General features: G+C 41.7%; 1 protein-coding gene across 6 annotated transcripts; it reads right to left on the reverse strand.

The window, feature by feature from the left end:
- Positions 1-9,602: 9,602 nt before the first annotated feature.
- myom2a (myomesin 2a) lies at positions 9,603-83,299 on the reverse strand. 6 transcript variants are annotated; one of them, XM_034089061.2, is made up of 39 exons: positions 83,207-83,299; positions 79,524-79,666; positions 76,585-76,665; positions 67,138-67,276; positions 66,594-66,745; positions 64,812-64,904; positions 58,731-58,819; positions 58,611-58,649; positions 56,514-56,678; positions 55,440-55,601; positions 53,267-53,408; positions 51,633-51,832; positions 51,493-51,546; positions 48,725-48,852; positions 46,218-46,401; positions 44,511-44,528; positions 41,704-41,878; positions 39,275-39,396; positions 38,207-38,224; positions 36,528-36,715; positions 35,475-35,601; positions 34,573-34,751; positions 32,415-32,529; positions 30,814-30,973; positions 27,243-27,349; positions 27,112-27,156; positions 23,998-24,134; positions 23,587-23,731; positions 22,619-22,678; positions 21,313-21,380; positions 21,123-21,236; positions 17,603-17,690; positions 17,466-17,504; positions 16,285-16,390; positions 15,206-15,369; positions 14,521-14,557; positions 14,416-14,438; positions 12,307-12,362; positions 9,603-11,050 (listed from the first exon to the last, which is right to left on the reverse strand). In XM_034089061.2, the coding sequence occupies exons 2-39, from the start codon at positions 79,640-79,642 to the stop codon at positions 10,493-10,495; spliced, it is 4,596 nt and encodes a 1,531-aa protein (XP_033944952.1). In that variant the 5' UTR covers positions 79,643-79,666; positions 83,207-83,299; the 3' UTR covers positions 9,603-10,492. The 6 variants fall into 6 exon arrangements, with proteins under 6 accessions (XP_033944952.1, XP_033944946.1, XP_033944963.1 ...); XM_034089055.2 differs by lacking the exon at positions 83,207-83,299 and adding an exon at positions 82,723-83,129; XM_034089072.2 differs by lacking the exons at positions 79,524-79,666; positions 83,207-83,299 and adding an exon at positions 82,723-83,129.
- Positions 83,300-117,727: the final 34,428 nt, after the last annotated feature.

Below are 117,727 nucleotides of genomic sequence, written 5' to 3' on the forward strand. Positions count from 1 at the left end.
ATCAACCAACCCATCCATTCATTAATTCTTCATCCATCCATCCATCCAACCAAACAACCAACCAACCAATCAACCAACCAACCAACCAACCAATGAGGTAGCACCATAAATGTCACTTCTGTGGGGCAAACAAAGGTTCTATTTCGTCCCTACTGACCGCCAGAGGCGGTGCTTTAGCACTGGATATGTCCATCGCGCGCATGCGCAGCTCGAGTACCAATAACAACAAAGTCACCTGTGACCCACGTGACACCGGCTATATCAGCCGGTATTGTCAGAGGATCTGTTCCTTTTCATCTTCTCGCTGCGCGAGGGTACCGTGGCTACGTTTTCGTAGCCTACAGCGTTCAGGTTTGAGCGTTTGATCTGAGGGATTTCTCTGCAAACAGCTGGCCGCGTGAAGCTTCGCGACTGACAGTCGGAGCTACGGGTCGTTAGACGCGTCCTCCAGGAGCTGCGCCGGCTGTGCAGAGCCGCGACAGACAGGTTTGTGTCAGCTTGTTGCTGGTGATGGCTGTGTTTCCACACCCGCTCCCAGCCAAGTTGTCCTGATTACCGTCTTATTGTTTGTGGCTTAGACTTTCTGGTGACGACAGTGTTCCCGCTTCCTCTCCCATAAAGTTGCCCTTATGCTCTTTTGAAAGTTCTGCTTGTGGCGTTGTGCCCGAGCTATCATTAGCATTTGAGTCCCAGCTTTGGCTGCGTCCCTCATTCGATTTAGTATGGAAAGCCAAGAGTGTCATACTTTAAACCCGTTTTTCGTTTAGATGCAGAAAGTAAGGTAAGTACTTTCTATTTTCTAGAAGCTATTATCTGGTCTTAACATTTGTGTTCTGACTTGGTCGCTTGATTGTTAGCAGCAGCCGCTTGGCTAACACCTTGCTGTTGAGCTTAACTATTAACTCAGGGCAGTGCTCCCGCTCCCTGTAGCATAGGGTTTGATTGCAGTAGCGCTAGTTCGTTGTATTACTGCTCCTAGTACTAGACTCCTAGCACTAGGATGATATGCAGAGAACAATCTTCACTGTGTGTGCCGTGTGCTCTGCATGTATGGCCATTAAGGAGGATTTCATCCTCCCAATATTATATTGTCTAGTGGGCAGCCGTTGGCTGACACTTTTAGGCACCGGCCACAGTTACTATTGTAACTAAGGTTCTAAGCCGTAAGTACTGGCCATAATTACTACTGTAACTACGGTTCCAAGCTGTGTAAGTACTGGCCATAGTTAATACTGTAACTACGGGGTTAAGCCGTAAGTACTGGCCATAGTTACTACTGTAACTACGGTTCCAAGCTGTGTAAGTACTGGCCATAGTTAATACTGTAACTACGGGGTTAAGCCGTAAGTACTGGCCATAGTTACTACTGTAACTACGGTTCCAAGCCGTGCACGTACTGGCCATAGGCAATACCGTAACTACGGCTCTATGCCGTGTAATGGCCATAGTTACTACTGTAACTACGGTTCTAAACCATGTAAGTACTGGCCATAGTTACTACTGTAACTACGGTTCCAAGCCGTGCAAGTACTGGCCAGAGTTACTACTGTAACTACGGCTCTATGCTGTGTAAGTATCCAAGCCGTGCAAGTACTGGCCAGAGTTACGACTGTAACGACGGCTCTATGCTGTGTAAGTACTGGCCATAGTTACTACTGTAACTACGGTTAGATGCCGTGTGAGCCCTGGCCATGGTTACTGCTGTAACTACGGCTCTGTGCTATTCTATTCTTTAGAAGCTAGTTATCTGGTCTTAAACATGTGTGTTATTTGACTTGATCTCGCTTGATCGTTAGCAGCAGCCGCTCGGCTAACATCTTGCGTATACTGTTAGCTTCTTTATTTTACCCAGCTAGGTGAAGGCAGTGCTCTCGCTCCCGCTCCCTCTACCGGTAATGCGGATGTAGCTACATCCCTTTTTCTGTTCGGCGAGTAGTAGCACCGCTCTACTCTTCCCGTTCAGCAGGTAGCCGGTGAAGGCTGTGTTCCCGCTCCCGGTTACACTGCATCTGGCATTCGTCTCTAACTCAACCAGTGAAGGCAGTTCTCGCCCCCGCTCCTGGTAGACGCCAAACCGCCTTGTTTTTTCTGTTAAGCAGGTAGCTGGTGAAGGCTGTGTTCCCGCACCCGCTCCCGGTTACGCTGCATCTGGCATTCGTCTCTAACTCGACCAGTGAAGGCAGTGTTCTCGCCCCCGCTCCTGGTAGACGCGGAACTGCCTTGTTTCTCCGTTAAGCAGGTAGCCGGTGAAGGCTGTGTTCCCGCACCCGCTCCCGGTTACACTGCATCTGGCATTCGTCTCTAACTCAACCAGTGAAGGCAGTGTTCTCGCCCCCGCTCCTGGTAGACGCCAAACTGCCTTGTTTTTCTGTTAAGCAGGTAGCTGGTGAAGGCTGTGTTCCCGCACCCGCTCCCGGTTACACTGCATCTGGCATTCGTCTCTAACTCAACCAGTGAAGGCAGTTCTTGCCCCCGCTCCTGGTAGACGCCAAACTGCCTTGTTTTTCTGTTAAGCAGGTAGCTGGTGAAGGCTGTGTTCCCGCACCCGCTCCCGGTTACGCTGCATCTGGCATTCGTCTCTAACTCAACCAGTGAAGGCAGTGTTCTCGCCCCCGCTCCTGGTAGACGCTAAACTGCCTGGTTCCGTTAAGCAGGTAGCTGGTGAAGGCTGTGTTCCCGCACCCGCTCCCGGTTACGCTGCATCTGGCATTCGTCTCTAACTCAACCAGTGAAGGCAGTGTTCTCGCCCCCGCTCCTGGTAGACGCTAAACTGCCTGGTTCCGTTAAGCAGGTAGCTGGTGAAGGCTGTGTTCCCGCACCCGCTCCCGGTTACGCTGCATCTGGCACTCGCCTCTAGCTCAGCCAGTGAAGGCAGTGTTTTCGCCCCAGCTCTTGGTAAACTGCCTTATTTACTAATCCAGCTAGGTGAAGGCAGTGATCCCGCTCCCGCTCCCTCTGCCGTAACGTGGGTGTAATTACATCCCTCTTTCTGTTCGGCGAGTAGCAGCAACGCTCTACTCTTTCCATTAAGCAGGTAGCTGGTGAAGGCTGTGTTCCCGCACCCGCTCCCGGCTACGCTGCATCTGGCTACCTACAGAATGGTTCATTCATGTAGCGCCTGTAGGGTTTCTCTTGAGCCCGAGGACGGCCACGACCGCTGCCCCTCCTGCCTCGGCCGCTTCTGGCGGTCAGTGGGGGACGAAATTCGAGCATCTGAGGGAGGTTCTCACGGTAAACGCCTGCATGAGCTGTAGCTGCATGCCTCGGGTGCTCAGAGTGGCTCGAATCACTGAGGTGGAATGTCTGGCAGCAGCCAACAGACACCTCTCCTTGTCACGTACTCCTCCAGATCAATTCGGCCGTTCCCGGCGACTTGAGGGAGCGATGGCTTTGTGTGCTCCCCCCAATAGAAGGACTAGAAATAGGCTGTCCTCTAAAGTGGATCGGCTAGCTGCCGATAGGGGCATGATGAAGTCGCCTCTTGGCCCTTCAGCCTGGGCCCGGTGTAGGGGCTGCTAACCCCCCCCCCCCTCCTTCGGTGGGCGCCCCTCCTTCGGTTGGCGCCCCTCCTTCGGCTGACGCACCTCCTCCGGTTGACGGAGAGTCCTCCGTCGCGTACCAGTCGAGCCAGGGGAGCTGTTTAGATCAGCTGCCCTCGGAGGCACTGGAGTGTGCCGCCCAAGCTAGGCAGACCAGGCAGCTGCACTCGGGTCCTCGCAGACCTGTGCCCACTCCCAGCAGGCCCAGGGGCCGCTCTAGCAGCCGCACTCAGCCGCTGGATTACAGGGGTGGTCTGCAGAGGTCTTAGCGGCCCACTCAACCGCCTCCCAATGACTTTCGTGCCCCATGTCACCCGCCTTCCAGGCGGCCTCGTGCCCCAGAGCCTGACCGGAACCCCCCCAAGAGGCTCCAGGGTCCGGGGGGCTGGGCTCTGAAATCCCGGGGGTGGTCGGCGGCTGCTTTCCCAGCAGCAGCTCAGTTTCTGGGCAGTCTGTACTTCCGTCCCTTGGGTGGTTTTCACCTTAACCCAGGGGTACGGACCGCAGCTCCGGCCCCTAGCCTTCGGCTGGGTCTAATTGACAGTCGTCAGCGATCCGGCAGGGGCCCTACCTCTGGGCCAAGAGTTGTCCGTCCTTTTGTCCAAGGACGCAATCAACCCAGTAAGACCCTCTGCTTAGCCAGGGGGTTCTACTCGGCATACTTTCTCGTGAGCAAGAAAGTCGGCGGATTTCGCACGATCTTGGACCTCAGAGGAATCAACAGATTCCTGAAGGTGCTGCCATTCTATATGCTGACTACTGCATACGCACAGGTGGAGTGGTTCCCAACCGAGGGATGCCTACTTCCACGTGGGCCGGGCAAGAGGGTGCCTTATATTCAGTTCCTCCGGCCCTTGGGCAGACTGGCAGCTGCCTCGGCCGCTGGGCCCTTAGGCCCGCTGTCGTTGTGCCCCATGCAGATGTGGCTGAACAGCCTTCACTTGGACGCCAAGTGGCACAGGCACAGTGAAGTCAGGGTGTCGCAGCATTGCTCCACTCTCCGTCACGCTGGAGGGGCAGGGCCTATCTCTGGTAGGCGTGCCCATGGGCGCCATCCCATCCCGCCAGGAGACCATCACCATAGGTGCATGTCTCTCAGGGTGGGGTGCAGTGCGGCAGGGCAGGACCGTTCAGGGTCAGTGGTCTGCCCAGCAGAGTGCGCGCCGGGTCAACGTGCTAGAGCTTCGGGCCGTGCAGCTTGCACTCACGCACTTTCTACCCCAACTGGGGGGCAAGAATGTGCGTGTTCCTTGGGGACAGAATGTACATTGTTGCTTAGACAACAGTCCCTTCTAGATAGTGGACGTTCTCACTCCACTCTGAATTTAGGTGGCTGCGATTCTGCCCAACATGTTCGGGTCGACGGCGCCACGGCGGGGTGCCACAGGTCGGTGTCCCTCCTTATGAGAGGGGCTTTACGGCAGCGTCCCCCTTGCACCCCGAGGGCTCCGGCTTGGGACCTGCCCTTGCTGCCGGATGCCCTATCACCTCCTCCCTTCGAGCCCCTGGCCCAGGTGGGTGGGGCTTAGGTGGCTGCCCACAAAGGCAGCATTTCTGCTTGCCATAGCCTCAGGGAAGTGAGTCGGGGAGTTGCATGTCCTCTCCATAAACAATACATGCCCGAGGTGGGACTCTCATGCGTTGCCCTTTGGGCAAATGTGGCATTCCCGCCCGGGGTCCTTCCACAAACTCACTTCAATCAGCCTGCCCAGCTGGCACGCTTTGACATTCAGGAGTACGGCACATCGAAGTTGCTGTGCCCGGGGGGTGCCCAAAGGGCGTATATCAAGGCTACTGCCTGTATACGGCAGGAGGAGCAACTCTTGAGTTTGCCCTGGCGGCACTAAAGGAGGTTAGGCCCTCTAACCAGTGTCTTCCCCACTGGGTTGTCGATACCATCTCACAGGCTTACGGGGCCAGTGGCCACCCCCTGCCACCAGGCTGAGATGCCACTCTACAAGGAGCATCTCAACATATTGGGCTGCCCTGAAAGGGGTGCCCCTGGAGACCATCTGCGCCGCGGCGTCGTGGGCGTCTTCTGGCACATTCTCCAGTTGTCATCAGGTCAATGTCGCCACTCCCCATTCTTTGGGCGTGGTCCTTTTGCCGAGCTCCGCTGCTTCCAGTGGTGAGCAAGGGCTTGGAGTCTTCATGACATTGTTGGTATAACTCATCCAGTGCTAAAGCACCGCCTCTGGCGGTCAGTAGGGACGAAATAGAACGATAGTTACGGCTGTAACTACGGTTCTATGAGTCCCGGATGACCGCCAGAGTTCCCTGTCACTCAGAATTCTTGTGTGCTCGCGAGAAGATTCGGGGAACAGATCCTCTGACAATACCGGCTGATATAGCCGGTGTCACGTGGGTCACAGGTGACTTTGTTGTTATTGGTACTCGAGCTGCGCATGCGCGCGATGGACATATCCAGTGCTAAAGCACCGCCTCTGGCGGTCATCCGGGACTCATAGAACCGTAGTTACAGCCGTAACTATCGATTTCTGATATGTGACCCTTTTTATTCGGATACTACTCAACTATATCAATCGATAAAGACAGATGAAACCAATCAATTAAATAAAAAGGAAGGTTGCTGTTTCCATGCTGCCACACTACAAAATGTAAATGAAGCAACACTGGAGAGCTCAATGAGAGAGAGAATGTAAAAACCTGTCCAACAAGTGCGATTTACAACAGTTAGGTAAACAGTGACAGGCATGCAAGACAGTTGGATGACAGTTGAATAAAAAATGTACAGTATTTGCCACTGAAATGTAGTGGAGTAGAAGTAAAACGTAAAACAGAAATCATCATAAAGGTCTTAAATAAGAGGATTATTTTAGCAGGAATGGTTTGAGATGCTTTTGTTTTCTGGTTTTCACTCAAATGTACTGAAACTGACGACAACAAGCAGGCCATTTCTTTTAGCACCAACTTTCGAGCAACCGATTCCAGACATTTATATATGTGTTGTATAAATTGTTCCCTTGTGCATCAATAGAGTTTGGATTATTTGATTCTAGCATTAGATAACCGGATTATTTCTCTCAAAATGGATTTGATTTGATTTGTTAGGCACCCGAAAAGTGGATTTTTGTGCAGGAATGGTTTAAGATGTTACTGTTTTCTTGTGTTACAACATTTTCAATGCATGGCAACCGAGTTGTATACATTTTAAGCCAATAGGCGGTGACTTTTTGATTCTAAAAGGATAACATCTCTTTAAAAACCAATCTGAATAAATGACTTAGTAGTAGTGAGACTACATCATAAAACAGAATAACTTTTTAAAGCTTTGTCTCATAATGTAGAGTCAAGACCAGTGTTGAACGTAACGTTATGCGTCTTTAAACTTCACTCCACATGAACTCAGAGAACAATACAGTACTTTTGAGTCGTCTCCATTCATGTGACGCCTAAAGTCACAGGAACATTTTATAAAGAAGAACTCAATGAGTGGGAAAATGTGGAAACCTGTCCAACAAGTGCTATTTACCAGAAGCAAGTAAAGCAGTTCAAGACGTGCGGATATCCTTTAACTTTTTAACGAAAAAGATAAACAGACTTACTTCATGACTGGTCAAATAAATCCTGTGCTGAGTCCTCCAACAGCTTAGAAGGAACGAAGTGAAGTGTGTGTGTGTGTGTGTGTGTGTGTGTGTGTGTTCATGTGTGGGTGTGTGTGTGTGTTCATGTGTGGGTGTTCATGTGTGTGTGTGTGCATCAATCAGCAGCAGCAGTAAGGTGTGGATTTGAAGTGTCTATTCAGAGGAAGAGTACTCGTACCTACCCTGTTGGCTGCACTGACAGATCTCATTCTGAAACAAGCCCCGCCCCTCTCTGCTCACCTGAGAGTTCCAGGTGTGAGAGCAGGTTTGTTTACCCTTTGAGCATGCTTGTGTTTGTGTATTCAGTGCAGCTGAATGGATCATGGTACCTCCTGACAAACAGCGCTTTACCTTTCAAAATGATCCGGCTACAACAGATGGATTACGTGCAGTCAGACGTTTGAGAGGAAAACTTTGTATTTTTAAAGAGGCCCAATTAAGCTTTTTAGGGGTTTCTCTTCCCTGTAGTGTGTTATAGTTTGTGTGCATGTAAATGGTCTGCAAAGGCTACACTCCCTGTGTTCCCTTCAGAGGGAGTTTCTCTCCCACACACTCCCCCCCCCGCCTGAAACTCCTCCATTCGACTCCTTTGTTCACTTCCTGAACTAAGTGACATCACTGTACACTCACTCTTCTATTCACATCCAACACATTGTACGTGATAGGCTAAGGGGCGGGGCATCTCTAAGAGGTTGACCAATCACAACAGAGCCGGCCAGCTAACCAATCAGAGCAGACTGGGCTCTGGTTTCAGACAGAGGGTGAAAAGAGGTGCTGCAGCACAGGCAGTATGAGAAGAATAAAGAGCTTTTTGAACATTAAAACATGGAGACATGTAGAGTTTAGTATATTTTCTTTAAAAGTGTTTCTGTTAGATCTTTGTAATATGTCTTAGTAATATGTAAGCAAGTTCTTCATTCTGAACTCCAGTTTTAATTGTTGTGTTTTCATTTTGAACTCCAATAAAGGGTTTGTATTGGCAGCCATTACCAGTGTGCATCACCCACTCATCCTGCAAAGGACTCACTGGTTTCTGTTCAGAGCAGCTTGGGAGGAGACACCTTAATCTCCAAGAGGATTCAGACTTGACTGCAAATGATTTTTGAATACATTCTCTTAGGCACCTTTGAAATGTGATCAGGGAGTATCAGCTAAAGATAATGACTGGGATCAACTCAATCGTCATAATTCAATAATGATCGAAGGTCACTCACACTGTTCTGTACTTAAAAACAAACTCAAAGTCTCGCCATGGTTTCCCGTCATGCTACACAGTGGGGATATACACGCCATCTATCACTTCAAAACATACAGGAATTGGAGCCGTGGTGCATTCTGGGGCATGAAATATAAATGCCATTACAAAGAGAAAACTCTGGGCCGAAACAGAGAAGGTTAATTAAAGAAATTATTACTGAAATTAAAGGTGGGGCAGGTAAGTCTCGAGATACACTTTTTGTTATATTCCATGGAATGCTCTTAACGTCCCGATAGCAATGAATATCTGAAGTGCTTTGACTAAACATCTGTGGAAGCCGTGGCGCTGTAAAAAGCACGACCAATCATCTGAGCCGGCTAAAGTAACTGGACGGCCTACCTGCCTGTCAGCCTTCCATCTGGGCACAGACTTATCTCGTGCCCTCATTGGTCATGTGCGCGTTCGTGTGTGTTGGAGGAGGGGCTCTGTGAGGAAGTGGTAGATTGTTTCCGGTTGTGTATTTTCAAACTCTAGCGCACTCGAGCCGGTTTCTCCACAATTACCTACCCCAACTTTAACGTGTCAGTAATTTTAGAATATTTAATATTTAGAGATCCATGTAGGTTACAAACAGGCGGATATCTGAGCCTTAAAGGGGACCCATGCAAAATGCACTTTTGTACGTCTTTGATACATGAATATGTGTCCCCGGCGTTCCAGGGAACTCACCAAGTGTCAGAAAACACAACCCTCTCTATTTTCCTCCGTACCCAAATCTCTTAAAAAGGGGCTGCAACGGATCTGATCCAGACTGATCCAGATTTGAACACTTCTCTGACGTCAGAGAAGTGGCGCTACGGCTATTGGGCCAACTCCACCGATCAGGAGGAGACAGCCACGGACATTGCCGTTCGAAAGCGCTGGAGACGCTGTAGTACATATGCCAGGCCTGTAGGTGGTGCTGTTCTCACAGAATCAGCCCGTGAAAAGACAGTGTTACATGGAGCGAAATGAGGAATGGCTAAAAGGCATGATCGGTTTGGTATTTTGAAAAATAAAAAGTGTAAATATGCGTTATATAGGTATGATCCTACACTATATTATTCAAATATAGCATGATAGGTCCACTTTAAAATCTATAGGTTTAATGACAGAAATACAATCATCTGTTTAAACCAATACTCCCTTCTTCTTCTGGGGCAAAACTATCTCAAGCGTCACAAGTGAGACGATATTAATCACAGAGACACAGAGACGAGGTTGATAAGTAACGTTTATTGCTTTGGGCACACACAGGGCAGGAAGACGTGCATATTCACTCACAGGATCCTCGTCAGCTGGTGAAGCTACCTGGGATAAAGGAGGAACACTTGAAACACCCCAGAGAGAAAACAAAAAACGATCTGGAATCTGGCGTTCATTTCCAGCCCCGCTCGGTGCCTGAAGACTCCCGGGTTATTTCGTTTAAAGGTGATTTCGGTTTATAACAATTATGGTCTTATTTTGTTAGTTTTGGTCACCTTTTTGGTGGTTATGATACCTTTGTACTCACCAGGTAAACATCGCGAGAGACAAGGGAGGAAACGTGATAAAAAAAACCCTGTATTTGGAGCAAAGAGTCTTATTTTATCACACTTTGACTTTTATCCATCAAAGTGTGTGTACCCTGGATACTTGTGTCCAGCCTGTGTTTCCTGACCGCTTTAAAGTGACTTAATAATGACCAAAGTTGTAATAAACTGGAATTATCCTTTAACATCCATAACGTATAAAGGCGTTCCACTATCGTTGCATAGTGGAAGGTGCAGCTTTGAAATATCTACCGTGGTTTTACTTTTCTTTCTACGTTTTTTGCCTCTTTTATCAAAGCAGTTGAATGATATGAACATGAAAAGGGAATCTACTGTATGCTAGTAGCCACTGTTAAAGCCACGCTCTCTTGTTTTATTATATATATATATATATCGTGCTCTCCGAAATGATAGAGCACTTATAGAAACAAGACTGCTAGAAGCTCGTTTTTTGGAAGTGTTTATCCAGGCTTTCTACCAGCGACTACATCAACTTTAAAACCTCGTGGTTTCACACTCATGCTACGAATCCGCGATGCTAACAGCAATCATTTCCCCCGCAGACTTCCCCACTTCCCTTTACTTCCTGGGAGGGGTGGGAGACTTCATGGATCTGGGTGGAGTTGGAGACTTCACGCCGCGAGACGGAGTTGGAGATTTTGGGATGGGGGTAGAAGCGGGAGTGTTGGCCGGAGTCGGACTTTTCACGCCGCGAGACGGAGTCGGAGATTTAGGGACGGGAGTAGAAGCAGGAGTAGAGGCGGGAGTCGGGCTCTTCATGGAGACCGGGGTCTGGGATTTAGGGGTCGGCGTTGGGGTTTTGGAGGGAGCAGCGGGGGGAGGAGCGGGGGTAGCAGCGGTGGTTTTGGGTTGCCCCAGCTTGGGCTCGGGGATCTTCTCTCCCAGCCGGTACACGCTGACGGTGATCTCCACGAACTCCCCGCCGTACTTGTTCCTCACGTTGATGCTGTACTTGCCGGAGTCGTCGGGCGTCACCCTGTTGATGACCATGCTGGCGAACTTGCCGCCCTCGAAGGTGACCCTGGTGTGCTCGTTGGAGGCCACTTCCTGCTCGTTCTTGAACCAGGAGACCTCGGGGGCCGGCTCGCCCCACACGGTGCAGGTCAGGCTCAGAGACTGTGGAGAGGGGGGGGGGAGATCGGGTCAAAATGTACTAAGAATGTCTGTTTTTTTAACACCGCAAATTCATTACCCCTTAACCTGTCATTTGTAAACCCTATCGCAACAGCGTCAGCGCACCTAGAAATATAATTCATTCTGCTTTTAGGGGTTTTAAAATCCCTGTGTTTTGAGTTTTCCATGCCTCCATTGGACTCTTTGTTTACTTCCTGAACATAGTACCATTACTATGTAACACTCACGTTTCTATTGGCTCGCACTCCAACTCATTGCCTTTGATAGGCTAAGGGGGCGGGACATCTCTAAGCGGTTGACCAATCACAACATAACTTAAGAAGATTTTTTTTCTTTTCTCAGACTTTTAAAAACATCTTATAAAAGCTGTTTGATCTTTTACAAATGGAACTTATAATTGAAACTTGGTTGAGATTAGGGATGGGAATTTGAAAGCAAATGTATATTCGAATATTCGACCCCCCAAAAAATGTACATATCCTATAAAAAAAAAAAATTGGGTAAAAAATAAAATTCTAACATTTTTTTAATAACTTTTGGAAATAAATAAATACATGTTCAAATAATTGTAGAAACCAAGTCTAATTTGTCAAATGTATTGAACTGGTGATCGCAGTAGTTGACAGCTATAGGCCGACAGCTTTCATGTGCGGGATTCACAATCAGGCCAGCTGTAGAGAAGACCCTCTCAGCTGGAACGGAGGTTACGGGTATAGCATGTACATAAGTTGAATATTCGATTACTCGTTCCCATCCCTAGTTGAGATGTGTTATTCTACACCAACCCAGACAAGTAATCCTGAACATGATTATGCAATATAACGTCATAGAAGTTACAGAGCATGTCAGCAGATTATTCAAAGCTCAGCAATCTCCGTCTGTTGATGGAGTGAACATCTTTATATAAAACCACAACTGCTACTGAGCCTGCATCACTAACTCTGTGGATGAAGACTTTGTGATCTAAAGGTTAGTTAGTCGGTTAAGCTTGAGTTGGGATTTCTTTGTGAACCTATACGAATGTAAAGAGCCTTCATGTCTAGCCTCCAAACGAAACGTGACGGGTCATAAATCTTATTTGACATTTTGTTCCAACACCTGCTGCCTGTAGGAATGCTGACAGGGCAGTACAACTCCTCCCCCCCCCCCTCACTGATACTGGTGGCTAGTAATTATTTACACAACACCTCAATATATACTAATATCATCTTTAATATTATTAACATATGTTTCCTCACCTTCTCTTCCATAATGGTGACAACATCAGGCAGACCACCCACCACTCTGCCACGGTCTGAGGAGAGACAACGACATATATGTTACCTCCCAAAATAATACAGAACTCTTACCTTAAAGGTGGGGTAGGTCATTTTGGAGAAACCAGCTCCAGTGCGCTAGAATGTGAAAATACACAACCGGAGAAAATCTGCCCCTTCCTCACAGAGCCCCTCCTCCAACACACACGAACGCCACATGACCAACGAGGGCACGAGATAAGTTTGTGCAGGGATGGAAGGCTGACAGGCAGGTAGGCCATCCAGCTACTTTAGCCGGCTCAGATGATTGGTCGAGCTTTTTACAGCGCCACGGCTTCCACAGATGAAATATGTGTATGTATTTTTTGTCAAAGCACTTCAGATATTCATTGCTATCGGGATGTTAAGAGCATTCCATGGAATATAACAAAAACTTAGTTTAACTTAACTTAGCCGGTTTCTCAAACTTACCTACCCCAAAGGGTTTATTCGTCCTTATCAAAGGACCATGCATCAAACAAGAGGAGACGATATATGCCAGATTTAGCTTTAAATCCAGCTTGGAAAACAATTTACTTAAACGGGATTACGTTATTCGAATACAAATTAAAAGTATATTCAAACTGTATTTCATTAGTTACAGAAGCAATTATGTAATCCGATTACTGCTACATATAAAAAAAAAAATGGGGATTACTACGAGGTTACGATATATACTAAAATAAAAATAAAATCGATATAACGATGCACATGCGCACACATCCTATTTTTGCTTTGTAAACTTTACTTCATGTAAACTTTGCTTGTTGGCCGTATGATACAGCATGAATCTACTTAATGATACATTTCTTATATATCCTAATCCTTTCATTGAAGTAAACACTGAGCATAAAGCACATTTTTAATACTAGATACATGTATCTTGATTTAGTTTTTTCTAAGCTTACATAATACACTTAAAAACATTTTATTTATAGTTATTTTCTCTTTAATATTTGATACTTCTTAAGGTTTTTTAAAGGTACCCCTGCAAAGCCTGTTATTTACTAATTTCCATCTAGTCCCTGGGAGGGTAAAGCCATCTGCTACTGCCTGAATGTGTACTTCTGTCAATTGTAATCAATTTCTATTTGAAATATTATGTTTAATTTTTTCTACACTTTTGCTGTAACAACGTTCATTTCCCCTCTGTGGGACGAATAGAGGAATTCTGGTTCTGATAACAATCAACTTATAAGTACAATTATACAAAGAGTTTAAAGTACAGATCAACATAAATAAGCACATTTATCGGTACACCTATAAAAACTAAATGTATTTTAATAAAAAATCTCATTTCATTCATATTAGAGCAGGGGTGTCAAACTCAAGGCCCGGGGGCCAAATCCGGCCTATGACTTCATTTCATGCGGCCCCACAAGAGCTTGGAAAGAATATAATATGTTTATTATATGGTTAAATGCCGCTTTACAGAAGCACGATGCCCATAAACTACATGTCCCACAATGCATCTCAAATTAGACTTTTTCTCGGAATTTGACTTTTTTTCTTCAAAATTTGGCTTTTTTTTCAGAATTTCACTTGTTTTTTTTGTTTTTCCAGAATTTGGCTTTTCTTTTTAAATAATTTTGTGACATGCACACTGAAGAGACTTGCACTTGTTTACCCTAGACTTCTGCTTTCAGACGTAGTTAATTATTAAGTTATTCCCCTATCCGATATTAATCCAATGCAGAGGCAATAATGTTATATATGAAATATTTATATATTTATTCTTATATAGTCTTATTTATAAAACTGTCCCGAGTTGAAATTGAGAAATTGAGTCGAGATGTAAAGACATGCTTCTCAGTATCCATTATCGCCCTGTTTGCATTGTGAGGCGATGTTTGTGTAACAAGGAGGGGATGTGTGCAAGGAAAGGAGGGGGAAGTTCAAACTCGTTAAACTCTTCAGAATGTCACTCGAGGTGTCTTTAAAACCTCATGACTTTAACCAAAACATCTCAAATATGTCCCCTGACGATCAGTCGTGAGTCTCCAGGAGGACATCGTCTCTCAGGGTCAGGAGGATAAGTAGCGATATACTCACTCTTCTCAGCAAATGCGGCGGACCTAAAAGATAAAAGAATACGGCGTGGTTAGGATTGAAATCAAAAATACATGAAAATAGATTCTGTGCTGGTCAATAACTCACTTGAGTCTCAGGTACTCCTCATAGGCATCGGTGTATGCTGCCGACAGAAACATTAGATCGTGATTTCACAAAGCCAAGGAAGGAACAATTACTCAGAAAACCAAATGTACAGAACAGGCTCAACATGTACGGATACAAAATCAACAATGCATTGAAATTAACATTAAAATACTTTTCAGACTAAAGTGTGAATTCAGTGTAACAGAAGAGATGTTTTTAAGCTAATGAGATATGATTTTAATGTCATTATATAAATGATATATACATTATATATCAATTATTTTATTTATTTTATTTTATTTATTTTATTCATTTATCTATTTTATTCATTTATTTAATTTAATATTTAATATTTAATATTTAATTTATTTAATTTAATATTTATTTAATTTAATATTTATTTTATTTAATATTTAATTTAATATTTAATTTAATTTATTTAATTTAATTTATTTAATTTAATATTTTAGTTAATATAATATTTATTTTATTTAATATAATATTTAATATAATATTTAATTTAATTTATTTAATTTAAAGCATGTTTCTCTGTCTTGTCTTATTTATTATTTTAACAAAGTACAAGTACACAAAAAATAACTAAATATATAAAAACTAAAACATAAAACAAAATAAGTCCATAACTAATAAGTATTACAAATCAAAACAGATGGGATCTCCTCACCCTGTCCGGAGAGGTCGAAGGTCCTGGAGTGGGTCTGCACGCCGTCGGAGATCTCGATGGAGTATTTCCCCTTCTCCTTATCGGACGGATCATAGATCTGCATCCACGCCATCTCCGCTGTTCCTCCGATCCTCATCTTCTCAGAGGAGGCGATCTTACTCTCCCTGCATCCGTTATACGTTACAGAAAGAAATCAGAGGGGGGACGTCTCAAAACAGAAACGTTTAAGACGCATGAGAGACAGCTGGAAACACACTTCTTCAACCTCGATTTAAATTGGCAATATCCCTGTCTGTTGGTTTTTCTTTATTACTTGTTTTTCCTGTTTATTCACCTTCTTGTATTCTATGAAATCATGTACGCTAATATCAGCATTTTCTGTATACGTGCTTTCATTATAATAAAACACAACAGCTCCATCTACCTTGTTGAACGTGTGTAGAGGAATATCATCGTATATTTTTTCCTCACAGTTTTTACCGCAGCTTAATTAGTGAGCGAGGCATTTTCTGACTGACATCGTCTGAGGTATTTCTCTCTGACAGCTGACGGCTCTGGATGTGAGTTACTGGAGTGAAACCAGAACGACGACATGCATTTAACGCTTTAGTTTGAAGCTACAGTCGGTAAAAACAACCAATCAGAGTCAATTAGTCTGTAATGCAGAGCCAATCATAACACATCTCACTCTACGGCCAAACAGGACACTTCAATGAAATCCTTTCAGGGGAGAAACAGGCCATGCATTTACTGAATCCGGGATGGTTTGATACTTGATGTCTTTTTTAGATGTCCACTTTAATATGATATACAACAGAGAAAAGCAGGACATCTCCATAATTCGCCGGTTTAACATGAAATAAACGATTATTCTAATATCAGATAGTTCCTGTTTATTTTCATGTCGGTCAACGTATTCATTATTTGGCTACTTGTTGGAGCTCTACTTCACGAACGAACCACTTTTGGGTTACAAGCTGTTAACACTAATACAAGCTTTGTAGTAATGTAATATTTGAATCCTGTACACACGTTAAGTTCTAGGTGGAGGAGAGTAAAGTATTTTAATTGAACTGTACTTGTGTTTCCAGGAGGTCTTCATCTCCTCTGTGTAGTAGTTCATGTAGCACTGCAGCCTGATGCCCTCTGGTGTGCACTGAAGCACCAGCTCAGAGGCAGAGGCACCTGAACGCAACACACACACACACACACACACACACACACACACACACACACACACACACACACACACACACACACACACACACACACACACACACACACACACACACACACACACACACACACACACACACACACACACACACACACACACACACAAGTCATGATTACACTATTTAATTCCACTTAACATGTTTTACTCAAAATACAAACGCTAGAAAAAAATCTTAGAATAAAATAGGAAACGAAGAAACAATTATATATAAAATACTCTTTAGAATATGGTTTGTATTACAAGCACTTCTACCACCAAAACATATACTTTAAAAAAACAAAAGTAAACAAATATATAAATAACAAATTTAAAAAACCTCATTAAAAAAAGTGTAAATTCTAAATGTCATCTATCCTGGGAGGAGCCATGTGCTAGCCATTAAACACACTTAAACACCTACAAATAGCCTTTCAAGCAGTAATCATAAAGTTCCTCGGGCCCCTCTCACCGTTTAAAGCAGGGGTGTCAAACTCAATTTCATCGCGGGCCACATTCGCATAAAGGTTGCACTCAAAGGGCCGGTTGTAACTATATAAATATATAATATATATAAAATAATGTATTATATTACATTATTGCCTCTGAATTGGATTATTATCGGATAGGATAATAACTTAGTAATTAACTACGTCTGAAAGCAGAAGTCCAGGGCAAATAATTGCAAGTCAGTGGACATGTCACAAAACAAGATGCATTGTGGGACATGTAGTTTATGGGCAACCTGCTTCTGTAAAGTGGCATGTAACCTATAATAAACGTATTATATTCTTTGCAAGCTCTTGCGGGGCCACATCAAATGAAGCCGCGGCCCGGATTTGGCCCCTGGGCCTTGAGTTTGACACCCCTGGTTTAAAGGTTTAGTACTTTGAGGTCAGACCTTCAGGCTGAATGAACGAACAGGAATTAAAGGTATTTACTGAAAACCCTGAGGCCATAAGAGCCCTTTACGGTGCATGTCTGGAATCATATTGGCATGGTACGGAGAAACACACTCCCGTTTGTGAATCAGCTGATCAGACTCACCTGCATTCTGGGCGAGGGCGTTGATGATGTCGTCAAACACTGTAGACGAAAGAAGGACGAAACAAATGATGCTATACGTGTATATTTATAATAACCAACACTCAAGTAAGTGACTGAGTTTGAACACTGAGACATACCTTGCCCTGAGATGTCGAAGGAGGATGAATCCTTTCCTCTGTCGTCACCGAGCACCGCCTTGTACACGCCCTGATCCTTCCTGGAGAACTGAAGATGACACAAAGCAGAAGAATATTAAAAACATGTTCACATTTAAGAACAAAACGCACAATTACTGCGAATCGTAAGATAAATAACACCTTGATCAATTGTCTTAAACGCTTACGAAGACATTTTATCATGCATTCCCCATTCAGTGATTTAATACCCGGATAAAGTAAGTATCTATCTATTGACCAGAGAGATGGATAAAGGAAGTATCTATCTATTGACCAGAGGGATGGATAAAGTAAGTATCTATTGACCAGAGGGACGGATAAAGTAAGTATCTATTGACCAGAGGGATGGATAAAGGAAGTATCTATTGACCAGAGGGACGGATAAAGGAAGTATCTATTGACCAGAGGGACGGATAAAGTAAGTATCTATTGACCAGAGAGATGGATAAAGTAAGTATCTATCTATTGACCAGAGGGATGGATAAAGTAAGTATCTATCTATTGACCTGAGAGATGGATAAAGTAAGTATCTATTGACCAGAGGGATGGATAAAGGAAGTATCTATCTATTGACCAGAGGGATGGATAAAGGAAGTATCTATTGACCAGAGGGATGGATAAAGTAAGTATCTATCTATTGACCAGAGGGATGGATAAAGTAAGTATCTATCTATTGACCTGAGAGATGGATAAAGTAAGTATCTATTGACCAGAGGGATGGATAAAGGAAGTATCTATCTATTGACCTGAGAGATGGATAAAGGAAGTATCTATTGACCAGAGGGATGGATAAAGTAAGTATCTATTGACCAGAGAGATGGATAAAGTAAGTATCTATTGACCAGAGAGATGGATAAAGTAAGTATCTATCTATTGACCAGAGGGATGGATAAAGTAAGTATCTATCTATTGACCTGAGAGATGGATAAAGTAAGTATCTATTGACCAGAGGGATGGATAAAGGAAGTATCTATCTATTGACCTGAGAGATGGATAAAGGAAGTATCTATTGACCAGAGGGATGGATAAAGTAAGTATCTATTGACCAGAGAGATGGATAAAGGAAGTATCTATTGACCTGAGAGATGGATAAAGTAAGTATCTATCTATTGACCTGAGAGATGGATAAAGGAAGTATCTATTGACCAGAGGGATGGATAAAGTAAGTATCTACTGACCAGAGGGATGGATAAAGGAAGTATCTATTGACCAAAGGGATGGATAAAGGAAGTATCTATCTATTGACCAGAGGGATGGATAAAGTAAGTATCTATTGACCAGAGGGATGGATAAAGGAAGTATCTATTGACCAGAGGGATGGATAAAGTAAGTATCTATCTATTGACCAGAGAGATGGATAAAGTAAGTATCTATTGACCAGAGGGATGGATAAAGTAAGTATCTATTGACCAGAGAGATGGATAAAGTAAGTATCTATTGACCAGAGGGATGGATAAAGTAAGTATCTATTGACCAGAGGGATGGATAAAGGAAGTATCTATCTATTGACCTGAGAGATGGATAAAGGAAGTATCTATTGACCAGAGGGATGGATAAAGAAAGTATCTATTGACCAAAGGGATGGATAAAGTAAGTATCTATCTATTGACCTGAGAGATGGATAAAGGAAGTATCTATCTACTGACCAGAGGGATGGATAAAGGAAGTATCTATTGACCAGAGGGATGGATAAAGGAAGTATCTATCTATTGACCTGAGAGATGGATAAAGGAAGTATCTATCTATTGACCTGAGGGATGGATAAAGTAAGTATCTATTGACCAGAGGGATGGATAAAGGAAGTATCTATCTATTGACCTGAGAGATGGATAAAGGAAGTAGCTATCTATTGACCTGAGAGATGGATAAAGGAAGTATCTATCTATTGACCTGAGGGATGGATAAAGGAAGTATCTATTGACCAAAGGGATGGATAAAGGAAGTATCTATTGACCAAAGGGATGGATAAAGGAAGTATCTATCTATTGACCAGAGGGATGGATAAAGGAAGTATCTATCTATTGACCTGAGGGATGGATAAAGTAAGTATCTATTGACCAGAGGGATGGATAAAGGAAGTATCTATTGACCAGAGGGATGGATAAAGGAAGTATCTATCTATTGACCAGAGGGATGGATAAAGGAAGTATCTATCTATTGACCAGAGGGATGGATAAAGTAAGTATCTATTGACCAGAGGGATGGATAAAGTAAGTATCTATTGACCAGAGGGATGGATAAAGGAAGTATCTATCTATTGACCAGAGGGATGGATAAAGTAAGTATATATTGACCAGAGGGATGGATAAAGGAAGTATCTATCTATTGACCAGAGGGATGGATAAAGGAAGTATCTATCTATTGACCAGAGGGATGGATAAAGGAAGTATATATTGACCAGAGGGATGGATAAAGGAAGTATCTATCTATTGACCAGAGGGATGGATAAAGGAAGTATCTATTGACCAGAGGGATGGATAAAGGAAGTATCTATCTATTGACCAGAGAGATGGATAAAGTAAGTATCTATCTATTGACCTGAGGGATGGATAAAGTAAGTATCTATTGACCAGAGGGATGGATAAAGGAAGTATCTATTGACCAGAGGGATGGATAAAGTAAGTATCTATCTATTGACCAGAGAGATGGATAAAGGAAGTATCTATTGACCAGAGGGATGGATAAAGGAAGTATCTATTGACCAGAGGGATGGATAAAGGAAGTATCTATTGACCAGAGGGATGGATAAAGGAAGTATCTATTGACCAGAGGGATGGATAAAGTAAGTATCTATTGACCAGAGGGATGGATAAAGGAAGTATCTATTGACCAGAGGGATGGATAAGGAAGTATCTATTGACCAGAGGGATGGATAAAGGAAGTATCTATTGACCAGAGGGATGGATAAAGGAAGTATCTATTGACCAGAGGGATGGATAAAGTAAGTATCTATTGACCAGAGGGATGGATAAAGTAAGTATCTATTGACCAGAGAGATGGATAAAGTAAGTATCTATTGACCAGAGGGATGGATAAAGTAAGTATCTATTGACCAGAGGGATGGATAAAGTAAGTATCTATCTATTGACCAGAGGGATGGATAAAGGAAGTATCTATTGACCAGAGGGATGGATAAAGTAAGTATCTATTGACCAGAGGGATGGATAAAGTAAGTATCTATTGACCAGAGGGATGGATAAAGGAAGTATCTATTGACCAGAGGGATGGATAAAGGAAGTATCTATTGACCAGAGGGATGGATAAAGGAAGTATCTATTGACCAGAGGGATGGATAAAGGAAGTATCTATTGACCAGAGGGATGGATAAAGGAAGTATCTATTGACCAGAGGGATGGATAAAGGAAGTATCTATTGACCAGAGGGATGGATAAAGGAAGTATCTATTGACCAGAGAGATGGATAAAGTAAGTATCTATTGACCAGAGGGATGGATAAAGTAAACATCTATCTATCTATTTACCAGAGGGATGGCGATAGCGCAGGCTCCAGACAGGACATTGGGAGGAGTTTCTGGAACAATCTCATCGTCCTCTTTGTACCAGTGGAAAGTCGTCTCCTTCTTCACATTAGCCACCTGACAGGAAACACCAGCATTAGTTCCATAGAGAGAGAGGCGTGATGGGAAAGGTCAAAGGGAGTTGAAGTGTTACCTTGCAGGCGAGCAGAACAGTGCAGTCCTCAGTGACGCTGAAGGACAGATACTCAGAGAAGTGAGGACCTGAAAGGAGGAAGAGGAGTCGGGTACATTTGAGTCTCATCAGGAAAAGGACACCACATCTTTAAAGGCAATAAAAGACTGTTCAAAGGAAATACATATCAGAACAGATCAATAAAGGCTCTCTGATAAAAGTATCATTGAAGAGACTTAATGACTCTATCGACCTGATTATGCATCTGAGTCTGAACTGAAATTCACAGCGATGAGACCAGACTTAAGTTGCATACTCAATTGGAAAACAGTAACTTGCCCTCTTGCCTGTGGCTTAATTTAACAGTTTGTTTAGCCCTCCTGTCCAGGAACAAACAATTGAGATTGAAAAACACTCTCCAGTCTTTCGAGGACACAACACCTTTGGATACGCAATAAACTCTGATTAGGAGTGAGTTAAAGCCCCGGCCACACAAGGACGATAACGAACCGCCATCGTTATCAAAAAGGTCTTCCGTCCTCACGCAACAGGCACCAGAAACGTGTCCGCTCACACGAGACCGCTCGAAAGCGCTGAAGACGCTGTAGTACATATGCCAGGCCTGTAAGTGGCGCTGTAGTACGCCACAAAAGCAGCGAAGAAGACTTCCCTTGCATGGTTGCCATGGTTGCCATTTTGTTTATTCTCCGCTCTGGCTCTTTTTCTCCCTCCCCGAGGCAAGCGTAAGCTCCCGCTGTAAATCTCTCCGGTAGTCCACCAGCAGATGAAAAACACCCACCTCTCCGCCTCTTCCACGGGACGAGGGAACCGTGCAGCAGAGTGTCAGTTAGATTTTTTTTCGCCGGTCAACATGTCCGTTAAAGTTTAAATCTGCCGGACAAAATTAGAACGGTGCCGGTCAAAGGTCTTCTTTGTTATTTATTAAGCTTTAAAACAAATGAATAACGACTCCATATAAGAATAAAACACGGAGGCTCTCTTTTCCTCCCCCTCTTCTGAGAGCCCAGCAGCTGATCTCTGAGCAGGAGACGTGGGAGAGGCGGGGCTATTGCTTCAACGTTATCAGGAAATGATCGTATAGGCGTAAACACGGAGCCGTTTGCCCACCCAGAGCGCTTCGTTTGCAGATCTACCCACCTTGGGACCCGTTATCGTTATCTGCGTTTCCGCGTCGGCCTCGTGTGGCCGAACCGTCTATCTGATAGTGAACTGCAGCAGATACGACCGTTGTCGTCCTCGTGGGGCTTAAGAAAATAGCTTTTGTTTGTGTAAGTGTGAAGTGCTTCCAGGTCTGCATGTGTGTTACCTTGCTTCCTGATGTGCTCCTTCCTCTGAAACTCGGCCTCCTTCAGAGCAGCTTTGAACACTGAAACACGAAAACATTCAAACATCATTAAACACGATAAGTGATTGAATACGTAACAGACACTCAGGGTAAAATCGTACCTAACTTGTACTGAAGCAGGAAGTACTCATAAGACAACAGTATCCTGTTATTCTAAAATGATATTATTTGATTATTCTTACATATGCAAGACTGTGTGAGCAGCATTTTCATGTTTTGCTGCAAACATTAATGTATATTTGAATATTATTATCCTTTGTTGTTAGTGCTAGTACCGTACTTTTCGGACTATAAGCCGCGACTTTTCCCCCCATTTTGTGTGTACAGCTAACGGCCACTAGGGAACCTCCTAGATCTATGGATTTCACAGGTAAAATTAACCACCTTAACTCTACGGGCTCTAGGACCGGTCCGCGCCCGCCACCTCTAAGCGGCTCCAGCAGGAAAAGCTGGAGGCCGGAAAAGAGTGAGACAGGTAGCGCGCCAAAGTAAAAGTGGAACCGAGAGACAGAACGAGAGCAAGACAGACGGACAGTTTAGCTGCTGCGGCTCATATGCAGGTGCGCTGTATAGTCCGAAAAGTACGGTATATCATGTATTGGAACCAGCCGTGTGAAATTAACGGCATAGACGACCGCAGCTGCTGGTGATTGGTGTGTGTGAGAAGGAGAAAGAAGCACCGAGCAACATCGTTTTTTGACCTGAGAGAATATGTGTATGTATTTTGTCCGAGTCGAGCTTATTTGCTGTCCGTGAGCCATCATCATTTTTGTTTTACATTTGCTCCAAAAAAGTCAATAATTCCACGTAAATCATAAAGAAATTCCTCTCCGATATTGTCATGTACTAAACCAATATCTGAAACATTACTTTGTACGCGAGTACTTCAGCTAATACTCCTCAGCAGCGTGAGGGCAGAGGATGCTCACCGTCTCCCACCAGCACCAGGGAGCTCTGGTTCTTGGCCTTTCCGTCGTGGATCTGAACGACGTACGTTCCCTCGCTGGCTCGAGTGAAATGATCCACCGTCATCTGGATCATCCCCGTGGCGACGTCGTGACTGATCTTAATTCCCTGAGAGGTTCAACAAAGAAAATATATTACAATACCCAAAGAAGGATGCTCAACTGAACGTATTCATCAATGATATGTTGGTGTTGACACTTTAACACGAGCGTTCTTGCACTGATGTACATTCCCGAAGATATGGAAGTGACTGTTTTGTATTTATTGATTGTTGTGTTTTGATCTTAACGTGTGCATATGTATACATGTGTCTGTTGATTGTGTACATATAGGATATACATATTATTATTATTGTTGTTGACGAAGTGCTTCACCTCTCCAGATGTGACCTCCTTGTCGTTAACGATGACTCTGTAGGACACGGAGGGCGACAGTTTGACGGCCTGCAGCGAGAAACGCACTTGACCCTTCTCCAAGATCTCGTAATCCAGACCGTGTTTCAGAGGAACGACTACACACGCACGCACGCGCGCGCACACACACACACACACACACACACACACACACACACACACACACACACACACACACACACACACACACACACACACACACACACACACACACACACACACACACACACACACACACACACACACACACACACACACACACACACACACACACACACACTTAGTGAATACTGCTCAATTAAAGGTCCCTATCATCCTGTGTTTCATCCATACATCACAGGTCTCAGATATACACAGAGCCTGTCTCTGATTGGCTGAAACACCAAACAGATCATTGCAGCATTACCCATAATCCCCTCTGTTTCAGCCCTGTTTCCAAAGTGCTGATTCTCTGTCTGTTACTTTAGATGAAAGTAAGGAGCCCCTCCCCACGCCCCTCTGAGAGACATTTGGTTACAAAGAACTCAATGGAGCTCTAGAGGAGATTCAGGTGATAAGGGGGGGGGGGGGTTACCTTGTTGCTGATTGGCTAATGGTTACTCAAGACAACACATCGTTATGACATCATAAAGTGGCCAAAATCTGATCAGCTCATTTTCAGACAGGTTTTTATAGAAATGGATCAAAAAGAGAGAGAATCTCTTTTCAGAGTCTCTTTCCACAGAGGGGACACATGGTGATGTAGAAGAGACATGAAGAAGAGGGGACATATGTTGATGTAGAAGAGACATGGAGAAGAGGGGACACATGTTGATGTAGAAGAGACATGGAGAAGAGGGGACACATGTTGATGTAGAAGAGACATGAAGAAGAGGGGACACATGTTGATGTAGAAGAGACATGAAGAAGAGGGGACACGTGTTGATGTAGAAGAGACATGAAGAAGAGGGGACACGTGTTGATGTAGAAGAGACATGAAGAAGAGGGGACACGTGTTGATGTAGAAGAGACATGAAGAAGAGGGGACACATGTTGATGTAGAAGAGACATGAAGAAGAGGGGACACGTGTTGATGTAGAAGAGACATGAAGAAGAGGGGACACGTGTTGATGTAGAAGAGACATGAAGAAGAGGGGACACGTGTTGATGTAGAAGAGACATGAAGAAGAGGGGACACGTGTTGATGTAGAAGAGACATGAAGAAGAGGGGACACGTGTTGATGTAGAAGAGACATGAAGAAGAGGGGACACATGTTGATGTAGAAGAGACATGAAGAAGAGGGGACACATGTTGATGTAGAAGAGACATGAAGAAAAGGGGACACGTGTTGATGTAGAAGAGACATGAAGAAGAGGGGACACGTGTTGATGTAGAAGAGACATGAAGAAGAGGGGACACGTGTTGATGTAGAAGAGACATGAAGAAGAGGGGACACGTGTTGATGTAGAAGAGACATGAAGAAGAGGGGACACGTGTTGATGTAGAAGAGACATGAAGAAGAGGGGACACGTGTTGATGTAGAAGAGACATGAAGAAGAGGGGACACGTGTTGATGTAGAAGAGACATGGAGAAGAGGGGACACATGTTGATGTAGAAGAGACATGAAGAAGAGGGGACACATGTTGATGTAGAAGAGACATGAAGAAGAGGGGACACATGTTGATGTAGAAGAGACATGAAGAAGAGGGGACACATGTTGATGTAGAAGAGACATGAAGAAGAGGGGACACATGTTGATGTAGAAGAGACATGGAGAAGAGGGGACACATGTTGATGTAGAAGAGACATGGAGAAGAGGGGACACATGTTGATGTAGAAGAGACATGGAGAAGAGGGGACACATGTTGATGTAGAAGAGACATGGAGAAGAGGGGACACATGTTGATGTAGAAGAGACATGGAGAAGAGGGGACACATGTTGATGTAGAAGAGACATGGAGAAGAGGGGACACATGTTGATGTGGAAGAGACATGAAGAAGAGGGGACACATGTTGATGTAGAAGAGACATGAAGAAGAGGGGACACATGTTGATGTAGAAGAGACATGAAGAAGAGGGGACACATGTTGATGTAGAAGAGACATGGAGAAGAGGGGACACATGTTGATGTAGAAGAGACATTAAGAAGAGGGGACACATGTTGATGTAGAAGAGACATGAAGAAGAGGGGACACATGTTGATGTAGAAGAGACATGAAGAAGAGGGGACACATGTTGATGTAGAAGAGACATGAAGAAGAGGGGACACATGTTGATGTAGAAGAGACATGGAGAAGAGGGGACACATGTTGATGTAGAAGAGACATGAAGAAGAGGGGACACATGTTGATGTAGAAGAGACATGAAGAAGAGGGGACACATGTTGATGTAGAAGAGACATGGAGAAGAGGGGACACATGTTGATGTAGAAGAGACATGAAGAAGAGGGGACACATGTTGATGTGGAAGAGACATGAAGAAGAGGGGACACATGTTGATGTAGAAGAGACATGAAGAAGAGGGGACACGTGTTGATGTAGAAGAGACATGAAGAAGAGGGGACACATGTTGATGTAGAAGAGACATGGAGAAGAGGGGACACATGTTGATGTAGAAGAGACATGGAGAAGAGGGGACACATGTTGATGTAGAAGAGACATGGAGAAGAGGGGACACATGTTGATGTGGAAGAGACATGAAGAAGAGGGGACACATGTTGATGTAGAAGAGACATGAAGAAGAGGGGACACATGTTGATGTAGAAGAGACATGAAGAAGAGGGGACACATGTTGATGTAGAAGAGACATGGAGAAGAGGGGACACATGTTGATGTAGAAGAGACATGAAGAAGAGGGGACACATGTTGATGTAGAAGAGACATGAAGAAGAGGGGACACATGTTGATGTAGAAGAGACATGGAGAAGAGGGGACACATGTTGATGTGGAAGAGACATGAAGAAGAGGGGACACATGTTGATGTAGAAGAGACATGAAGAAGAGGGGACACATGTTGATGTGGAAGAGACATGAAGAAGAGGATTTTGCACAGTAGGTGAGCTTTAAGTTGAAACATGTAAACAGTCAGAACTCACTTGGATGTCTGATGGCGCAGCTGAGCTCCAGCATGGTGTTCAGAGCTGTGGCACGGAGAGAGGACAACACATATTAGTTCAAAACAACAAAACAATAATACATCAGAAGGGAAAGTGCACACAAGACCCACCGTCCTCAGTCAGGGTGTGGCTGGAGGACACTCCGTCTGTGTCGGTGACGACCGCAGAGTATCTGCCCAGATCGTCTTTGTCCGGGTTGGAGAAGGTCAGTCTGGAGCTGAGCAGAAAACAAGCCTCTATCAAACATCCAGTCAACACAGGTATTAGCTTCGACTGTGCAGCAGCACGGGAGAGGAAATGGTGTCTCCTCTCTCCTCTCTCCTATTCCCTTCTTCACTGAGACCAGAGACACACACTTCTTGCACTATATGTACTTTATTAGTTTACTTACACATCTCAAAACATTCTCTTGCACTATTTGATCAGTGTTACTGTTCTATGTCCTATACAGAGGTGGGAAGTAGTGGAGTACAAATACTTTGTTACTGTACTTACTGTAAGTACATTTGTCTGGTATCAGTACTTTACTCCACTACTTATTTTTCTGATGACTTTTTACTTTGACTTCTCACATGTTGAACTCAAATACCTGTACTTTCTACTTCTTACACTTTGAACACAAATACCTGTACTTTCTACTTCTCACATGTTTAACTCAAATACCTGTACTTTCTACTTCTTACATGTTGAACTCAAATACCTGTACATTTCTACTTCTTACACTGTTGAACTCAAATACCTGTACTTTCTACTTCTTACACTGTTGAACTCAAATACCTGTACTTTCTACTTCTTACATGTTGAACATCAAATACCTGTACTTTCTACTTCTTACATGTTGAACTCAAATACCTGTACTTTCTACTTCTTACATGTTGAACACAAATACCTGTACTTTCTACTTCTCACATGTTGAACTCAAATACCTGTACTTTCTACTTCTTACATGTTGAACTCAAATACCTGTACTTTCTACTTCTCACATGTTGAACCCAAATACCTGTACTTTCTACTTCTCACATGTTGAACCCAAATACCTGTACTTTCTACTTCTCACATGTTGAACCCAAATACCTGTACTTTCTACTTCTCACATGTTGAACACAAATACCTGTACTTTCTACTTCTCACATGTTGAACCCAAATACCTGTACTTTCTACTTCTCACATGTTGAACTCAAATACCTGTACTTTCTACTTCTTACATGTTGAACCCAAATACCTGTACTTTCTACTTCTCACATGTTGAACTCAAATACCTGTACTTTCTACTTCTCACATGTTGAACTCAAATACCTGTACTTTCTACTTCTTACATGTTGAACCCAAATACCTGTACTTTCTACTTCTTACATGTTGAACACAAATACCTGTACTTTCTACTTCTCACATGTTGAACTCAAATACCTGTACTTTCTACTTCTTACATGTTGAACACAAATACCTGTACTTTCTACTTCTCACATGTTGAACTCAAATACCTGTACTTTCTACTTCTTACATGTTGAACCCAAATACCTGTACTTTCTACTTCTTACATGTTGAACACAAATACCTGTACTTTCTACTTCTCACATGTTGAACTCAAATACCTGTACTTTCTACTTCTTACATGTTGAACCCAAATACCTGTACTTTCTACTTCTCACATGTTGAACACAAATACCTGTACTTTCTACTTCTCACATGTTGAACTCAAATACCTGTACTTTCTACTTCTTACATGTTGAACTCAAATACCTGTACTTTCTACTTCTTACATGTTGAACCCAAATACCTGTACTTTCTACTTCTTACATGTTGAACTCAAATACCTGTACTTTCTACTTCTCAAATGTTGAACTCAAATACCTGTACTTTCTACTTCTTACATGCTGAACTCAAATACCTGTACTTTCTACTTCTCATATGTTGAACTCAAATACCTGTACTTTCTACTTCTTACATGCTTGAACTCAAATACCTGTACTTTCTACTTCTTACATGTTGAACACAAATACCTGTACTTTCTACTTCTCACATGTTGAACCCAAATACCTGTACTTTCTACTTCTTACATGTTGAACACAAATACCTGTACTTTCTACTTCTTACATGTTGAACCCAAATACCTGTACTTTCTACTTCTCACATGTTGAACCCAAATACCTGTACTTTCTACTTCTCACATGTTGAACCCAAATACCTGTACTTTCTACTTCTTACATGTTGAACACCAAATACCTGTACTTTCTACTTCTCACATGTTGAACCCAAATACCTGTACTTTCTACTTCTTACATGTTGAACCCAAATACCTGTACTTTCTACTTCTCACATGTTGAACCCAAATACCTGTACTTTCTACTCTTACATGTTGAACTCAAATACCTGTACTTTCTACTTCTTACATGTTGAACACAAATACCTGTACTTTCTACTTCTTACATGTTGAACACAAATACCTGTACTTTCTACTTCTTACATGTTGAACACAAATACCTGTACTTTCTACTTCTTACATGTTGAACTCAAATACCTGTACTTTCTACTTCTTACATGTTGAACCCAAATACCTGTACTTTCTACTTCTTACATGTTGAACTCAAATACCTGTACTTTCTACTTCTTACATGTTGAACACAAATACCTGTACTTTCTACTTCTTACATGTTGAACTCAAATACCTGTACTTTCTACTTCTCTACATGTTGAACACAAATACCTGTACTTTCTACTTCTCTCATGTTGAACACAAATACCTGTACTTTCTACTTCTTACATGTTGAACACAAATACCTGTACTTTCTACTTCTCACATGTTGAACCCAAATACCTGTACTTTCTACTTCTTACATGTTGAACTCAAATACCTGTACTTTCTACTTCTCACATGTTGAACCCAAATACCTGTACTTTCTACTTCTTACATGTTGAACTCAAATACCTGTACTTTCTACTTCTCTACATGTTGAACACAAATACCTGTACTTTCTACTTCTTACATGTTGAACCCAAATACCTGTACTTTCTACTTCTTACATGTTGAACCCAAATACCTGTACTTTCTACTTCTCACATGTAGAACTCAAATACCTGTACTTTCTACTTCTCACATGTTGAACACAAATACCTGTACTTTCTACTTCTTACATGTTGAACCCAAATACCTGTACTTTCTACTTCTCACATGTTGAACTCAAATACCTGTACTTTCTACTTCTCTCATTTTCCAAACAGCTGGTTCCTTTAGTCTGAATGTGTGTTGGTGCGTGATCATTATTCTTCAGAGTCACTGCGTGCCTATTGGTTGGAACACGATCCGTGTATCCATCACTTCCTGGTCTTCTCTAAAGAAGAGGGACCAATGGAAACGTTGTCATGTTGCCGTTGGTCGGCATGGAAACATTCATTAGCTAACAATGACATTATTGTTCTATTGATATAAAGGGAGGTCAGGTACTCTTTAAAACAGCTGCTAGCTATGGGTACTTTTTACTGAAGGACACTTCAAAGCCTCTTTACTTTGACTTGAGTAAAGAAGTTTAGTCAGTACTTTTACCAGAGTATTTTTAAACACGAGTATCTGTACTTCTACTTGAGTAAAGGACGTGTGTGCTTTTGTCATCTCTGGTCCTATATATATATATATTCATGTTGCGTTGCAGGAGAAGCCTCTGTTGGAGATCGCAGCTAACTCACGTTCTGCCCTTGTTGGAGATGGCGACTCTGGGACAGTCTCCGATGGCTTTGTAGTTCTTGGACCAGACGAACTTGGAGGTCTCTGAGATCTCGCAGGCCTCCAGAGACAGGAACACGTCTCCGGTCTCCTCGTCCACGCTGGCCACGATCTCCTGAGTGCCTGTCAACACACATCACGTCTTAAAAACTACCTAAATATAACACTCAGGGCCACATTCAGCAAACACGTATTGTGAGGTCAGTTGGGTATTTCTTTGCACCTCGACTAGTTGAGCCAAGCTAAGCTGTTTCAAACTGTTCTACTTAGAAATTCAATATATGGAAATTAAGTAAACAAGACGACCAATTCATCAACAAGTTCTATCAAAGTTAGACGGCCATAAATAGAAAATAGAAAGAAATAGGCAGTGATTTCAAATCCAAAGTCTTTTCACTTTATTCCTAGGACATATTTAAATTGCTCGCTTAAAGGTAGGGTAGGTAAGAATGGAGAAACCAGCTCGAGTGCGCTAGAATTTGAAAGTACGCAGCCGAAAAAAATCTGCCCCTTCCTTCAGACTTCCTCACAGAGCCCCTCCCCCAACACACACGAACGCGCACATGACCAATGAGGGCACAGGTACGTTTGTGCCCCGATGGAAGGCTGACAGGCAGGTAGGCCATCCAGTTACTTTAGCCGGCTCAGATGATTGGTCGTGCTTTTTACAGCGCCACGGCTTCCACAGATGACTTTTTTTTATGTATTTATTGTCAAAGCATTTAATGTATTCATTGCTATCGGGAGGTTAAGAGCATTCCATGGAATATAATATATAGTGTTTCTGAAGTTAATTACCTACCCCACCTTTAAGCTATGACGTTTGATTCAGTAAATTAGCTTTAACTTGAAGTCCAATTATTTATTTTTTCAACATAATCAATTAAATTGACTTGAGTGTGCAATTCATTCTAATTAACAGCATGTATTCATTTAATGTACATGTATATGGGCATGTAGTGACCACTCATTAATACACTGGGGTTCATAATCCACACATGAAACACATTCCACACGGACATGTTAGGTGTTGTGATATATGTCGTGTGCCCTCCTGGCTTCTCTCTCTTCTTCCGGACTGCAACCGGACAACATGACCTTAGCTGCTCTCTAATAAAGTACCGTTTTGCACCTTCCTTGCCTCTGACTCCCTGTCTCTCGGCACTACAGGCATTCATTTGGAGGGATGTCAGTGCAAAACGGCTGTTTCTGAATATTTTGATACATTTCTCTCCAATATTTGAAACGTGTTTGCTTCAAAATGAATAATTTCTGTATTTGAAGTTTCTATTAAAACATTTTTAATTCTACTATTTCACATTTAGTACAGACAATTTATTTATCCGACAAACAAACACAATTAGTAGAAGCGGGAGGGCAGAAAGCATAGAAATAGCCCTCCATATGTAAGACATTTAACATCATTGCTATATCATCAATATCAATCAGCAGCTACATTCATATCTGATATAACCTCATGCATCGGAGCTGGAATAATGAAGACATCAGAGACCTACTCCCCTCCCATGTCAGCAGGCAGTGAGTGTTGTTTGGTATCGTTTACCTGGCAGAGCTTTGGCACAGATGGGCTCAGAAAGCTGGGAAGGTTTTCCGACTCCGTTAGCGTTCACCGAGCGAACTCTGAACACGTAGGTTTCTCCTTCCTGCAGACCGCTCACCTGCCGGGCCAGAGAGAGGAGATGCAAAGGGTTTAATGTCATATGCACATAAGACATTATGAAACATGAAGATGATGGCTGCCGTGTCTTTTGCTCCTCTCCGACTCTGCCTTTTTTCAGCTTTATTTCAGTGTTTGTTTACTTCTGTGTGCTTTTAACTTTGTCCGCAACATGAGCACTACTTTTTATGTTTGTATGTTATTCTATATATCCTGTTAAGCCCGAGAGACCTCGGTACCGGGGCACTCCCGCAACATCTTGCAGGAAACAGTGTCTGAGGGAATGTTCATTTAATAAACTATGAATGTTTTATATCCATGTAACGGGAAGAAACTCTTCTAACTGATCATTTCAATTTTATTTATTTTTAAAACCCCACAATGCTAACGCTGAGCCTCTGAATTAGCAACGAGCGAAACATGCTAACAGATTACTGCACCGAAATTCACTCACAAAACCTTATTATTTATCTTTTCTGCACATCCAACACATAATTTCACATCGTGAGGGGACACAGAATCGATGGGTACCCTCATTATCTCTCAATTATACAAACTCGCGACTTTATAAACAAAAACAGACATCAAAACATGTGGCGCTAGGTAGCTAAAAACGCTAACATGGTTTACCTGTGTCTGGTCAAAAGTGGTCTTCAATGGCATTAAAACGATAAAAACGCTGCTGAAGTTAATCCATCGGTTAATCCAATGTGTTTGTGTCACTTTGAAATGATTTCTGATAATCCATAAGCAATAAACCTGCTTTTCCGTTTCCAGATGTCAGAGCTAGAGTATAGGTTCGCTTTGATGCAAAACTGCGAAGCACCCACCTTTTTTTTGTACCATGTGTGTGTGTGGGGAAATTCCCCTTCGATTCTATTGGCTCTAACGGTCAGAAAGATGTCAATCACCAATATCGACCAATGGGTTCCAGAGAAACGGTAAAAACGCCCATTTCCAACCAAATCACCTCGGAGGTGGAGTTTTTTTTTGCTAAATCTCTCTAAAAAGGTCAAATGTCACTTGTTTTGCATCAATCTTGATACAGGGTACTTATTATATGTTGTACTTTGGATTCCTAAAGCTTGTAGTCTACTAACCCATCATCCAAGGGTAGTTTTCACTATAAGTAAAAAAGAATTTTTGGACGGACACTATAATTTACAGTTTTTTACCATGTTCAATCTGAATTTTCTTTAAAATAAAAAACATCTATATTGATTCTGACTTTTCTACATCCAACTCACAGGTTTATCATTACTTTGAGAGAAAAGATTATTAATTTAACCCTTTTAGAAGGGAAGATATGGTCCTTTGTTCTGTGAATGTCATTTTCGAGCCCGAGACCTGAAAAACAGGCTATGTTGCATTGTTGGAGGAGCTCAGGTCATAACATTTCTACACTCTAGCTTATGTGCATACAATGAAACCTTTGAATCTCGAATCATGAAGCTACAGTGTATACATGGCAATGACATTATTCTGTCCCGAGCTCCTCCAAGGATGCAACATAGTTATATAATAAAGCAGGACATTTTTTTTATTGTGCAAAAAGTCTCACGTAAATAGAATATAAACACCAAAACTTCAACTGAAATACTCTGTATGGTTAACTATATGTTTATACTATTTTGTATTCAATTTTTTCATTGTATTTTATGGTACCTTTTTCTTAAAATTATTATTACATTTTAATTGTATTTATTTATTATCATTTAATTTGAGTTTTTTTGTATTATTGCTTTTTTTTAATAACTAGATTTTTTTGTTCTTTTTCTTTTAAATAGAGATATTTCCTGCACATTATAGAACCCAAATCCCCCGGATAAAAACTAGTATTCAGATTATGACAACACTAATGTATTAATTCAGGGTTTCCATTAACTGCAAACTGTTAGAGCCTTTGATTCAACTTGTGTTTCTTTTTCCTATTACGCCTCTTGCAGCACTTTGGGATGACTTTTAGCAATGAAAGGTGCTTTACAAATATTATTATTATTATTTATTATTAATAAGGGTCCGCATGACCTCAGGTGTTTCCTACCTGCAGGTACCGGTGGCACACAGCTTCCTCGTTCAGAGTCACAAACTCTGAGGATCCCTTCTTGGCCATCTCCACCAGATACCCAGACACAGCGCTGGCCCCGATGTACACCGGAGCTTTCCACAGGACGACCAGGGACTGACCTCTGACCTCACTGAAGCTCATGTCGTACGCCGGGCCTGGAGGGCAAGTACACATGATGAAAACAATGTCATTCAACACTATGAGAATTAGAAATAAAGTTCATATGATATATAGCCTTCTGAAGGTAAATTATAAATAATTATAACAAAGTAATTAAACTCCAAATGGAAGGAATATGGAATGCAAGAAATAAAGTTAATATCTTTGTCAACAGATGGGGAAAAATATGTTGGGTATGAAGCTCAATCTAGTTCTACCTACAGTATATAGCAGATTTAACTGTACTTCACATACTCATCTGCAGTACTGCAATACTACCTGGTACAAGTGTTTGTCAACTGCTTTAAAATCAAAACGGCTCCACCTGTTAAACATCTGCTCAAAGGTTGTTGGTCGCCCTGTCCGAGACGTTCTGACTCAGCAGACCATGATAACCTGAGAGGCCGTCCAACAGCATCGCCTGGGACCCAGAGCAGAGAATATGAACTGCTGCCCTCTAATGGAGATCACTAACGTCAGCCTGAAGCGTCCTCTCAGTCCTCTCAGTGAACACAGAGCTGATCCCAGATCAGATGCACGCTGCAGGCTCTCCGAGCAGCTTTTCTCTCACTGATCCTGCTGTTATGTTCAATGGTTGTTCTTGTTGTGATATGTGTTGATGTTACACATGGAGCTGAAGTGTTATCGCGTCGGATCATCTTTAAATGAGTAAGGAGCGGTCAGTATTATTCACTTTGAGTATGTTGATGGTCTCCTACCTGGCTGCTCCATGGTCCAGGCTTCACACTTCATGGGGCTGCTGGGAGCCGACGGCACCCCGACGCCCGCCATGTTGCCAGCCTGAACCTTAAACTCGTAGAAGACTCCTTCAGTCAGACCGTCCACCTGGAGACACAGACAGAGAGGTTAGTACACCGACTTCTTATCCACCCCAAACACATTATGCATTACATGAATGCATGTGAACAACATCTTGTTCTGTTTTGTCTTTCTTAATACTGTGAGCCGTCCACTTTAAAACATAATACACTGTAGTTTGCCATATACTCATTGTCCTAAGTGTTTTAGTTTAGTTTTTTAGCTTTTAAGGTTCTTTGTATAGTTACATTTAAATCTGGTGTAAATACTTATCCATACGTATCCTTTGTTAATGCTTAATTTTTTTTGCAACCTGGATTGGATTGGATTGGATATACTTTATTAATCCCCGTGGGGAAATAGTTTCTCTGCATTTGACCCATCCTAGTGTTAGGAGCAGTGTGCTGCCATTTTGAACAGCGCCCGGGGAGCAGTGTGGGGAACGGTGCCTTGCTCAGGGACACCTCGGTAGCACTTGGTCTTGCCGGGACTTGAACTGGTGACCTTCCAGTTGCCAAGCCAAGTCCCTATCGACTTCGCCACCACCTATTTCCTTAGATAGGTCATGTTCGCACCAGCAGATACCAAAGCAAATTCCTTGTATGTGTAAATGTACCTGGGAATAAACTTGATTCTGATTCTTCCTTCTTCTAGATTCAATGAATGTGTGTGTGTGTGTGTGTGTGTGTGTGTGTGTGTGTGTGTGTGTGTGTGTGTGTGTGTGTGTGTGTGTGTGTGTGTGTGTGTGTTCACCCTTTGCTGAGAAGTTGTGTGCTGCTTGAGAGCAGAGTCTTCTATAGTTTTCATTCCCTACACTATATATGTTCTACCTTTTAATGCTGTTTTAATTCTGTTTTGAGATGATTAAAGTTGAGTATTGTTCTCCTGTTAAAGTGTCTGAAACGTCCTTCCATCGCTACGTGTAATTGTGTCGTAGTGGTATCGTGACTCACGGTGCAGATCCTCTCCTTCACAGCCGCCACGTTGACCTCCTTCCACACCAGCGTGTCAGCGTTCCTCTTGTCGATGTAGTAGGCGTTGACCTTGGAGCCTCCGCAGTGTTTGGGGCTCTTCCAGACCAAAGTCATGGAGGAGCCGTCGCAGCTCAGCATGCTGATGCCAGAGGCGGAGCTGGGGGTCGCTGGAGCGCAGAGGACATCGTGTTCAATGAGAGAGCGTTCATTAGACACATCTCATCACATGAGAAAATACACCTGTGGTCAGTCAGCGCTGCGCCATGTGGACGCACCCAGGAGAGGAAGAAAGACTCAGATCCTTTTCTAAATAAATGCACAAGTACTAGGGTCTTAAAATACTATCTAAATATGTGTGTGGGTGTAAAGGCGTGTATGTTGACTAAAAGTACTGAGTATTCAGACGTCATTTTTCTGTTTTATCCTTAGCGGTTACATTTAAGAGCATTGGATGCTACTCCATCGGAAGCTGTTGGTACCGGCGCATGTGGATAGTTATTGTAAATTGTAATCCCTGTAATGATGCTGTGAGATGTCCTTTTTGTTGTTCTGTTTATGTTTTTATGTTTCATGTGGAACCCAGTGGCGAACCGTCAGTGTTACGTTGATTTGTTTGTCCTTCTCGGACCATGCGCTACGCATTTCAGTGGTTTTGTGTTAGAAAAGAAAGCAACCAATCAGATCTCGTTCTGGGTCTCTGGGTAGAATATCCTTCACCAAGGTATTCTACATCCTTGATCGAATGCCCTGGCCGTTGCCCTGAATGAGAGCGTCCGTTTGGACTGACAGTTTGATCAACCAATCAGATATTGACTTGTAGCCAATGGGCGTGTTCTTTCAGAGTTCCCCTCGGTTCCAGGGTGTTCTAGAAGGCCCGCTAGTTAACCGGCTCGAGACAGAAGATCTAGAATACGACGAAGCAATTCATGCCGTTGTATTGTTTTTAACGTTGAAATGACAACAGGTGGAGATGAAGTTGTTGCGGAATTGTCGTGAGTACCCTTTAAGACAACGATTCAGTGAAAAGACGGACATTATAATGCCGCGGGGGGGGGGGGGGCGGCGGGGCGGGGGGGGGGGGGGGGTGTACAGAAGGTCCAGTTGTGATAGACACGGTTCGCCACTGGTGGAACCTACTTGAGCAGGTCTTGATCAATGATCTCAATGGGATACACCTGGGTGAATAAAGGTTTGAAATGAAATGGAAAATGTAAAGTTTGTAGTTTGTCAAAGTTGAGCCGAGAGTGTTTTAAAATACTGCTTAGATGAATACAGTACTGCATCATAATATTGAAGCATATGATTGTATGTTGCATGTTGTATTTGTTAGCTATGAGCATTGAATACATGAGTAAAGAAGGTTCCTAAAAAATGAAGTGGAGTAGAAGTACATGCTGGATCAAATGTGAAAAGGAAAGTACGTCAACACAGTACAATAGCTGAGTAAATGTACTGTAACATGGGGGGGGGGGGGGGGACCCATGTAGAAGACGTTTATTAGCACCTAAATAAGCGTTTCTTTTATGTGGTTCTTTCTTCTGGCACCAAGCAGTGGATTTAGTGATGAATAGTTGTGCAGTTCTGTGATTGAAGCACATGATGCAAAGTGGCAGCAGTGGGTGAGTCAGGTGGGAGAAAATCATCTATTTCATACATACCATAATCCACGCCTTTGCCTGCACAGAACGACGAAATACACTTTAAACACGTCTGCTTCGGACACTTTGGTGAACCTCACGTACATTACCGTACATTCGGCTGATGCTCGGACCAATCATCAACAATGATCAGCTTTGTTCACGTTTTAAATTACTTTTCAGAGATGGCAAAACAGATACTCGTGTTTAAAAATACTCTGGTGAAAGTAGAAGTACTGACTAAACTTCTTTACTCAAGTCAAAGTAAAGAGGCTTTGAAATGTACTTCAGTAAAAAGTACCCATAACTAGCAGCTGTTTTAAAGAGTACTTCAACATGTGAGAAGTAGAAAGTACAGGTATTTGAGTTCAACATGTGAGAAGTAGAAAGTACAGGTATTTGTGTTCAACATGTAAGAAGTAGAAAGTACAGGTATTTGAGTTCAAAGTGTAAGAAGTAGAAAGTACAGGTATTTGAGTTCAACATGTAAGAAGTAGAAAGTACAGGTATTTGTGTTCAACATGTAAGAAGTAGAAAGTACAGGTATTTGTGTTCAACATGTAAGAAGTAGAAAGTACAGGTATTTGTGTTCTACATGTGAGAAGTAGAAAGTACAGGTATTTGTGTTCAAAGTGTAAGAAGTAGAAAGTACAGGTATTTGTGTTCTACATGAGAGAAGTAGAAAGTTCAGGTATTTGAGTTCAACATGTAACTAAGAAGTAGAAAGTACAGGTATTTGAGTTCAACATGTAAGAAGTAGAAAGTACAGGTATTTGTGTTCAACATGTAAGAAGTAGAAAGTACAGGTATTTGTGTTCTACATGTAAGAAGTAGAAAGTACAGGTATTTGAGTTCAACATGTAAGAAGTAGAAAGTACAGGTATTTGAGTTCAACATGTAAGAAGTAGAAAGTACAGGTATTTGAGTTCAACATGTAAGAAGTAAAAGTAAAAAGTAATCAGAAAAATAAGTATTGGAGTAAAGTACTGATACCAGAACAATGTACTTAAGTACAGTAACAAAGTATTTGTACTCCACTACTTCCCACCTCTGCAGATTTTATTATCGATAAATGATAAATGTATTTACCGAGTGCCGGCTCCACAGCGATGACCGTGGACTCCTGGGATTCTTCACTGAGGCCGAACACGTTCACCGCCTGGACTCTGAAGGTGTAGCTCTCACCAGGGATCAGGGCGTGGACCACAAACCTGACACACACACACACACACACACACACACACACACAATTGAAACTGTTGCTCTGATGATGTCTGGTGCATAAAGGCGCTGAAACGGTACTCTTGTGTCAGCGTGGGATATCTCTTAATGTAGATATTTTAATTTATAGCTTTAAGACTTAAAATAAATGGCATAACTTTACGGAGAGACAGAGCGGCAGCCAAGATGCGTGATTTTAGAGATATGATAGGCCACTTATGTCACAGTCTGCTCCCTCACTCACCTATTTTCTGCATTAGTATTTCGCACAAATAATAATAAATTGTTTTTTTATAGCGCTTTTCTCGAACCCAAAGACGTAAGTCACCTGGTAGTGACACCCTGTTTCTATCTCATACTCTGTTACACCCATTAGCTCCACTAGTATGCTCCCTTCACTCTCACCTCAAAGAACAGAAAAGCCCTTAAACTAGATTTAATTAACAATACATCCCTGAAGTACAGATTAAAGCAGGGCTATTAATCCCTTGCTTCAGAGTCAGCGTACCCATGTGAGATGAACATGGACTTGTAGGAATTTATTTGTTTACTTTATTATTTTCTTTTCGTATATGTGAACATATGTATATATATCATTTAGTTTATCTGTGCGCGTATTGAATTACTGATTTATCTTTTTTTCTTTATCCTGCAACTGGATGACTAAGTAATAAATATGAAGGAAATCGTTATGATAGAAACATAGTGGTTCAAAACTCCTGACTTAGTTTCCTGTTAGACGTCCAAAGATCTCCTAAATCCTCCCTGACTTCTTCAAGTTTCAAGATTCAAGGCTTTGTCGTCAACATTAGCTGCAATGGATATGGCAATGAAAAACTGAAGTCAGAGGCTCCTCAAAGCGAGCAACATGAATATATATAGGACATAGAACAAATACAAAAGTGCAATAGAATGTTTTGAGGTGTCCAATTAAATACAAATAAAATAGAAATAGTGCAAGAATAGTCTATAAGTAAACTGAAAGATATATTTATGTCTTAATGTGTGCATATGTATAAATGTTGATTGTGTTCATATAGGTATATACATATTTGGGACAGTACCACTTTACAATAAGACTACCCTTCATTCAGGGTTCATAAAGGGTTGATAATTAGGTTGTAAACACTTTATTAATCATTAAGAAACATTTATAAACCAGTGCTAACAGTTTTCATTTATCAACACAGGCTCACTATTTGGCAAGACGACTAAGCCTCATATTGGCTACTTAGCGAGAATCAACCCAGCGAGCAACAGATACCAAGGATGCTGGCTGATGAAGGAGACGAAGTAAGCTAGGTAGCCAATATAACGGTACGTCCACACAGCAGCTTTTCAAAAATCTTGGAGCTGGGCGTGTCTGACAGCTTGGGGATTTTTTGCGAGCAACACGACCAACAACCAATCAGATGAATCTCCCGCCCCCGACATACAAAGAAAAAAAACCCGGGGATTTTATGCGAGCTATATATATATATATATATAAAATCCCCAAACAGGAAACCTACCAGTTTCCCCCACTGCCTCTGCCACCTCCCTCCATGCCTGGTTCCTCCGGTTTGTATCCGTTAATAGTTCTGGTCGTAAAGAACCGGGTGATTTGCTACCGTAACTTCTCGTTTGGAATATGAGGAAATGAACTGCGGTCTGGTTCTCCCTGCTTACACGCGGTTTGATTGGCTAGCGCTTCTACTGTCAGATTTGCATAAACGTGTTTGATTGGCTGGCGCTTCCAGCTCAGCTTCAAAAGTTGAACATTGCTCAACTTTTGAATCCTGGAAATCCTGGAGATCCTGGAAATCTTCGCTTCGCTCCCCCACAATGCAGTTCGGCAAAAAGCGAGGCAAAGTGACGTCATCCCCATTCAAAGTCAACGGGCAGAGAAGCGTTGGAAGCGGTGGAAGTTTCTTCTGAAGCTGCTGTGTGGACGTACTGTAAGGCTTAGCAGTACAGATAAATGTGGGCTCACTATTTGGCAAGCAACCGGTCACAGTTGCCCTGTTCATCTCATGTCTTATAAAAGCTTATTAATGATTTATAAAGTGTTCACAACCTAATTAATAAATGAATTACAAACAATTAGTAAACCCTTTATAATGGTAGTCTTATTGTAAAGTGGTACCCATATGTGTATACATATTTGTATATATATTTGTGTTTTTGTATTCAGGATTGTGGGAAACGGTATTCCGATCTCTCCGTCTGTGCACAAACTGAAAGATTGACGATAAAGTTGACTTTGTTTGTGGATGTTCTTTAAAATGTTCAGGTGTTCAATATGCTTATGGCCTGACCTGCAGTGTTTGAAGGGCTTGTGGTTGCAGGGGAACCACTCCTTGGATCCCACGATGCGTCCGTCGATGTAGTATCCCACCAGGTTCTTCAGGTGCTTGGGAGACTCCCACTGAACGAACACGGAGGACTTGGAGTTCCTGGTGGCCACGACCTGACCGGGGGCCGAGGGCACGCCTGCACCGGGAGAGAAGAAGTTAGTATTGACATCGAGTATTTGAATTAGCTGAGGGAGAAACAGCCCAAGAAGATACAAATAGTTTGATGGAGTGCTGCAATATGCATTTATATTGGCTCAACATGTACAATTCTCTAATACGTATTAAAACATTTAATTACATTACACTGTTACTTAGACGCTTTTACCCAAAGTGACTTTCATACAAAGAGTCTAATTTCAACATTCAAACATAAGATAAGATAAGATGTACTTTATGAATCACAATTTGGGAATGTTGTTGTTGCCGCAGCATAAAACAAAACAAGGCATTGCACTAACACATTAAAAGAGTAGAAACAAACAATTCTAAAAAAGAAACATCTCAAAATAGAAATAAACCAGCATTAGAGAGTAAGACAAATATACAGATGGCCGTGAAGTTAACACATCTATTAACAGTCGGACAAATAAAAACACTATTGAAGGGAAGAAAACCCCCACCATTGAATGTAACATCTAAGTCAGGGGTCTGCAACCCGCGGCCCTCTGCTCTGGCTCCCGTGAGCTTAGAAACATATTTGTAGGACTATTTATATTTTGTTTCACGGTTGAACATGTTTAATATCTTGTATTTTGAGGTGATACTCTGACACGTAAAAAAAACCGTTTTAATTAGGTCGACTAAAATATGCGTCACATCCTGCTGCGGTCCCGCGCGAGCGCCTTTTCCTGCACGCGGATAACCTGACCCCGGCTCGATGAGATATGGATACATCAAAAAAAAAAAGTACCGGAGGGTTTAATTCTGCGTGGTTAGAGTTATCTGCTTTCACAGCAAACGATGCTGGCTTACCGGGATGTTTGATATGTGGAGAGAAGTTGTCAAAGGTGCTGCAGCCTTTACGTATCGAGGAGAAACACGGGAGAGGAAGACAGCTGACGATCTGCAGTCATAATTCAATCAGTAAACTCTTAGGGTTTTATTTATTTCAAAGTGGGCCCATTTTAATTATATATTCATTTTCTTCAAATGTGCAGAAGACTCCCCAAGTGCTGTGTTTGATTATTTTAAAGCAGGTCTGTGTATTTTTTTTTTATTCTCCTTATAAGAGTTCTTTGTTTATTATTAGAGGTAACAGTTTACTATAATGTAATAAATAATAAATGCAAAAAAATATGTGTTGCGGCTCCAGACAAAGAACATTGGTGGAAAAGGAGGCAAAATGTCTCTTTTGGTCAAAGGTTGCAGACCCCTGTCTAAGCGATTACAATCCAGGAACCTCGATATGCAGCGATGTATCCATAACATAAGGACGCTTGATTTACCACATCGTGTTGAAAGCTCAGCGTTCATCCACAGGAATGTATTACCTGACTTTGTCCAAACACTTCTCCATTCTGGATGAAACAGCTTTATCCATGTGGCTTTTCACAAAACAGAAATACTTATCCATTGGCCATCAAGCTCTACATCTCCTCCCCCTTCAGTAGAGAGAACTATACTTATATATAAATACCATTACCATCATTACTAAAACACTCTGCTTAGAACCATACTTGCCAACCTTGAGAACTGGGGGGGGGGGGGGGGGGGGGGGGGGGTAGTGGATCGCCGGAGCTGTATTAGATTAACATTAACATGCTTATTGTAGTGGTAAGTGCAGTTTTCCGTGACTATCTGCCTCACCCTCTCAGACTTTCCGTTGCGCGCGCTGCTAAAGAGACGCGCTACCATGGAAACCAAACAATGGTGTAGCTGTATTAAAGTCCGAGTGGGAACAGTCCTGAGTAAATCTCATTTTGTCAGAAATGCGGGAGAAATATGCCCCCGGAGGAAACCGGGAGAGGGCTATGAAATCGGGAGTCTCCCGCGAAAATCGGGAGGGTTGGCAAGTATGTATATAACATGTGCAATATTAATAATAATGTTCAATAATAACGCGCAATTATGTATCTGACAGTACGTTTTTTTGCACTATTCAATACTGCTTGTCACTGTACAGTTTTTTATATAAATTATTTGAGCGTCTTTGTTTCTTATAGTTGTTTCATTATCTCTTTTTACTGCACTGTTAGTGTGCAGTTCGTACCTGCTGTGTTTATTGTATCTTTGTAACTCTGGCACAACAATTTCCTTCGGGATAAAAACAGTCCTATCTTATCGGTACTGTATTCATATCTAAATACCAATTACTCTGGGTCTGATCCAAACATACCTCAGGTTACAACATGACTGCCACTTGTTAAACATGCAATACGCTGGAAGTAAACGCTCGTGATGTGAGCATGCACTGTCCCTGTGGATTCTGTGGATCAACAGAGTGAGGTTTAGTCGGTGAAGCTCAGTTTAACTCAGGAATGGAAAGAAAACATCGATGTGAATATAAGGAGATTTTCATTTTGCCACTGTGAGGTTTAGCTAACAATGTGTGCAGGGATACTAGCTGACCTTAACTACACAACATGGTCTGGATCCAACAGAGAAATACACTGTTAGTTTAAATATGCCACATTACACATAACTGTACACACACATTATATCTGCCTCTAACGGAGGGTGAGACATCACACACACGGTGAAGAGGGAACTACTTTGTGAAGTGACGGCAGCATCAAGCAGTGAAGGTGCTCTCATTGAACTGTACGTACCAACCCGCACCTCAACACCTGGAACAAGAAATCACTTTCAACACGAAATCAATCTGAAGATTTCATTCTTTCCTGTTTGCAGATACTCGCATCATATTTACATTTAATATGTTTGCACAAATGCTAAAAACACTTCAGGAAGCATTCACACCTGGGAGAGTGCGAGTGCAAATGATCGCTGAGACAGGAAGCACTATTATACAAGTAGGGAGTGTACCGTTCATTCTGTTGACCGTTGGACTAAATCAATAATAATGTAGAAGCTAAAACACGTGAACCGTAATCAATAGTTTTTACAACTCTTTTCATAAAAGTTATATATTTGCTCCACATCTGTATTCCTCTTCCTGTGTTTATGTATGCACCATTATACACATGTTTTGAGTGTTTTCTTTTAGTGTATTGCATATATATATATATATATATATATGCAGGAACTCATACATATTATATATGTAATATATATATATTACATTACTTTAGACGCTTTTATCCAAAGCGACTCACATACTCAACACTGAGGGCAATCCCCACAGGAGCACTTTGGGGTGAAGTGTCTCAGGGACACAACGACATGCTGACTGCAGTGGGGTTTGAACTGTTGAACCCCTGATGCGAACACCAACACACAACCCACTGCGCCACACGCCTCCTAAATGTATATATAACAGTCTGAATGTATTTGTGTTGCTCCCAGCCCTTAACATCCTGCATTAAAGCCAAACCTTGTATTTTAATTCTGATTCTGATGATATGTCTTTGTATTGTACTGCATATATATATATATATATATATATATATATATATATGACAGTGTGTCTGGATGTGGTTGCATTTTTATTATATTTCATTTATTCTAAACTGTTCTTCAACTCTTTTAATAAAAGTGATATCTTTGCTCCTAACACTAGGACGGGTCAAATGCAGAGAACCCATTGTGTTACAAAGTACCTGTAGTACTGTGCAATGACAATACAAGTGATACAACAAATACATCTGTGTTCCTCGTACTGTGTGTATGTATGCACCATTAGGCATTAAAGCCAATCCTTGTATGTCTTTTCAGTATATATATATTATATATATATATATATATATATGAAAGTGTGTCTGGATGTCATGGCGTTGCTCCGAGCCGTCCTGCTTTAAAGCCAGTCCTCGTCTTGTGATTCTGATTCTGAGGATACACGAGTGTATTGCACTTTGCATGTATGACAGTGTGTCTGGATGTAGTTGCGTTGCTCCGGCCCTTATACTGTCCTGCATTAAAGTTGGATATTTATTTGTATTGTACTTGGCAGTATATATATATATATTATATATATAACGTTATAGCGTTGATGTTTAAAGCGCCAACAGACTGGAATACTTGACCTGCTACTATTAGATCCCCTGCATCATCGGGTTGTTCAAGCATCTCACGTTCAGCTGCTCTTGATATTGATGAAACTGATCCGTCAGTAACGACTGGCTATCAAATTGTATTGAGTGTCTGTTTGACTTGGTGAACTTTACTTCACAGACTGCACGTGGTTTGTCCTCGTTTGTCATGCTTTGCTTTCTGTTACTTTGTTCATGTCTGTCAGACGCTTGCTTCTGTCGGGACCCCCTTGAAAGCGAGACGGTGCATCTCAAGGGGTGTATCCTAATAAACACGTTTCTATATGTAACAGTATGTGATGTATTTGCGTTGCTCCGGCTCCTTACCGTCCTCGTCCTGCCTCTGGACGGGCTCGGAGGAAAACGACGGCTCGCTGCAGCCGTACAGGTTCACCGAAAACACTCTGAACTGGTACTTTTGTCCGTCTTGCAAATCAAAAACCGGGTAACGTGGAGAGTGCAGTTTGACCGCCGTGTTGATCCGCTGCCATGCTCCAGTGCCCGCTATGCACTGAGGAAGAGGATGATGAAGAGGATGATGATGATGAGGGGGGGTTTATGAGTAAGAACAGCCATCTGCGACAAACCTCATCAATGTAACACAGACACAGAGGAGCTTCAGGGGTCGTTGCAAAGTTTGGGGCTCAGTTTAGTTTTTATTTAGAAACATTTTTAGCATTTATATGAAAATCTGAAATATGGATTGGTGTCTGATCGCTGTTAGGAAACAAGAATCAGCTATCTTTGGGCAAATGTCGAAAAGAAATCGGATAAATTGTTGTTGTCAGGGGTCGTCGCAAAGTTGGGACAAAAAGACTCCCTATGTCTGACTGCAGCATCTGATTTAGATGTGTGCTCAACAAGTCTTGAAATCGTTTTTCTGGTCTTTCTACAAAAAGCGGAATATGTTGTACTTTATATTAATATTAACCCATTAGGGCCCACCGGGACCCAGGAGTCACAGGAACTTTAAGTGTCCTGGAAAGTTCCTTAAACAGCTTTAGCCTTTCATGAAGTCCCTAAGTGACACACACTGAACAGTCTGGGGGGTCCGGGTCCAGGTCATGTGACTTTGTGTTGCCATAACAACATGTCCAAGATGTCCATGTGCCACGCTAACACATGTGACATAACGAGCTACATTTAAAAAAGCTTATATATATATACTGCCAACATATATGTGACATGTCAGATATTTGACACTAGGGGGGGGTTACTTGTCAGAAATGTGTTCTCGGTGGTCTATTTAGTCTAAATGATGTTCCCCTTAATTTCCCCAAAAGTAGAAATGGGTCCGGGTTCTTATGGGTTCTTAAACTGGCTATCGGATCATTTGCACATTGTGTTAGCATTAAATGACGTTAACAACATATCCGTTGTGTTTTTTTTAAACATTGTTTTTCTCATAAAAGTTACAAAAGTATTTATGTAGATATATTTATATATATATACATTTCTGTGTGATTGCACCAATATTAATCCTGTCTCTGTATAACGTGAGAAAGCCCCAACAATGCAAGCGACCCACGTTCAGCTCTCAGTGCTCATGTGCTTAGAATATAACATATATGATAAAAGAACACACATGTGACCTCTTAAACTCTAGGGAACTCATAGCTCTTAAAATAATATTTAAACCTACAGAATACTTTTCAAATGAAGTTTAATTTAAAAGGACGAATTATGGGGAACATGATGCATAAAACATCTTTAATATCGCTAAGCTTAACACAAACAGTAAGGACGTTTGTGTTTGTTGGATTATTTCTTTGTTGTAAAAATGCTTCTTGGCAAAACATCTTATCCCGTTGGAAAGCCTGTTTTCTTACCTTTCCAATGCGGCCACATCTATGAGGAACAAGCATTTGTGGGAGGAGCAGCAGAGCTGAGTATGAGGGTTGTGCCCATGAAAGATTTGACAAATCTCTATAACAAAGAAATAATCTACCAAACACAGATATCCTTAATTTGTTTATATAGTTTTCAGCTCAAATGATAATTGTATAGTGCTAGGATGAAAGGAAGTGCATGTGATGCTGTCATGCAGGTAAGATACTTTTAAATAAACTAAATGTAATTTAAATACACCATTGAACAAAATGTTTTAAATGTTATTTACAGAAATTGAAATGTAGATATCAGGGTTTGGGACAGATACGTCCAAATAGAAAGTACCTATAAATGATGTTTTAGTATATATTAAGTGTATCACTATCTCATTGAATGCCTTGTGTTTAAATAGACCATAACATATTCTTAGTAAATATATATGTCTGAACCAGGGGCGGTTCTAGGGGGGGGGGGGGGGGGGGGGGGGCAGTGCCCCCCTAACACTGAACATTTTTTTTTTTTTAAATGTATATTTTCTGGTACTCGGTTTGCCAAAAACCGCAGGATTTTGTTGCTGTAATGTGAGAGTGTGCAGACACTGGTCTATGGTGTGAGTGCAAAACATTGCACTATAACTTAAGCTGAAGCTAACAGTAATAACTATAAGATCTATCTCAAATAAATAAGTGTACTGACAAATACCAATAACTGGATTGCATTGTTTTCTTATGCGCAATTACTTCATACTGTCTAGTTCTCTTTTTCGTCCTGCATCTATTGTGCCCCCCTCAGAAAATACCTGGCCCCCCCAGTGGCCCCCCCAGTCAAATTGGTCTAGAACCACCACTGGTCTGAACACTTAATTGTTTTGTTAAATAGTTGTTCTTGTGGGGACACTGACTAAGAGTTGAAGAGGTCCATGTCTCTTTATCTCTCCTCTACGGTACAGATATGCCAGTGGGCTACATCGATGGAACCTGATGGCTGAAGGTATCGACACACACCTTTTCGATGACGTAGCTCAGCGGCACTCGTCCGCGGGGGCGAGGCGGCGTCCAGCTCAGCACGATGTACGATTTGAAAACCTCGGACGCGTGGACTTCGGTAGGCTGACCTGGGATCGTTACGTAGCCTAAAGGTCGGGAGTGAACGGGTTGAGCCCGAAATACAAACAGCGGCGGCGGAGGCAGAAATCCCACATTGGTTTTGATGTTGTACCTGAACAACGTGTTTTTATAATGGTTCTGTCATTTTAAATGAATTTAGAATTTACGCCCAGACTTATTGTTATTGTCATCCAATAACGTCATCAACAAATCCATTGCCAATTGCCAATCATTTAATATTCAAAGTATTCATTAAATATCTTGTTTTTGATCACCGGACGTCATTCTTTTCAATCAGCCTCTCAAAATGTAGGAACTAAAACAGTTGTTGTATTAATACGTCAGGTTTGCATTCATGGGTCAACAATGATGTTGGGTCGTGATACAAAAATTATTTTCATTCAAAAAGTAAGAAAGGAAAAATGAAAGTAAGAATCTGTGATGATCAAAAACAAGTTCATCGAGGAATAACTGGAATTCTGAATTATTAAAGTAATTTGTTGCAAAGATATTTACAATTGAACCTCACTCGGGTCACTTTTGACCCATGTTGAGTATCAAAGGGTTAAATATATCCCAGCCAACGCACTCAGCTAGTCTCAGCCAGAAGTCATATTCCTCTGGTCTTTCTAAAAAGCTGAATATTTTGTCTAAGCTAATATTGTACTGGCTGGGATCATTTCAACAAACATAACATCCTTATTTTTGTTATCATTAAATAACTACCTTGCCACAGGAGAGCTCTTGATCTTTTAGGGAACAAAATCCTATTTTTTTTTATATTTGACTAATAATAAGAAAGTGTCCAAATCCTACATGTTGTGTTTTTTTAACAATGTTTTTCAAAAATAGGTTTTGTTTAAAAAAACGACATCAATGGTTGCAGTATTTTTTAAACTGATATTCTAGTCTGTAGTTCAGAGTGGTGCAGGTTGAGCAACACATACCGTACTTTTCGGACTATAAGCCGCGACTTTTCCCCCATTTTTTGTGTACCGCTAACGGCCACTAGGGAACCTCCTAAATCTATGGATTTTACAGGTAAAATTAACCACCTTTAACTCTACGGGCTCTAGGACCGGTCCGCGCCCGCCACCTTTAAGCGGCGGGCTCCAGCAGGAAAAGCTGGAGGCCGGAAAAGAGTGAGACAGGTCGCGCGCCAAAGTAAAAGTGGAACCGAGAGACGGAACGAGAGCGAGACAGACGGACAGTTTAGCTGCTGCGGCTTATAAGCAGGTGCGCTTTATAGTCCGAAAAGTACGGTATGTATTTATTTATATATATTGTATATATTTTAATGCACTTTATATACTATTTTTATATCAATATTTTAACTATTTATTCCCCCGTATAGATTGTATGTTCTCCGTCCTATTGCCGTGTTTTTTAGTGTTATGTATTTTTTTGTATTTTTTGTATTATTTGAATCTCGTTATAGTCTGTGTATAATGACAATAAAAGGCTTTAACTTAACTGTAACTGCTTTGAGCATTAGGAAAAGCGCTATACAAATCCTATGTATTATTAAAATGATTTAGCTCAGGATTTGGATCATATTTCAGATTTCAAAAGCAATTTGAAAACTGACATTAAGCTTTTGGGGAAAAGTGGGCACAGAGAGAGTTTTGGATCTCCCTTTATTCTCTAAACGACGAACTTGATAGTTGAATTAAAATGTGGGACTTCTGCAACAGCCTCGTTTAAAATCACATCAACACAAAGGTTTTTAGTTTGCGTGTTAAAGGTTTGTTTTAAAGAGGAGAGACTCGGCACACTTCAAGTGGTTTAATTGATAAAAAACACTAAAACCACTTCAGTCGATTATTGTATTAAAGAAAGAGACGGGAGTTAAATGAAGACGGCACCGGAACAGTTAGGAAGGGTGATAGTTTGTGTCGGGAAAATATCCACAAGTAGAAAGGAAGAAAAATTAGTTTTGAAGTGACAGCGGGAAAAAAGAGATCAGTGTTTGTGTGAATTTCTGTTTTGTAATCGACTCGTGTTTAGATGTTACCCTGAGAGAGAAGAGGTGCTATCACTGACATCCATTAGTTTGACCTTATATTAAACCTGTATGGAAAGATGTGATGCTTATATACTTCCTTCCTGAAGACATATATGTCATTTCAAAGTGTTGATGTGGATTCTGGCTTGGTGAGAATGTTTTAAATAATGCCATGTTTCTTCTGACAAAGCGCACCCTGAGACTCAAGCTGGACAATTACAATCTCAAATCCTGACGTAATATTTAAAAAACAACTTTAAGAAGAAACTGTGAGAAAATAAATCCAACTTTGTCCTCAAAATGTGGACTTTCCTCTGGAGACGGTCTTTCTTTGTTACATTTGGAAAAATCACATCAAAAAAATTGAAAAACCACCTAAAAATATATCAGAACCCTTTTCTTTGTATGTATTGTAGTCATATATACAGAGAGGACATACCTCCATTGAGCAGAAGAAGGGGATTGGTCTTTATAAGATATAATAAAACAACCCCTCGTGATGCGCTGTGAAGATGTCGGTGGATAAGAGTGAGGAATCCACAACTGCACTTTTTAAATGTTGAATGTAAAGTTATTATGTTGTTGAAGAGGTTTGGAAAGAGGGACACACATTAGTATTTCTTTCAGAATCTAAGAAGTAATAAATATCTTCACGCTGTACCTTCCAGATCATCGTCATGGATCAGAATGTCGTATCTCCCTTCGATTTTAATCACTGTTTCAGGAAAGGACAACAGCACATCTGTTAGAAGACACCGCTTCCTCTCTGCATCTGGATGTTTTATTTACCTTCATCGGTACCTTGCAGCCTCTCGCTCTCGGCGGCATCGAGGGCGGTCACTTTGTCCGACTTTCTGGACGGCCTGCTGACCCCAGAGCTGTTCACGGCTCGGACCCTGAAGTGGTACGAGTTCCCCACCTTCAGGCCGTGGACCGGGTATTTACAGATCTTCACCGGGGCGTCGTTGCACTGGACCCAGGCGTCGCTGCCAGACTCACGCCTGAACACAGAGGAGATCATTTAATGATAACTGGACTACGAAAAGTATTCAATCGAGTATCAGTATTTAGTGTCAGGGTATGGTGAAGCTGTAAGATGAACGAGGGTACAAGGATGTGTCGACTGGCCGAGTTGTTGATAAAACCTCACTTTAAGTAAACCATTTCACATTACACTGATTCCTTTGATCGATGCAGCTTTATATAAAGAGACTTTTAATAATATAAAGTGCAGAGTAATTTGATTTTATAATGCGTTTTATAAAAAAAAAGCCTTCAGACGGACCTGTCCACGCATTTCCTAAATTGGGATCAATAAAGTATCGATCTATCATTCAGTCAAATTGATTTAAAAAAGGATTAAATGGTCCTTAGAGGTCCCGTGTCACGGCCATTTCCACTGATCATAGTTCCACAGTTGAGGTCTACCAGAATATATTCACATTGTTCAATGTTCCAAACTCACATTGGTTTCTCACAGCATCTCTGTATAGCATGTGTATTCACTCTCTGTCCTACACGGCTTGTTGGAGCTCCTCCCCCCCCTCCCTGTGAGCCCACTGTGCTCTGATTGGTCCACCACCGTTACAGCGGAACATCAGTGATTATGTGTTACCATGGCGTTTGTTAGCAACCAGGAAATGACAGCAGTAAGGACAAACAGATGAGAATGCTGCGTGGGGTCTGGGGGCCGTGTTGGCGGGACGCTGCGGGGCTCGCTGCTCCGCCCTTTGAGGCTCGAGGAGCGGACAGTGAGAGCTGGCTTACTGGTGTCATTTCCTGGTTGCTGCGTGGGGTCTGCGAGACACCGAGGAACTCAGCCTGAGCGCACACACACACACACACACACACACACACACACACACACACACACACACACACACACACACACACACACACACACACACACACACACACACACACACACACACACACACACACACACACACACACACACACACACACACACACACACACACACACACAGGCTGTTTGCCACACAGTTTGCCACACACTCAGCCTGAGAAAACATAAGGCTGTGTGTGTGTGTGTGTGTGTGTGTGTGTGTGTGTGTGTGTGTGTGTGTGTGTGTGTGTGTGTGTGTGTGTGTGTGTGTGGTGTGTGTGTGTGTGTGTGTGTGTGTGTGTGTGTGTGTGAGGAGTTCCACGGATTGGTCCTTTTGACTCTGCAGACCGTTCACATGCAGAAAAAGCTACATAACACAAGGGGACGGTAACAACCGGAAAAGCACGACATGGGCCCTTTAAATCAGCAGATCGGTGATAATCCTTCAAATGATATCGAGTCATTTGGTCTAAAAAAATGAATGAGTTCAGCTCTAAATAAATACGGTGACTTCATACTTTTAATAATTTAAAATGCAGCGTAATCTGACTGTACTCGTGTGCATTAGCTTAGAGTTTTCAGGGACGCACCTGTCCACGAAGTATCCGCTGATGGCCGCCTCGTTGACGGTGTTCGGGGCTTTCCAGGCCACCAGCACGTAGTCAGAGTTGATGTCGTACGCCTTCACACTCATCGGGGCACCAGGGGCGCCAGAGACAGGGGCCGCCGCATCTGGGGAGCAAGGAGGTAAGGAGATAAGGTGGATATAATGGTGCTTATAATGGAGTGATACTAATACCTCTCGAATCTGTGGAATCTCAGCTTGCTAGCTGATATCTTGTTCGTGCAGATCCAATAAGTAATAAAGTATTTATACCTAGAGTTCTGTGCTTTTCGCTCAGGGCTAATTTACTTCTTGTGAGACTTGTGTTTTGTTTCGGTAAACATGGTTCGTATCGTCGGTTAGCTGGGTTTCTTCCCGTTAAGTGATCAAGGAAGCAGATATTGTTCTAAACTGTATTAAAGTAAACATGTATTATTTTAAACTGTATTAAAGTAAACATGTATTATTTTAAACTGTATTGAAGTGAACATGTATTATTTGGGACTGTTTTCAAGTAATCCTATATAACCTTCTCTCTTATTCGGCGTTTCCACTGCAGCGGGTAGCTCGCTTTAAGCGTGCCGAGCCGTGCGGGCCCGTTTTTGGTTGCGTTTCCACTTGGCCTAGTTTTGGCCCGGGGCTACTTTTTCACCTTTTTTCTGGCCCGACTAAATCGTGGTTCTAGGGCCAGGAACAACCAGGCTGAGTCGGGCTGAGTATGCTAAACTAGAGAGAGAATCGCTGGCAAGGGGGCTACAACTACAACAAGATGAACATATTTGACCGTGATTTAATTGTAATACACGTTTCAAAATGATGCCGAAGTAACAACACACTGATACCGGTTAGTAAAAACCATGAATTAACGCTTTGACAAGTCTGCAGACAGACGGCAGAGAAAAACCTTTTTAAAATGCGTGTTTTCTGAATGGAGATCGGCTAAGCTAACGTTATATATGCTCCGACCGTCCACACTCACAACAACGGCCTACAGACATAAATAACCCAGCGACTGTATTCTCCATGACACAGACAGTCTGTGGTTTGTACTTGTTTAACTGCTGTCTAGTTTCTGAACAGATATGAGGAGCTGTGAGCTCTGAGTGCTAAGAGCTAACGGCTGTGTTGTTTTCTGGGGCTCTCATTGAAGATGAAGTCACGGCTCCGCCTACACTGCGTTACTATAGTAACTACCCCAGTTCCTAAACTGGAAGCGCAGCATTACACTCACTGACCCAGATACCAGCACACACACATATTCTTTTCAAGGTTCCTTCCGGGGCCAATATAATCTCAGGCACCAATATCTCTGTGTACAATGTTTGATTGTCTGGGAAAGAATAGTTTGCGTGAAATCTTCCTTGGGAAAGTAAAGGAGTGAACTCAGGTGCAAGATAAAGATTGACTCTGTCCTCGTTTACTTCCGAGGCTCTCACGCTCTGTTCAGAAGTAAAATACTTTTCCCCAGAACTCTGATTCGCTGCATTGGGCCCGACCCGAAGTGAATCCAACCAGTAAGAACACCTAGGAGTGAGCAACCTCCCCACGGACTCTCTGATTCGCTTAGGAGTGAAATCGACCAATTAGAGATTCGGGGGGGCGGAGCAACCAACACAACTCCTCCCCACGGACTCTCTGATTCGCTTCGGAGTGACATCGACCAATTAGAGATTCGGGGAGGCGGAGCAACCGACACAACTCCGCCCCCAAATATGTCTATGTATACTGATGTTTATTCATGCACCCTGTTTCTGGCTGGTCCCGATATCTGTATCGCACGGCAGTAGAACTGGGAGTCCAGAGTACTCTGTAACTCGTATTGGTGTTTCTTACCATTAAAATCAGATTATTGTTCTAACTTTTATTCCGGTGTTTTGAACTCCTTCTCTTATTGATCTGACCGGGCTCATCTACCGGACGGCGCGGAGCGGAGGTGGGCTTTAAGGTTAAAAGAAAATACCTTAAAAGACTTTATATCGATAGTGTTTCTTTGCATGTTTGCCTAACTCATCATTTTCTCTAGACAGCAGCTGATTTTAAGTTGCTTTAAATATCAATGTTTGCAATAAAGCAATGAAGCTAATGTCCCAGAAGATGCGACCCAACGGGGTTTAGATTTATAGATATGAAAAGCTCCACGAAGCAGAGATGCTTCCCACCTGAGACGAACAGGTAGGCGCTGTGCTCCGCCGTGCCGTCCTTGGTGAAGATGCGCAGCGTGTAGAGACCCTCGTCGTCTTTGGCCAGCTGAGGCAGCGTCAGGCGGGCGGATCCCCCCCCCACAGACATCTCCGCCAGAGCGCTGGGCTTCAGAAGCTTATCTGTAGAGACACAGAAGAACATGATAAGATAAGATAACAAGTACTTTATTGATCCAATTTGGGACATTGTTGCATTGCAGCAGCGTAAAAAGACATTGTACAAACGATGGGAACATTTACAGCACTCTGACATTAAGAAAAAGAGGCCAACACACACACATACAATACAATTAAATAAGTAACCACATTGTACTAATGCCAAGGTAAAGGTGATTTGAGATATGTTCTTAAAAGAAGGTCCATCCTCCCAAATTGGGACCGATAAAGCACTTCTTATCTTGTCGTATTCAAAATGCACGACCACACTGGGAAAGGTGGATAAACTGTGGAATTAACAATAAATGTCAACTTAAAGACACAATATTTTTAAGTATTTGCACTCAAAAAATATGGTTTCTAAAAAGGATGATGTGTTGCACGTGATGGAGCCTCCCACATCTACTTCCTTAAAGGCAACAGGAGAACAGCTGCATGCAAGCAAGGAGTTTGGATGATAAGGGAGGACTTGGCCAAATACTGCTTAACTTAATGAATGAATTAAGGATGGACAGAAACACGTTTATGGAAAAATATGAGGATGAAGAAAGGTGATTGAAGATGAGAAATGATTGTATATGTTTGTATAAATGTAAATGTATGTAGGAATAACTTGCATAATGATTTAAAGGACAATCATTGATCAAGTAAGGGGTGGGAGTTAATAAGCATGCTTCCTCCTGCTCCCTTTCGGACACATGATTTATTAGTATTATTAATATGAAGACTTTTTTTTTTTTAAATATACAAATATTACCATGAATGTGGATAAATACTTTATTATAACAATACGGTATTCTGTTTTTCACATTTGTTATTTTTTAATCTGTTCGAAATAAAGACTGAAAGAAAGAAAGAAAGAAAGGGCTGTCTTACCGTCTCGGTACCACTGGACAAGGGGGGGCACGTTGGGCAGGTCTGGGACCACCACCATGGAGCAGACCAGGCTGATGCAGCTGCCCTCCGTCCCAAAGCTGACGGAGAAACGGTCCAAAAGACTGACCTCCAGCTTGCTGGCATGGATCTCAGTCAGGTGGGGCACTGAGCGGGGAACACGGAGTTCATCCTTTTAACACATATTCACTGAAACAGAGTCTATTAGATAAATATTAACCATTTGTTTATTGCGCTATTTTATGCCTCTTTCTTGTATGAAGTATATTGTATTTACATTTGAGAGAACCTATTTTAAAGGTGGATATAATGTAAGATATGTAGGATTGACATTGATATTGCAGTGTAAAATATGGGCGTATACATCGTTGTTCTGATCTGATGTGAACATTCTTAAAGCCAGAAAGGCAGAGATCCCGTAATCAGTGGATTTAAAGATATCCTAATTATACAAAGAAATGTAAAATAAGGATTGAACCTGATCCGAACCTGGGGGGACAGAGCCTTCTCCTTCGCTGCCCCCCCCCTCTGAACTCCCTGCCACAACACATCAGAGACTGCACCCCCCCCCCCCCCCCCCACTGACCAAAACACACCTCTTCAGACTGGCTTGTAATTTGTGGATTAACTGTGTTGCTGTTTTAATATTTATTTATCTTTTATTTCTATTCTTTATTCTATTTTATCATGTTTTATCAAACCACTGTAAAGCGTCTTTGAGCACCTGGAAAAGCGCTTTGAAATAAAATGTATTATTATTCATATTTAATATTTTTAGATGAGAAAAAAACACCACTTAATGTCAGTTTAGGGATAATTTGCCCTTTCGACGATGGATGTATATTTATATTCTTTCGGTTTAGGAACCACTTTCTTAACTTACCTCCAACATTGTTTTAATGTTAGTGTAATTAAATCACTGATTTGTGAAAAGTGTCAAAGCTAGGATTACACTTTTTCTTTCTTTCACTGATTGGCTAAAGGAGAGCAGAATAATACTGCTCTTCCAATTTTGACAAAATCTGAGTCAATAATGAATCTGATTGAAGCGTCTCAACATTTTAAAATCATTAACCTGACCACAGGGCAGCAGAGATGTTCATTTAGCTGACGCTTTTATCCAAAGCGACTTACAATGACCGATTACAGGGACTGAGGGCCTTACTCAAGCGCACACTGGTGGTGGTGTTCCAGACGGGATTTGAACTCACAACTAGGGGTGGGCGATATGACGATATATATCGTTGTGACGATATTAGGTCTCCACGATATGCTTTTTCAGAGATATCGTATCTATCGTGATAAAAAATTATTTTTTTGAAACTATAAAAAAAATAAACTTTTCCCTTCAGTTATGCTAAAGTCTTTTATTGCACTTCAAGTCTAAAGTTTACATTTTAATTGTTTGGTACTGACTTTTCCTCATTGATGTTTTATGTTTTACCCTCCTTTTCATGTGTATTGATGTTCCCTGCTCGTGCTACCTCAGAAAGTTCATGTTTATACTGAGAGCCTTGAAGCCATATCAAAATGTTGAATTGTTCATTCAGGGATTCATTTCAGAAATAAAACCAGCTTGAAATGCTATGGTCTGTTGCTCCTTTTAGTTTTAGTTTCTGTTACTTGTAGGTGCTTGTGCTGTTAAGTAACTTGAAAAATAACCATAATAACCGACATGAAAACATATCGTGATATATATCGTCTATCGTGATACTGCTTGAAAAATATCGTGATAATATATTTTTCAATATCGCCCACCCCTACTCACAACCCTCCGATCTTCAGCCCACCTCACTACCCATTAGACCACCACTACCCAGATACTTGTGATACATTTGGTCAACTGGAAGAAAGGATTTTCTCAATCTGAAAATGGTTCATTTCCTTAATCCTTGAGGTCCTTGTGTGTCTGTGTCTGGACGAGGACAAAAGCTTCTCCTCTTCATCCCCCTCTTCATCACATGCTCTGCTCACGTTGATCCCATGCGTTTGAACTGATGGTGTCTGAGTCCAATAAAACATTTTAAAAAGACCCTCCTTCAGCTTATCTTTCAGCCGCTTCCCGTTCTCTCCTCTCACCCAAATTGAGCTGGCAGGACTCCCCGGTCCCGGCTGCTCCTGTGGAGACAACACAATGATGATGACAGAGAGAATATTATAATATCCGAGTGATACCGATCAACCGGTTTCAGGTCTTACTCTTCACGGTGACGGAAGCCTTGCTGGTGGCGGTGCCGTGAGGGTTTGATGCCACCGCGCTGTACTCAGCCGTATCGCTCACTGCACACCTGCGGGGGCAAGGAGCGTGGGGAAATGACCTTACACCGCAACATCGTGAAGTCTTGCCAAGTATACGTGTCTAATATCAGAATACGTCTGTCTCTACACCTGCTATAAGACGTGATGACTTCTTATTTTGAGTCGTATCTCGGATGAAACACATATTTTTAATATTTATTAGAAAATCACCAACTGACATCAGAACACAGAAACACTTTGAGCATGTGCTGCTTATATTACGCAACATCTCCTGATTCTGGTCAAATATAGTTCAACGTGAGTTCTGATTGGTCTAAATATCCCGTCTCATTTCAAGAACTCTTACCAAGCAAACGTTCCCTTGGAAGATTGTTGAACTTATTTCAAGTGAAAACGGGTTGTTTTCATTATTGCTTAACTTGTTTTTGGAGCAGCAATTTGTCCAGTGTATGGACGTAAAACAAATATATAAATGTATGTAACAATGTACATCCATAACTTTCCGTTTTTTGTCAAATATATTGGCTTTATCATTTAGGAATGATGCTTCCTTCAAATAAAGGCCGCCTTGGTTAATTTAATATAAACACTAAAGAGTTGGATCGAGCCAATACAGAACATGTGACACGGATAGATAAACACGACTGAAGGGGAAACAGGGTGTCAGGGTTTGAGTTTTGGGTTTATTTTGCTGTTCTGTTCTCCCTGTCATGTTCTCCTCCTTGTTTCTGGTCTGGTCCTTCTCCGTAGCCTCATCAATACCCCTCCTCGACTCCTCCTTTCTCTCACTCGCGTCCCTTCCTTGCATCTTAGCTCCGCCTCCGTAAGATGCGAGCGAGGGACACGAGGAGGTGACGCGAGGACAGAGGAGTCCTCAGGTATTAATTGGGATGCCCTCGTTCACTCAAACGTCACTCTTAAACGACGTCTGTTAATGATGACATGTGCACAGCTGTATCCCCTCTCATCGGGCTGAACTGAAGAACCTTTAGATCCGGCCCATTTCCGGTTAAATACTTATTTAAATGAATGAATCTTTCTCTTGTTAGTCAAGGAATTCAATGTGTGATGGTTGGTCCTGCTTTTGTGTTCCGTTTTGGTGTAAAATGTAGCCTACATTTAAATACATATATAATTATAGTAATGTGAAGCCTTTTAAAAATGAATTGCACATAATAATTCCCACGGAGCTGTGAGCATTATACATTTATGTGACGCTTTTCCACTCATCTTCCAGTTGTCGGTTTTCCTCTGTTGAAATGGACCAGCTGTGAAGGTGGGGGCGGGGCTTTTATACGAGCAGTGAAAACACTTCTGTATGGAAAGCCTAAAGTGCCACTATTCGCCCGTTTAAAACGCACGTTTTTCGCGCATTCTTGACGGGTAAAAACCGCGCGTTTTAAACGGGCGAATAGTGGCACTTTAGGCTTTCCATACTTCCGCATAGTCTGCTTGCGTGTATCCTCCCTTTCGTCTCCTCCCTTTCGTCTCCTCCCTCACCCCTCCTCGACTCCTCCGTGTGCATTTCAGCTATTGGGACGTCCTTCAAAATGGCGTGTCTTGATTGATTTCCGGGTCCCGGAGGAGGGGAAGCGAGGAGTCGAGGAGGGGTATTGGGATGAGGCTTCCTGTCGTTAGTTTCCCTGGTGTGTCTGATTGTGTTCACCTGTTGCCCTTGTGTTTCTCCTCCCCTGCCCGGCTGTTTCTTGTCCCGTGATTACCCCTCTCTGTATTTAGTCTCTTCCTGTGTTCCCCTGTCGGTTCATTGTTTGTTTGTCTTCATGTCACGCTTCATGTTTGTTTCTCCGGTCTTCCTCCATGTTTTGTTTATCAGCTTTTAAATAAAGCTCGCTTTTTGTTTCAAGACCTTTTTCCGTTGTTGTAGTCTGCATGTGGGTCCTACCTTTCCCGAATCGTAAAGATTGAAGTGCAGATTTTCTGATCATTTCACAATATTCCAAAAAGTGTTAAAAAAACATTTGACTGTTGAAAATAGATGTCGGTTGTGTTAATAGTGGGGAAAACACAATATAATTAATTAATTCTTTGAATAAAAAATGTAATCAGGCGAATACTTAACATTTGTTGTTGTTAATAATTGTTAGTAAACTTAAATACTTAGACTTGTAATGTTCGCTCTTTACTGAACTGCACTGTCTTTAACTGTATTGTTTTTGATTGATGTTAATTGTAGTTTCTACCATTGTCTTTATGTCTCCATGATAATGATTGAATGAAATCAAAGAGTACATATGTACCCAAAAAACAACCCAACGCATCGACGAGGTGAACCGAAGGAGGAGAAAGCTGTATTCGAATATTGGAGGTTGGAGTTTTTAAAGTAGAAATATTCCTTTCTATCCTCAATGGACATTTTGAACTAACAGTCGGTGGCATACCCATATGTATCTTAATAAGACGAGATGGATTTGAGTAATAGACGGAACAAGGAGCTGATCAATTAGCCCACTTTTGAGTCTGGGCACCATGAGAGTCAAACGTAAGTACTGCTGGAGCTATACATCTCTTTATATTATTTAATAGTTTAACATTTATTTTCTTTCTGTTTTATAGTGTTTATTGTAAATGTATTCTTAGTTAGCGTCATAAGTTAAAGTAGTTTCTATGCTTTTATTTTGAAGGCATGTTTGGGCACTGGGTGATTAGAGCACCTGGTGTAATTGTATATATTGGAGACAGGTGGTGGTGGGAGCAGAGCACGAGTAGGCAAACGGTGTTTTACCAGGGTGTTTCAAGCCACACAAAGGAAAGGCTTAAGGAACGAGATGTAGGAAACCTGTTCATTGTATTTTGTTATAGGAATAAACTGCACAACGGAGAATCTTGTCTGGACCTGGATCATTGTCCTGCGTAAGATCCGCTAGCTAGTGCCTCAGCGGCTGTTAAGTTATCTGTTTTAGTTCTATTTGATTTTGGCCGCTACAAGTACACGAGCTCTGTCTTTCTTCTGCCACACCACAGCGGCTCTTTAAAGGCAGCTGTAAACTCCTTGAGTCACTGTTTGATTACGGCATCAGACATCATGCTCTGCCTCTTTAGAAAATGATCTCACATGTCGGGAGCGTTCAAGGGAGGTGTTCTGAGGCAGGAGGGTGAGAATAGAAGGAAGACATGTGACCTTCAGCCTGGACTGAACTATTTTAAAAGACGATCCATTCGACCAGCTGTGGGGGAAATACACTCAGTCTGGTCTTCTTCTCATAGAGGTATTTCAATGGGAAATTTAATGAGAATTAATATACTTTTTCTACAAAGTCAGGCACCTAGTTGGCCGTCTCCTTGGTGACCCTGTAATGCAACGACGGAGGAGGAGCGGAGATATTCAATGCCACAGCTATAGAGGGAGAGGGAGGAATTCATGGCTCAAATAACGCAAATGTCAGCACTTCCCCGCGAACAGCTGAGGAGTCTTGAAGATGACGACAGGCAACAGGCCGGTCGTTCCTCTTCAGTTCAACAGATCGTTCTATATCTCTCTCTAACTTTTGACCCCTAAAGTGTAGAAAGAACTTAAATACTAAACATTAAGAGTCATAGATGATTTGGCTTGGCATGAGTTGTCTTGCCGCCCCGCCTGCTCCTTTTATTTTCCTCTTGTTCCAAGTTTTTCATAATTTACAAACTTTAATTTCATGAATACATCGATGCACTTGTGTCTCCAAATGGCATTACAGGTACAAGCAGTTTATATTGAAATGTACAATGGTTTCTTCCTTTGTGTTGTTATGACTATAAGACACCATCTAGTTTCTTGCAGCTTGGGAGCTGTGAAGATTTGAATAATGTTTTTTCAAAGTAAAACCGGCAAAAGTGCAGCTTGACTTTTTATTGAAATTGCACTTATTGGTAGATTTGCACTCTGCTCCATTCCCCAAATCTTCTTACATACTCTATATAATAATAATAATAATAATGATGCATTACTTTCGTATTAGTGCTTTACAATTACACATGACACATATTAGACATGTAACAGTTATTGCTGTGGACCAGGGGTGCCCAATACGTGGATCGCAAAGGTCGTGTGGATAGATCACCCATTAGCTGCAGTCAGATCCCGCATCACAGCGCGCTGAGATGTGTCACTAACTGTAAAGCGCTTACTCATCACTGTGCCCTGTATGCCAGGGCAGGTCTGCCTTCCCTAACTGTACGGAGGCTCAGTCATTGGTACATGTTCATCTACAAAGCCATGTTGGGTAAACTACCACCTTATATCTGCTCTCTGATCTCAGAGAGTGGCAAGTAGCTATTGCCTGAGATCCCAGGATGTGTTTTTATTGCCCTCGCTTGGAACACTATGACATATTTTTTTAAACTGAGCATTTTGGTTCCCCGGCATCATTTTAAAGCTCAGATGAAATGTTATTCGATACCTGTCATTGTCAATAGGTTGTAATTTGTACCGCTGTAATTATGTTGTATGACGTCCTTTTTGTTTACTGTTTTTATGTGTAACCGATGTGCGGCAGGTCTGCCTGAAAAAGATATCGTTGATCTCAATGGGATTTTACCTGGTTAAATAAAGGCTACAAACAAACAAGATCGCATGGCCTTGAAAGAAAAAAATAAGTGTTTTAAATACATTTAAAAAAGTTAGCCTGAGCCATCCTTACTATGGCCTTTGCCACTTGATCGACGTACAGGTGTCGAGTAAACCTGCTGCAGAGCCACTATTTCAAGTATCCTACGTCATCGAGTGGCGCCGAAGAACTGTTTAAATGCCCAGCATTCATCTGATGAATCGTTGGAACGTTTATTTTTCTCATGCCCTTTTTCTAAATTGTTTTGGTCGAATGTGAGAGATTGGTTGTTACTTAAATTAACAAACATTCCGGCCTTCAAAATATATCACATTTTATATTATATTGATCATTTGGATTCTCCCATATCTGACTTGGTAAACATAATTATTATCTTGGGTAAATCCATTTACATTGTTTCATAAATGAGTTCAAGTCCTTTTTTCTGTCCCTTAGGAAAATACAATCTTGTAACATGTCTATAAAGATTTGCAATGACATTTCCAAATGGTTATTATTTTAAGTAGCTTGATGCCTCTCAAATGTTTTTGTGCCTTTATGCTTTTTCTCTCCCCCTGGCTCTTATTGGATGTATTATTTTTGTCTTATTGTGAATGAATGTCTTGCACTTATGTTGATGATATCCTCACCGAGCTTTTGTATGTTTTAAAAAATGTTCAATAAAACATTTATACAAAAAAAAAAAAATGCCCAGCATTCGGCGCCACTCGATGACGTAGGATACTTGAAATAGTGGCTCTGCAGCAGGTGTACTCGACATTGAGAAACGGCCCTCATCTATTCTAACACGCAGTTCACCACGCATGCGCCGTCAACCGCAAATCACCGGTGAGTTGATTAGTTGGCCTTCCAATTTATACAATTCTACTAAAGAAAGGGTATAAACTTGACGTAATGACCAACAAGAGTTGTATTGTGCCATACGGGTTCATGCCGTTATGCCAGGCACACCAACATAAGGTATACTCAGTAGCCTATATATATATATATAATAAATATGTTTAGCATTTTTAATGTAGGTAGATCATTTTGACTTGGTCATTTTAAAAGTAGCTCCCAAGCTGAAAAGGTGTGGGCACCCCTGCTGAGGACAATACCCACATGTCTTGTTAACGTTTTGCATTTTATTTAACACTCTTTAATTCTTCTTCCCTGTGGCTTTTAAAAATAATGTCATTATGTAAAGCAACTTGAAAAGCCTCAGCATTGAATTTTAAATAATAAATTCAATGCAGAAATAATTCTTAACATATTGTTTGGGGAAGGAAACCAAATCATCATATGTTATTAATAGTTATACAACATCGCTTTGAAAGACTGGTTACTACACAGACCCTCTAATTTGGAGAATGTTGACATTATCATCAGTACTATTATGTTCTTGGAAACTCTTTAAATAAAAAAAACTGCTGTGTGTTCAGAACATTCAGTTTGTTTCTGAAGAGTTGCTCCTTACCTGCTGATGATCAAACTGTGGACTCCATACTTGTTTTCAATCTTGTACTTTCCTGGGGCGCTCAGCGGGTCGACGGGCGCTCCTCCTTTATACCTGCAAACAGAAAGTGTTTTTACATCCACACACTGTCACGGGAAACTGGGAGAATCAGTCTGGGAGAGAAATAACTTCACGGTGGTCCACCTCACAATAAAGAGAGATATGTTGTGTTTTTAAATAGCAGCAGGAATTTACAACGTGATGACAACTGGGAAGGTATGCTGCACATTGTTGGTTGGTATAAAAAGGATTCAAGGAATGCTAACAATGCTAACAAACGCTAACAATGCTAACACACCTTTTTTGGGGGAGGATAAACGCATTAATACCGTATGTCATCCGAGCCTCATATAAAACATCTTAACTAGAGCCTACATATTAAGATATACACGTATACAACAACGTGGCATAGATTTAAGATGGCACCAAAACCATCACGAGTAAAACATATGCTAATTCTGTTAGCTTAAGTAGCTTGGTTTGTATGTGTAAATTGGTCTTTGGTAGTAACATTTTAAAGAAATGTCATGAACTAAAGTTACCTTACTGATTACACTTGGATGTTCTAAGTTAATAGTTGTTGGGGAAATGATAGCTATGTGATTAACATGATGATTCAGCCTCTATGGAGATAGACATGACAAGCATGCTCATTTCTGACGTGGAGCTAATCTGAAGTAAACATTGAATACTGCTTTCTATTCCTCCATCTTGTGACTGTGTGACTCCCTCTCTTGGATATCAGCATGTGAAGGACACTGCTCAGGAACTAGTTGATGTGTGTGTGTGTGTGTGTGTGTGTGTGTGTGTGTGTGTGTGTGTGTGTGTGTGTGTGAGGATCAGAAATACATGGATCCTGAGATTGAAGCTCAAGCCGGTGACCAGTGATATGTTTCTAACACTAGTACATGCAACCCAGTCTCACGGCATTTCATGTTATAGTCACGAAATTAATTTAAACTATTGATTCATGTTCACCAACACGATTTTCGCATTTTTTTCGTGTCACACAGAACGATTTTAAAAGCAATGTATTTCTATTGGTAGTGTGTTTCGTGCCTGCCCTGCTCCACGTCTTTTTGTCCGGTCGGGTCGTGGAAGACCGGAAGCTGTGTCATTCATAAAAACATTGTCTTACTCAATATCTTACCCTAAGCGTAACCCTTTTATTTTAAATAGTGTTTTTTTGCAGTCTGCGGGGAAAGAAATGGCTCAGAGCCTCAGAATACTGAAATCTGTATTTTTTCCTTCTAATTTGTTATTATTTGGTGCAGGCACGAAACATACTACCAATAGAAATACATTGCTTCTAAAATCGTTCTGTGTCAGAAAACTGAAATCTGTATTGTTTGTATCTGTTTTTCTTTCTAATTTGTTATTATTTACATTGCTTTTAAAATCGTTCTGTGTGACACGAAAAAAAGTGCGAAATCGTGTTGGTGAACACGAATAAATAGATTAATTTCGTGACTATAACACGAAATGGGAGGCGTGTGGCGCAGTGGAAAGAGCCTTGGTGTTGGTGTCAGGGGGCCACAGGTTCAAACCCCACTGCAGTCAGCATGTCGTTGTGTCCCTGAGACACTTGGAGATTGCCCACAGTGTTGAGTATGTAAGTCGCTTTGGATAAAAGCGTCTAACAAGTATCATGTAATGAAATGCCGTGAGATGTTGGTACATGCTTTAAATGCGTCGTCTCTGAACTGAGTTGAACGCGCTCCAGCGAAATGTGATTTTTCTGACCATTTGACGACGGGCCTGGGGTTTCCCTCCACGGTACAGAACAGTTTGACGGGGGTCTTCTCCCACACGGTGTGAGGTCGAAGAGCCACCAGGAAGTCCGGCATCTTCTGGGTTTCTGACGTAATCACCTTCTTGTACATCATTTCCTTAACCTGGAGAGAGAGTGAAGCGGGTCAATGGACCGTCTGGAGCACAGAGAAACAAATACTTAAAGCTCTTATTTGCCAACATCAAAATGTACCAGATGACATATCAACAAATCTAACACAATCAAAATAGTTCTTCCATCACAGCAGCTCAATTTGCAACTTCATAAAAGACCTATATTTAAGGCAAGACACAGGAAAACACACATTGGACCTCCCATTATAATTGCATAAGACCTGATTTAACTATTTTCTGTCAAACTAAATTGAATTGTGGGACCCTGTATCTCTGATTTAATGATGAAACATGTATATTTTCATTTCAGGACACGACTGGGCTCAGAGATGATGTCGTTGGCCAGCCTCATCGGTTCCATAGCACTGATCAGACGCCTCACCTCTCTCTGCAGGTTCAGACTCTCCACCTGGGCCTTGGTGGCCATCCTCATCCTGTGGAGCTCCTCCTGGATCACCGTCAGTCCTTTCTCAACATTCGTGCTCACTCTCTGGTACTCCTCCGTTCCATCTTCTGCACTCCTGCACACACAACTCCCATCAATACAGTTGTACACAGGAAACCAACTCCAAATATATCATTACACAGAGTGATATGTGGGGTGTAATCGAAGAGAAGCAGATATTCAGAAGGCAATTGAAGTTTTAAAATGATAAAATTAATGTTTAAAATAGTTCAAGGGGGAAAAACAAAGATGTACTATAACAGGGGTTCCCAAACGTTGCCATGCCATGGACCCCATATAGCATTAACCTCTGGCAGGACCCCCTGTTGCAAGTACATTATGATGGAAAATATGACATCATACAGCTCAATACATTTTCTTAATATATATTTGTGTTAATAATTAATAATCAGTTATTCTTCTAAAAAAAACGTGTATTTATCTTTTGTTTATCATTCATTGTGTCTTTTGTTATAAACATTCTTAACACAATATTAAACAGTAAACATATTTTTAAAGCATTTTTAAAGTGATTTCTGTTTTTATAATATTATATAATTTTGAACAGTAATATGAACAATTAACATATATTTTTAGCATTTTTTAAAGCTATTTATGCCTTAATAATATTATATATAATATTCAACAGTAATATTAACAATACACATATTTATATTCATATATATATAAACATCAATATTTGCTACATCCGGGCTCTCATCCAGCTGCAGAGCGAAATATCCACTCGCTCTCACTTGCTCCAAAAGCTGAGCAGATACTCAGTTACACTCTCAGTAGCGGCAGCTCGATTCTGATTGGCTTGACGGGCGGTCGTGAGATTTAAAAACAATAAAATAAAATATTAATAAATAAAAAATATTAAGAATACATAGATTGATAGATATGCAGTTATTAATAACATCTAAAAAAGAAATAAAAATGTAACTTTAAAAAAAAGAAAAAAATTCCCCTTTCCCTCAAACTTTGCGTGACCCCCCTGGCGGCCCCCCGGGGGGTCGGGCCCCCACTTTGAAAACCACTGTACTATAAAACATGTGGTGATTGTATGTCATACGCTATATGTTCGATTGCACTTGTTGTAGTTAAATCAACCATTGCATGTGTTGTGTTCTCATTGAAACTCTGAACAGAGGTTTTTTTTATACACTATTAATCTGCGAACCAACTCCTAACACATTTTGTATCTTTTATATTTAAACACGAATCATTTCAGTGACACTTGGTGTCAAACACCAGTACATTTAGACGTTTGTTTCTTCCTGTACCATAAGTTCTGGAATATTTAACATTTGCATTTTATTAGACATATTTTACCCTAGATGAGGATGTTCCATTAGCCCAGCCGAGTTATTTTAACACATGTTATAGACTAACAAGCTCTGCCACCCCATAATCACCTCAGACACAGGAGCAACACTGTCTGCAGTAAAGTGCCGTCCTGACTCGGTGCCGCTAGAAGAGGCTTCAGTATTACCTTACACCTCAAATAGCCTGACATTCAGAGGTGGGAAGTAGTGGAGTACAAATACTTCGTTACTGTACTTAAGTGCATTTTTCTGTTATCAGTACTTTACTCCACTACTTATTTTTCTGACGACTTTTTACTTTGATTTCTTACATTTTCAACACAAATACCTGTACTTTCTACTTCTTACATGTTGAACTCAAATACCTGTACTTTCTACTTCTTACATGTTGAACTCAAATACCTGTACTTTCTACTTCTCACATGTTGAACACAAATACCTGTACTTTCTACTTCTTACATGTTGAACTCAAATACCTGTACTTTCTACTTCTTACATGTTGAACTCAAATACCTGTACTTTCTACTTCTCACATGTTGAACTCAAATACCTGTACTTTCTACTTCTTACATGTTGAACTCAAATACCTGTACTTTCTACTTCTTACATGTTGAACCCAAATACCTGTACTTTCCTACTTCTCACATGTTGAACTCAAATACCTGTACTTTCTACTTCTTACATGTTGAACACAAATACCTGTACTTTCTACTTCTCTCATGTTGAACTCAAATACCTGTACTTTCTACTTCCTACATGTTGAACACAAATACCTGTACTTTCTACTTCTTACATGTTGAACTCAAATACCTGTACTTTCTACTTCTTACATGTTGAACCCAAATACCTGTACTTTCTACTTCTTACATGTTGAACACAAATACCTGTACTTTCTACTTCTTACATGTTGAACACAAATACCTGTACTTTCTACTTCTTACATGTTGAACTCAAATACCTGTACTTTCTACTTCTTACATGTTGAACTCAAATACCTGTACTTTCTACTTCTTACATGTTGAACCCAAATACCTGTACTTTCTACTTCTTACATGTTGAACTCAAATACCTGTACTTTCTACTTCTCTACATGTTGAACCCAAATACCTGTACTTTCTACTTCTTACATGTTGAACTCAAATACCTGTACTTTCTACTTCTTACATGTTGAACTCAAATACCTGTACTTTCTACTTCTTACATGTTGAACCCAAATACCTGTACTTTCTACTTCTTACATGTTGAACTCAAATACCTGTACTTTCTACTTCTTACATGTTGAACCCAAATACCTGTACTTTCTACTTCTCTACATGTTGAACTCAAATACCTGTACTTTCTACTTCTTACATGTTGAACTCAAATACCTGTACTTTCTACTTCTTACATGTTGAACTCAAATACCTGTACTTTCTACTTCTTACATGTTGAACCCAAATACCTGTACTTTCTACTTCTTACATGTTGAACTCAAATACCTGTACTTTCTACTTCTTACATGTTGAACTCAAATACCTGTACTTTCTACTTCTTACATGTTGAACTCAAATACCTGTACTTTCTACTTCTTACATGTTGAACCCAAATACCTGTACTTTCTACTTCTTACATGTTGAACTCAAATACCTGTACTTTCTACTTCTTCACATGTTGAACTCAAATACCTGTACTTTCTACTTCTTACATGTTGAACTCAAATACCTGTACTTTCTACTTCTTACATGTTGAACACAAATACCTGTACTTTCTACTTCTTACATGTTGAACTCAAATACCTGTACTTTCTACTTCTTACATGTTGAACTCAAATACCTGTACTTTCTACTTCTTACATGTTGAACACAAATACCTGTACTTTCTACTTCTTACATGTTGAACACAAATACCTGTACTTTCTACTTCTTACATGTTGAACTCAAATACCTGTACTTTCTACTTCTTACATGTTGAACTCAAATACCTGTACTTTCTACTTCTTACATGTTGAACCCAAATACCTGTACTTTCTACTTCTCACATGTTGAACTCAAATACCTGTACTTTCTACTTCTCTACATGTTGAACTCAAATACCTGTACTTTCTACTTCTTACATGTTGAACTCAAATACCTGTACTTTCTACTTCTTACATGTTGAACTCAAATACCTGTACTTTCTACTTCTCTACATGTTGAACACAAATACCTGTACTTTCTACTTCTTACATGTTGAACTCAAATACCTGTACTTTCTACTTCTTACATGTTGAACTCAAATACCTGTACTTTCTACTTCTTACATGTTGAACTCAAATACCTGTACTTTCTACTTCTTACATGTTGAACCCAAATACCTGTACTTTCTACTTCTCACATGTTGAACTCAAATACCTGTACTTTCTACTTCTCTACATGTTGAACTCAAATACCTGTACTTTCTACTTCTTACATGTTGAACTCAAATACCTGTACTTTCTACTTCTTACATGTTGAACTCAAATACCTGTACTTTCTACTTCTTACATGTTGAACTCAAATACCTGTACTTTCTACTTCTTACATGTTGAACCCAAATACCTGTACTTTCTACTTCTTACATGTTGAACTCAAATACCTGTACTTTCTACTTCTTACATGTTGAACTCAAATACCTGTACTTTCTACTTCTTACATGTTGAACTCAAATACCTGTACTTTCTACTTCTTACATGTTGAACACAAATACCTGTACTTTCTACTTCTTACATGTTGAACTCAAATACCTGTACTTTCTACTTCTTACATGTTGAACCCAAATACCTGTACTTTCTACTTCTTACATGTTGAACCCAAATACCTGTACTTTCTACTTCTTACATGTTGAACTCAAATACCTGTACTTTCTACTTCTTACATGTTGAACACAAATACCTGTACTTTCTACTTCTTACATGTTGAACTCAAATACCTGTACTTTCTACTTCTTACATGTTGAACTCAAATACCTGTACTTTCTACTTCTTACATGTTGAACACAAATACCTGTACTTTCTACTTCTTACATGTTGAACCCAAATACCTGTACTTTCTACTTCTTACATGTTGAACTCAAATACCTGTACTTTCTACTTCTTACATGTTGAACTCAAATACCTGTACTTTCTACTTCTTACATGTTGAACTCAAATACCTGTACTTTCTACTTCTTACATGTTGAACTCAAATACCTGTACTTTCTACTTCTTACATGTTGAACTCAAATACCTGTACTTTCTACTTCTTACATGTTGAACTCAAATACCTGTACTTTCTACTTCTTACATGTTGAACTCAAATACCTGTACTTTCTACTTCTTACATGTTGAACCCAAATACCTGTACTTTCTACTTCTTACATGTTGAACCCAAATACCTGTACTTTCTACTTCTACATGTTGAACACAAATACCTGTACTTTCTACTTCTTACATGTTGAACTCAAATACCTGTACTTTCTACTTCTTACATGTTGAACTCAAATACCTGTACTTTCTACTTCTACATGTTGAACACAAATACCTGTACTTTCTACTTCTTACATGTTGAACCCAAATACCTGTACTTTCTACTTCTTACATGTTGAACTCAAATACCTGTACTTTCTACTTCTTACATGTTGAACTCAAATACCTGTACTTTCTACTTCTACATGTTGAACCCAAATACCTGTACTTTCTACTTCTTACATGTTGAACACAAATACCTGTACTTTCTACTTCTTACATGTTGAACTCAAATACCTGTACTTTCTACTTCTTACATGTTGAACCCAAATACCTGTACTTTCTACTTCTTACATGTTGAACTCAAATACCTGTACTTTCTACTTCTTACATGTTGAACCCAAATACCTGTACTTTCTACTTCTTACATGTTGAACTCAAATACCTGTACTTTCTACTTCTTACATGTTGAACTCAAATACCTGTACTTTCTACTTCTTACATGTTGAACTCAAATACCTGTACTTTCTACTTCTTACATGTTGAACCCAAATACCTGTACTTTCTACTTCTACATGTTGAACTCAAATACCTGTACTTTCTACTTCTTACATGTTGAACTCAAATACCTGTACTTTCTACTTCTTACATGTTGAACTCAAATACCTGTACTTTCTACTTCTTACATGTTGAACTCAAATACCTGTACTTTCTACTTCTTACATGTTGAACTCAAATACCTGTACTTTCTACTTCTTACATGTTGAACTCCAAATACCTGTACTTTCTACTTCTTACATGTTGAACTCAAATACCTGTACTTTCTACTTCTTACATGTTGAACTCAAATACCTGTACTTTCTACTTCTTACATGTTGAACTCAAATACCTGTACTTTCTACTTCTCAACATGTTGAACTCAAATACCTGTACTTTCTACTTCTTACATGTTGAACTCAAATACCTGTACTTTCTACTTCTTACATGTTGAACTCAAATACCTGTACTTTCTACTTCTTACATGTTGAACTCAAATACCTGTACTTTCTACTTCTACATGTTGAACTCAAATACCTGTACTTTCTACTTCTTACATGTTGAACACAAATACCTGTACTTTCTACTTCTTACATGTTGAACTCAAATACCTGTACTTTCTACTTCTTACATGTTGAACTCAAATACCTGTACTTTCTACTTCTTCACATGTTGAACTCAAATACCTGTACTTTCTACTTCTTACATGTTGAACTCAAATACCTGTACTTTCTACTTCTTACATGTTGAACTCAAATACCTGTACTTTCTACTTCTTACATGTTGAACTCAAATACCTGTACTTTCTACTTCTTACATGTTGAACCCAAATACCTGTACTTTCTACTTCTTACATGTTGAACTCAAATACCTGTACTTTCTACTTCTTACATGTTGAACCCAAATACCTGTACTTTCTACTTCTTACATGTTGAACCCAAATACCTGTACTTTCTACTTCTACATGTTGAACACAAATACCTGTACTTTCTACTTCTTACATGTTGAACTCAAATACCTGTACTTTCTACTTCTCTACATGTTGAACTCAAATACCTGTACTTTCTACTTCTCACATGTTGAACTCAAATACCTGTACTTTCTACTTCTACATGTTGAACACAAATACCTGTACTTTCTACTTCTTACATGTTGAACTCAAATACCTGTACTTTCTACTTCTTACATGTTGAACACAAATACCTGTACTTTCTACTTCTTACATGTTGAACTCAAATACCTGTACTTTCTACTTCTCTACATGTTGAACACAAATACCTGTACTTTCTACTTCTTACATGTTGAACTCAAATACCTGTACTTTCTACTTCTTACATGTTGAACTCAAATACCTGTACTTTCTACTTCTCACATGTTGAACCCAAATACCTGTACTTTCTACTTCTCTACATGTTGAACTCAAATACCTGTACTTTCTACTTCTCTACATGTTGAACTCAAATACCTGTACTTTCTACTTCTTACATGTTGAACTCAAATACCTGTACTTTCTACTTCTTACATGTTGAACTCAAATACCTGTACTTTCTACTTCTTACATGTTGAACCCAAATACCTGTACTTTCTACTTCTTACATGTTGAACTCAAATACCTGTACTTTCTACTTCTTACATGTTGAACTCAAATACCTGTACTTTCTACTTCTTACATGTTGAACTCCAAATACCTGTACTTTCTACTTCTTACATGTTGAACACAAATACCTGTACTTTCTACTTCTTACATGTTGAACTCAAATACCTGTACTTTCTACTTCTTACATGTTGAACCCAAATACCTGTACTTTCTACTTCTTACATGTTGAACCCAAATACCTGTACTTTCTACTTCTTACATGTTGAACTCAAATACCTGTACTTTCTACTTCTTACATGTTGAACCCAAATACCTGTACTTTCTACTTCTACATGTTGAACACAAATACCTGTACTTTCTACTTCTTACATGTTGAACTCAAATACCTGTACTTTCTACTTCTTACATGTTGAACCCAAATACCTGTACTTTCTACTTCTTACATGTTGAACTCAAATACCTGTACTTTCTACTTCTTACATGTTGAACCCAAATACCTGTACTTTCTACTTCTTACATGTTGAACCAAATACCTGTACTTTCTACTTCTCTACATGTTGAACTCAAATACCTGTACTTTCTACTTCTTACATGTTGAACTCAAATACCTGTACTTTCTACTTCTTACATGTTGAACTCAAATACCTGTACTTTCTACTTCTTACATGTTGAACTCAAATACCTGTACTTTCTACTTCTTACATGTTGAACACAAATACCTGTACTTTCTACTTCTTACATGTTGAACTCAAATACCTGTACTTTCTACTTCTTACATGTTGAACTCAAATACCTGTACTTTCTACTTCTTACATGTTGAACTCAAATACCTGTACTTTCTACTTCTTACATGTTGAACTCAAATACCTGTACTTTCTACTTCTTACATGTTGAACGCAAATACCTGTACTTTCTACTTCTTACATGTTGAACTCAAATACCTGTACTTTCTACTTCTTACATGTTGAACTCAAATACCTGTACTTTCTACTTCTTACATGTTGAACTCAAATACCTGTACTTTCTACTTCTTACATGTTGAACTCAAATACCTGTACTTTCTACTTCTTACATGTTGAACTCAAATACCTGTACTTTCTACTTCTTACATGTTGAACACAAATACCTGTACTTTCTACTTCTTACATGTTGAACTCAAATACCTGTACTTTCTACTTCTTACATGTTGAACTCAAATACCTGTACTTTCTACTTCTCACATGTTGAACTCAAATACCTGTACTTTCTACTTCTTACATGTTGAACTCAAATACCTGTACTTTCTACTTCTTACATGTTGAACTCAAATACCTGTACTTTCTACTTCTTACATGTTGAACTCAAATACCTGTACTTTCTACTTCTTACATGTTGAACTCAAATACCTGTACTTTCTACTTCTACATGTTGAACTCAAATACCTGTACTTTCTACTTCTTACATGTTGAACACAAATACCTGTACTTTCTACTTCTTACATGTTGAACTCAAATACCTGTACTTTCTACTTCTTACATGTTGAACTCAAATACCTGTACTTTCTACTTCTTACATGTTGAACTCAAATACCTGTACTTTCTACTTCTTACATGTTGAACTCAAATACCTGTACTTTCTACTTCTTACATGTTGAACCCAAATACCTGTACTTTCTACTTCTTACATGTTGAACTCAAATACCTGTACTTTCTACTTCTTACATGTTGAACCCAAATACCTGTACTTTCTACTTCTTACATGTTGAACACAAATACCTGTACTTTCTACTTCTTACATGTTGAACTCAAATACCTGTACTTTCTACTTCTTACATGTTGAACTCAAATACCTGTACTTTCTACTTCTTACATGTTGAACACAAATACCTGTACTTTCTACTTCTTACATGTTGAACTCAAATACCTGTACTTTCTACTTCTACATGTTGAACACAAATACCTGTACTTTCTACTTCTTACATGTTGAACTCAAATACCTGTACTTTCTACTTCTTACATGTTGAACTCAAATACCTGTACTTTCTACTTCTTACATGTTGAACTCAAATACCTGTACTTTCTACTTTTCTCTCATTTCCCAAACAGCTGGTTCCTTTAGTCTGAATGTGTGTTGGTGCGTGGTCATTATTCTTTAGAGTCACTGCGTGCCTATTGGTTGGAACACGATCCGTGTATCCATCACTTCCTGGTCTTCTCTAAAGAAGAGGGACCAATGGAAACGTTGTCATGTTGCCGTTGGTCGGCATGGAAACATTCATTAGCTAACAATGACATTATTGTTCTATTAATATAAAGGGAGGTCAGGTACTCTTTAAAGCAGCTGCTAGTTATGGGTACTTTTTACTGAAGTACACTTCAAAGCCTCTTTACTTTTACTTGAGTAAAGAAGTTTAGTCAGTACTTTTACTATAAACTTCTACTTGAGTGAAGGATGTAATACTCTTGCCGTCTCTGCTGACATCATGACGGCCAATAGGAACTCACCTCTGCCTAAACGCAGGGATGGTGTAGCCTTGTTCTGCCATAGCCGCGGTGGCCTGGCTCTCCGAGATACAGCTGGATTGCCTGTTGGGAGGAAATACACGGTTATATATATCAGCCATTTAACAAACATTCACCCGTAATTATGATCAAACACGTTCAGGTTTTAGTTTAGCAGAAGCGGGTTAAGATCGACCCGAGGTGCTCTTGAGTTCTAGGGAGTTGTTCAGTCGCACCATTTGAGCACACGAGGGCCTCCGTGTCTGTTATTTATGATCGAATTGTCTTTTGTAAAGATAGACAGATATGCACACGGTTATATATCAGCCGTTTATGATACAAAACTTTAATGTTTTAGTTTTGCAGAAGCAGGTTACTGCGCTAAAATCTTTGAAGACCGACCTGAGGTGTTCTTGTATTTTTTAGGGAATGTGAAGTAGTACAATGTTAGCACATGAGGGCCTCCGTGTCTGTTATATACTATTGAAATGTTGTCATAAAAAGGTAGACGGAATATGCTGCCAATCCATTTTAATTTCTACACCTAGCTTGTGATTCTCCGCCTCTTGAACCCATTAGGAGATCATGGTCTCTCCGTTACCTTGTCAAATATCTGTTTGACCTAGTAGCCTGTAAGAGCCATTATTATACGTCTGTTATCTTTAGAAAGTGCAAAGACTTAAAGGAAAGGCAAACTCAAACAAAACCTCAACATCGGCTCAGGATAGCAACCTGAAAGTTGTGCATATCTTAATGAATTCCCCGTTAACACAGCGGATACACTGATATACTGTACGCTGCCATTTAAAAGGAGCACAGCTCAATCTGTTGAGATAAGATTGATAGTGGCGACGGTCTGGGAGAGAAACGGAGTGATAACCAGGGACAAAGACCTCATCTTAAGTCGATCAAGTTGACATTGTGTGTAAAGTGAACCGTTGACACTCGTTTTCTTAATGAACAAGTGCAAAAGAAACTTGGTCCACAGCATCTAGAGATCTGACCGCTGGCATCAGATGGAGGGCAGGTTATTGGGAGCGGGGTGCAGACAGAAGAAAGGGGAGAACGTTGTACTGAAACGTCTGATGAACTACGCTTGAGGTGCAGATGAAGCCAAGTGACAAAACAAGCGGCCTTCGAGCATCAGCGTGTGACATGTGGAAAAGCAGAGCTGGATGAAAAGCCATGAAGCAGGAAGCGTTTCAAACAGCAAGTAGAATAAACCGTCCATTATGAGTAACGACACCAGACGGTAGAAAGTCTCGCTTCAAACATGGACCGGGAATGCCAACACACAGCGAACGTTATTGTCTTCTAGCGTTTTCACGTTGAGTTTTGGACGCAGCGCTTGTTCTGGAAGCTGTGCGTCGAGTACATTGAACTCACTCTCAGTTAGCTTTCTGGTTTCCTCCTAATCAACGTTACATGGTTATGGATGCACGTGTTCCAACTGAACACCACACAAGGAAGTACCGTACTTTTCGGACTATAAAGCGCACCTGCATATGAGCCGCAGCAGCTAAATTGTCCGTCTGTCTTGCTCTCGTTCCGTCTCTCGGTTCCACTTTTACTTTGGCGCGCTACCTGTCTCACTCTTTTCCGGCCTCCAGCTTTTCCTGCTGGAGCCGCCGCTTAGAGGTGGCGGGCGCGGACCGGTCCTAGAGCCCGTAGAGTTAAAGGTGGTTAATTTTACCTGTCCATAGATTTAGGAGGTTCCCTAGTGGCCGTTAGCTGTACAAGAAAAATGGGGAAAAAAGTCGCGGATTATAGTCCGAAAAGTACGGTATTAACGTTGATGAAAAGCGGATTTTTCGTGCAGGAATTGGCTAACCCTAAATCCTAGGCGAGATGTTCCGTATATCAGGCAATGGTCTCAGCGCAGAACGTGTTGCAGGACTTTGAGTCTGTAAAAACCAAATATCTCATTTGGGATATTGGGTCAATCGATCCCAACAATCCACGTTCAGCACACCATGCAGTCTCTCTCTGAACTATTGACACTATGTCTTGAGTTTGAGTCATACGATGTGTGTGGTCTCTCATCTTGCCCGACTCAACACACCGATGACTCAGCTGGCAGTGGGAGGTGATGGTAACGGCTTGTCTCTCATTATACGTAGTACCACAAAGTCTGTTTTAAATGTGTTTAAGATTTGCATCGAATTAAAGCTTCCATCTTGGCAGCTAATGGCACGTCACCACGAAGTAGCTGCTTTGGTTTCCAGCCGGGTAGCTATGTCTGCTTTTCAAACCAAAACCCAATTAAGCCATCCAATTAGAAAGAAAACGAATTAAAAAAGCACCTTATTGCTTTAGTGCCTACGAATAGGAAGTGTGCAAACAAGTCTCTGGTGATATAAACTCACCAAAAGATAAAGTCTAAAGATGAGTCCAAATAGTTTTGATGTTGGCTTTGCTCGCTGATATTTAGGAGTACGTTTGAACGATTTTTACAAGGAAATACCTTGATCTCAATATAGTGCCGTTGTGATAGGGTTCCCCGTTGATGCTTTTACACGATGAGAATTTTCTAACCATCATGAGTAATGTGTACTTAATGAAAACGCGGGAAAAGACGGATAATAGGACTGCCGGAGAGTCTGGTAACTCGGAAAGTACCTGCAATGCAACCAGGAAAAGACAACCCCACGAAATCCAAATCTAGTCTCATATCACGGTGTCAATATAATATCCATAATCTGCAGCTCTAGTCCCAATACTTTTTTTTGCACTGTTGCAGTCATCATTTCTCGTCCCCACGTTGTGAGGAACAGCTTTAAACGTGTCTGAAGCCAAATGGAAAGCCAAGCTGTGAAGCGGACACATGGACAGCATGAATATGAAGAGCAGCTGTCAGCAGCGGCTCCATTATATCTGTGCCTCGAAGCAGCGAAGCAGCGTGAGCGCGTGGTGCGCGGACGCAGCAGGGGAGCGCTCCGTACCTCACTGCTGTCTGCTGCTTGGCGCACACACACGAGGAGTGGTGATACGCATAGTCAGTGTTCACTTGGCTCACAGCCTTCCCCTTCTTCTTAAACCAAGACGTGACTTTGGAGGCCATGACGGGAACACACTTCAACGAGATCTGGACATGAGCACCAGATGTTAGCCATGACAGTAACAAGTATATTTAACATTATTCAAACTGCAGCCCTTTAAGAAGTCTCTGTGAATCACATTGTTACAAGTACATGAGCAGATATTACAGAAACTGAAAGCACTTTGATAATCACAGAGTGTTGCTTCTCGTGGCATAAGATAAGATAAGATACGATAAGTTAAGATAAGTTAAGATAAGTTAAGATACGATAAGTTAAGATAAGATAAGATAAGATAAGTTAAGTTAAGATAAGTTAAGATAAGATAAGTTAAGATAAGTTAAGATACGATAAGATAAGTTAAGATAAGATAAGTTAAGATAAGTTAAGTTAAGATAAGTTAAGATAAGATAAGTTAAGATAAGATAAGATAAGTTAAGATACGATAAGATAAGTTAAGATAAGTTAAGATAAGTTAAGATACGATAAGATACGATAAGATAAGTTAAGATAAGATAAGTTAAGATAAGATAAGTTAAGATACGATACGATAAATTAAGATAAGATAAGTTAAGATAAGTTAAGATACGATACGATAAATTAAGATAAGATAAGTTAAGATAAGATAAGATAAGTTAAGATAAGATACGATAAGTTAAGATAAGTTAAGATAAGATACGATAAGATAAGTTAAGATACGATAAGATACGATAAGTTAAGATAAGATACGATAAGATACGATAAGTTAAGATACGATACGATAAGTTAAGATAAGATAAGTTAAGATAAGTTAAGATAAGATAAGATACGATAAGTTAAGATACGATAAGATACGATAAGATAAGTTAAGATAAGATACGATAAGATAAGATACGATAAGTTAAGATAAGATAAGTTAAGATAAGTTAAGATAAGTTAAGATACGATAAGATACGATAAGATAAGTTAAGATAAGATACGATAAGTTAAGATACGATAAGTTAAGATACGATAAGTTAAGATAAGATAAGTTAAGATAAGTTAAGATAAGTTAAGATAAGATAAGTTAAGATAAGATAAGATAAGTTAAGATAAGATAAGATAAGTTAAGATAAGATACGATAAGATAAGTTAAGATACGATAAGATAAGATAAGTTAAGATAAGATAAGATACGATAAGTTAAGATAAGTTAAGATACGATAAGATAAGTTAAGATAAGATACGATAAGATAAGTTAAGATACGATAAGATAAGATAAGTTAAGATAAGTTAAGATAAGATAAGTTAAGATAAGTTAAGATACGATAAGATAAGATAAGTTAAGATAAGTTAAGATACGATAAGATAAGATACGATAAGATAAGATAAGATACGATAAGTTAAGATACGATAAGATAAGTTAAGATAAGATAAGTTAAGATACGATAAGATACGATAAGTTAAGATACGATAAGATACGATAAGATAAGTTAAGATAAGATACGATAAGATAAGATACGATAAGTTAAGATAAGATAAGTTAAGATAAGTTAAGATAAGTTAAGATACGATAAGATACGATAAGATAAGTTAAGATAAGATACGATAAGTTAAGATACGATAAGTTAAGATACGATAAGTTAAGATAAGATAAGTTAAGATAAGTTAAGATAAGTTAAGATAAGATAAGTTAAGATAAGATAAGATAAGTTAAGATAAGATAAGATAAGTTAAGATAAGATACGATAAGATAAGTTAAGATACGATAAGATAAGATAAGTTAAGATAAGATAAGATACGATAAGTTAAGATAAGTTAAGATACGATAAGATAAGTTAAGATAAGATACGATAAGATAAGTTAAGATACGATAAGATAAGATAAGTTAAGATAAGTTAAGATAAGATAAGTTAAGATAAGTTAAGATACGATAAGATAAGATAAGTTAAGATAAGTTAAGATACGATAAGATAAGATACGATAAGATAAGATAAGATACGATAAGTTAAGATACGATAAGATAAGTTAAGATAAGATAAGTTAAGATACGATAAGATAAGTTAAGATAAGATAAGTTAAGATAAGTTAAGATAAGATAAGTTAAGATAAGTTAAGATACGATAAGATAAGTTAAGATAAGTTAAGATAAGATACGATAAGTTAAGATACGATACGATAAGTTAAGATAAGATAGGTTAAGATAAGATAAGATAAGTTAAGATACGATAAGATAAGATACGATAAGTTAAGATAAGATACGATAAGATAAGTTAAGATAAGATAAGTTAAGATAAGTTAAGATACGATAAGATAAGTTAAGATAAGTTAAGATAAGATACGATAAGTTAAGATAAGATACGATAAGATAAGTTAAGATAAGATAAAATAAATTAAGATAAGATACGATAAGATAAGTTAAGATGTACCTTTATTAATCAGTAGTTTAACAGCAACAGGGTGAGATTGAAGGACAGCACAGATTAATCAAAGATACAATTAAATACAGTTAAGTAACTTTAAAATAAGAAAGGAATTACATGACCATACCTATTTGGGTCATATACACATATTATTTATTATCAGAAGTCATAAGTAACCATTGTTTAAACACTGGTCTTTAAAGAATACATTGATATTGCATGAATGTATCGCAGAAGAAGACCGGCATCAGGACGCCATGAACCAAAGCTCAGCACTTCACATGTTTCCCTCACGGCCGCACGCAGCTAGGAGTAGCTTGGAGCAGCCTGCGATCCCGCGATTAGAGAAATACAGTAAAAGATAAAGTAACTGCCAGCCGCGCACAGACCTAATCCTGTCTTTGATAACCAGGACATGGATGTGAACCTGATGAGAGAACAAGCTGTCGGATCCAAAGTACAGAGGGATAATGTTTCCCGTGGGAATAATCATATATTTCAACAGGAGAGCATTTCCACAAGTGTTTATCGAAGCAGATGCGTTCAGGGAACAGAGGCTCAGCCACCTCCTAATGCCCTGGCATGTTAGGAAGTACTGCTCTGGGAGGCTATAGCACATTGTTTCTCACACAGGAGACAGATTATCTATGACGGCACTTCTCCGGCTACTCTTTGCACATTTCTCCGATAAAATCAGCCAGCAAATATGAAGAAAAGACTTACCCCAAGAGATTAAAAGAGCGCAAAGCGGAGGTAGACCAGCCTGATGCCGCTTGGGAAGCACTTGCTGATGGCAACACAAATATTACCCTCTCACTGGAAGAATGCCGTTCCCCTTCCACCCCATGTATGGACGCACTTAAGACTATATATAGCAATTACCCCAAATGTTCTTCTCATTCTGCACTTCGGAGACGAAGAGTGTGCATCCGTGACCTGCACTTATGTTTCATTATGTTATCGGTGTGATCGGTACGCTGCCATTATCACAGTCAAGGACTCATTGGTGACTTTCTAAATGAAAGGTCACGAGAGAATAAAAGGTAAAATGGCTGGATTCTGAAAAATGAAATGCTGCTTCCTCACGACAATAACTCGTTTTGGTGAAGTCCTTAAATCAATTTAAAAATAGCACATAGCCAAGGTTCCTATGGTCGGCACGAGGATTGATTTCCTTTGCTAACGAGATTAATAAAACGCACTTCACCTTCAGATTTTACACAACATATTCATTCAGCAACAAGCGAGACGTTTCGATGTCATTTCGTTCCCGAAGCGGAAAGCCTTGCGAGGCCTTTTTAGGTTTCTGGAGACAGCCGGCCTCCTTGGCTCGACACCTGTGGGCAGCAGTCGGGCTATTTTTACCAGCCAGTCGTCCTACGCTGACACCCCCAAGTCTTCCTGTACAGGAGCCATGCAGCTATTTCCATTCAGACTAGTCTATTTAAGAAGTGGCTGAAGACACACGGAGGAATTTATGAAGCGGAGTGGGTCAGACGATTCAAGTGGGTTTAAAAGAGAGGAAACGGGCGTTGGGGTTATGGCCCTGTCGTCGGTGTGGCTTCCCTGAAAGGTCACCTCTGTCTAAAGGACAACTCTCCATGCTAACGTGCAGCATTTTCATTCATAATAATCTATAATAATCTAATTGAGCTTTTGATTTGATAAATGTTACATCTTCACATTTTGACGACTCCTAGTGGTGGAATCGAGAAAGACACTGGTGCACCCCAATGTACTGATAGGTGGCGAAAGAACACACAGGAAGTTACATTTAAAACTGTGTAAATATGTATTTTACTTATAATATTTACCGCGTTAGAGAAGAGAGGGTTTAGGAGGAGTTGTGAGAAGTTAAATAACAGTTGAAACAAGTCCAAAAACGCTCCAAAATGCACCTGGATAAGAATAGTTGACTTTCATTTCATTTATTCTTTTCAACTGACGATAGGTTAGTTGAAAGCAATAACATTAAGTTGATATAAAAACATTTTACATTGCTTTCAACTCACCTGATAAAATAACCTGGAAACTGGTGACCAAATAAATGAAAGTCAGAGCTTCATTTTTTGAGTGATATTCAAAATATGCAAATATGGGAAAGAAAGACATTGTGGTGCACACGGCACTGACACCATGCGTACAGTGAGCACGGGTATACGAAGACACAGGAAGTTACATTCAAACCACACATTCGACTTCCCATATTCACTCGTTCAGAGAAGAGAGGGTTGGAGATACTGTATGTGGAAACATCTAGAAGTGTGAAACAAGAAACTGTTCAGAATCAATTAGCTAATGAGTGCAAACATGAGGAAGAGACACAAGCTACGAGGTCATGTATGACTTATTGAAAGTGTCCTGATGAGCCGACTCCAGAGGATCCTCCACCTTTAAAACCAGAGGCCTCTCCGACAGAGAAACAACATGGTCATTTCATCTCAACATGCAATAAACAACAACAACAACAACAACAACTGTGTGTGTTAATACGATCTCCTTACATCACTTGTTAGACGCTTTTATCCAAAGGGACTGTCTTCAGGGAAACAACGACATGCTGACTGCAGTGGGGTTTGAACCTGATCCCAACACACAACCCACTGCGCCACACACCTCACTACTTCTTACTCTACTTTAACAGGACACCATGGGTTACTAACTAGCACTAACTACGACCAGGTGTAAAGTCAGTGGAGTGAAGCTTTACATCCACTTTAGAGTCATTCTCTGTTAAACAGCGCCACCTGGTGTTGGTGTGGAAAATCAGCTGATGTGGAAACATCTCTTTTGCTTTGACATTGTTTTGGTTCCTCCCTCTTACTCATAAAGATAATAGGAAACAGGGACGAGCGTTAGACCACAATTATTATTTGGAAATGTGTGATTATAATAATAAGGAGAAAATGTCCTTCCACTGTTTCCCTTAAGCAATGCTCAAATGTTATTTACATCAGCACAATTACAAAAACTACAACAACACAAATAAAAAACGCCAACAAGACATTAAAAATGATAAAAAGTTACACATTCAAGCTTCCCCCAATGCATTGATTGAAAGGGAAATGAACACGTCAAATATGCATGAAAATAATAAAAGTACTGTCGTGTTTTCAATATTTTGACTTTTCTAAATGTGTATTTTCAAAGCTTTGAGCGCCACAAAGTATGTTCTCATACTGGGAGGAATATAGCAGTGTGTTTCTGTGTCCTTTGACCCAGGACATGGTGACTTCAATCTGAATGAAATGGCTTTAAAGGGTTCTTCAGCACCGTGACCTTCAACAAGTCCTAATAAAGTAGAAAATGACCTCTAAAAACGAAACATTAGCTTCAACACATTGCGATGTTGTTGCAGCGCTGCTGGTTTGTTGGATAAACAGCTCTCTCAACTTTACCCAACCCGTGTGTGTGTGTGTGTGTGTGTGTGTGTGTGTGTGTGTGTGTGTGTGTGTGTGTGTGTGTGTGTGTGTGTGTGTGTGTGTGTGTGTGTGTGTGTGTGTGTGTGTGTGTGTGTGTTGAATTCCTCTCTCTGGCCCCTGCACACAGCGTGTTTTCAGTGACAAATAATCAAATAAAGGCAGACAACAGATAAAAGGTCGTATTCTCACGTCCACACGCTTATTCAAATCTCCATACCTGCCTTTAAACACATATGTGTTTTCATCCCATCAGACTTTAACAATAATAACAACTTAAATAAATACAATAATGATAATAGTAATACTTATTTATATTAAAAATAGCTTAATTAAATAGATCCATTTACACACACTTACACTCTTGTACACCAAAACATCCACATATGTCCAACATCCCATCAGACTTATAATTGTTCAATAGATAATAGTTAGAAAATAATTAGAAATGATATATTTTATTTTATAAATTAAATAATATTTAAAAAAATGTAAACACAAGTTGTTTAGGATAATAATAATAATGCAACTTACCCCTTCCAGGAAGGTGTGTGTGTGTGTGTGTGTGTGTGTGTGTGTGTGTGTGTGTGTGTGTGTGTGTGTGTGTGTGTGTGTGTGTGTGTGTGTGTTGAATTCCTCTCCGGCCCCTGCACGCAGCATGTTTGCAGTGACAATAAAGGAGATTATTGGAGCATGAAAACCTGATGAACAGGAAGTGCCCGATTCTGAGGGGCCTCGTCTGAGCAGAGCCACATTCTGCGGACTGTTCGATCATATGAACAGCTGCATCTGATCACATGCACCATGTCTGTATATTTACTTATGTATTTCTTTATCTGGCCGGGACATTGCACATTAATGAACACTTAAAACATGAAATGTGCCACGTGTAAATATGCCGGATTAGCTTTGAGCTACTTTCCATCCGCAGTCCCTCACATTTAACATTACAAACATAGCAGTACAAATACATAACATGCAAGAAAGGTGTGAGAGTAAGAGTAGAAGTGTTTAGGACAGGGTACATTAAAGCAGCATCGATACAGTGCAAGAGAAGACACCCCTGTTCAGCTTCTGACTCGATTAATGAAGTGAAATCCCAGTATATTGTTTTGATATTCATGGGCGAGTAAAAGTAGGGTGGTTGGAAATAACTTGGTGACACTTCGACCTTTTCTTTGAAACACTGTCAAGCCAAAAAGTCCCTTCAGCTCGGACACAGCATCCCAACGACGATTGGCCTGATTTCCACGAATGAACGATTCCTTATGATTAGATACATCAATTCATTTTACCACAAAAATATAAAAAAAATGTCAAATGTACTGAAACAACTGAACAAATTAATGTTTCAGAGGATAAACCTTTATTATTTGAGTGATTTGACTGTTTTTCTTGAGGTTACTTTCTATATGTTCTTTACGATTATAACTTCACTGAAATCTCTTGTTAAAGGCGGGGTAGGTAAGTTTGAGAAACCGGCTCGAAATACACTTGTTGTTATATTCTATGGAGTGCTCTTAACATCCCGATAGCAATGAATATCTGAAGTGCTTTGACAACAAATCCATAAAAGAAAGTCCTCTGTGGAAGCCGTGGCGCTGTAAAAAGCACGACCAATCATCTGAGCCGGCTAAAGTAACTGGATGGCCGACCTGCCTGTCAGCCTTCCATCGGGGCACACACTTATCTTAAAGTTTGTGTCCTACAGTGATGATACTTATAACCAAATAATCTGTGGAGTATCAGCTTTCAGATGATATGTAGTTTGTGCAGAAAATATTAAGTTTTAAAGATCGTTTTTTGTTAGTTAGCACCGGAAGTAGCATCTGCCCGTTTTAGCTAAGGGCTAATGCTAACGCTTCTTGTGAGACTTGTGTTTTGTTTCTGTAAAAATGGTTCGTATCGTCAGTTAGCTGAGATTCTTCTCGTTAATCTGGTATAACACATTAATAGTTTTTAAATATTAAGATGCCCTGAGACACAGGGTCCCCGCCGGCTTAACAGGTTAATAAATAATAATACAAAAAAACAAAGCTACCAAAAAGACTTAAATACTGTTAATCTTTATCACAAGGTAACGGTTTAAAGACAATTACCAAACATTTGCATTTTTGGAGAAGAATCATAAGTGATGGAGCTACTCTGAATAATCTTCCCAGTTGGTTACTGATTAGAAAACGCAAACTATATGAAGGTTAAAACATTTATTATTAGATTAATTATTATTAGATCTGGCCCGCCGGTATATTGCTCTCACACCTTCACTCCATCCTGAGGGTCTCCTCCGCTCAGAGCCCAAACATTGATGATCTTGCACCCTGATGAGATGCCAAGTATCTGAACTAGCATCACAGAGCAGCACACTGAGTTCAATGGATGCTTCCTTCTGCACTTTCTCTCACGACAACAGGGCATGTTTGGTTTTCTCTTTGAGGGGAATAGTTTTTTGAAGCTGCTGTTGGCCTGTGGAGAAATGTACTCATAAGAAAAAGCTGCAGATAGAGCCATGAGAAATGAATGCAACTTATTATGTAATGTTGTTTTTATAGGCAATAATTTAAGCTTTGTTAGTTCCAGGTTTAATATGTGCAATAAGTTCATTTCAATATGTTTTGCAATAAACATTGAACCAGTCCGGCCCTCTACCCATTTTTTTATTTTGACCCACTGTGTATTTGAGTTTGGCACCCCTGGGTTAAATTATTTCGAGTTTTCTACTATGACTGATTAATTGTGTTTCCTAATAATTTATAACACATGTTCTGTCATTTTCTATACAGGTGTCAGCTGGGATGTTTCAAAAATCTAATTTGGTCAGATTTGAAAAATGTTCACGTGGCCATGATCAGCTTCTGTAAAAAGATCTTGTTCGTGCAATACACATTATTCTATCAACTGGTTGCTACTAAACTACTTTAATTTGTCCACTAACTTGAATAATACTATTATCTGTTACCTTGGATGTGCACTTGTTTGATTTCTATTTCATGAATGTGTTTCTTCTCTTTTATTTTGCCTTTTTATTTATGTACTGTCCCTTTACCAATGTTCATTTCGACGACCTTAAAATGGCACCTGTTTTGCCTTTAGCATCAGTTAATGACTCAGATAGCAGAGGGGGGGTTGTATTGTGTTTGGTCAGCAGACTGCCATTGGTGACGCTGATTGGACCACACAAACAAAGGTCAGTGGAGAAGGTCACCCTGAAGCAGCCATGACACCAGACAGTGCGTTCTGCTCAGAGGGAATGTGAATGAAGGCTAGGGTTACAAAGGGGCGGAACATTTCCGGTACATTTCCGGAAAGTTTCCATGGGAAGTCAAGCTGGGGAAGTTTGGAAATATTTGATGCAAAATTAAACAAAAAACATTTCAACATTTTTCTTTTGTTTTCATTGAAAAACGAAAACAGGAATGTTGAGTTAAATGTTACTCACCCCCCCCCCCCAACCCCATTCATTAAAAAATGAACAAAAATGCACCCCCCATCCAAAAATCCCCACAAAGTGCCATTAAACATGCAAATCTTCCTTCAAGCGATCCTCTGCATTGTTGCTAAAGCCTTTCAGTCAACGGGCTCTCCCTGGGCCTCATCAACATCACTCTGAGTCTTCCTCTGCAGTGGCACTGTCCAGCCTGTTGAGGATGGCTCTGTGTCCGGCTCAGAGAGTCTTAGGTTTCACATTTGTGAGCCTGTTGCGAACCTTTGTGTGGTCTCAATAGCCATGCAGTAAGCAGTGTGGTATGGCATGGGTATTCAAGTGTACTTGAATGGCCTCTGTTTGTTTCAGTCAAGATTATGCTAAAATATACTTCCCCCAACTAAATTGAAGTTCCCTACGAAGAGCCAACCTTCAATTTAGAAAATTCCCAGTTAATTCCCATGGAAAGTTTCCATCTTTGAACATTCCCGGTATTTTGAAACCCTAATGAAGGCTGAACCCTCCCACCTCTCAAGGATTCAAGGCTTTTATTGTCATGTGTGCATAGCTACAGTGTAGTTATGATACTACAATAATAATACAATACTAAACCCAAATTAAATTATACCTCCTTTGAAAGCCTCGTTTTTAGTTTTACGCATCCGACCTGGAAAACTTTGCAGCCAATCTTATTTGTTACAGTGTATCGTGCACCAGGTCCTTATTCAGAATTCTTATCAGAATTCTCTGAGTTTTTATCAACTTTGGTTCTTAAAACAGACAAAGTAATTATCGTAGGTGACTTTAATATTCATGTTGACGATGATAAAAATAGCCTTACTGTTGCATTTAACTCTATATTAGATTCTGTTGGTTTCTGTCAGAGTGTAAATAAACCAACCCACTGCTATAATCACACTCTCGACCTTGTTCTGACTTATGGTATTGAAATTGAGCAACTATTAGTCGAACCGCATAATCCTGCTTTATCCGACCATTTCTTAGTAACTTTTGAAGTACTGTTACTAGACTACAAAGCATTAGTCAAAAGCTCTTGCAGCAGAAACCTATCTGTTAGTGCTATAGCCACATTTAAGGAAGAGATTCCACCAATACTTAACTCGATAGCATGTCTGCATGTAGGGGAGGAAACTTATACAAAATGTACACCACCCCAATTGATCATGTTGTTGATAGTGCTACAGATGCGCTGCGAATAAAATTAGACTCTGTTGCTCCTTTGAAAAAGAAGAAAATAAAACAACATAGATTAGCTCCATGGCATAATGCCGAAACCCGCAAAATAAAGCAAAAGTCGAGACAACTTGAAAGGATATGGCGTTCCACTAAACTTGAAGAATCTCGTTTAATTTGGCATATTACTCTCAATGAATATAAGAAAGCACTGCGTAAAGCGAGAGCAGCCTACTACTCTTCATTAATAGATGAGAATAAGAATAATGCAAGATTTCTCTTCAGCACTGTAGCCAGGCTGACAGAGAGCCACAGCTCGATTGAGCCTTCTATTCCCATAGGACTCAGTAGAAATGATTTTATGTGCTTTTTTAACCATAACATTTTTACTCTTAGAAACAAAATTAATGACCTCTTGCCTTCGACCAGTATAGTGTTATTAACAGCTCCCGGAAACGTAAGTTCTAATATTACACTAGATAGTAAACTAGAATGCTTTTCAGCCATTAACCTTGAACAATTACATTCAATGATTCTCTCTTCTAAACCATCAACGTGTATGTCAACTGTTGAAGGAAGTTTTTCCATTAATTAGCACTTCTTTATTAAATATTATGAATATGTCTTTATTATCAGGCTATGTTCCACAATCATTCAAAGTAGCAGTGATAAAACTGCTTCTTAAAAAGCACAACCTCGATCCAGAGATTTTAGCCAACTATAGACCTATTTCTAATCTTCCGTTCCTCTCAAAAATTCTTGAGAAAGCGGTCGCAAAACAGTTGTGTGATTACTTAAAAAACAATGATTTATTTGAAGATTTTCAGTCTGGCTTTAGAACACATCATAGCACAGAGACAGCTCTGGTTAAAGTCACAAATGACATTCTAATAGCCTCAGACAAGGGACTTGTCTCTATTCTTGTTTTGCTCGATCTCAGTGCTGCATTTGATACTATCGACCATGATATCCTATTGCAGAGACTAGAGCACTTAGTTGGCATACAGGGAACTGCTTTAGGCTGGTTTAGGTCCTACCTATCTGAACGCTCTCAGTTTGTACGTGTTAACGATGAATCTTCCACGCAAAGCAAAGTTAGCCATGGAGTGCCACAGGGCTCAGTGCTCGGACCTATTTTGTTCACATTATATATGCTTCAGTTAGTCAATATTATAAGGAATCATTCTGTAAACTTTCATTGTTATGCGGATGATACTCAACTATATTTATCAATCAAGCCTGATGAAATTAATCATCTAAATAAAATGCAAGACTGCCTCAAGGACTTAAAAACGTGGATGACCTTAAACTTTTTGATGTTAAACACGACCAAAACTGAAGTTATTGTACTTGGCCCGAAGAATCTACGAAACAAATTATGTAAAGTTATACTAACTATGGATGGCATTAATGTGGCCTCCAGTGAGACTGTAAGGAATCTTGGTGTTATATTTGATCAGGATTTATCCTTTAACGCCCACATAAAATCAATTTCAAGGACCGCCTACTTCCATCTACGTAACATTGCAAAAATCAGGCATATCTTGCCTCAAAGCGATGCAGAGAAACTAGTCCATGCATTTGTTACTTCAAGGCTGGATTATTGTAACTCTTTATTATCAGGGAGTACCAAGAAGTCAGTCAAGTCGCTTCAGCTGATTCAAAATGCTTCAGCTCGTGTACTAACCAGAGTTAGGAAAAGGGACCACATGACTCCTGTTCTGGCTGCCTTACACTGGCTCCCTATAGAACACAGGATAGAATTTAAAATTCTTCTTCTCGCCCACAAAGCCCTGAATGGGCAGGTGCCATCTTTCCTTAAAGAACTCATTATACCCTACTGCCCTACTAGGGCATTGCGTTCCAAGAATGCAGGGTTGTTGGTTGTTCCTAGAGTCTCTAAAAGTACAATGGGAGCCAGAGCCTTTTCTTATCAAGCTCCACATTTGTGGAATCAGCTTCCAGTTTGTGTTCGGGCGGCAGACACCCTATCCGTTTTTAAGAGTGCACTTAAGACCTTCCTTTTTGATAAAGCTTATAGTTAGGGCTGATTAGATTCAGCCCCTAGTTTTTCTGATATAGGCTTAGTTTGTCGGGGGACATCTTACTTCCTCCCTCTCTCTGTCTATACCTGTGTACTCTCATGTTCCCATTAACCCATTCTTTTTGGTGTCTATATACGCCGGGATCCGGAGTCATGGATGATCCTGCGGTCCTGTGTCCTGGATCGCGAGCCCTGGATCGCGAGTCGTGGCTGTGGTCCTGGATCATCGGTCCTGGATGGATATCCTCGTGGATTCATCTTCCTATTATACACACATGCATTTCCAAACATCTGGACTACCTATGTTGCAAATGTATTATCTTTTCAATTTACACACGGCATCTATTGCACGTCTGTCCGTCCTGGGAGAGGGATCCCTCCTCTGCTGCTCTCCCTGAGGTTTCTCCCATGTTCCCTTTAAACTGTGGAGTTTCTCCTGAAGTGTTTCCTTGTACGATGTGAGGGTCTAAGGACAGAGGGTCTAAGGACAGAGGGTCTAAGGACAGAGGGTCTAAGGACAGAGGGTGTCGTATTGTCATACTGATATTCTGTACACACTGTGAAGACCACTGAGACAAATGTAACATTTGTGATATTGGGCTATATAAATAAACATTGATTGATTGATTATGACAATGCACATCTGAGGTCACAGGCTCCTCCTACAGCGCAACATAATACAACAGATAACATAGTGCAAGTATCTCTGATGCTGACTGGGAGCACAGAGGAGAGAGGGGAAAGATGGTCCAGGGAATCCATTTCTGTCCGTCATGCACTCATTGACCCGTGGTTTCAGACAGCAGTCGATGGGACAGAGGAGGAGGAGGAGGAGGAGGAGGAGGAGGAGGAGGAGGAGGAGGAGGATTTGTGGGCATGATATAGCAGAATCCAGATGGGAAGTCCTAAATCACGGCGATTAGCGGCGGAAAAAAAGAGGCACGTCAGAGGCTTTGCACGTCATTGAGTCAGCAGCGAGGGTCATTTTGAGGAGAGCGTGGTGACGAGCTGCAGGGGGGGGTAGAGGAGGGGGTTTCTGACTATGTATAGCAATGCTGGGATTTGTTGCATCAGGCATTATCAGCGAATCAAAAGTCGGACTTCAAACCATGTGTTCATTAGAAGGGGAAATGAGTTTTAAGTGTGTCACAGTTATTAAAAACAGATATTTTCAGAGATGAAATAATTTATTTCTAGCTATTATTACATGCAGTCTAACAGTGATGCATAATATAATCCGTTGACCCCAACATCGGTTCCAATAACGCAGATTAAAGGATTAGGGTTTTAACCTCCTCTTCAGTTACGTGATGCACGAAAAGGAAACACAAATACAACTCAATGTAAAAATGTTGGTTTCATAAAAACCTCCACGTAATTCCGGGCTGATTGAAGTATGTTCACATTCAGGAAGTCCACTGATACAAGGTGCAATTGTTTGGAGGTAAAGTGAAAAATGAAAGCGTGAAATACAGTCTGTCAACAGGTACATTTCAATCGGTCACTGATTCACACCTGGAGCTGCAACTGAATGTAGACACATGGAGTAGTCCGTGCATACAAACAATTAAATGAGTACACTTTAGAAAGCTTCTTAATTTAACTGAACATTAAGAATCTTTTCAGGATCCAGACGTGATGCCAAATCATCTTCTGTACATTAAAGGGTTTGGATATTGAAGTATCGAGCAAAGTTTTAAGCATTACATGGAGCGTGAAAGTTGTCCAGCGCGACCTTTGGGGCCTCGTCAGATTAGAAGTTCATTTTTATTACTGTGACAACGAAATGGGAGCGAGTTAGTTCGGGCAGTCAACTCGAGCACTTGTGCTGCATTCACACATAACGCCCCTTGCCACTCTGCAACCAACCAGTCAGAGTCTCCCAATATGCCGCTCTATTGCCAGATCTCAGACCTCTCTCCATGCATTGCAGCTGCAGCTACTTCCACGTCGCTGCTGCTCGCTGCCCCACCACCCAGCTTCCACCTGCAAGGCAAGGCAAGTTTATCTATATAGCACTTTTCAACACAAGGCAATTCAAAGTGCTTTACAAAAAATGAAAGACATTAAGAAAATGGCATTTAAAATCAGTCATTAAAAATAAAATATAATAAAATAAACATTAAAATAAAAAATACATGGATAAAAGTTACAGTGCAGTCTAAGATATAAATAGTTCAATTAAACATTACAATAAAAAATACATGGATAAAAGTTACAGTGCAGTCTAAGATGTGAATAGTTCAATTAAACATTAAAATAAAAAGTACATGGATAAAAGTTACAGTGCAGTTTAAGATATGAATAGTTCAATTAAAAGCAGCGACAAAAAGAAAAGTCTTCAGCCTGGATTTAAAAGTAGTCAGAGTTGCAGCGGACCTGCAGGTTTCTGGGAGTTTGTTCCAGATATTTGGAGCATAACAACTGAATGCTGCTTCTCCATGTTTAGTTCTGACTCTGGGAACAGGAAGCTGACCAGTCCCTGAAGACCTGAGAGATCTGGATCATAATTTAGCAGGAGGTCAGAAATGTATTTTGGGCCTAAACCATTCAGTGCTTTATAAACCAGCAGCAGTATTTTGAAATCTATTCTTTGACACACAGGAAGCCAGTGTAAAGACTTCAGAACAGGAGTGATGTGATCCACTTTCTTAGTGTTAGTGAGGACTCGAGCAGCGGCGTTCTGAATCAGCTGCAGCTTTCTAATAGATGTTTTAGTGAGACCTGTGAAGACACCATTGCAGTAGTCCAGTCTACTGAAGATAAAGGCATGGACAAGTTTTTCCAAATCCTGCTGGAGGCTCGGGGGTTAGTTATTTAATCATCACTCATCGTGCTATGTATATCTGTGGAGTGAGGATGCCAAACTCAACTACATGCTGCTTCTAATAAACATGTTAAAGAAACACGTGAGTTGTCTGACCGAAATGCAGTTAGCATCTGACCGACATGCAGTTAGCATCTGACCGACATGCAGTTAGCATCTGACCGACATGCAGTTAGCATCTGACCGACATGCTAAGAGAAGCAAGAGAATGTTTAGGTGTAATATAAGTAAGATAGGAAAAGTCAAAGTGTAGCATGAACAGTTTTAATAGGAATACAAACTATAAAGTAGTTTATTTAGATTTTCTGAATACAGTGGTTGTAGAGGTAAAGACAGTTTAATACACTTCGAAACCAAAGACATTTAAATATAATAAAAGTGTGTTAAAGGTGGGGTAGGTAAGTTTGAGAAACCGGCTCGAGATCGCTAGAATTTGAAAATACACAACCGGAGACAATCTGCCACTTCCTCTCAGAGCCCCTCCCCCAACACACACGAACGCGCACATGACCAATCAGGGCACGAGATAAGTTTGTGCCCCGATGTAAGGCTGACAGGCAGGTAGGGCATCCAATCCGATTGGTTGTACTTTTTACAGTATTACGGCTTCGACAGATGACATTTTTTTAATGGATTTTTTGTCAAAGCACTTCAGATATTCATTGCTATCGGGATGTTAAGAGCATTCCATGGAATATAACAACAAGTGTATCTCGAGCCGGTTTCTGAAACGTACCTACCCCGCCTTTAATCAATATCTTCAGTTACAGTCTATGGTTTCAACCGAACTTTGGCCACAAATACAACAACAACCCCCTCTGTTCTGTGTGTAGCACTGACTGTAGCTTAGCTCATGGAGAGCAGATGCACCTGCAGGATTCTCACTTTCTGATATATTCTCTTCATGGTTTAAAAACTTTATTGTAAGTTGCTTTGGACCAAAGCATCAGATGCATGTCAGTAATCGTTGAGGGCAACATGTTGTCGGCTGCAGAGGGAGAGCAGAGTGTCGCAGCAGATAACACACGGCCATGCTGAGAGAGGTGTGGAGCTGGTGAGAGATGCTGCTCTATCTGGTGCCCTTCATCTGATGCAAGGAGCGGGATGATGACATCACCGTGTGATCGCCTCGCTCGTCTGCACGTACACCTCTGGGTGCCGTGGCAACGCGCACGACGAACAAACCGACTGTGAGCAGAAGGGAGGAGGAGAGAGAGAGAATCATGCAGCTTTCTGCGCACTCCCCTCCTCTCTTTCCCACATTGCTGAGCAGGAGAAGCCCCCTCCTCTCTCGCTCACCCACCCACCCCCCCCTCTTTCCTCTCCCTCAGCTCGGCCAATCAGGCGTGTCGGTGGGGGCAGGGCAAAGCAAAAGCACCATTCCTGTGTTTCTGCTGCATCTCCCCAGAGCTAACAGGGAGCTAGCAGAGCAGAGGGAGGAGACACGCTCAGACCAGCCTCTGTGTGTGTTCGTGGGGTTTTATGTGTGTTTGTGTGTGAGTGTCCTTCGCAGACTAGCAGGCACGACCACAGTGCTGCACTCCTTTTTCACCAGGCTTCTTCTCGTGAACCTTGCCTAGCTCAACTTCAGGCCTGCTTCTTCTTCCTCTGTCCAGGACACAGAGGGGTCAGCGAGGGGAGACAGAAACCCGTGTACTCTGAAAACCTCTCGTAGTGTGTGTGACAGCTCCAGGCAGGATGATAGCCGCTCAGCTTCTGGCCTACTACTTCACCGAGTTGAAGGATGATCAACTCAAAAAGGTGTGTAAACTGTGTGCATGGCTTCTGTTGTGTGTGCGTGTTGGACTGCAGAGCTGTTATCCTATTTTATTTGTATTTACTTGCATTATTTTAACTATTCTATCTGTTTTATCCTGTTGGAGGAGCCTGTGAGCTAAGATTGTGAGGAAGTGTAATTTGGATTTGCTCTAGAGTGTTTGACATGAATGTCCTTGAGAGAAGGGCAGTAGTGAGTGTCCGTATTGATGAGGCTGCTCACAGACCCTCGTGAGGGTAATTGTTTCCGGAGCGTCAGTTGCTGGGGGAAGCAGACAGGTGTCTTTGAGGAAGAAAAAAAGGCGTGAGCGCTAAGATCTCCTCCTCCCTTTTTGGCTCCTGGGTCGTCTCGTGCCCCTTTCACACCAACGCAGTTCCCTATCTAGCTCCGTGCGTGCGCTCTTCTGGTTCAGAACCGGTTTTTATTTTCAGCCCCCGGTGTTCACGTCGCCCCGCTGCGTCATGACGTCACCGTTTACGTCGCTGATTTTCTCCCCAACGGCGCCCACAACAACAACAATGGGGGACTGCGTCGGGTCGATGATCGTGTTACTTTCAATCATACGAAGCCAGACTTAATTAAATAACTACTTCTCCAACCTTGTACTTTTCTCCAGAGTGCCGTGGTTAATTGTTTATTAATGTGTATTAGCGGCATTTACCGACCGCTGTAAAGTCTTCCCTGTTTGACTGTCACACAAGCAGCTGATACATACCCCCCCCTTGATGTTAGCATAGCAACCGAAGCTAAACTGACTATCTTCACTACTTCTTGCTATCCTATTGTGGCATTTATAAGCCGTTTTCTACAAGCTAATTTTACCGGCGTATTTTTCATTATGATTCTACTTGTGAGAGTCGGACATGACAACCTGTGCAGCCCATGTATTGATTCCATCCATAGCTGCTATAATACAAAACAAAACGTCTGCCTGCTCTCCACAATGATCGATAACAGCGAACGGATGGTCAAAGTAAGGTACAAATAAACAGAATCACACTAAGCCTGGTTAGTGTTGCCTAACTTTATAAAGTGTGTTTTTTCTGTAAGTGTGTGGTTGCGTTCTCGTCACTTTGCTCAGCGCTACTGCTTGTTACAATGTGTATTTTCCGTAGGCCTACTCGCCATAAACTGTTAGCTCAGGTTAATCTCGCCCCCTCCGACGTAAGCGTGACGTATGCGGTTCTTGCTTCTAGACCACCGACAATTTGTTCGAGCTCGGTAAGAACCGTTTTTCGGGGAAAAGAGCCGGCGGCGGTATGAACAGGAAAAACCGGAATAACGCCTCATTGACCTTCAATGTAGGAGATATTAGCCAGTGTGTTGGATGACAGACGGGTGACATGTTCTCAGGGAGTGGGGGATGGTGGGGGAGTGAGATGAAAAGGAGGCTGGGTGGCTGAGTGGGAGATCAATAATGCAGTAGACGCACTAGCCTCTGCAGAAGTAGGTTAGTGGAGTTAAAACATAGTCTCCAGTGGGGTGACTCAGGACACTTCAAAGGATAAACTAATGAATATGTGGTCTGCTGCATATAAAGACATGTATGTTAGCAGAAGCTTGATTGGCTTTCTGTCTTTCTGAATAACTGCCTCTCAGTTTTGGGCCGCTGCTAACCAATAACGTCACAATTTACAACCGTGCCGTAACAAAACGTCATCGCCTTTGAAACACTGACACTGTCATCGTTTATTGAACTACTTCTTGATCGAGAACATTTTTCACGAGTGACCGGGTCACAGTGACCTTGACCATGTACACCAGATCCTTATCAGGTCATGTCGAGATACATCGGATGTTTTTAAACCAAATATGAAGAAATTCCCTTCATTTGTTCCCGACATTTCACTTCCACCACAAAGGAGCCTTTCTGAGGTCACGGTGATCTTTGACCCCCCCCCCCCACAATATCTAATCAGTTTATCCTTAAAGGGGCCCTCTTATGTATGTGTTATCTTATGTGTAGTTTTCTCTTTCCTGTAGTGTGTTGTATCGGTTTGTGTGCATGTAAATGGTCTCCAGAGGGGGTTTCTCTCCTACAGGGGGTTTCCCCCCCCCCCTGCCTGAAACGACTCCTTTGTTTAATTCATGAACAAAGTGACATCACTAAGTAATACTCAAGCTTCTATCGGCTAGAGCAGTGCTTCTCAAAGTGTGGTCCGCGGACCACTGGTGGTCCGTGAGCGCCCCCTAGTGGTATGGTATACTCCTAGTGGTGGAGTATATTGGTAACATTTCTCATTTGAAATAAATACATTTAAGTTTTCCGCACTCTCGCGGGAATATCTCCGCAATGGAGCGAGCTTAAGTTTCACTTTGTATTGCATGATAAAGCTCAGGGAAACACCTTCGTCACACATGTTGCCACTTGTTTGTACCATTTTCAGGCGATTTATAATCTGTTCTAGAAAAACGATGTGTTTTGGGATATTTGTGGAGTTAGGTGGTCCGCGAGTGTTTTTTTATTGGTTAAGTGGTCCTTGGTATGAACAAGTTTGAGAAACACTGGGCTAGAGCTCCACCAACACTTTGTTCTTGAAAAGCTAAGGGGCGGGACATCTCTAAGTGGTTGACCAATCACAACAGAGCCAGCCAGCTAACCAATCAGAGCAGACTGGGCTCTGGTTTCAGACAGAGGGTGAAAAGAGGTCGTTATGAGATATTGTGAATTCAGAATCGAACAGACGACCATAAAACATGACGGCTTTGGCCTCGTCTGCGCAGACATTATGAGACGGTGGAAAGGGAACATATTATTTGGATTTGTTTCAAAATCCGTTCATCCCTGGCCTTTCCTTAATGCTTCTGGGCCAGAGAAAGAAACTGAGCCAAACATAACCTCCCTGTCTGAGGTAATGGCCATCTTATTTAAATATACTTATATTTCAACCCATGCTACTCTTCTTTAAAGCCACGCTGAGCAGCCAAGCACTGTTCCAACGTATCACGAGGACATACACACCCCAGGCTAAATACAGGGTGCAATGAAACAATTACCCTTGATGTAATACTGCTGCTTTAATAACACGGCCCTCACGCTATGGGCGTCTGCAGCTCTGATTACATGTTGGAAGAAGCGGGGTCGATGTGATGCTGTCTTTCCAACCAAAGGAAACGAGGAGTCGAAGAAGGGAAAACAGGAAAGGAGAGGAGTGAGCAGAGGGTCGAGTTGTCCATTCTTCTGTTTTGTGACTATCTTCCTCACCCTCTCAGACTTTCAGTTGCGTGCTACTAAAGAGACGCGCTACCATGGAAACCAAACAATGGTGTAGCTGTATTAAAGTCCGAGTGGAAACAGTCGTGAGTAAATCTCATTTTGTCAGACATCGGGAGAAATATGACTCCGGGAGGAAACCGGGAGAGGGCAGGAGGGTTGGCAAGTATGCTTGGGACCTTTGTCAAACCCCCACATCCTCCTCTTTCTCCCATGTCCACACACTCCTCTATCACACGATGGCATCGGTCTCGAGATGCAGCCTCACAAGCTTCACAGCGACAGGATTTGTCTCCCACATGTCTTCACACGTCACATCGCGTTGGTTGTGTTCAGAGACATGACGCTGACGACTGAGCGGCCCAGACCCAGCAGGGAGGCAGAGGCCGCCGTCCCAAAGATAACCGTGTGGGCATTTATTGCAGCGTGAACACAATACACACCGCCTCGATGCTGCTGCTGCTGCTGCTGCTGCTCACGTGGGCACAGCCTGCAGCCACCAGGATCACAGGGCACCAGGTGAGGGGGGGGGAGACCACAGGGCACCAGGTGAGGGGGGGGAGACCACAGGGCACCAGGTGAGGGGGGGGAGACCACAGGCACCAGGTGTGGGGGGGAGACCACACAGGGCACCAGGTGAGGGGGGGGACACGATCACCGACAGACATGGGGGAGGGGAACACTCGTACTCAACGACCCGTAGCGGAGGCCGAGGTCTACGAGCCCAGAGACCACCTCCGTGACCAGAGGCTCAATGAAAGCCATGCCGCCGTGAGGAGCCTGATGAGAAGAGAACGTGTGGAGCGGGGTTTTGGCACGGAGCGGATCTCTGCCTGGTGGCATGCGGTGTGTGGTTATGCAACAACAACAGTGGTTGTGCAGGGCAACCCCCCCCCCCCCCCCCTAAGAGACCTTTCAGATGCTTACGGTACACTGCAATCTAACCACAGGCCATGCTGCTGAAGTCTGTGTCCAACATCTGGTGTTTTATTTAATTTAGCCTCGTCTCATGTTAACATGTTTCCATCAGTGTCTCATCGTGATGTAACGCACAGCGAGGTGACCTGACGGAGAGAACGGTGGACCGATATGTTCAGTTTTTCTCTCATCAGCTACTGGCTGCTTTTAATGGACCTATTCACATCTTAAACTGCACTGTAACTTTTATCCATGTATTTTTTCTTTTAATGTTTATTTTATTAGCTTTTCTTTTTAATGACTGATTTTAAATTCCATTTTCTGAATGTCTTTCATTTTTTCTAAAGCACTTTGAATTGCCTTGTGTTGAAAAGTGCTATATAAATAAACTTAACTTAACTTAACTTGCCTTGCCTTGCCTCGCCACGCCTTGCCGCGCCTTGCCTCGCCGCGCCTTGCCACGCCACGCCTCGCCACGCCTTGTCTCGCCACGCCTCGCCACGCCTTGCCACGCCTCGCCACGCCTCGCCACGCCACGCCTTGCCTCGCCACGCCTTGCCTCGCCGCGCCATGCCTCGCCACGCCTTGTCACGCCTTGTCTCGCCACGCCTTGCCTCGCCACGCCTTGCCTCGCCACGCCTTGCCTCGCCGCGCCATGCCTCGCCACGCCTTGTCACGCCTTGTCTCGCCACGCCTTGCCTCGCCACGCCTTGCCTCGCCACGCCTTGCCTCGCCACGCCTTGCCACGCCTCGCCACGCCTTGCCTCGTCACGCCATGCCTCGTCACGCCTCGCCACGCCACGCCTTGCCTCGCCACGCCTTGCCTCGCCACGCCTTGCCTCGCCGCGCCACGCCATGCCTCGCCACGCCTCGTCACGCCTTGTCTCGCCACGCCTTGCCTCGCCACGCCACGCCATGCCTCGCCACGCCTTGCCTTGCCACGCCTCGCCACGCCTTGCCTCGTCACGCCATGCCTCGTCACGCCTCGCCACGCCTTGCCTTGCCTCGCCACGCCTTGCCTCGCCGCGCCACGCCATGCCTCGCCACGCCATGCCTCGCCACGCCTCGTCACGCCTTGTCTCGCCACGCCTTGCCTCGCCACGCCTTGCCTCGCCGCGCCACGCCATGCCTCGCCACGCCTTGCCACGCCTTGCCTCGTCACGCCTTGTCTCGCCACGCCTTGCCTCGCCACGCCTTGCCACGCCTCGCCACGCCTCGCCACGCCTTGTCTCGCCACGCCATGCCTCGCCACGCCTTGCCACGCCTTGCCTCGTCACGCCTTGTCTTGCCACGCCTTGCCTCGCCACGCCTTGCCTCGCCACGCCATGCCTCGCCACGCCTTGCCACGCCTTGCCTCGTCACGCCTTGTCTCGCCACGCCTTGCCACGCCTCGCCACGCCTTGCCTCGCCACGCCTTGTCTCGCCACGCCATGCCTCGCCACGCCTTGCCACGCCTTGCCTCGTCGCGCCTTGTCTCGCCACGCCTTGCCTCGCCACGCCTTGCCTCGCCGCGCCACGCCATGCCTCGCCACGCCTTGCCTCGTCACGCCTTGTCTCGCCACGCCTTGCCTCGCCACGCCTTGCCACGCCTCGCCACGCCTTGCCTCGCCACGCCTTGCCACGCCATGCCTCGCCACGCCTTGTCTCGCCACGCCTTGCCTCGCCACGCCTTGCCACGCCTCGCCACGCCTTGCCTCGCCACGCCATGCCACGCCTTGCCTCGTCACGCCTTGCCTCGCCACGCCTTGCCAATAGATTGATTCACTTTAAACAAATTAGCCCACGAGGGCAGAAACCGGGACACTGATGACCATTGTAAAAAAGGTAGTGTTTAAAATGGTCGGCTGAAGTTAACATCTTTAGGGGGAGCTAAAGTAAAGTCACTTTGTCATCATTGTTGTTGATTACAGTTGTTGTTAGCATCTGGTGCTAGCTAGCGGCGCTAACGGATATAAGGAGCTGTTTAAATGAAAACAGAGGAGCGACATTTCGCCACAACTGCGCCGAGCACTTGACTTGATGCAGGAAGCAGACAGCGGGACATTGTACGAGAAGTCAGCACACTCAGCTCGGATAGTGTGCAACATGATTGCAGCGTCCAGGCAGCTCCCGTTCGAGCATATGCCTTGAGTTGCACATAGCTCCAACGATCCATCACACACACACACACACACACACACACACACACACACACACACACACACACACACACACACACACTCCATTTGTATTGGTTGGATTGAGGCGAATATTTGTAATGTTCAGAGGTTGTTGTGTTTCATATTCATGATAATATTTGTCATTGTTCAAATGATAATAAACATTTGCATAAAGCATATTTGTCCACTCATATGTTGATAAGAGTATTACAAACTTGAAAAATATTCCTCTAAGGTCCATTTAGAACAGATAAAAAATGTGCGATTAATTTGCGATTAACTATTTTAATCGACTGACAGCCCTAGTTATTGCATCTAATTGTCAAAAATAATATGGATGGTTCTGTGCTTCGTTCTTCGCAAGAAAAAAATAATCACTTCTTGTTTAAATTTATAGCAAAAGTCTATCTGTTTAAATAGTTTTTGGGCTACCACCAGTGCCTTTACTGAAGTAAAAGATCGATAACACGCGCCCACACTGGATTCGAACCAGGCTTGTTGATGGTATTTTAAACTCGATGCGCTCTGAAACTACGGGGCGGCCGAGGACAAAAAATACACATGCGTTAATCGCGTTAAAATAATTAGTGGCGTTAATTTTTTTTTGCGTTAGCGCGTTATTAACACGTTAACTTGACAGCCCTAATAATAACCTCTTACTAAGACATAAAAACATTTAGAAAGATTAAGGACAGAAGGAAGGATACAAAATTAAGAAACTACCGTATTGTTCGTAGAAAAAAATCTGCAAAAGAGGGGTGGTCTTATAATCGGGTCAATGCGGTCCTCTGGGTCCTCCCTGAGCCCTGTGTCTGTTCCTCAGATTGAGACGTACCTGTACTCCCTGCGGTGTTGGCAGTTAGCTTAAAGAACCCCTTACTAAGGCATAAACACATTTAGAAAGATATCACGATTAAGGACCGCAGGAAGGATACTCAATGAACACGTGTGTAATAGTCTGAGTCCTCCCTGACCCCCTGTGCCTGTTCCTCAGATTGATAAGTACCTGTACTCCATGCGGTTCTCCGACGACACGGTGAAGGACATCATGAACCGCTTCAGGAGGGAGATGGAGAACGGGCTCGGCCGCGACACCAGCCCCACCGCCACCGTGAAGATGCTGCCCACCTTCGTGCGCTCCATCCCCGACGGATCAGGTACACACACACACACACCACTTGTTTATTCATTCAATTTCCTCTGTTATGTGTTGCCTCGGTGGAGGAGGAGCTCAGGGCAGAAGAATACTCTGTCGGCAATAACACCGAAACATACAGAAAACACATTCTCGTGTGATGCCCAAAATAATCTAAAGATGGATTATCTCATGAACAACGGGACTGAAATGGTTTAATCCTTAACATGCTTTGGTGGAAAAAGGGCCACGATCAGTTCCACACTTTTTCTGGTTGCAATGTATTTAAAATACTGACTTGAGGGGAATGTAGGATAATAAGTTGCGCCTGTAAAGCCGGTGTGTCCTTGGGCAAGACACTTCACCTGAACTTGCTCCGTGGGTATTGTCCACAGTGACCATTGCATGTATATATGTGTAATGTGTTTCTGTAAAGCGCTTTGAGCATCTGGAAAAGCGCTTTAATAAATGTAAGGAATTATTATTATTACTAAGTTGGTTGAAAAACGTTGACAGATCAGAGTAAAAAGAACTTGATCCGAGGCCGCTAACTATTCCAGGTCATGTTCTCTTTGCAATATTAAACTAGAAGTTAAACATTTGTTAAACATTGGACTTCACTTCCTGGTGTCCTGCAGCTGAAGGAAGCTCCGTTGCGTGTCTTGGCAGGATCGCTCGATTGATTCAGCAAACGACGTGTACGAAGTAAAAAAAAACGATTGCTGTGTCGGGTCCAGCCTCTCTGCACCGTACTGTTGGAGCCAGCAATGTGCTGATGTGGGGAATGGCCGCTCTGCTGTGAGGCTGCAGCCTCTTTGTGTCTGAACTACATCACTGGAGTTTAGGCCTCGTGGTAAAACCTAACCGGCAGCCAACACTCACAGAGTCGGTGTTTTGTTCACACGCGGGCGCCTGTAACCCGTCACATGTGGTTCTCAGCGTCAGCCTGTCTTCTGCCAGACAGGTTTACAACTAATTGTATTACATTAGTTTTACGCTTCGTTTGTTCTGCTGAAATGAAGGATGGCAACTTGGACGTGTAAGAAATGAACTTGACCCGTGGGGGATGTCCTGATTAAAGCTCACAGTAAAATAAAGTGGTTATTTAATATAATTAGAAGCAGAGGTTATAATTAAAATATGACTGTTATCAGTGTGAGATGGGGAGTCTGTCATATTGTCAACAATGTATATGTAAATATTTTTCGACATATAATTGTGACATCGTATATATAGTATAGTACATCTATTAAAAATGAAATTAATAACAAATATAAGGGATTGGGGTGATGCCCTTCAAAATGAAATCTGCCTTAAAGATGGTATAAATAGCTATAATAACATGTTTGAGTTAATATAGTTATCGACTAACTCAATTGAGATAATTTTTATGTTTTCAAACAACAAATAAGTAAGTCCAAAAAGTTGTACTACTACCCCTTCTCCATTACAATTAACTTCATATTGTTCATATAAACTTAATATTCATCATGTTTAATACATATGAAAAGGCATATTATAGCCTGAAAATGTTAATTCCATTATATTTTAATAGTGGGTGACTAAAATAAAGTTTTAAAGAAACAAATGTTGACTTAAATGTCAGTATCATTTAAAGATTGAGGAGACTATAATGTTATACACGGGAAACCAACAAGAAATACAAAATGTCCTCCATGAAACCAGCCGTCAGCACAGCTCTTAAAAATTCACATTGGTCAAAGGCAAGTATCTCGCTCCTCAAAGTCCTCATCTGTTCACTGCCTGGTTTGTCCCTGAAGGTAAACAACGCCTGGACACAGAAATAACATCGAGTGCTCTCACGCTATAAATAGCCTCAGGATTCAACATACTACATGAGGTCAGAGCGATCAGGCAAAGGGCAGAGTTGAAGCCATGCAAACTGTTCAAATGAATACATATTACAACGCCTGATTAGAGGAGACACGATAGGGAATGACCGTAGCAAGAGGCGCTTTCACACCCGAGTACTTTCCCCGTTTAGTTCCGTTAGTGCCTGGAATTTTGCGTTCTCACCAAAAAGAGAACTTAGTTCAGAGAACTTTTACCCCTATTTGTAGTGCCTGCTAGAGAGGTGGTACTTTCCTGGGGAGAAAAACGTACCAATTTCAATTTGCTGGGCGAACCACGCCCCGTAAAACTGTGAAAAGTTTTGTGAAGCCGCCATTGTATTTGCTCGCATTAGCATTATTAGCATTAGCATTAGCCCCGCGCACCAACGGAGAGAGACTAACTTATGGCAACACAAAAAAAAACTTGGGAGCGGTGGAGATGAGGCGGTGTCGGCGTTCTGGCGATTTACCCGGAAGTCCCCAACTCCGGGGACTTCCGGCCGGGGGCTTCGGGTGGCAGTATACGCCGTGAAGTGGTTCGTGGCCTGCCAGTAAACCCAAAGCAGAAGAAGTGACGTCAGCGGCTTCATTTGCCTCATTTGCCCCAGGGAATTTATTCCAGTGGGAACGCGATCTGTACTTAGTTCCATGGGGGTACTAAGTGCTGGGAACTAAGTGCTGGGTACTAAGTGCTGGGTACTAAGTGCTGGGAACTAAGTGCTGGGAACTAAGTGCTGGGAACTAAGTGCTGGGAACTAAGTGCTGGGAACCAAGTACGGCAAAGTACTTGGTGTGAAAGCGGAACAAGATACTTTTTTGTAAAAGTTAATCTGATTCTTCTGGAAAGACTTTCTACGTGTCTGAGAGCAAAATTAGTCGATTAAGTCGTGGCTTATCTGCAAGACGTAATTTCACAGTCTCATCTCACAGTAAGGGGTCAGCTATAGTGATACAAATGTAGAAAAGGCCCTTTGTTGTGGGATGAATCCTGCTTTAATGTAACCAAGATCATGTTTTACAGATCTTTCCTCAGACATGAAAGACATCCATGGACCTGAAGACAAGTGAGCCTGAAGGAGTAACATGCCGCCTCATTACCTCACCACCTTCTATTTAAACTGCCATCTTCTGTTGAGTGGTGACGGGCTGCAAAGTAATACTGCTGTCCATCCATGGATGATATCTGACCCGAGCACGTACTCTGCAAGAACAAGTCAACTGATATTTCTTGGCTTAGAACGCAACCATTCAGTGTTATAACCAAACTTCAACACCGCAGAGCCTGGTTCTATTACGAGCTGCAACTCAACTCCCCGCGGAGCATAGGGCGCTAAGAGGCAGAGACGCCGGCCACGCTACGGACCAGGCTGCTCTTAAAGTTCAATCTTAAGCCGGAGAGAATCGGCACTGAAGGGCAGGCTCCTCACGGGACAACAGACGAGGCTCTGTAGTGCCGTGTGTGTTTCCATTGTTCAGATGTGTGCCGAGTGAGAGGAGAGGCATCTTCAGAGACAAAGACGCCTCTTGGATCTTAATGGCGTCCATCTTCAGCTGCTGCTGCTGAGGTTTCTCGTGATCGTGTCTCTCGAGTAAACCCGTTTCGCTGGCAGATTTAAACCCAGGATTACATTTCTGACAGCATTTCTATTTTAGATCCCCGAGTGTCTCGTACCGTAGCTTCTGACGAGACTAAATAAAAAATATATAATACAAATACTTTGACAACCGTTAGTTCAACACCATTAGCTTGATTATGAAACCACCTCATTACATCCAGCTCTTCTGACTTTCTGCGTCTTATTGTAATATATCCCTAAATAACTTTATCTGTGCTTCGTCTTTCATACTGAAGTACTTTTCAGAGAACTAGTCAATCCAAAATTGACGTATATTGTGATCAGGCAACCGTCAAAACTATGGCGCCCAAAATACCTAAAACTACGGGCCTAATTATTTGACTTACTATAAAATAATACGCGTAATAATGAGTTTGGAAAGATGTAGGACTTTCGCCATCTATCTCACGCCCCAGAGGGGGAGAAGTACTCGGATCATGTACTTTAGTTAAAGTAGAAGTACTCGGATCATGTACTTTAGTTAAAGTAGAAGTACTTAGATCTTGTACTTGAGTAAAAGTAGAAGTACTCAGATCTTGTACTTGAGTAAAAGTAGAAGCACTCAGATCTAGTACTTGAGTAAAAGTAGAAGTACTTGGATCATGTACTTTAGTTAAAGTAGAAGTACTCAGATCTTGTACTTGAGTAAAAGTAGAAGAACTCAGATCTAGTACTTGAGTAAAAGTAGAAGTACTCAGGTCTTGTACTTTAGTTAAAGTAGAAGTACTCAGATCTTGTGCTTTAGTAAAAGTAGAAGTACTCAGATCTTGTACTTGAGTAAAAGGAGAAGTACTCAGATCTTGTACTCAAGTAAAAGTAGAAGTACTCAGATCTTGTACTCGAGTAAAAGTAGAAGAACTCAGATATTGTACTCGAGTAAAAGTAGAAGTACTCAGATATTGTACTTGAGTAAAAGTAGAAGTACTCAGATCTTGTACTTGAGTAAAAGTAGAAGTACTCAGATCTTGTACTTGAGTAAAAGTAGAAGTACTCAGGTCTTGTACTTAGTTAAAGTAGAAGTACTCAGATCATTGTACTTTAGTAAAAGTAGAAGTACTCAGATCTTGTACTCGAGTAAAAGTAGAAGTACTCAGATCTTGTACTTGAGTGAAAGTAAGTAGAATGTACTTTAGTTAAAGTAGAAGTACTCAGATCTTGTACTTCGAGTAAAGTAGAAGTACTCAGATCTTGTACTTGAGTAAAAGTAGATACTCAGATCTTGTGCTTGAATAAAGTAGAAGTACTCAGATCTTGTACTCGAGTAAAAGTAGAAGTACTCAGATCTTGTACTCGAGTAAAAGTAGAAGTACTCAGATCTTGTACTTCGAGTAAAAGTAGAAGTAACTCAGATCTAGTACTTGAGTAAAAGTAGAAGTACTCAGGATCTTGTACTTTAGTAAAAGTAGAAGTACTCAGATCTTGTACTTGAGTAAAGTAGAAGTACTCAGATCTTGTACTTGAATAAAAGTAGAAGTACTCAGATCTTGTACTCGAGTAAAAGTAGAAGTACTCAGATCTTGTACTTGAGTAAAAGTAGAAGAACTCAGATATTGTACTCGAGTAAAAGTAGAAGTACTCAGATATTGTACTTGAGTAAAAGTAGAAGTACTCAGATCTTGTACCTGAGTAAAAGTAGAAGTACTCAGATCTTGTACTTGAGTAAAAGTAGAAGTACTCAGATCTTGTACTTGAGTAAAGTAGAAGTACTCAGGTCTTGTACTTTAGTAAAAGTAGAAGTACTCAGATCATGTACTTTAGTTAAAGTAGAAGTACTCAGATCATGTACTTTAGTTAAAGTAGAAGTACTCAGATCTTGTACTCGAGTAAAAGTAGAAGTACTTAGATCTTGTACTTGAGTGAAAGTAGAAGTACTTAGATCATGTACTTTAGTTAAAGTAGAAGTACTCAGATCTTGTACTCGAGTAAAAGTAGAAGTACTCAGATCTTGTACTTGAGTAAAAGTACTCAGATCTTGTGCTTGAATAAAAGTAGAAGTACTCAGATCTTGTACTCGAGTAAAAGTAGAAGTACTCAGATCTTGTACTCGAGTAAAAGGAGAAGTACTCAGATATTGTACTCGAGTAAAAGTAGAAGTATTCAGATCTTGTACTCGAGTAAAAGTAGAAGAACTCAGATCTAGTACTTGAGTAAAAGTAGAAGTACTCAGGTCTTGTACTTTAGTAAAAGTAGAAGTACTCAGATATTGTACTTGAGTTAAAGTAGAAGTACTCAGATCTTGTACTTGAGTAAAAGTAGAAGTACTCAGATCTTGTGCTTGAATAAAAGTAGAAGTACTCAGATCTTGTACTCGAGTAAAAGTAGAAGTACTCAGATCTTGTACTTGAGTAAAAGGAGAAGTACTCAGATCTTGTACTCGAGTAAAAGTAGAAGTACTCAGATCTTGTACTTGAGTAAAAGGAGAAGTACTCAGATCTTGTACTCGAGTAAAAGTAGAAGTACTCAGATCTTGTACTCGAGTAAAAGTAGAAGTACTCAGATCTAGTACTTGAGTAAAAGTAGAAGTACTCAGGTCTTGTACTTGAGTAAAAGTAGAAGTACTCAGATCTTGTACTTGAATAAAAGTAGAAGTACTCAGATCTTGTACTCGAGTAAAAGTAGAAGTACTCAGATCTTGTACTCGAGTAAAAGTAGAAGTACTCAGGTCTTGTACTTTAGTAAAAGTAGAAGTACTCAGATCTTGTACTTGAGTAAAAGTAGAAGTACTCAGGTCTTGTACTCAAGTCAAAGTAGAAGTACTCAGATCTTGTACTTGAGTAAAAGTAGAAGTACCAGAGTGTAGGAATACTCTATCACAGTAAAAGTCCTGCATTCAAAATGTTCCTCAAGTGAAAGTAGAAAAGTATTCTCATCTAAATATAGTGAAAGACAGTGAAAGTAGTCGTTGTGCAGATTGGTCCATTTCAGAATAATATATATGATATGTTTTATAATGATTGATCATGAAAGTGTTCTCAAAGCTGGTGAAGGTGCAGCTAGTTTGAAGTACTTTGTAGACTGCAGGGTAGCTGGTGAAGGTGCAGCTAGTCTGAAGTACTTTGTAGACTGCAGGGTAGCTGGTGAAGGTGCAGCTAGTCTGAAGTACTTTGTAGACTGCAGGGTAGCTGGTGAAGGTGCAGCTAGTCTGAAGTACTTTGTAGACTGCAGGGTAGCTGGTGAAGGTGCAGCTAGTCTGAAGTACTTTGTAGACTGCAGGGTAGCTGGTGGATTTACTCCAGGTGGAACTAAAGTCTGATTCAACACTTGATTAGATTTCACATCCTTCATCCAGATCTGTGAAGTAACTAAAGGGATTAAACACATGTAGTGGAGTAAAAGTACAAAGTAGCATAAAATGGGAATGCTCAAGTAAAGTACAAGTACCTCTAAATTGTACTTAAGAACAGTACTTAGTTCACCGTGTACAGCGACCTTGGGTCCTGTGGAAGGAGCGACCTTGGGTCCTGTGGAAGGAGCTTTATAAATTCCCTTTATTATTATTAGTTACTTCCACCTCTGTCAGACTCCCATTCACAAAGAGGTGTCCGTTATCAAAACATAATTAAGTAAATACTAGAGTACACAAGTATTTGAACAGTTTAAATCTGTTAGATAGGCACATCTTAAATAAACATTCCCCAATGGCTCCAGTCGTAGTTAATGACTAACACGACACCGCCTTCTCCTCTCCGTGCTAACACCGGGCGTTAGGGCTTCGTTATGAAACTCGCTCGATACACACTGGAGCCAACATGTGTGTATATATATATATATATATATATATATATTTACTCAGCACGTAGGTTACGGCAGGACAGAGGTTATGAAATGGACACGCGCTCTGCAGACAATCAGGAACACTTCCACATGTCGGGCGCTCACAGCTCATTCCTCTCAGGTCAGCCTCAGGAATAGCAACAATGCAGCGAAGCACGAGAACATTGTTTGGTTGAGAGGCAGGATGTCCTGGAGGTCACACACACACACACACACACACACACACACACACACACACACACACACACACACACACACACACACACACACACACACACACACACACACACACACACACACACACACACACACACACACACACACACACACACACACACACACACACACACACACACACACACACACACACACACACACACACACACACACACACACACACACACACACACACACACACACACACCATGTATACATCACTTCAGGGGACATTACATTGACTTACATGCATTTCCTGGAGACTTATCCTAACCTTAACCATAACCAACACATGCCTAACCCTAACCAAGTCTTCACCCTAAAATTAATGACCCCCCTCATGGGGACCTCCAATGTGTCCCCATGAGGGAGGCCAGTCCCCACACACACGTGACTATGTAAACAGATGTAGGTCCCCACACACACACACACACACACACACACACACACACACACCACACACACACACACACACACACACACACACACACACACACACACACACACACACACACACACACACACACACACACACACACACACACACACACACACACACTATCACGTGTTGTGCTGCAGTGTCCTTTTGCAAGAAACCCAAGCCCTCTGTAGATCAGTGCCTGAAAGCTAAATTAATCATTGTAATTCCATTAAACTGTGTGTAAAAGACTTTCTGCAATATATATATATATATATATTAGTGCTGTCAAAATTATCGCGTTAACGGCGGTAATTAATTTTTTTAATTAATTGCGTTAAAATATTTAACGCATTTAACGCATGCGCAGAATGGCCCGCCCCATACGTGCCACCAGTGGCAGCGCCAGGGTAGGCTACACCCATACCAATAAATGGCTCAGCCCCACCATGAGACATGACGTTAAAGTAAGCAAAATAAAGTCTGCTAACTCGCGCGGAGTAAATTGCACAGACAGCAGTTAGTAAGATTGATTTCAGTAGCCACGGTTTTGAAAACGTTTGTCACGTAGTGATCGTCTTCTCAATAGAACATCTTTGATAACGGCGTGGTGTTGTTGCAGGAAGTCCCGACGGAGAATACTCTTGCTGTAATACAGGGCAGAGCCATATAATAGTAATAATATGGCTCTGGTCCAGGGGTGCACATAACTGGTACGCAGGTTATGGCGTAATCTGAAATGCGTACCGTCACTTGTGTCACAAAGCGCATTTGCGTACCGACGTACTTGTGAAGCTTTTCCAGAAGGCGGTTAGATCACCGGACGACAGAGTAGGCTTGTTTGAGACACATTGCGGCTCGCCTCGAAAGTAGACGAGAGTAGCCGATCGCAGCCGGGGGAGGTGTCAAAAAGCTCGTCTTAAGTCGGACATCTCGGACTCGGCTTGACTGGCTGGGTTTGCAATGGCGGAAATTCCATTGTACCCACTGTAGACAAAGGTCTCTCCATTGCTTTATATAGGTGTGTTAATTCAGTCATGATGAGGAACCACACCAGTGACTGGGTTCCATCATTAGAAATGCTCCTCCCTCTTAATGTTTGCAAAACTGATAGGTGTCAGGCTACAAATGATCAGTCCTTCAGATCCGCACACATGAAGCTGAATGAGCATGCACTGAACAGACCTGCTGCTGTGTTAACTCTTTAGCTGCCACTTTAAGCTTTATGATGTGTACAACATGGATGTCATTTGATTTAATCTTGCCATTTTAAATGATGTATTCAATAAATAAGGTTAAACCAAATCATTACATTACAACAGATTTTATTTTAATGATTTGGTTTAACTTAAAGAGAAACTTTATTGTTATTGCACATATTACAGGTACTGAGACAACGAAATGCAGTTTAGCTTCTAACCAGGTGCAACAAGCAGCGAAGTGGAAAGTAATGTACACAATCTACAGTGTGTATTAATACACTAGATATCAGCCTGAGAGCAGTATGAACAGTGTGTATTAATACACTAGATATCAGCCTGAGAGCAGTATGAACAGTGTGTATGAATACACTAGATATCAGCCTGTGAGCAGTATGAACAGTGTGTATTAATACACTAGATATCAGCCTGTGAGCAGTATGAACAGTGTGTATTAATACACTAGATATCAGCCTGTGAGCAGTATGAACAGTGTGTATGAATACACTAGATATCAGCCTGTGAGCAGTATGAACAGTGTGTATTAATACACTAGATATCAGCCTGTGAGCAGTATGAACAGTGTGTATGAATACACTAGATATCAGCCTGTGAGCAGTATGAACAGTGTGTATTAATACACTAGATATCAGCCTGTGAGCAGTATGAACAGTGTGTATTAATACACTAGATATCAGCCTGTGAGCAGTATGAACAGTGTGTATTAATACACTAGATATCAGCCTGAGAGCAGTATGAACAGTGTGTATGAATACACTAGATATCAGCCTGAGAGCAGTGTGTATTAATACACTAGATATCAGCCTGAGAGCAGTATGAACAGTGTGTATTAATACACTAGATATCAGCCTGAGAGCAGTATGAACAGTGTGTATGAATACACTAGATATCAGCCTGAGAGCAGTGTGTATTAATACACTAGATATCAGCCTGAGAGCAGTATGAACAGTGTGTATTAATACACTAGATATCAGCCTGAGAGCAGTATGAACAGTGTGTATGAATACACTAGATATCAGCCTGAGAGCAGTATGAACAGTGTGTATGAATACACTAGATATCAGCCTGTGAGCAGTATGAACAGTGTGTATTAATACACTAGATATCAGCCTGAGAGCAGTATGAACAGTGTGTATGAATATGCTAAGATATATAAAGTATGAAAACGGTAAGCAGTATAGTATAAAATATATAGATATTAATTTCATGATGATAAACATTGTGGAACAATGATGAAAAATGGGAATGGATGTGGCGACGTAAAACTGACGCAAAACAACAACAAACTGTTGCCAGCCAATGGGAGAGCTTCATCAGCAGCACGTGGTAAAACCCACCAATGAGCGCTCAGCTCGAGATACCAGCGAGCCGTTTCCCATCAAGCATTTCGCTTCCGCAGCTCGTGGAGAGCAACTGCGCCAACTCGCCTCGCCTCGCTCTCAAGGCTGCGGGCGTCTTAGTCCCGCGAGATTTCAAAGTCTCATGTGGGCGAGCCTCCAGAGCAAGTCGGACAAAATGACTAACCATCATGCAACGCACCAGCAAGACGTTGATCGCAACTGCGCAGGTCTGCGCAGGTCTGCTTGTCTCAAACAAGCCTAGTCGGTCTCCGTGTGCACAGACAGGCTGCTGTTAACGTCGGTCTGTACAACGGAACTGTGCCAAAACTACGCCAACCGGCTGCGGAGGGAGACTCCCCCCCTCACTGGAGAACTGCGCTAAAACAGCTGATCACAACGTTCACACTCTGTGGTCACGAAGTACTCCACTAGCCCCCCCCTCTGTCGACTTTCCTGAAGTACTCCACTAGCCCCCCCCTCTGTCGACTTTCCTGAAGTACTCCACTAGCCCCCCCCCCTGTCGACTTTCCTGAAGTACTCCACTAGCCCCCCCCCTCTGTCGACTTTCCTGAAGTACTCCACTAGCCCCCCCCTCTGTCGACTTTCCTGAAGTACTCCACTAGCCGCCCCCCCCCTCTGTCGACTTTCCTGAAGTACTCCACTAGCCCCCCCCCTCTGTCGACTTTCCTGAAGTACTCCACTAGCCCCCCCCCTCTGTCGACTTTCCTGAAGTACTCCACTAGCCCCCCCCTCTGTCGACTTTCCTGAAGTACTCCACTAGCCCCCCCCCTCTGTCGACTTTCCTGAAGTACTCCACTAGCCGCCCCCCCTCTGTCGACTTTCCTGAAGTACTCCACTAGCCCGCCCCCCCCTCTGTCGACTTTCCTGAAGTACTCCACTAGCCCCCCCCCCTCTGTCGACTTTCCTGAAGTACTCCACTAGCCGCCCCCCTCTGTCGACTTTCCTGAAGTACTCCACTAGCCGCCCCCCCCTCTGTCGACTTTCCTGAAGTACTCCACTAGCCCCCCCCCTCTGTCGACTTTCCTGAAGTACTCCACTAGCCCCCCCCCTCTGTCGACTTTCCTGAAGTACTCCACTAGCCGCCCCCTCTGTCGACTTTCCTGAAGTACTCCACTAGCCCCCCCCCCTCTGTCGACTTTCCTGAAGTACTCCACTAGCCCCCCCCCCTCTGTCGACTTTCCTGAAGTACTCCACTAGCCCCCCCCCCTCTGTCGACTTTCCTGAAGTACTCCACTAGCCGCCCCCCCCTCTGTCGACTTTCCTGAAGTACTCCACTAGCCCCCCCCCTCTGTCGACTTTCCTGAAGTACTCCACTAGCCCCCCCCCCCCTCTGTCGACTTTCCTGAAGTACTCCACTAGCCGCCCCCCCCTCTGTCGACTTTCCTGAAGTACTCCACTAGCCCCCCCCCCTCTGTCGACTTTCCTGAAGTACTCCACTAGCCCCCCCCCTCTGTCGACTTTCCTGAAGTACTCCACTAGCCCCCCCCCCTCTGTCGACTTTCCTGAAGTACTCCACTAGCCCCCCCCCTCTGTCGACTTTCCTGAAGTACTCCACTAGCCCCCCCCCTCTGTCGACTTTCCTGAAGTACTCCACTAGCCCCCCCCCCCTCTGTCGACTTTCCTGAAGTACTCCACTAGCCGCCCCCTCTGTCGACTTTCCTGAAGTACTCCACTAGCCCCCCCTCTGTCGACTTTCCTGAAGTACTCCACTAGCCCCCCCTCTGTCGACTTTCCTGAAGTACTCCACTAGCCCCCCCCTCTGTCGACTTTCCTGAAGTACTCCACTAGCCCCCCCCTCTGTCGACTTTCCTGAAGTACTCCACTAGCCCCCCCCTCTGTCGACTTTCCTGAAGTACTCCACTAGCCCCCCCTCTGTCGACTTTCCTGAAGTACTCCCACTAGCCCCCCCCCCCCCTGTCGACTTTCCTGAAGTACTCCACTAGCCCCCCCCCCCTCTGTCGACTTTCCTGAAGTACTCCACTAGCCCCCCCTCTGTCGACTTTCCTGAAGTACTCCACTAGCCCCCCCCCCTGTCGACTTTCCTGAAGTACTCCACTAGCCCCCCCCTCTGTCGACTTTCCTGAAGTACTCCACTAGCCCCCCCCTCTGTCGACTTTCCTGAAGTACTCCACTAGCCGCCCCCCCTCTGTCGACTTTCCTGAAGTACTCCACTAGCCGCCCCCCCTCTGTCGACTTTCCTGAAGTACTCCACTAGCCCCCCCCTCTGTCGACTTTCCTGAAGTACTCCACTAGCCGCCCCCCTCTGTCGACTTTCCTGAAGTACTCCACTAGCCGCCCCCCTCTGTCGACTTTCCTGAAGTACTCCACTAGCCGCCCCCCCCTCTGTCGTCTTTCCTGAAGTACTCCACTAGCCCCCCCCCCTCTGTCGACTTTCCTGAAGTACTCCACTAGCCCCCCCCCCCTCTGTCGACTTTCCTGAAGTACTCCACTAGCCGCCCCCCCTCTGTCGACTTTCCTGAAGTACTCCACTAGCCGCCCCCTCTGTCGACTTTCCTGAAGTACTCCCCGTTGATAGAAATCAACACGTAATGAATTAAGACCCCCCGGTTTGATGATTGATAGGTGTGTGGGTTGTCTTTCATTTTGACATGCAGACAAATGTTATAATAAACATAGATACTGTGTTAAATGGATATATCCGCCTTCTTTCATTTATCTTTCCATTCCCAACAATATACATAAATAAATGGCATATTTTGGACATAGTTCGAAAGGTGATTAATCTGATAATTAATTTTTAAGCTGTGATTAATCTGATTAAAAATTGTAATCGTTTGACAGCCCTAATATATACGGATGATAATCTTGTTATTTTTACTTACGAATAAATAAGATTTAAGAGCCTGTAGATCAGTAGTTTGAAAATATGTCACAAGTACCAAGGTGTGTGAGTTTGAATGAAATGTGCTTTATGAAGCACTGCGTAAAATAGTGTATCTGCTGAGGACTGGGTTCCATCTTGGCGTTTTGGCACAAAGGACACACGTTCTGCTTCTCCTGACTTCCTTCCAGTGTAATGCATGCTGTCCTTTGTTGTTGTAGTTTTAGTTCCAGCCACACGAGGCGCACGTTCTGTCATGCCCTTCTAAATGCATGCTGTGTTATCTAATCATAGACAGGGCGTGCCTTGGGCTTAGA

Source organism: Pseudochaenichthys georgianus, chromosome 1, assembly GCF_902827115.2.
Source record: "Pseudochaenichthys georgianus chromosome 1, fPseGeo1.2, whole genome shotgun sequence".
NCBI classification, from domain to species: Eukaryota; Metazoa; Chordata; class Actinopteri; order Perciformes; family Channichthyidae; genus Pseudochaenichthys; species Pseudochaenichthys georgianus.

Excerpts from the sequence above, each read along its gene's own strand:
- myom2a (XM_034089061.2), bottom strand. The coding sequence starts at position 79,642 with ATGGCCTCCAAAGTCACGTCTTGGTTTAAGAAGAAGGGGAAGGCTGTG. Across the intron at positions 16,391-17,465 it reads CGCCCTCGCCCAGAATGCAG|GTGCCTCTGCCTCTGAGCTG; the intron begins GTGAGTCTGATC and ends TGTTGCGTTCAG. Across the intron at positions 14,439-14,520 it reads GAGGAGTACCTGAGACTCAA|GTCCGCCGCATTTGCTGAGA; the intron begins GTGAGTTATTGA and ends TTTATCTTTTAG.